Source organism: Phacochoerus africanus, chromosome 8 (assembly GCF_016906955.1).
Source record: "Phacochoerus africanus isolate WHEZ1 chromosome 8, ROS_Pafr_v1, whole genome shotgun sequence".
Lineage (NCBI taxonomy): Eukaryota > Metazoa > Chordata > Mammalia > Artiodactyla > Suidae > Phacochoerus > Phacochoerus africanus.
Window position 1 is genome coordinate 64,910,209 of NC_062551.1, and position 138,294 is coordinate 65,048,502.

General features: G+C 56.7%; 5 protein-coding genes across 11 annotated transcripts; 2 read left to right on the forward strand and 3 right to left on the reverse strand.

Annotated features, from left to right (window-relative positions):
• The first annotated feature begins 407 nt into the window (after positions 1 to 407).
• Positions 408 to 3,729, forward strand: SMIM1 (small integral membrane protein 1 (Vel blood group)). Its single transcript, XM_047790592.1, has 4 exons — positions 408 to 460; positions 767 to 888; positions 2,638 to 2,765; positions 2,991 to 3,729. Exons 3-4 carry the CDS (start codon positions 2,653 to 2,655, stop codon positions 3,115 to 3,117), a joined length of 240 nt encoding a protein of 79 aa, XP_047646548.1. The 5' UTR covers positions 408 to 460; positions 767 to 888; positions 2,638 to 2,652; the 3' UTR covers positions 3,118 to 3,729.
• Positions 3,730 to 5,412: 1,683 nt separating this feature from the next.
• LRRC47 (leucine rich repeat containing 47) lies at positions 5,413 to 16,363 on the reverse strand. Its single transcript, XM_047791205.1, has 7 exons — positions 15,713 to 16,363; positions 10,247 to 10,705; positions 9,163 to 9,279; positions 8,310 to 8,425; positions 7,742 to 7,844; positions 7,448 to 7,537; positions 5,413 to 7,324 (listed from the first exon to the last, which is right to left on the reverse strand). The coding sequence occupies exons 1-7, from the start codon at positions 16,328 to 16,330 to the stop codon at positions 7,076 to 7,078; spliced, it is 1,752 nt and encodes a 583-aa protein (XP_047647161.1). The 5' UTR covers positions 16,331 to 16,363; the 3' UTR covers positions 5,413 to 7,075.
• Positions 16,364 to 18,625: 2,262 nt separating this feature from the next.
• CEP104 (centrosomal protein 104) lies at positions 18,626 to 55,040 on the reverse strand. 7 transcript variants are annotated; one of them, XM_047791209.1, is made up of 23 exons: positions 54,909 to 55,038; positions 51,098 to 51,222; positions 41,847 to 42,020; positions 41,365 to 41,503; positions 40,180 to 40,242; positions 39,828 to 39,904; positions 37,096 to 37,264; positions 36,653 to 36,808; positions 35,823 to 36,050; positions 34,036 to 34,239; positions 33,371 to 33,538; positions 32,922 to 33,095; positions 30,797 to 30,973; positions 29,378 to 29,584; positions 28,965 to 29,087; positions 26,277 to 26,313; positions 26,042 to 26,108; positions 25,330 to 25,438; positions 24,064 to 24,114; positions 23,841 to 23,979; positions 23,626 to 23,693; positions 22,176 to 22,266; positions 18,626 to 21,333 (listed from the first exon to the last, which is right to left on the reverse strand). In XM_047791209.1, the coding sequence occupies exons 2-23, from the start codon at positions 51,208 to 51,210 to the stop codon at positions 21,218 to 21,220; spliced, it is 2,850 nt and encodes a 949-aa protein (XP_047647165.1). In that variant the 5' UTR covers positions 51,211 to 51,222; positions 54,909 to 55,038; the 3' UTR covers positions 18,626 to 21,217. The 7 variants fall into 7 exon arrangements, with proteins under 7 accessions (XP_047647165.1, XP_047647163.1, XP_047647162.1 ...); XM_047791207.1 differs by having other exon boundaries at positions 23,626 to 23,979; positions 28,965 to 29,072; positions 54,909 to 55,040; XM_047791206.1 differs by having other exon boundaries at positions 23,626 to 23,979; positions 54,909 to 55,039.
• Positions 55,041 to 55,282: 242 nt separating this feature from the next.
• DFFB (DNA fragmentation factor subunit beta) lies at positions 55,283 to 68,047 on the forward strand. The gene is made up of 7 exons (XM_047791213.1): positions 55,283 to 55,568; positions 57,657 to 57,783; positions 59,841 to 60,029; positions 61,155 to 61,234; positions 63,038 to 63,208; positions 64,137 to 64,237; positions 66,948 to 68,047. Exons 1-7 carry the CDS (start codon positions 55,446 to 55,448, stop codon positions 67,180 to 67,182), a joined length of 1,026 nt encoding a protein of 341 aa, XP_047647169.1. The 5' UTR covers positions 55,283 to 55,445; the 3' UTR covers positions 67,183 to 68,047.
• Positions 68,048 to 71,505: 3,458 nt separating this feature from the next.
• Positions 71,506 to 78,420, reverse strand: C8H1orf174 (chromosome 8 C1orf174 homolog). Its single transcript, XM_047791214.1, has 4 exons — positions 78,295 to 78,420; positions 73,707 to 73,802; positions 72,520 to 72,975; positions 71,506 to 72,092 (listed from the first exon to the last, which is right to left on the reverse strand). Exons 1-4 carry the CDS (start codon positions 78,307 to 78,309, stop codon positions 71,979 to 71,981), a joined length of 681 nt encoding a protein of 226 aa, XP_047647170.1. The 5' UTR covers positions 78,310 to 78,420; the 3' UTR covers positions 71,506 to 71,978.
• Between the last annotated feature and the right edge of the window lie 59,874 nt (positions 78,421 to 138,294).

Below are 138,294 nucleotides of genomic sequence, written 5' to 3' on the forward strand. Positions count from 1 at the left end.
ACCGGGCGCCAGTGCGGGACTTCAACAGTGGGGAGGGTGTTTGTTGATCCCGGCTGCGTCTGGGCGCTGGGACCCGCACGCCCCGCGGCCCCGGCTGCCCTTTGCCCCCGCAGCACACGCCTTGTGGAAGCGGGCCTCTCCCGCCCCTGCCACGCCCCCGGGAACGGCCGGCCCCTTCGCCGGGCCCCACATTTTGGGGAGCTGGGCGGCTGCCTGCCCCAGGCCTCTCCCCGTTTGGGTACCGCCTTTTGAACCCAGGCCCCTCCCTGCCCCGCCCCAGGCTTCCCCCTTAAGGCCTCGCCCAGCCCACCTGGCCCCGCCCCATCAGGCCCCGCCCCCGCCCTCCTCGCTCGCGCTCGGCCCCACCAGGCCCCGCCCAGGCCCCGCCCCCGAAAAGGCCCCGCCCCCCAGTCCTGGACACGTCTGTTGCGCGCCGAGCGGCAGGGGGCGGACGCACCAGGTGAGACGCGGGTTCTGGGGGCAGCTCCTGGGGGCAGCTCCTTGGAGCAGGCAGAGGCGGGAGGTGGGCCTGGCTGCGACAGCCCCCAGTCCTCCGAGGCCGCGGACTCCCTAGCCTGCGAACAGCCAGCCTGGGAGAGTGGCGTTGAGGGGGTGGAGCGGGGTTGAGGCTGTCCCCAGCCCACCGACCCCCAGGCTAACTGCCTGCGCAGCTCCTGCTGGCCGCCCGGGGCCGCCCCAGGGCCCCTTTCCCTTCCTGGCCCCTGGCAGCGCCGCTCCTCTTCACCTTTTATCTTCTTTTTTTAAGTTTGGAGGCATCTGAGGCCCCTCAGACCCCAAACTGCAGGCTGGGAGGAGGTGAGATCCACTGGGCAGGCTCTGACCTTCCCGGGCAGCAGCGGCTTCGTCCCCGCGCCAGGATTCTTCCTTGTAAGTTGTGGGCTCCACGAGGTGCGGGGGTGGGGTGGGGTGGGGGGGTGAAGGAGTCTAGTGTCTGTGCGCCCCCTGTGCCTGTCACGCCCCCAGGAGGCCATGGCACGCCCCCCCCCCCCCCCAAGGCTCCTAGGGCTTAGCAGGTGTCCCCCTGCCAGGCAGGACAGCCCAAGGGGCCTGTGACACGGTGTGAGCATAGCATGTGGGTTGGACAGAACATTACTGGCAAGTGAGTGAAGCCCTCAGCAGTTCAGCGTCAGCATCTCACCAGCTCCTGGTGGCTTTGAGACTGCTTGAGAGCCGCATTAGTCAGGAACCTGTTCTGCTGCAGATGACAGAAACCCACTGTCCTGGGCTTGGACAGAGTGGGGCTGGCTCTGCCTGCACCCAGAAGCCCATTGGTGGGCAGCTGGTGTAGATGTGGAGACTTGGCGCTGTCCACTGGAGTGGCGGGGTGTCCAGATTGTAAAATGGCTGCTCGGCTCCGGTCATCACACCAAGGCAGGAAAAAGGAGGTGGCTGTTCTTGCTTTCATGAGATCAAAGCCTCCTACCCGCTGTGCACCTCAGCTCCTTGCTCACATCTGGGTGACGTGGAAAAGCAGGGATCCGAGTAATGAACTTGTCTTAGCCACGGCTGTCACGTGGGGCCGGCATTGCTGCCTGGAACAAGGCAGGGATTCTGGCCACGGGACGGAGGGGGCGGGCGTTAGGTGGGTAGCTAACAGTCAGCCCATCGCCCCTTTCCTGGATGTACACTGGGAAGGCAGAAGCTGCACTCAGCAAATGCTTGGCCGCCTTCGGGCCGGAGACACAGCCTGCATGGCTGCCCAGAGCACCCGCACGGGAAGGACAGGCTGTGTGGCTTGGAGACAAACTTGCTGCTTCCTCTCCACAGGCTTGGGGTTGTGTGGAAAGAGGGAACGTGGAAGCATGTCGGGGTTTGAGAACTGGTGGTTTCATGAGTTTCTGGGTTGGCGTCTTGATCCTACGAGGCCCTCTGTGACTTTAAGCCCCTGAGACGGAACTTACTTGGAAGAAAGGGCAGTTTTTTCCCTGGCTGGTGGGAGCCAGAAGGAAGGGGCCTCCTCAGCCCCTGGACCCCCAGTGGGCCCCGGTGCCCTCCTAGCCCCGCTTGCCCCCCAGCGTTGGTGAGGGAGGGGCTGCAGCACAGACAGGCCAGAGGACGAAGCTGCTGCCTTCTGCCAGGCCTGCTCCCCTGCTGGATGATGGCCGTGCCAGCCACCCCCAGGCCTGCTCCCCTTTGCCCCGTCCTTTGCTTCCCGGCAGGGATGGTCCTGGGGCTTATCTGGCAGGAACGAGGCAGGGAAGGCTCTTATCAGGCCTGGCAACCTGGCCCCCGCCGAGGGCCTGCAGTGTCCTGTGTCTTGTCTCCGGAGTGGCAGCAGCTGGGCCTGGAGGGGCCTCCACCCCCAGGGAGCCAGCGGGTCGGAGATGCAGCCTCTCACATTCCTGAGGGCGGGGTTTGGCCTATGTTCAGGTTCCCGGTTGGAATTGCCTCTGCCTCCTCCCCTGTGACCCTGGGCAAGTGGCTTCAGCACTGGTCCTGGTCCCCTCCTCAGCTGGACCGGGGATGCAAGCCCACCTCAGCCTCCCCCCTCCCCCGTCCCGCCCCCAGGCAGACCTCACCTTAAAACCAGTGCCACCTGGAGTCACTGCCCCGCCCCTACCAGGGCCAGAACAAGGGGCCTCACAAGCCTCAGCCACCCTCTGCCCCTCCCGCCAGAGCCCCGCGGCCCAGATGCAGCCCCAGGAGAGCAGCGTCCAGTACAGCCGGTGGGAAGACGGCGGCAGCCGGGATGGAGTCAGCGTGGCCAGCGGGCCCGGCGCGGAGGAGGCCTCGGGCTGGGCGAGGTGAGCCGCCGGGAGGAGGTGCCCTGCCGGCCCTCCTGCCGTGGCCGGCTGGCTGCCCACACCGAGGTCTCAACAGACCCGGGCCCTTCTTCTTCCCCCACCTCCCTCCTGTCTCTCAGGTCCAGCGCACCCAGGCTGCCCGGCCCCGTGCCCCCTCGTCCCCCAGCCCTCCCCTTACTCCGCTCGGGGCTGCCAGAGGCTCACGGCCCGCGGTTCTCACCCTAGGGTCTCCCGGAAGCTGTGCTCCGGCAAGCTGGGCATCTCCTTGAAGGTGCTGGGCGGAGTGGCCCTCTTCTGGGCCGTGTTTATCCTGGGCTACATCACCGGCTACTACGTGCACAAGTGCAAATAAGCACTGCTCAGCACGCGCCCGGCCCGGCTCCGAGGGACGCGAGAGGCCCTCTGTGTGCACGGAGCCCCATCTGCGCAGACCTCGTGTACACGCCGTCCCCCGTGTACACAGACCCCTCTCCCTGTTCACAGCCCTGCCTTGTACACAGACCCCCCCACCCTGCATCCAAGGCTCCAGGGGCACCTGGGACACCAGCTGGCACAGTATCACAGGCACCTACAGTCTTACAACCAAACAGGGACACGGGTACACAAGGACACGCGGACACACATACACACCTGGCACCTACCACCACCCAGGGGCACCCGTGGCTGGGAGACGGGGCCCAGCCTGGGTGGGGCTACAGGACACACCCCCGTTGTACAAGGATGGCTCTGAGGGGGCTGCGTGTCCCTCTGTCCATCCGCCCTCCCCGGGGCCTGAGTTCTTCCTGACCAAAATGGGGAGGGTCTCTACCCCACCCCCGCTGCATCTTCCCTCCAGGATCCAGGAAGGTGGGCATATTCCCTGGGGCTGCCCACCTGGCAGGGTGGGCCCTGTGGGCGCCCAGCCCCTCTACCCACACCCCGCAGGAGGACCAGACCCAGTCATTAAATGGCTGTTGAACTTAAACATGGATGATGGTCTGTCCCATGAGGCGTGACCTAGGGTGTCGGAGGGGAGGCCAGCTGGCCAGGGGGCCTGTGCAAAGGGCCTGCGTGCCTCCCGCTTGGCCCTGGACCTTGGAACGTGCCTGGTCCTGGCTGGGCCCTCGGGTGGGAGGTGAGAAGGCCGGGGCGGGCCTGTGGGCCAGCGTGTGGCCGGACCTGCTCCCGCCTCCTCGCAGAGGGTGTCTCCTGGGCTGCACGCTTGGCTCCCCGCCTGCTGTGAACCATGTCTCATACCCGCAGACCCCTTGCCAGAAACAGCTCAAGAAAGAGGGTCTGGAGTTCCCGTCGTGGTGCAGCGGAAACGAATCCGACTGGGAACCATGAGGCTGCGGGTTCGATCCCTGGCCTCGCTCAGTGGGATAAGGATCCGGCGTTGCCGTGAGCTCTGGTGTAGGTTGCAGACACAGCTCGGATTCCACTTTGCTGTGGCTGTGATGTAGGCTGGCAGCTGTAGCTCTGAATAGACCCCTAACCTGGGAACCTCCATATGGCATGGATGCAGCCCTAAAAAAAAGCAAAAAGACAACAAAAAAAGTGGGTCTCGCCCCAGAACCGAGGGTGGGAGACGGGGCCACAGGACGAACCTGGTATCAGAGGTCCCCCTGGGGCAGGGGCGGAGGGCCTGGTCTAGCAGCCCTGGTCTTGGCCTCAGCAGGAGAGTGTCCCCACATTTGGCCACACTTGGGGAGAGGGGGCGCCAGCTGCCCCACATCCATCGGCCTATCCTGACACCTCCTTCTGGCTGTCACAGGACGGCACTGAGGTGGTGGCTGTGGGGGTGAGCCTGGCACAGCCCAGCTGCGTGGTCCGTGGACTCTAAGCAGTCAGCACTGTGCTCACCCAGATGCTGGGCTGGGCTTCCCCAGGGCGTGGTGAGGTTTCGGGCAGGAGTGGGGTGAGGGCGCAGAACAGAAGGGAGGAGGGGTGGGGAGTGTGGGTGTGGGGGCTGTGGGAGCAGCACCTGGAGCCAGAGGAGAGGAAGTGACCTCAGGGCCCATCCAGCTCTCGGGGCATCACTGGGTCATGTCCGTGGGTCCTCTTGATGTCTGCTCTTGGGGTCGGGGGAACCCCGTGGGGGGCCTTAGTGCTGGCTCTGGCCTGGACCTGGCCAGGCGTGCGTCTGTGCCCCTTGGCCTGGTGGGTCTCAGGATGGAGAGCTGGGTGCACCGGCCCACCCGCTGGTGGGTGTGCACTGGCGGCCTGGTCCGTGGGGGGCTCTGCAGGCAGTGGCTTGTGAGGCACAGGCCTGGAGGGGCTGTTCCCCCGGGCCCCAGCTGGACCCGAGGGGCTGGGGTGGAGGTGGCATCCTGACAGCCCTGGCGGGGTTGGGACCAGACCCCTCCAGGTCACCCAGCCCCCTCCCACGGGAGGTTCGGGATTGGGATGACCTGCTGGGGGCAGGTCCCAGGAACCAACTCCTGCTCAGCGCGAGTTTCTGGGTGGGGCTCCAGCTGGTGGTGCTGCAGGCAGCCGGCTCCCAGGACCCCAGAGTCAAGGGCTGCAGCTTCTCTGGGCAGGCCTGTGCCCCGGCAGCTCACCGCTCTCCCTCTTTGCTGGGAAGGGGGTCCCAGGCCCTCAATCTCCACAGACACTGCCAACACCCCCTCCAGCAGGCCTGGGAAGGGTTCACGGGGAGGCAGCCGAGTCGTTTTCACTCAGTGTTTAATAGGGTCAGACTGGCAAAGACAGAGGTGAGAGACTTCGGGCTGTGAGTTCAACGCATCTGCAAACCGCGCACGGAGGCGAGAGCAGCGGGGCTGCAGCTTCGCCAACCACAGGGAGGCCCCAGAGCAGGTGCTATGTGGCCGCCGAAGCCCGGGTTGGTCCTGGAGCTCCTGGCAGGGCCTTGCCATGACGCCCAGGGCCACGCCAGCCACAGCATCAGCAGCCTTGACGGCCGAGGTCATGAAGGACAGCCCGAGCCACCTACACACAGAGCTCCGGAAGGTTTGGGAGAAATGCTGTTACCCCACTCCCGCTTCAGCCCAGCTAAGCACCCCGACCCCAGGGGCCGAGGGCCAGTCCTGGTGGTGACCGAGAGCCGGGTCAGGGTGTCAAGGCAGCCCGGCTGTGTCCTTGAATGGGTTCCGGGAAAGCACGTGGCTCGCAGAGGGCCCAACACGCGCGTCTGGGCCTCCCACGTGTCTGCTTCTGGCACGAATGCCTGTCCCGCCGGGCTCTTGGAGACGCTGCCCCCAAACTGTCACTGTGATAAACACACAAATTGTCCCCTGCAGGTCAGTGGCCATGGAGCACACAAAGTCACTCAACACTGGGAAGCTGGTGGCTCAGCGTCTCCCGCCCAGGCAGTCCCGGAGCAGTGAGGTCAGTGAAGCGCCAACCTGGAACCAGAAAGACCCATAGAGTCCGGGGCACGGTGGGACCCCTGTGTCTGGCATCCGTGGCCGTCGGCATCAAGCTCCCCACACCCTCCCTCGTCACAGCCGCCCGTCCTCGAGTGAGCTGACAGCGACTGACAGTTTACCAACGGAACCGTCCTGCCCGAGGCCTGTTCTGTGGTGGGAAACCTGCGCATCATGCAGGAATGACCCTCGTGGCTGCGGGGCTGGTTTACAAACGACAAGAGTTCCCGAGTCCTCATACCCCTGGCCAGCGCAGCGGACGCTCTGCATCTCACCCCCAAGCATCCGACGGCAGGATGAAGAAACGTGATTTGGGAGTTCCCTTGTGGCTCAGCGGGTTGAGGATCTGCTGTTGTCACTGCAGTGGCTTGGGTCACCGCTACAGCGTGGGTTCCATCCCTGGCCCGGGAACGTCCACGTGCCGTGGGTACAGCCAAAAAAAAAAAAGAGAAAGAAAAGAGTTTGCCAATTCCGAGGTCACAGTAACGTTTTGTTTATGAGAAGATGATGATTTTCAGGAACTGGAACACATGACGTCAGCCCACAGCGGTGAGCTGCACGCTGGCGCAGGAGGACTTTAAAAGGTACAGCATCGTAGAAAAATAACTGCAGTCCAGTAAAATGCGTGTTGTTTCGCTTCTCTGCTTAGACCTGAATTCAAACCAGTTACAGCATCCTTTTCCTCGGGGGAAACACAGTTATTGGCTGTGTGTCTACATGATTTCAAAACATTCCAAGCAGTTAATCCCAACATTCAAGTCCTTTCATAAAAAGCATTAGTAAAGCCAGTTTGGTGCTTAGAGGCAAAACGATTTAAGCTCACGACAACAAGCTCCCCCCTAAGGCAGAATCATCTGGAAAACTGAACAGAGAATGCACGTGTCTTAAACACCGAGGGGAGGGAGTCATTTCCTCTGTGACCCCGGGAGCCCCAGCGGCCTGGCATCAGCGGGTCACGGTCACGTGTGCTGCGGCGAGGTCCAGGTCCATCTTGGACGGATACACCACCTTCAGCTGCCCGTCCTGGTCCACCACCCGGACCTGCTCCACCACCAGCGGGGCGCGCCTGTCCTGCTCGGCCACGGGGGCCGCCCTGGCATCCGAAGGGGGTCCAGCCTCGGCATCGGCCTCAGGGTCAGAGAGGGAGCTTTCCTCTTTGTTTTCCAAAGTGTACCTGTTCAGTTCTGCCATTTTCTGCAGAGGACAAATATTTTCTTAACTGAGAGGTCAGAAGCGGCCCCGGGGAGACACTGCCATCCCTGGAGCGCAAGGGGCCGCAGCGTGGCAGGTGGGCGGGCGAGGGCGGGGCTCACTCACCAGGATGAGGGCATCCAGGATGTCCTTGCAGATCTGCAGGCTGGCCGCACTCGTCACCTCCAGGAACAGATCGCAAGTGGTTTTCTTTATCTTTAAAAGAAATCAGAAAGATTCCGGAAGAGAATCGAGTTATCCCGAGTGGACACGGCAACTGCACGTCGACTCGGAAGAAAACCCTGCAAAGCGGCGTCCCGTCCAGCCTGGCGCCTTCCCGAGGGAGGGCCCGGGGCGCTGCACACACGCCGGCCGGGGCAGCAGTGACACGAGCAACAGTGCCTGCTGGCCGCCGCCTACCTTGGTCTTCTCGCTGTTGGTTATCGGCGGGAAGGAAATCGCGTCACCATCGGCATCCAGGAGGCACGGGTAGCGCTCCTGCCCGTCCAGCAGGTGGAGGTACCTGTGCGGGAAGGACCCGTCAGGCACCGGGGAAAACACACCTGAGGGACGTGGACGCATCAAAATTCCCGGACACGGTGGCGGCAGGTCAAAGGCACGTTAACGAGCCGATTCAGACAGAGGAGGAACTGCCCGTGGTTACCCAGTGGCGGCTGGGCAAGTCTGGAGGGGTCCCTTGGCCTCCTGAGCTGGATGGTGCTCCGTGGGTCTGCCTGTCCCTCCCCGGGGCGCTTCCTCCCCCTGCACTTGGTGGACGCCAAGGGCCACCCTCCCCGAGATGACACGAAGCCTGCGCTCCTGGCTCCTGTTCGCTGATGCCTAAAGACGCAGGGGTAACAGTACATGGTATATACAGCGTTTCTCCCACCAGGACCCCCGGGGGACCGAGAACATGAGGCTGGCGGCCTCAGGAGCTCCCCCATCGGTGCAGGTCGGTGAAACGCGCTCCCAAGGCGGCCCTGCCCACCTGTGCAGACCCGACACATTCTGCCTCTTCTTCTGCTTCCTGTGTTCCTCGGCCTCCAGCTGTAGCTGCCGCACCAGGTCCTTGGCCTTGACTTCCCGGCGCCCCAAAGGGACGATCTACAGGGTGGAAACACACGTCAGTGCGTGGCTTTGGGGGCCCAGCCACAGGGCTGCCCTCCTTCTCTCTGGCCTCCAGTGGCGGTGGCCCCCGCTGCTCCATCCTCTGCTAAACCCCGCGGGAGCGGGAGGCTTCTGGGAGCTGACAGTCGTCCAGGGGCGGTCCAGGGACCGAGAGAACAGAGCCTGCCCCCAGTCACATGCGGACACGCTGCCTTCAGAGGTCACCTAGGGACCCGATGCCCACACATTCCAGAGCTGGGCTTAGCTCTACACCCGCCTGATACAGAACCATCTCTCCATGCCTGCGGTCTGAGGAGGCCAAGGGAGGAGCCAGGGGTGGGGGCAGAGCTGTCCGCGGGGAACCCTCCTTTGCCCAGGCCCAGGCGGTCTGCAGACCCGACAGACCAGGAGCGGGACCTCGAGGGAACAACTCAGGTTAGCCCCTGGAGGGGAGGGAGCCTGCGATTGGGATATAAACCACAATCTTTGGTAAAAAGTTATTGAGCAGATGAAGGAAACCCCTCTCAAATCACCACCCCCTCTGACGAGGTTGTTCTGGAAAGGAGCTGCACCATGACTGGCTTTATTATCTCATGTCTCTGCCAAGAGCAGAGCTGTCAGGCTCCACCTCAAATACCCGGGTCGGTCCTTAGCATGGGTACTTTATGACCCATACACGGGAGGAACGGCTCAAACGGCACACGCCGGGGGTGGGGGGAGGACGCCGGCCTCGCCTTGAGGTCCTGCGGCGGGCGGGCGGTGTACAGCAGGGGCCCTCGGACGGCCCTGAGGTCGTGCGTCGCGATGGTGGCCGCTGTCCTCTTCTCGCAAAGGTCCTCGTGCAGCTTTGTCTGCAACACAAGGTCCAGGGTGAGCAGAGTTCCGTGCGCCAGGCCGGCGGGCGAGCCCACCCATCACTGCGGCCTCCTAGCCAAATTATTCATTCTGCGGAACCGTCGGCAGAAAAGCGTTCCCTTTTACCATCAGAATTTCTTTCCCTGACTCTGGACAACACCCGCGATTTCAAAGAGCCCGTCTTCAGTTAGAATTTACGACGGAGGAACCACAATTGCAACTTAAAAAGAAAAAGGACCCGGCGTGTTTTTCTCCCAACTCGCGGATGGAGTCTGAGCTCCGGCCCGGAACGCGTGGGCTTCTTCCCTGAACGTGGCCCCCACGGACACACAGGGCTTCCCGCGTGCAAGGATGTGCCTTTTTTTTTTTTGTTTTTAGGGCCGCACACGAGGCATATGGAAGTTCTCAGGCCAGGGAGCAAATTGGAGCCGCAGCTGCCGGCCTACTCGGCCACAGCAACACCGGATCCGAGCCACATCTTCAACCTACGCCACAGCCTGTGGCACTGCCAATCCTTAACTCACGGAGTGAGGCCACGTGTAGAGCCCACACCCTCAGACACTAGTTGGGTTCTTAGCCCTCTGAGCCACGATGGAAACTGCCAGGATGTGCCTTTTAAAAGCTGAGCATGCGCCACCGAAAAACAGCGAATCCAACCAACTAAAACTTAGCTCACCGAAGACCACGCAGGCAGGAGCTGACGGTCTGAATGCTGTCTCAGACACAACGTGCTACTTATTACAGAAAACTCAGGAACCCCAGCAGCGTGTGAGAGGCTCCGGGACCCTGGGCGCCCAGGAATGAGGCACAGGCCCCGTTCACGGCCTCCAGCAGCCCCGCCCCACCTGCCGGGTCCTGCTGCGTCCTGTTTCCCGGGAAGGACACCATGGCCCTGGGCAGGAGGGGCGGCCTCGCCCCTCCCACCCCGGGTCCCCCACGTCCCCCCCAACCCCGAGCACTCACCTGGCAGGAGAGGAACCGCTTGAGCGCGTTCCCGGGCTGCAGGTCCATGCCCCGCACGACAGCGCCCACGATGAAGGGCCGCACGTCCCTGACCTCGGGGCTCGCCCTGACCGTCAGCGGGGCGGGGTTCTCGGACACGTGAAGGACCCTGAGCAGCAGCCGGCTGGCCTCGTCCACCGCCGCCTCCTCGCCCTCCCCGCTGTCCCGCTTCCTCCGCTCCCTCCTCTTCCTCCGGCCCTCCTCCTTCTCAGGGCCTTCGGCCCTGCCCCGGCCGCGGCAGCACCCGCGGCCCCCGGCCCGCAGGTACTCCAGGATGGACCTGGTCTGGCAGCCGCACACCATCTTCTCCAGGCGCTTGTCCCGCAGCCGGTTCCCGCGGAAGTTGATCTCCTTGAGTTTGGGGCAGTCGGCCAGCTCGGCCGGGATCTCGCTCAGCTGGTTGTTGGACAGGTCCAGGGTCTGCCGGGGAGACGGACACACGTCAGAGTCCTGGGCGCTGCCCGGATGGGGCAGCCGCCCCCGCGCCCCCAGGACCTGCTCTCCCATGGCTCCCGCCCGTCGTGGCACCAGCCCCTCCCTGGCCTGGCGCCGGCCGACGCAGTGGTGGGGGCTCGCGGGTGGGCGCCCAGTAACCTCTGTGAAATGCTGGCCTTTCCTCATGGGCACAACCACAGCAAACTTTCAGATCAACGGCCAGGGGAGAGGAACAAAGACAGCAAAGGGTGTCAGGTAAATGAGAACTTTAACGAGAAACAGGCTTCCTGCAAAACGGTGCTAAGATGTGAAAAATTAAACAAGCAGATAAGAAAGGATATGACAGGAGAGATGGGAGGGATGCGGACCACCCTGCTGGAGGCAGGCTGGGGTCCTGGAGCCCGCATGCCTGAGCTGGGGAAAAGGCCCTCCCGGGAGACGCAGCCAGGCGCCCGCTCTTTTCCGGCGCGAGTGTCCCAGTGGCGGCCTCGGTTCAGGCAGCACAGAGCACTGCGTGTAAACGGCCCCTTTCCCCGTTGTTCTGCTTTATTTTCCTTTAGACTGAAGTACAGCTGATTTGCCGTGTCGTTCGTCTCAGGTGTACAGCACAGCGACCCAGTTACGCACGTGTGTCACGTACACATCTGTTCAGATTCTCTTCCATTGCTCACAGGATGTTGCCTGAAGCGCCGCGTGCTCTGCGTAGGACCCTGCTGATTACCGGATACAGTCTGCATCTGCGAATCCCAACTCCTAACGTACATGGCTCCTTTCTCCTCCAGGCTGAGAAGCTCTGGATGAGCCTTGCTTGGCTCTAAGACCGGGCCTGGGGCTGAGGGGTTTAACAGGGAGGCCTTGGGGGCAGCTCCGCCTTCTGGTTTGGCTGGACACAGGGCTGGCATTTGGAAGGCAAGGCAGTGAGAGGTGACGGGGCTGCTCAGAGTGCTCACATCTGGTTCCAACTAGGACCCAAGGGGGCCCCCAGGCGACCAGTGGTGGCAGGTTCACCCTTGCTGGGAAGAGGCCACCTGCGGGGGCTGCTCAGAAGGCAGCTTTGGTGGAATTTCACAAACCCCAAGTTATGAAGGAAGCTTAAAAGGCACTTGGCTGGAATCCCCTCGGTCCGGCTGCTGTGACGCCGGGAACCAGGGTGGAGAAGGGGCGCTGCAGACGGGGGCACAGAGGAGCCTCCGCACGGCGGGTAGTGGGCTGGGACTCTAGGGGGAGGAACAGCTGCAAATGCTGCCATCAAACCTGCAGAAAGAAAAGGTAAACCGGGCACGGTCTCCAGTTACTGCTGGGACCCAGCATGTGGTCGTCACTGGGCTGTGGGTGAACGTGACTTCACAGTTGCCGTCTTGTGACTGGTGTCTCTCTCGGCCTTTCAGGCTCTTAGGTGAAACTGGGTAGTGGGTGGATGGATGGAAAGGCGACCTTCCAAGCCTCTGTGACCTGCCCCCACACCGAGCAGGTGCGTGCGCGCGTGTGCACGCGCACACACACACACACACACACGCGTGCGTGACTTGGCGCCACCTGTCCCCCACCCGGCGTCCAGCTGGCCTCTTCGTTCACTAACTGGCTGCATCAGCAACAATCAGTTCTGAGCCGGGTCTTTGGAGCTGACCCAGCGGTAGAATGCGCCTGGGCTGGAGGCTGGCCGGGGCCACCAGACCAGATGCTCCTGGGAGGCTTGTGAGCAGTGGCAAAGGGCTGGCATTTCAAGGTCGGGTTTGGACCGGCACACCCAGCTCTGGGATTTCCTGCACATCCGAAGGGGCTTTGGTCAAATGGCTTGAACTCGGAGTTCCCATCATGGCGCAGTGGTTAACGAATCCGACTAGGAACCATGAGGTTGTGGGTTCAATCCTTGGCCTTGCTCCGTGGGTTAAAGATCCAGCATTGGTGTGAGCTGTGGTGTAGGTCGCAGACGTGGCTTGAATCCTGCGTTGCTGTGGCTCTGGTGTAGGCCGGCGTCTACAGCTCCGATTAGACCCCCTAGCCTGGGAACCTCCATATGCTGCGGGTGCGGCCCTAGAAAGACAGAAAAAACAAAAAACAAAAACAGCTTGAACTCCACTGGCAACCCTCATGGCTGAAAACACAGCTGCCGGATGGATGAACAGATGAACAGCGTGTCTCTGCTCCCACAGTGAAAAGACCCAGAAACAGCAGCAGAGGAAGGGCCAGGGGCGGACCTCGATGGCTCCCAGCCCCAACAGGCACATCTTCAGGCGGTCTCCACAGAGGACAGGCGCAGGGGCTGGCAGCAAGTCTTTCAGGGGCAACAATCACCAAAAACGGGGCACTTCCAAGCTGGAATTGGTGCAGCAGCCAGTACCACAGATGGCAGTCAGGACCTGCCCTGGGCCCTCTGGGAGATCAAGAGGGAGGCAGCCAGTGGGGATCTGAGGGTCCCGTGCGCTCCTCTCGCTGACTAAGCACTGTCCTGGCCCCTTTCAGAAGTGCGGGGGGCATCTGTCCTGTCTGTCCCTCGGGCAGTCCCCAGTGGGAGTGCCTTGGGTCTGGGTAGCAGTCAGTTAAAATGAGGGCAGTGGCGTTCCTGCTGTGGCACAATGGGATCAGCGGTGTCCTGGGAACGCTGGGATGCAGGGTTGATCCCCGCCCGACCTGGCACAGTGGGTTAAGGATGCAGCGCTGCCGCAACTGTGGCTCGGATCTGACCCCTGGCCCAGGAGCTCCATATGCTGCGGGGCAGCCACAATGGAAGAAGACGACGGGGACAGCAACGTGAGAGGGCCCCATCCTTGGCGAATCACAGCCCAGTGCCCAGAGGCCCAGCTGAGCCGGCCCAAGGCCAGGAGAAGCAGCCAGGCTCACGAGAGGCAGAGTTAACCGCAGTGGGGAGGGACAGCTCTCCTTTCACTGTCCTTGTTCCACGTGGCCACAGTGGGGAAGCGGGTGAGCCTCAGAGCTGCAACGTCAGCTCCCGGGAGTGGGCGCCAAGGCCCTGGCACCTGCCTGGGGCCTAAGAAGGGAGTGGGACCGACAGATCTGCATGCTGTCACTTTGGTGGCCCCTCCAGACCACACCACCCGGCATTCACATCCTTGTGGGACGTCTCCCAGACTCCAGGCTGACCTTTACTCGTGGAGCCAGCAGGACACGGTGGGCGTGGCAGGGGGAAGGCCTGGCCGCTTCTGCCCTTGTGCGCTAATGGGTCCTGAGCCGCCTGCTAAGTCAGACTCTCCTGCTGGGCTGGGGAGGGCCTGAGGTGACATGGGGGCAGAGAGAGACGCCCAGCCCTGAGCCCTCAGCCAGCTGACTGCGGCCACTCCCGTGTTGGCTACAAGGCAGTGGACTCTCCGGCTGGGCCAGCCCGGAAGGAAGGACCTCGAGCAAAGACAACGACCGCCGTTTCAAGCCACAGTCTTGGCACAGTCACTTGGCTTTCTTCGCGGCACTGTGGTCATTCTCCCAGTTCTCACCAGCGAGGAGGCGGGTGCAGGGCACGGCTGTGAGACACTGAGCTGAACCCTCCCTTCCGGCTCCGAGCTGGGTCTCCCTCCAGCTGTCTTCCCACAGCTCCAGGAAGGACAGAGCACCTCTGCGCGTGCACTTGGGCGAGTGTAACAAGGCTGCTCCACCCGGTTCTGGAGGCCGTTCCTCCTGGGAGCGTCGTTTTGGAGAAGGTCCCAAAGGACATCTAAGGCCAAGAAGGCAGCCAAGCAGCGCTCACGTGACACTCCAGGAAACAGGCCTCTTTGTGGGAAAGTGATCCGATGGATGTCCAAACACGGGGAACAGGCTGGACCAGGCGAGGGGGACCGAGCACCCAGGCATTCACTCTGATCTGAACGAGGGTGCTCTGGACACAAGCAAGACAATTTACTGGGCAGGCATCCGAGAGGGTAGCACAGAACATCAAAAAGGCAACAACCAAAAAACCCCAACCCCCAAACTGGAAGCCTGGTAAGACATTCCAGGTCTGGAGAGACACCCGTCCGGTGCCCTCATGTGCTGCTATGTTAGACCACACGCCTGGCATGCCAGCCACCTGGAAAACCAAGAGAACTGTAAGATGGGATGGCCAGGCAGAAAGTGTTTACATCATGTGTCACATCACGGCCTTAAAGGAAAGCTACAGCCTGGGGGGACCAGGGTGTCTGGGAGTCCGTACCACCCACAGCTCTTCCTGGAAATGCCAGCAAGGAGGCATCACTCTGCAGGGAGGGCTCATCCTCACTTCGCTACACGCACACACATCCTGACACACACGTGTAAAATGAGCGGGCAACATCTCAAGAGTAATTTTTGCTACAAATAGGTCAGTTGCCAAACTATACACACATCTTATTGTTTAAACAAGCCTGCAGAAAAGGATGGAAAATTGGAGGAAGAAACACAGGCCTGCCTTTTAAGGACAGGAGTCTCTAGACTGGATTTAGGTCATGGATGCAGCCCTCCTGTCTCTTACTCAACAGACTCAAGAGCCAAGCTTTCTGCTGGAAGGTGGGGACCCCAGACAATGTAGCCTATGGCAAACCCCACGTTACTACCTGAGGATTTCTGTGGGCAACGCCTTGCAGCCTTTGGTAAAATAAGAACGACCGCCCCTACCTTGGAAAGTGGTTGTTAGGCTTAAGCAAAATTTTGTACGTGAAACCATGCGGGGCTGCGTTATGGGAATTCTAGTCATTCCACATCGTCCTGACCTGTCTGGGGGGCCCCGTGCACAGGGCTCTCTCAAGTCACTTCACAAACACGTGAAAATACAAAATTTAGACACGGGTCCCCGCTATCATTAGAAGCTGTTTGCTGACAACTACAAAAAGGTATCACGGGGGAAAGCCCAACTGTGAGCAGAGAGTGGTGCGGGTCGAGGAAGGAGGCCGGATTAGTGGGAGGGGACCCGGGGGTGAGCCGGCTTCCCAGAGGTGCCCACGGTACTGTGGCTCTTCCCGGCCAAGGAAAGCTCCCTCCGTGGCTACGCAGGGCCCGCCCCGCCCCGCCCCGCTCCGCCCCGCTGACCTTGAGCGAGGCCAGGTGGGCGATGCCGGGGCTGAGCTCCCGCAGGCAGTTGTCGGCGGCCGCCAGTTCGCTGAGCAGCGGCAGCGCGCCGGGCTGGAAGAGCGCGGCGGGGAAGGCGTCTAGGCGGTTGCCGGTGAGGTTGAGGGTCTGCAGGCGCGGGGCACAGCGCGCCAGGTCGGCGGGCAGCTCGCGCAGCCGGTTGCCGCTGAGATTGAGGCTCTGCAGCTGCGGGAGGGCCGGCGGCTCTGCGGGGCCCAGGCCCTGGCCCGGCGGCAGCGCCTCCAGCGCGTTGCCCGACAGGTCGAGTACGCGCAGCGCGGGCAGCGGGCCGAGCTCGGGGATCAGGCCGGGTCCCAGAGCGTTGCGCCGCAGCACCAGGCTGTGCAGCTGCGGGAGGCCCTGTGCCAGGCCCGGGCCCGGCTCGCGCAGGCTCCCGCAGCCGCTCACCTCCAGGTAGTGCAGCAGCGGCAGCGTGAAGAGCCGCGGCGGCAGGCGCCCGCCCGCCTCGCGCACCCGCTGCTCCAGCCCGGGCCCCGTCAGCAGCAGCTCCCGCCGCCGCTCCCGCTCCGCCAGGTCCAGCTCAGGCCAGGGCTCCGACACCGCCGCCGCCGCCGCCATCGTGCAGCCACTTCCGCAGCCCCTGCCGGGGCGCTTCCGGGGCACGCGGCACTACTTCCGGTCCGGGCCGGAAGAAGCCATAGAGAGCCGCCCGGACGCCAGAGCGCCACACCGAGGGCCCCGGAGGAGCCCGGTGGGGCGGGGCCGCAGGCCTTCACCTGGTCCTCGCCGTGGGCGTGGGAGGTGGGCGTGGGAGGTGGGCGTGGGGGTGGGCGGTGCGGCGAGGCGAGAGCGCAGTCCCCGGCCGGGGGAGTCTCTGGCGGGGCGGCGGTGGCTCCGGGCACCGCCCTCTGGGGTCGCGGCCTCGGCCGTGGGAAGAGGCTGCCTCGTGGACCCGCGGGAGAGCCCCAGGGAAGGCGCGTGACCCCGAGGTAGCCAGAATTCCGGCTTAAACACCCTCGGACAGGGAAAGAGGAAGGAGAGGAGTGCTTTTCAAGGAAAATGAAGGGGCCCGAAGAAGCCGAGCGGGCGGGATGACAGTGTGACACCGGTGTGTTGTCACTTCTAGTCTCTCCGCGGATGAGTCCGCCTTCCCTGGACGGTGAGCTCCCCGGAAGGCGTCTAGGACTAATGAGGTCCTTTGGGAGGATGCGTTTAGGCAGATGAGGGGAGTTTGGAGAAGCCGCCCTGCCTATGCTGATACCCAGGCGCATACAGCTCAGAACTGTCAGTGCACCAAGGTGGCACATTTCAAGGTGCATCATCCCAACTCCTAGTCACATTTTGGGGTGGCATAGTCAGCTACCCTGCAAAACCTAACCAACTTCCTCTCGGCAGTTTTCCATCCGCTGGCTCCCTCTCCCTGCCCTGTGACTGTAAACCCCCAGTGGCCCTGGTACCTTTAGCTAAGTCTTGCTGTTTTAAACAGGCACCCAGTGCTTTTTTTTTTTTCTTTTACAGGTTAGTGGTTTGTGTATGGAAATCACCAGGAAATGAGAAATGACTGAAGCCCAGTCCCTCCCAGAGACTCTGGCCTAATAGTCTGGGCTGCGGCACAGGCGCCCCAGGTGTTCTGTGTGGGGTGGGCAAAGTTGAGGACCTCCTTGGGGTCAGATAGCCTAGTCTCCCTGTTAGGGCCCACTAGCCCCTAGTATTTGGAGGAGTGAGAGCCGAGGTTCGCTGCCCTGTTCTTTGCACCTGTTTTCATTAACTCCTGACCCAACGGGGTTTTCACTTGTTTTATTGTGCTTTGAAATTTCTGAACATTGTATGAAGGGTGAGAGACATCCCAAAGAAAAGTGTGCACACAGCATGAGTGAATTTTGTCCAGAGTGAACACATCTGTGTAGCCATCATGCCCAACAAGAAACAGGTGGTCACCAATCCCTTGTCCTGTGGCTGTTTCCCCAGGAGGCCATGCTGGGGACGAGAGAGGCCAGGAGGAGGCTCAGTGGGATTTCCAGGTTGCCAGGCGGGGCGGGGGGGGGGGGGCGCGGGGTCTCCCCCGCCAGCCTCCAGGCCCCCCTCTCCCTGAGATGAAGAGATGGGGGTTGCCTGGGTGAACTGCTCTCTCCACTTGGCGCAGGGGGTGTGGACCAGGAGCTGGTCTCCTCAGCACCTCCCCCAGAGCTCTATTCCAGGGGGCAGGTGGGGGCAGATACAAGCTGTCCCGTTCCCCCCCCCCCCACCCCGCCCCGTGCAGAGGCACAGAGCACAGAGTTCACATCTGGGGGGCACTGCCTTCTGGTGCTGAGGGCTTGGGTGCTGAGCCACCTTCCTGGTATATGGGGTGGGGGCCTACAACGTCCTCTGAGGATTCCAGCACCTGTGCCAGGCCGCGGGGTGCTCCGCTGAATTGCTTCCTTCTGCCCTGCAGCCTCCCTCTCCAGCAACCCCACCCAAAATTCCAGATCCGAGGGGCTGGGGCTGGGGTGGCAGCAGCAGGGGAGGGGTGGGTGGAGGCCCCAAGGCTGACACAGTTTGCCACCAGCTGCCATTGCTCCGGCAACTTTTCAGAACTGATCTGTTTTTAGAGCAAGTGAGCCCTGGCACAAATAACCACCCAACTGAAGGGAACACGCCGAAGCCCTCTGGGTGTGTGGGATCCGAGATGGAATCACGTTCTTCCTTTTGAAAGGGAGCTCTCCTTCCACACTCTCCGGGGCACACTCCCAGCCTGTGCACACGCACACGCCATCTACCGAAGTAAGAGAAGACATTTACAGGCACCTCTGCTGTTTCAACAGTAAGGCCCTTGAGTGTTACATTAATACGTTTCTGTGGAAAGGAAAAAACTTCAAAACAGAAGGAATTATAACCATCAAAGTCAACACACGCTTAAAACCACTCTACAAATCAAGAGAAAATACTGCATTTTTACTTATTTGAAAAGCAAAATAGCCACACTGGCTGATAAAAATACCCTTTCACAGAGGAAAAAACCACACGAAGAGACTACAAACCTCTGATAGGCACCGTGAGAGCACTCAGGAAAATAGCATTTTATCCCGCGGATAAAACCGGTCAATAGGCCTCTCTAATCTACATGCTGCTTAAAGAAGGCTTTAGGATCTTCAGCAAAGCCCATTTTGATAAATAGCTTATTTAAGGAACTAAATTCTCTCCTGGCAACTCAGTGCCCACTACCCCTCTCTCAGCAAACTCCAGCACTCCTGAGGTGTCAGGACTGAGCCACACCTGCGTGTTTACTTTGTAATTATAATCTTAAAGTAAAAGTGACACAACATTTAGTAATCTTTTTATTAATATACTCAGGGAGAACTAACCCCTAAGCCCTAAAAACAACAACAACAAAAATATATTACTTAGATACTTTATAATTCTGGTACCTGAAATAAATAGAAAACTATGTCAAAATATTAAAAAGCTGCAAATTTTCATTAAAAGTATCTACAATGGAGTTCTTGTGCCAAATTTATAGATACAATTCTTTTAAATTAGATAGGATATTCTGAAATACGAAAATAGAAATAAATATTGTTAAATATCTGCAACATACTTATGAAATTTCAGTTATTAATTACTGTTCCCAGTTTAGATATTTATATCTAAATACGAATGGCCAAAGGAACTTACAGTTTCTCTTACATTTCTTTACCCTTTATTCTTGGTTCCTTAGTCATATATACCTCTGTAAAGCCCTTAAGAGCCACTGGTCACTGCCAGGAATCGTTTTTAACATAAACACGTGATTCTTCTATAACCAGTAAGACTAGTCTATTTTAAATGCACTCACTTTTGTCAATCACTAAAATTATGTGTTTTTACAAATACCTTCTTTTAGTTGTAATATACAGAAAACATTACATTTATATTTTTAAACGTTTTAATTGGGAGGAAAGCATAATTTCGTGGTTAATTTTCCCCACTGTTCTCTCTAGAGAAGCCTTTTTTCTCTACTTCATCACCAGACTGGACGATCATGGCAACGTCCCTGAAACCAGGGAGAGTCGTTTTTAGTAATTCTTTAGCATCCACCCGCTGCCCTGTCTGGTAGTTTCACATTTTTCTTCTAAGCTCTTCATGGAGTCTGTTTCTGAAGGGCATTCTCAGTCTTGCTCAGTGCTCTGCGTCAACCGCATGAGGAGATGTTACTTTACCAAAAATGGAGGCGGATTAGTACAAGCCCATGGTCACGAGCACATCCAGGGAGCGCGGTGTTGAAAGACGCGCTCAGCTTTTTAACATACACTCTGTCATCTCACTTGGCTGGGAATCAAAACCATTCGCGCGCTGTTGGTACCAATTCGGTCGAGTCCATGCATCTCTGGCTGGCATCCTGAGAGCCCGCCCTGGTCATGGGTGGGACAGAGAGAGCCAACTTCTCTGGGCCTCTAGTGGACTGGACCTCTGGGGACCACAGGTGTGGACGGAGGGTGGCATTTCCAAGCAGCTTTCAGACAAACACCGGCTGTGCCCCGAAGCCACCTGAAGCCACTTACATGGGACGGGGGGGGGGGGGGGGGGCTGCCTGGGGCTGGTCGGGAGACTGGATGCTGAGGTTTGCTTTCATCGTTTGAAGCGGTTTTTGGTGTTTAAAGTATCAAGCGGAGGGTTCAAGAAAAGTGAACTTTCAGCTAATTCTGACCTGGTCTGAGCGGGACAGGATGACAGACGTCCTGAGGCCACTGGCCTGCGTGGAAAGCTCCCCGGAGTGTCACACAGAGGAGGTCGCTTGGGCTAGAGTCTCTACCAGCCCTACATGTGCCCCAGGGGTTTAAGGAAGGGCTGCTGGGCTGGCACGCCTGCTCAGGAGAGTGGGACCCTCGGGGATGTCCTTTCCTGTCCTGGGGGCTTCACAAGAGTAAAGCCTTGCGGCCCGGAGGGAGGGCCTGGCATGGAGCCACTAGTGTTAGTTTAGATGCCCGGGTGGGGGTGGGGGTGGCAGGTAGGCATTCAGCAGGCGAGAGTTGAGGGCCCTTCCAGGAACCGCTGTTTGGACCTTACTTCTGGCTGCCGTGGACACGTGCTCCGCAGGCCTACGTGGCGGGCAGGTGTGTGGGGGGCACCGGGACCAGCATCCTGTCCCACCTCCCGGCCCGGCAGGCCCTGCGGGCCTTCGGCCACGGCTGACAGAGACCCACGTGCGAGCGGTTTATAGGAGGTTTTTATGGAACTCACTCCAAGATGAAGAGAGAGGATGCCGGGCCCTCCACGTGGACCCGTGGCCGCGGCCAGTGCATTTTTCGTCGCACAGAACAACCTCCCTCCTGGGAGCCCGGGCTGAGCAAGGGGGGAAGCCGTGAGCCGGGCTCCAGGAAGTCAGGGCCGGACGGGACACGGTGCCTCCGTCAGCCCCACGCACGGCGTCCGTGGGGGGACAAACAGGGCAGAGGGAGTCCATGTCTGGGGAGGCTTCCAGGAGATGTGCTCAGGCAGGAAAGCTGCTCGGACCTTTGGGGACAAAGGGGACAGACGCGTGTCGTGTCACCGCTTTGTGCACGTCCTGCCGGAGCGCCTACTCAGGCCCCCCTTGGGGGTGGGGATCTTGCTTCCGCCCCTCGGTCCTGAGGTCCCTGACGTGGTCGTGGCTGGGCCTTTACCTGCGGTGACACAGACAACATGGGCGCCGCGTTGGAGGGGACACCATGGTGACAGGATGCATGGCCTAGCGAGGCCAGAGGAGCCGGGGGCGGGGGAGACGGTCCCACCGGGGGCTGGCACCCTGCACGCGTCACAGCCACAGGCGGCCAGGCCATGCTGGCCACGCGAGAGGCTGCCCAAGGCCTGAGGGGACCTGATGCAGGGCGGGGAAGGCGCTGAGCCCTTTACCTAATCTTTAGCTTCAAAAGAATTAGCTCCCAAAACAAGAAAACCAGCAGTGGCACGACCCGAGCTGCCTCTTGGCTGAGTGGCCGAGGGTGGCTCCCCTGGCCTCGGCCCCTGCCTCACAGGGATGGGCGTGGGGGCAGCGGTGGGGGTGTGGGGATGGCAGCCCCCCTCCCCCCGGAGTCTGGCGGCCTCGGCACAAGACTGTTTCCTTCTGTTCTCGCAGATTACGGGCCCCTAAAACAAGGCCCTGTGGCCAGCAGGCTTTCAGGTCAAGACCGGCTTTCCAGGGAAAACTGTCCCTTTCTTGTAAGGCCTCCTGAATCGGACATGAAGTCACTGAGACTGTGACTCAGTGATCAGGCCACAGCCTTCTCTGTGGGTTACGCCGCCTGACTGCACCTGTCCGGACGCGCGAGCTGGTGGCGTGGAGACCCCCAGAACCGGGGTGGCCCAGGGAACACCCGCGTGTGGTGTTGGCTTTTGCGGGAGCCACCGCGCAGCCTGGGGGAGGGCAGGGTTGTCAGGGAGGGGCCTTCAGCAAAAGCTGGTGCCATGTGACGCAATCAGGCCACTGGTTCGGGACAGCGAGGGGGCCCCGGCCGCAGCCCCTTACCCGGCGGCAGCGCGGGCGGCCTGGGCAGCAGGTGCGTGCGGCGCAGGTTCAGCGTGCAGCCCGCGGGGCCCATCAGGTGAGCCTTCCAGGCCTAGAATGAGAGAGGCACGGGGACGACTGAGCCAGCGCAGCTCTGCGCTGCGGCTGTGGGAGTGGCCCCCGAGCTCTGCGTGTCCCGCCTGAGGCCCCGGCACAGCGCACCCAAGAGCTGCTGAGCACCTGCTCTCTTAAGGCAGCGGCCGGTGCCTCACAGCCCTCCCTGTGCTCGTCCCCACTGAGCACAACGTGCTGAGGCTACTGTCACACAGGTGTGGGGACGTGTGACGCTTCGGGGTGTGTGGCCAGGGGCTGAGGGTGGCCCTGCTGGATAGTCGGCAAGGACACAGGGACCTTGGTGCTAGGATAACGAGCAAAAGGCTTCCGCCAGCGCCTGTTACAGCAGGGACAGCAGGGTCCTTCCCCAGCCGAGCCCGTGGAGGACAATGCAGCCCAGCAGCCCAGCGTCTGTGACACTTTCTGACAGGAGAGGAGAGGAGCCCCGGACAGCAGGACAGACAGAGGCTGAGGGGCAGCCTGGCCTGCCGCTGGCAGGTCAGTTTTCTGGGTCCAGAGAAAGCCGGAGGCATCGCTGGGTCCATCTCCCACACCAGGGCCCCGAGGGCCGGGACCAGGGTGCCCCCTGCAGGACGCGGTGGGTGGAGGCAGGTCCGGTGGCCAAGGGGGTGGGGGCAGAAGAGGCTGAGCAGGAGCGACCCTGCCCCTGACGCTGAGGCCTGGGGCATGGAAGGCCGGGGACCTGACCCCCCACCCAGCGACTGCGTCACAAGCGCGGCTCCTGCTGGCGGGGGTGGGGGTGGGGGAAGCGCCTGGAATCAGACTCCACAGGGCTTGGTTTTACTCATCAAAAGGGATGGGGCGGGGGGAGTTCCCATCGTGGCGCAGCGGAAACGAACCCAACTAGGGGAGGTTGTGGGTTTGATCCCTGGCCTCACTCAGTGGGTTAAGGATCCAGCATTGCTGTGAGCTGTTGTGTAGGTCGCAGACGAGGCTTGGATCCCGCGTTGCTGTGGCTGTGGTGTAGGCCGGCAGCTATAGTTCCAATTAGACCCCTAGCCTGGGAACCTCCATATGCCGCGGGTACGGCCCTAAAAGGACAAAAAACAAAAAACAACAAAAAAAAGGGACCAGGGGTTACAGCATCCGGCCAAGACACCCGTCAGGGTCCCAGTAAGGAGAAGAAAGCTAGGAGCAGGAAAAATAAAACCCTTTGAGCTTCTCCCCACAGAGCCTCGGAGACGTTCAGAGGTTCTGGCAGGAGAGGGTGATGGGAAGTGGAGCAGTTTCGCACGGAGCAGCCATGGAGCCGGCCTCCTCCCCAACACCCGCTGCCCTGTGGCTGGTCTGGCACCGACAGCAACCTCGACGGCACCCCCCAGCCCGGCCCCCTCACCTCTTCTCCGGGACTGAAGTTCTCGTGGCACAGAGGACAGCGGTTTGCCAGCTTCTCTGGTTTCGCAGCTGAAATGATTTCATCGAGACAAGACCGTGTCACTCCTGTGACACATGAATGGGGGCAGAAGAGCAGGGGCGCCGGCGGACCTGAGGTCTGACCTCCCACCCCGACCCCGCGGCCAAGCCCCTGGGGGACCCAGGGCCGGGGCTCACGGTTACAGTCCTTCGTCTTCAGGTGTCTGGGCAGCTCCTCCTTGAGGACAGCCTCGCTGCAGCGGTAACACTTCCCAAAGCTGTCCCTCCTGTCACACTCCGTCAGCAGGTGCTCCGTCAGGCTGGAAATCTCCACCACCTGGATGGATGCCGAGATGCGGAGGTCATGCCGCGGAGCGAGCAAGGCGCCTCCTGCCCGGCTGTCCCGCGGGAGGGGCAGTACCGTCTGTGATCTCCGCAGCCACTCGGCACACCTTGCTGAAGACCCCATGTCCTGCTAGCAGACAAAGGCCACTGCTAAGGGGGACAGGGAAGCCACGGTCCCTGCCAGAGCAACACCCACAATGGGGTAGAAGAGCTCAGTGGCTCTCCGTGTGGCTTTGGGTTCAAACCCAGGTTCCCGGCCAGTCCTAAGACTGGGCACGGAAACAGACGATGAGAAGGGAGCCCTTCGCCACTGTGACACCCTAGGGCTTCGTGCCACACGCCAGGGAGCCAGGCCCCGCTGGTGCATGAGCCCCCCCGCCAGCCGGTGGGTGACGGATCTTTGGGCTTGAGACCCCGAGGACAGGAGAAGGTCAGCCTCCTTCTGTCTAGAGCAGGACCGGCTGCATCAGGGGAAAGACGCAATTGGGGGCGGGGGGGCTTCTCAGAGAGGCTGCCCAGAGCATCAGCCACGAAACATCAACAGGGCGGGACAGGTTAAGATGAAAAGCCGCTGCTGCTACTGAAAAGGCCGGACAGCGTGGGCACAACACAGGCAGGCAGCAAAGGACACGCATCCAGCTGTGTCAAGAACGGCGACAAACCTGTCAAAATGAGGCTGGAGACCTGATTCAAAACACGGGCCAGAGACCACAGGTGCTTGATGAGAGAGGTCAGTGAGAGGCTGGCGGGGGGATGGCGCCATCCCACGGCTGGCAGGAGACGCAGGTGGGGAGCCCACCTGGTGGGTGGCTTGAACCGTGGCAGCACAGCTGGGGAGGTGGGTGCCCGGCCACTTGGGGTGCTGCTTGCTCTAGCTCTGCAGCTGGACGCAGGTGCACCCCCCAGCTACGCGCTCACGTGTGCTGGAAGACGTGCCCGAGAGACTCGGTGGCAGCGCTGTTTAAAACTGTCTCCAGCCGGATGCCACCCAGATCCGACAGAGCGGGGACGGTAAGTATGGTGGAGTGGACAGCGGAGCAGCATGAACCCCGAAAGACCGCCCGAGCGTGACACGAAGCACACCCGGCAAGAAAGAGGAACAGAGACAACGATGCCCGAGGAGGAGGTGCCCGGGCACCCAGCCTGGGCTCATTTTGTGCCAGTTCAGGTGCTGCAACACCGACTTGTACACATTTATGTGTGGGTCTCACACTTGGATAAAAAAGTCGGAAAAATCAGCGCAAACAAAAAGAGGGCTATACCCTCGGTGACCTTCCCGCCGCCCTTCCTCTGCAGACACTAGGACGGGGCGCTCGTGGGACGTGCCCTCCAGGAGGCTGACCTGTCTGCAGTGGTCGCATCGTGTCAGCATGAGGCAGTGCTTCCAGTAGTGCAGGTCCAGGCCCTCCTCGGTGAAGGCCTCGCTCCTTTCCCCACAGAAGATGCACAAGCTGAAACGGCGGGGGGGGTGGGTGGTGAGAAACGAAGCACAGGCCCGGCTCGGCGGTCCCCTCCCGCCATCTCTCCGGGGGCTTCGTGACCCCCTCCCTCATCTCCCCACCACGGGCGCCAGCGCCCCGGGGGCCTCGGGGCTGGATGGGGCCCCGCTAAAGGGCACAAAGGCGCGACTGCACCAAGCAGGCGTCTGAGATGGAGCGGCGGAAGGTCCCTGCGGACCCCGGGCTCGTCAGCGTCACTGAGCAGAGGGGACAGTTTAGGTCCCAGGCAATCAGATGGACGTCTCGCTCAGACGCCCCTGGGCTTCTCTTCGCTGCTGCAAGTGTGTCTAGGACACCCCGACGGTCGACGGTCGGGGAGGCGGGGCGGCCACCTGACTCAGGGTCATTGCCGCCGCTTTAGGTGACAACTTCTTGCGCTTGTGAAATCATTGAAAGAGCCGTTGGTTCACACGGTCCTGGTGAACCGGGGGGAAGCTTTAGGTGACAACTTCTTGCGCTTGTGAAATCATTGAAAGAGCTGTTGGTTCACACGGTCCTGGTGAACCAGGGGGAACGCGTTCTCTGGACGGCACCTTTGTGGGGCTGGTCACTCACTTGTCTAAGTCGTGATTCTCTGGAATTTCCGGAGCACGAGGTGGGGCCGCTTCCCTTCCTTGAGGGGCTGAGCAAATGAAAACAAAGTAGCTGAAATAGCTTTTTACAGAAAACATCACCAAAGCATCAGCCACCAGCTGGGTGTGACCCATGTAAGAGATGCAGGGCGGGACTCTGTCTCATTCAGCGCGGACCACGCCCGCTTCTCCCGCTTCCCGGCGAGGGCGCTACATACCCGGCCTCCTGGCCTCTGCGGCTTGGTTCTCCTTGTCCTAAGACACAAGAACAGAAAGATCAGGGACAGTGGCTGCAGAGGGTCTCTCCAGGACCTACTGTGACCCCGAAAGCATGGCCCCAGGGTCCGTGGAAGAATGTCCACCCGTGAACAACACGCGGCGTGGAAACTCTCCCTCGTCCTGTTCTCCCACAGCCCCTCTCTCGGGGACCCCGTCTCCATGGCAAGCGTTGCCCAAGGCCACCTGCCCCTCCTCCTAGCTGCCTGCCCGCTGTCGGTGTGGCCCGGGGCACACTTCGTGGGCTTTCTGCACCACGTGATCCCCCCCGCCCCCCGCGACCCAGCCGGGCCCCCGTCTGTCTGCACAGACCCCGCGGGTGCTCTGCTCACGACATAAGGTGTGTGTGTCACCTGCACCTCTCTGCTGCTCGGCAGGACCTTGGGTCTCTCATGTCACTCAAACCCGACTTAGCCAGACCTCCCACTCTCCTCCCAGCCTCTGGCGCAGACAGCGGCACCTGTCTTCCGGGTACTCAGGTCGCGGGACCTGGGGACATCGGTGCTGTAGCCCCCCGCCCCCCCACAGGCCCTGCGTTCACACCTCCTGGAGGACGAGGATGGAAGTCGGGGGATGAGCCCTCGCCTCGGCTTCCCAGGCCGCCTCCCTGCTCCTCCAAACACAGTGACCGCGTCACTGCCTCTGAAATGGTCTTCACTGTGCTTCAAAACCCTCGGCGGCTTTCTGTCACCTTCCAGCCGTCTCCACCATGCCCGTGGTCCCCCGAGCGCAGCCCTGGCCTCAGCTCTCCCTTGGATGACCTCTTGGGGCCTGTCACACTGTGTCCCTGTGCCAGCCTGCTCCCCCCATCGTCTCCCCACTTCCTCATGGGTTTTGGCTGCTGTCCGTCCCTCCCCACGGTGAGAGGTGACAGTCTTGTGCTCACAGCTGTCCCCTGGGGGGACGAGAGCAGTGCTGGGCATGCTGCTGCCCAGGGCACGACAAGGGAGAGGACTCGCTGTGCCCATGGGCTGGAACCTGCCCTCCTCCAAGTGCTCTTCTCCCCGAGGCTCCCTGCTCAGGGGGCTGTGACCCAGCACTGCTCAGAGCAGGTCACGGGGCAGCCTGGGCCTGGCCCTCCCGGAGCTCCCCCCGGGTGTCAAGCCTCCCTCCCCACATGGCCTGAACACCTCCGTCTGCACAGCCTGACACCTGGTGCCACTGGCCGCCCGGCCTGGGGAGGGGGTCGGGCACCTGCCGTTTCACAGAGCAGGGACCAGCCAGTCCCCCAGATGCTGCGTGTCGTGCCGCAGGGCAAACGTGGACACATGACACGTTTGTAGAAAGTCAATGTTTACATGACAGGAAGTGACTTCTCTCAAACTGATCTCTGAATACGCAACCACAGGGCAGTTTCAGAACCGGGGAGCTGGACAGTCTGATGCTTGACTCGCAAACAAGGTTCGCGTGACTGGTACATCAACACGGCCAAGAAAGCAAACTTACACAAACGGCTTCTAGGCAGCACAAAATTAAATCTTAGTTATAACTTTTAGCTTAACCTATGCTTTGAACAGATTAGAAAACTACCTAGTAATTAAAAAAAAATTGGGGGCGGGGCCAAGGTGTGCAGCAGCTTGATGTGGGACCTCAGGGTTCCGACCAGGGACTGAAGCTGGGCCACAGTGGGGAGAGCCCTGCATCCTAACGCCTAGACCACCAGGGAACTCCCAGTAATTCTGAAATCTTCCCCAAACTCATGAGTAATCAGGCAATTTAAAAATTCTCTACTCCTCTCATGAGTTCTGAGGTGAACGAATGGCGTGGTGGTTGCGCAACAAGGTAAACGTACCTAACGGCGCACAGCCGTGCACCCACCGACGGTTAAAATAGGACACTTTACGTTATGTATGTGTGGGTTTTCTGGCTGTGCCCATGGCCTGGAGAAGTTCTCAGGCCAGTGACCAAACCTGCACCACAGCAGTGGTGGTGCCAGAGCCCTGGGCTGCGGCACCGCGAGGGAGCTCCCTGTGTGGAGTGGGATTCACAACCATAAAAAGGGGAAACAACATTCCGACCTGCGAGACCCCCTCAGTCACCATCCGGAGTGGCGGGCCAGCATCCAGGCCCTCCCCGAATGCCCGGGCCATGGCGCTCGTCCTTGCCTCTCGCTTCCCACGAGACCCGCCCTCGGGACCCAGCTCGGGCTGCGCGGCGGCTGGGACTCTCGTGGGCCAACTGGCCTCACGCGCCGCCACTCCCTCTCACTGTCGGCCTGGGGGACTTGTCACAAAAACCAGAGTGATGAGGTGAGCTGAGAGCACAGAGGCAGGGCAGCTTCGAAGGGACATGTTTCCATCAACCCAGCGCCGGGTGGTCCTCGCGTCGGGGCCTCAGCGCCTCCCGAGGGCGCGTTTGCCCAACACCCAGCCCTGACCAGGCACAGACACCGGATCCTCAGGTCCACGCTTGCTCCTCCGCGGCCGGGACGGGGCGCTCCGTCCCGGGAGAAAGACCAGCGTGGGGGGGGGGGCCTTGTTTACCCCAGACGAACTCGCAGCATGGCAGGAATAAAGACACCCACGCGTGTGAGCCCGGGAGAAGCACCCGAGCCCGCGGGCGTCTGCACAGCGAGGAGCGGTCCCAGGCCTCCCGCACGAGCCCAGCGGCGCAGCCCGACCTGGGCCCACCTGGGTCTCCGCCTGCGCGCCCTCCAGGGCTGCCAGCTGCCTGTGCAAAGCTTTCATTTCTTCCTTCTTTCGCTCCTCGGCCTCGTCTGCAGCTGCTCTTTTCTGCACCTGGTGCGGGATGACCTGCCATGAGAACTGCATTTAGGGCGGTCTGACACTGAGAGCCGGGAGCCGCGGGGAAGCCATGTTTCCACCCGTCGTGCCACCGCCCCGGAGACTGACGGCGCACCTGGGATTCACTTCGGCTACTGTTGGTGAAACTGCAGCCGCCCCGCGGCCGTGTCACTCCTGTCACAGGCGGGAGGCGGGGAGCCCCAGGCCAGGGGAGCAGGTGGGATGCCAGCTCTGGGGACTGTGTCCTCAGGCGTCCCCTGTGCCACCACCCCCGGAACTTGGGCTGAGAGTGGGCTCACCCTGACTTGGGCGTCCGCAGGTCTGCCGTCTATTCGGGCAAATCCCTCAAAGAGGGTTTTGTACAGGACGTTCCTGCGGGCGGCGCTGTCGTCGGGTGGCAGGTGCTCCAGGACGGGGCCGCGATGCTGCGCGTACAGGTCCAGGATCATCCTCACCGCCGCCTCGCGAACCTCGCGCGCCCTGTGCTCTAGCGCCCGCACTGAGAACTAGGAACAGGGCAGGGTGGTTCCGGGTCTCAAGACAGCCCCGCTTGTGTCCTCAGCGGAAACCCCGTAGGCCCCTTACAAACATTTGAAAGGTAAAGATCTGGACGCCCCGCCCCGAGTTCCAGTCACTCAGACTTAGCTGTCCCCACTCGGGTTACCCGCGCAGCTGAACTCAGGCTGTATACACACAGTCATGAGTGGTTTGCGTTTTTTCTGCTTCAGGTCTTAACATGTTTTCAAATCTCTTTGCGGTCATGGTGTCTGACGTGGGGGCTCCGTCCCCAGACCGGGGACCCAGGCTGGGCTGCGGCAGTGAAAGCTCAGCCTCCAGTCCACTGTGTGTGCCACGGACTCTCAGCCACAGAGAAAGGACAATCCCTTCACGCACCCCTCCAGACGGTTTGCTGTGACCGTTTACGGAAGCAGAACACTGACTGTGTGCAGGTCTCTCTGGCCCCGCCCTGCCCCCTCCCGGTGGGGCGGGGGAGGTCTGGGGTCGGGGGGGGGGGGGGGGGGGGGGGGGGGGAGGCCGGGGTGGGGGTGGGCATGTGGCCCCGACTGCTCTTGCCACAAAGTGCACCCGCCTGCTGTGCGTCCTGGGAGGTCTTTCACTGGACGTTACAAATGGTTTACTGGGCTTTTCATTCTGGCCCTGTTTCCTCCTACTCAGTGTTACCTTTTAAGGCCCGGGCATCATCAAGACCCACTTCCTCCACCCTAACTGCCTGACGGACGTGTCACATGCACAATCACAAAGCACTGTCACTGCACAGAGGGGTCCCCATCCCCTGCTGGTCCCCTTGACGCCCAGCCTCGTGCTGACTGGGCCGCCTGACTGCCCCTTGCGCCCCCACCCACCACCCGGCTAGACTGGACCCCAGACCCTGCAGCCCGCATCCCTGCACCCTGTTGAGAAGTCCTGACGGGCAGGGTCCACTGGAGGAAGAGCCCAGAGCACTGGCTGGGAGGGTGGACGGAGGGAGGGTCAGGGCGGCACCGAGGTCTGTGCCTGAGGCCAGGGTGAAGAGCAAGCGTCCATGCAATCATGGAATGGGCGCAGCTCCCTCCCCCCACGGAGGTGCTGGGGCAAGGGGGGAGGAGCGACTGGAGACGCAGGCTGGAGAGTCTTGCAGAAGACGGGCAGTGCCCCCAGGGAGACGCCCGGCCCCTCCCTTGTCCTGAGGTGGCCCTCCCCAGGCAGCGCATGCTCACCTTCATCACGCTGTCCACGGTGAAGCCCGTGCCCTCTGTGCCCAGGTCCTTCAGCAGCCGGGCCAGCAGGGACATCTGACTCATGGCCAGGTGAGCCGAGCAGTTTGCTTTCAACGGCTGGACCAGGTAGGACGGGATGATCTGGAGAGACCGGACGTCCTTAAACAGGGCCACTTCCTGTAAACGCAACAAACTTGTTAACTTTCACAGGAAGGTGCAAAGGCAACTTAGCGCACTCCTCCAAGTAAGCGCTGACGCAAACCGGAAGTAAAGAAAGGACAGTGACGGTGGCGGTGACGTCACTGACCTATGAGCTCATATTCCCATGAGTCTAATTAACACTTAAGATAGGGAGTTCCCATCGTGGCGCAGTGGTTAACGAATCCGACTAGGAACCATGAGGTTGCGGGTTCGATCCCTGACCTTGCTCAGTGGGTTAACGATCCGGCATTGCCATGAGCTGTGGTATAGGTTGCAGACACGGGCTCGGATCCCGTGTTGCTGTGGCTCTGGCGTAGGCCGGCAGCAACAGCTCCGATTCGACCCCTAGCCTGGGAACTTCCATATGCCGCAGGAATGGCCCAAGAAATGGCAAAAAGACAAACAAACAAAAAACAACCCAAAAAAAACCCACTTAAAACAAAAACCCAGAGCCTACCAAATAACACCATGATCACGTGGAGATTAATGAAAGCTTTATAGAAAATGTGATCAAGACATAAAAGCTTCTCTTCTCGGGATTCTACAACCTCAAGAAGAAGGTTTTCTAATTTCTAAAATTCCAGCAGAAATTAGCTCCGCTGTGAGAACCACCATTTCAACTCTAGCTGAACTGAGGACACATGGGTTCAGATGAGAGCGGGCGAATCCCGGGCATTTTCTCCTTGCTGCACCCTCAGCGTATGGAAGTTCCTGGGTCAGGGATTGAATCTGGGCTGCAGCTGTGACCTATGCCAGATCCTTAACCCACTGCACCGGGCGGGGGATCAAACCCGCACCTCCACAGTGACCTGAGCTGCAGTCTGATCTTTAACCTACTGCGCCTCAGCAAGACCCCCACAGCATGTTTTAATGTCTCCAAGCAAACGAGTCTTCCTATAATTCAGATACTTATCATTTAATGAGCCAGATGCATAAAAAGAAAAAAAGGATAAAATACTGAAGAAGGAGCCTGAAGAGATGACAGAACGTTGCTAACATATGAGCTGCAACATGGAAAGGAGTCACTTTTCTGCAGGTTCACAGGCCACAGCACTCCAGACACCCTCATCTGGCAGCACAGTTAACTCTTTCTTAGCCTGTGGGTGCTTCTGAACCAAAAGGGAAGAAGCAGGAGCAGCGTGAACAGCAAAATCCCTGACAGGTGTGCACCCTGGAAGAGGGGCTCAGCCGCTGGCGGGACCCTGGTGCAGCAGGAGAGCGGCGGGAGGCCGCTCAGCACCGCCAATGGCTCGGTGCCCCGTCCCCGTCCCCGCATGCGACACGTGGGATGGACCCAAACAGCATCACGTATGCCGTCTCTGGAAATTTAAGTGCGCTCTTCACGTGGGAGAATTGGCCCCTCTGCGAAACCACGGACGCTGGGGATGCCTTCCCCAGAAGGTCTTGGACGCGACCCCAGGCTTCCCGAAGCCCACACGTGACCCTCCACTTTCGCCCTCCCAGGCCAGGTGGGGTCCCCAGCCTAGAACAGCCAGCTCTCCAGCTGCTCGGCTGAGCGGGGCCCCGACTGGCAAGTGCTCACGTCTGCCTCCGCACCTCCCCTGGCGCCCGGCCAGAGGCTGCGGGGCTGCTGAAGGAGCAAAGACCATCCTGGGAGAAACCGAGAGACGCCTATTTCTTTACCGCATTCCCCTATGCTGATGGGGTTTTGCACCTACCTTGATTTTTAAAAAATAACAGCACACACTGAATAAGAGAAACGCTGCAAGAGCAAACTCTACCTGGCAATCCCGTCTCGGGCAAAATGGACCCTTTTTAGCGCCTAAGGGAAGCACGACAGAGACTCACTAAGGATGACCCGTGCTGCTCCGGGTGGGCAGAACCTTGGGAGGCATGAGGACCTGTAGGCGTGGCATTATCTGCTTATTATTTCCGGTTTCCAATTTCACAATGACGTTCCTACCTGAATAAAATTTGAAGCAATAACACGGAGGCGAGCAGAAGAATCTCCAGTTCTCGTGAGCAAAATGGGAATGGTTCTTTCCACACAGTGAGCTGTTTCAAGTTTGCTCAGTTTATGTTTAGGAATATACTGTGTGATGATCATTTTCAACAATTTCAAAGAGGCCTGGAAGACCTGAGAAAAAGGTGATAAAACCAGTGAGCTGCTTTAACTCAACCACGGGACGCACGGCGGCTCCCAGCGCCTCACGCAGGCTTCAGAGAGACACCAGCGAGCGTGTGTCAGCCAAGGGGAGCCAGGCCTGTGGGCATGAGGCGGCGGGCACGGCCGGGGAGGCAGCCCGATGCCGCGCTCGCCGTGTCCTTTGCTCGGGGCCCCAGTCCTGCGCGGGTGGCCACAGGGCAGGGGGCCAGCCGCCTCCGGCTGGCACACGTGGGGCAGGGCCTCACCGGGGTCACGATGTCTCGGGCGGCCCTCCTGACGAGGAAGACGGCCGCCCGCAACGCGTTCTTCACGGCCTCCTTCGGGGTCCCGAGCGGCAGGTCGGCCAGCTGTGTGGACAGTGCCAGTAGCGACTCCTCCCGGTGCGACCATGTCTTGGAATAGGCGGCGGCCACCTGGGGGCGGGGCAGCTGCCTTAGGGTGGGCCCCCCCATGCCCCCCGCAGCCCCGGCCTTGGTTTGTTTTAAAGCAAGACACAACTTTTCCAGTAACAGGACCTCTACCGATCAGGTATGTGCATTTAGAGAAACACCCCCCCCAACAAGGAAAAGCTAAGTCTGTGTTGCAGTCTGAAGGCACTGGAGCTCCCTGGTGGCTCAGTGGGTTAAGGACCTGGTGTGGTTCCTGCTGTGGTGGGGCCACTGCTGTGACATGGGTTTGGTTGTTGGCCCAGGAACTTCCGCACGCATGGCCAAGAAAAAAAAATACATGAATGTATTAAAAGAGTTCCACCCCGAGAAATCTTTTGAAGCTGGTGACGGTGTTGTGTTTTGTTTGTGCCGCTATGGTTGCCCCTGGAGTGGGCAGTGCTCAAGGGTGGGGGGCAGCGTCCAGGGTCCTCCACCAGCCCAGTCCCGGCCCATCCCTGGTGGGCAGGCGCCTCTCTCCTTACCAAGGCCTCGCCCAGAACGTCCACGGCAGAGCTGGCTTCACGCAGGGCCTTCTCTGTGAGCGGCTCCGGCTCGCCCACAACACCTCCCCGGGGAGCCTCGGCCGGCTCCATGGCGCTCCTCTCCGGCTCCGGTTCTGCAGCCACCCCCCCGGGCTGCTTGTGGGTCACGGGAAGGGGCCGTTCGTCGTAGGGCAGGGACTCAAGCTGCGTGAGGAAAGGGCGGCTTCGGGGCTCAGGTGCGGGATCCTCCCCACCAGCCCGGTCTACACCCACAGGCGCCTTGTCTGAACACAGTATTTTGCTAATATCAGTCTCATCAGATTTGAATAACTTACACAACAGGGTGTCACTGAGAAACACCAGAGCAGGGTTCCTATTCCTTTTTAAGCTCATTACGGACCTAAGGAAAAGCAGGCGGACGCTGCCCCAGTTACTATTCACCGCCAGCAATCTCAGAGCGCACTGAGAATAAAAGTCACCACATTTTTTTTCTGGCAAGACCTCTGGTTCTCCTTAGTTTATGGCTAGGAAATAACTATCGAGCCGCAGCCCTGTACGAACAGCCCTGAGCTAACACAGGCGGCCAGAGTGTCAGCTCCTGTTGCCCCCTTTGTCTGCAGAGCTGCTAAACCTCCATTGTACCAGTGGGCAACTCCTGTGCCCGAGCTCGGATGCCCACGTGGAGTGATGGAAAGAGGGACCCCCCCCACCACCACGCAGTGGGCCTACTTTCTCTGGGCGGGGAGGCAGACACGCAATTACACAAGCAAGCGTGTAGCAGACTCTCAGAGTCATTTTCTGAGACAGGTGTCACCACGACACTGAGCAGACAAGGGGACTGTTCATTCACTTGGTATCTGATGACACACGAACTGAGTGTCCAGCACATGAGAGAGCAAGTCTCTCTTCCTCTAAAGTTTACTTGTAGGTGTAAACCGAGACACGCTGAGACGTTAAGCAAGGAGAAATGAGAGTTTAAACGGAAGTATTACACGTAACAGTCACGTTACAGGCACGCTGTCCCTGGAGGGTGATGGTGACACTCGCAGAGTGACCGGGACAGCTGAGGCAGGAGGGTCCTCTGTGCTGCCTAGCGTCCTCCCTTCCTCCCCAGAGTCCCCTGGCCACACGGCTGCGCAGGCCAGGAGCTCCAGGGAGGCTCTAACAGGCCAATGGGCACCTTTGCTGTTCAATCCCGGTCGCTGCCCTGAGGCCGATCTCAGCAGGGTAAATGGGGCCTCTGCTTGGAAGGGCATGCGCTCCTGGCCAGACGCACAAGGCACAGACCTGAAGCCAAGGCCACGTGCCCTAGGGCATCCCGGAGCCACGGAAAACAGCTTCGCAGAACAGGAAGAAACCAGGCTTTGAGCTACAGAATCAGACACCCCTGAAACCTGCACAAGCGCTTCCCTTCCTAGTTGTAAATGCCACTGGCCCCGGGGCAGCAGGGAAGCAGGCTCTGTCCCCAACACAGGAAGTCACGTGTAACGTACACGGCATGTACCGAGGCTCTGCTGCGGTCACCCCGGCTCAGGCGCCAGACCACACTGCCTCATTCACTCCAGGAAACAGCCCCTAAGCAGCAGTCTGTGCACTGTTGCCAAGGGAAAGTGGAGGCTCGGAGGACACCGCCGTCTGGCGTCCAGCCTCAGCGTTTCTGCACAGCCCCTGGATGCAGGCGGGAAAGGCGGTCTGCGCCCTGTGCCCTGGGAAAGCACTGGGCACAGCGGGTCCCCACCGCGCATCTGCTGACTAAACTGCACACAGTGCAAAACCGAGTTACCTACGTGGGTCTTGGGAGGAGGGTCTGCGGCGGGAGGGGGCCGGTGCACGGTGGGATGCTGCGGGGAGGCCTCCAGGAGGCGTGATGAAGGCTTCTCCTCAAGGAAAGGGGCTGCGAGCTGGGTTTCTGTCCCCTTTTCTTCCGGCTGTGGTGGCGGGAGCACAGGCTGCTGGTGGCGAGGGCTGCCCGAACGGACGAGGGGCTGGAGCGGCAGATCCAAAGGCCTTCGCATCTGGGAAAGAGCGTGGCCTTCAGCTCCCAGCATTGCTGCAACACGGGGCCCGCCCTTCTCGTTCCTCCAGGGGAGCAGCAGTTTTGGAGGCAGAGCCTCGACCATGAGGCCTACGGCCACGTCGTGGTCCTCTCCCGTCTCTGGGTGGCTGCTGCGTGGACCCCTTGAGTGACACACGCACCAAACACCCATGCGACCCTGAGAGTCAGCGCGGGGGGTGCTGCAGGCAGGCAGGGAGCCCCGGCTGGACCCCAGCAGACTGTGCTGTGCACGCCATGCCCCCAGAGCAGCCTGTCCTGTCACCCTAACCACCCAGCGGCTGGTAGGTGCCGGCAGGTGCACCAGGCAGTGAGCCCCAGAGCCTGCGCTTGGCACTGCTGCCTGGGCTCCGGGCCTGCCTCCCAGCCCAGAAGGGGGGCTCTGGAGGGGGTGCCCCTCCTCTGCCACTGGCCAAGGCGGTCAGGGAGCATGGGGCATGGCCATCGGTTCACAACGGGCGGGGGGAGGCAGGTAGCCACCAAGGGAGGAAGCCCTTCCACCTGACCCGCGAATCCTCCACCAGGGTGTGTCAAGGCCAGGCCGGGGCGCGCGGCCGCACCCACCAGCTCGGCGCCCGCCAGGTCGTGCAGCTGCAGCTGCTGGTATACGCGGAGGCGGTACTGCTCCATCTGCCGCTTCTTCTCCTTGGCCAGGTCATAGTCCTCCTTCTCCACGGCACAGCGCTTCTCCACCTCGTACCTGCCCAGCCGCTCGCCTACCTGAAGCACAGTGCCAGATGCAAAGACAGCTTTAAGGGGAAGGACGGGGAGCAGGGGGCGGGGCCAGCCGCCTGCTGCTGTTGGCCTCTGGGAGCCTCAGTCTCCTGCCACCTCGGGGTGCAGGTGGCACTGAGGCCTCTGGAGCGTGTGCTCACGCCTCTATCTGCCTGGGGCGGGACGGCAAGGACACCCCTGAACCCACACTGAGCCCAGCATCCCTCGGAGCCCCGCCCGTCTGGGCGGGCACTGCGGTCGCAGGCTGGGAGGAGCCTCTTCTCTGGAGGTACCTTGTGCAGGTCGGCGATGGCTTGTTTCAGCTTCTTGGCATGGTCATAGCGCTCCTGCCGCACCGCCTCGCGCTTCCTCTCGTCCAGCCTGCGGATGATCTGCGCCACCTCGGGGTCCTGGTACATGTCGAACGCCAGGTCGTCCAGTGGGGAAATATAGTCAGACTTGCTGGAGGGAAGAAAAGGGGGAGTCAGAGCCGGTGTGGGCCTCCCTGAGGCTGCAGGGGGAGCGGCGCCCCGGGGGCTCTGTGCTGGGGATGCGCGGGCATGAGAGCCCCGCAAGCCCTCTCGCCCCCGCCCTCTGTTCTGGGGCGTTTCCTGTTCTGGGGCTTCAGGTCCCACAGCAAGGGCAAGCGGGTTGTTCTGACCCCACAGCGCCTGCTCTCGGGCGCTCGGGCCGGGGTCTGTGGGAGCTGCAAGGGCAGGACAGAGCATGCCGGTCACTTGCAGACGTGGGAAACCCAAACCCAACCCAGCTCTGCGCAGGGCCCACCCCTGCAGAGCCCAGGGCTGCCTCTCGGGCCACAGTAACATTAGAGACGGGGAACCGGTGCCTCGGGGCCGCGGCTCAGAGCCTCACCATCCAGCCCTGCAGGAGATGAGAAAAACCCTCCCCGGATAAAGGACTTCAGAGTCACCCGGTGACCTGCGTGGGTCAAGGAGCCCCTCCCTTCCAGTTCTGTGGCAGCCCAGCAGCTTTCTTCTGGGCCTAAAGTTTAGACCTGCGACACCAGCCTAACGACTCAGCAGAAACGGCAGGGTACACGGTTCAGAGGCAGAAAGACGCCTCCCGCTGGCTTTGACCTGGCTGTCCTTGGGCACAGACTTTGTCAAGATGCTCCTTGTCATAACAGTTTGGCTGATTAACAATAAATTCACACAGGACAGGGGACCACGCGACCTTTCAAAACCACCAAGGACCCCATCCCCCACTCCATGAGTGCAGGCAGTCTTCGGGAACAGGAGGGGGCACGGTGGCCGGGGCGGCTGTGAGCAAACTTTGTCCTGTTCAGGGGCGACTGAACAGGAGCATGTGGCAGCGTCTCCACGGTCCCAATGTCTCCAAGATCCCCTCCAACTACTTCTGCCTAAACACGCACTATGCGCTCAAGTCTAAGTCGCTCTGCCTTGACGTCCCAGAGACGAAGTCACAACTTCGTTACGGTATAAACATCCCCCAGAGGAGAAAACGAGGCCGAATTCCCTCTTTCCACGGATGCCCCGTGGTGCCAGTGGACTTGGCCTCGGGTGCTGTACACCCCTCAGGACCACCTGCACCTTCAGGAAGGCTCCCCCCTGGGGGAGGGGGGCAGGACAGGAACTGCAGTCTACCATCCGGTGGCCAAGGTGACATAGAAATGACTTAAACAGAAACCACCAGAGGCCTCTAGCAGGATCTGAACCCGCTTGTGAGTGTGGCTGTCCCCTTGGCGGGAGCTGCGCTGACGGCGGCGTGGAGGCGGCAGTGAGAAGATGCTGACTGGGAAGCGGAGGGCACCACCTCGTGGGGCGAGGACTCCATGGGGCGGCAGGATGGGGGGGGCTGCGGGGGGCTGGATGGGCGATGAGGCCTCCACTCTGGTGCATCACGTTCACCCCCGACCAGGTGGCCTAGCCCGTCTCTCAGGCTGCAGCCCGGGAAGACCAGGCCTGCGCAGGTTTGGCAGGCCAGGGGCTCCTGAGTGACCACACGAGAACAGACTCCACGTGTGATGCAAAGAGGAGAGACAGCAGTTCTGACCATGTGCAGTGAGCAGGGAACCACAGGTTACAGACAGCTGCCTGCTGTCCACTGACACCTAAACTCTTTACCTTTTCGTTACTGGGGAGCTGCTGTCGGAGGAGGGGACCTGGGTGTCGTGTTGATTTCCTCGCCTTAACAAGCAGCAGGCAGGTGACAGGGGTGCTGAACGGCTCTGCCCCAGAGAGGTGCCTGGGACAGGGTGGCAAGGGCCGTGCCCTCCACGCCTGACCTGCCAAAGCTGGGCAGCAAGCCCGCCACGTCTGTACGACTGTCCACGTGAGGAGTGTGCACAGGACTTTGAGGAACTGCCCTGCCCTGTGTCTTCTCACTCCCTTCAGTTTTAAAGCAGACACGAGATGAAGAGTCTCCAGGAACTGATGACTTGGGCCTATTCATACCTTCAATTCTCACCTGTGATTTCTGCCATCAAAGGACAGCTAAGAGACCTTTCATCAGAGTGCCTCTTAGGAACTTTCTCGTACTACCGGGACACTCAAGAAGTGAAGTCAGGAGTTCCTGTCGTGGCACAGTGGTTAACGAATCCGACTAGGAACCATGAGGTTGCGGGTTTGATCCCTGGCCTTGCTCAGTGGGTTAACGATCCAGCGTTGCCGTGAGCTGTGGTGTAGGTCACAGACACGGCCCGGATCCCGCATTGCTGTGGCTCTGGCGCAGGCTGGCAGCTACAGCTCCGATTCGACCCCTAGCCTGGGAACATCCATATGCTGCAGGTGCAGCCCTGGAAAAAGACAAAGACAAAAAAAAAAAAAAAAGAAGTGAAGTCATCTCTGAGGGGCAGTGACTGAAGATGCGCCAAATACAAGAGTGACCTTCATCTTCCGTGTGTTTAAGGCAACCCCTTCAGCGGCCTGTCTGGCTCTAGACTGGATGGGGAGGCCCCAGGCTGGGGTCCTCAGCGCTGAGCCGCACTTTCCTGGCTCCAAGGCAAAGCTGCAGAGGCTCGCTGCCCGGCGGGCGGGGCTCTTACCCAGAACAAGTTCCTTCGAGAGCGGGGTCCTCCGCCGTGTGCCCCAGATAGTGGTCAATCAGCTTCTCCCTAGAGGGCTGTGGGAGAGAGGCTTCTGCTCAGTGTCTCCGAGAGAAGAGGCACAGCACAGGACAGAGAGACAATTGACAGAAAGACGGCCCCAGTTTTCTGGAGGCACCTGCTCAAGGTGTCAAGTGAAGGGCAGCCTGGGATTCAACAGCTGCAGAAAATTACCCACGAGCTGTTCACCAGATAATTCTGCCGAGACTCTGAGGATGAGACACTGACAAAAGTGACCCCCTCTTGTTGGCAGTAAAGCTTCCGCTTTCGGAACGAAACTCTCCCAACTTACGATATTGCTTTCGTCACCGAAATCTGCAGGATCTCCAATGATATTTATGGCAACCAAAGCAACCTAAGAAAGAGTTAATCAATAGACATTAAGTAGAAAGCATGTGCCACAACCTCACCCCTTATAACACACTCTGAGCCACACTGTCATCAAAGGGGATGACACACGTCAAAACGCAGTCCTTGGGAATCTCACGCTGCTGAGAATTAGTAATCATTTTTATAAGTTAACATTCTAATGCCGAGCCAAGTGGCTGTATTAATGTTTGAAGGATATTAAAATAGTAATCGCTAAAAAGACCTCCAATGTTTTAGCCTGGCTCAAGGTTAACTCGAGTGAACTCAAGGTTAACTTGACTCAAGGTTAAGGATGCAGTCATGGGTACACAAGGGTGGTAAATTAGACGCCCGGTGAAAAGCTGCCCCGAGACACCTCGGTTTGCCTACGTCAGCGATTCTCCCCGGAGGGGGAGGAGCTGCCTTGCTGGACCCCTTCCTAGAGAATCACCGGAGCGGAATAAACCCGGGGGAGGGGGGGTTGGGGGGGGAAGGGTTCACGGTCGTCTCCTGCTGATGGTCACAAACGGACCAAGCAACGTTGCTCAACCCAGGGCTCTCCTTCCACGCACCTGCTCAGCGCAGGCCTCTGACCTGCTGGAGCCTGCGGCCTGCCTGGGGCAGTCAGTGTTTGTGCTAATGAATGAGGCTGCTCTGGACATAGTAGTTATGCCAACAAGAGAAGAAGGAAGGAAAAGGAGGGAGAGAGCCAGGAGCATTAAACCACATTCCCAGTTTCCGCCAGGAAACTTCATCTCATAAAAGTTTAGTGGGTTTATCTAGAGCAGTGCTGTCCAACAGAAACAGGAGTCAAGCCACACACGTAATTTTGAGTTTTCTAGCAGACACGGTAAAAGAGTTTAAAAGAGAGAGCGAAAGTTGCTTTTAATGATACATTTAAATTTAACCTATCCGAAGTACTTGCATGTCATCCTGTAGCTGAGTCTCGCTGACACACCCCGCCCCTGCGGCTGGGCCAGCCGCACTGCCAGCGAGCACAGCCGCAGGTGGCCGGTGGCTCCGAACCAGAGAGTGTCATTCCGCCACAGAAAGGCCCGTGTGAGGGAAGGCGCGACCCTGCCACGTGGGGGAGGGACGGACGCCATCGAGGGGAGGCCAAGCTCCTCACCTGATTATATACGTTGTACTTGTTGATGTGGTTTTGGTGAAAAATCAGCTTAAGAAACTGTCCTACTGCATCCACATAAACTGATTTTAGTTCCCGGGCTTTGCAACCTGTCTTTTCATTGTCACACAGAGAGACGTAGCTGCAAGGAAAAACACAGCTCTGGAATCCTGTCGACACAAAACCACAGAGCCCCCCTGCCCGCACGCAGCTCTACAGGCTGGAAGGAATGTCGAGTCTGGGTGACCGAGCCCAGAGATGAGGTTTGGAATTGTACCTTTAGCCGAGCTCCGTGTCTGACAAGCAAGCGGAGTGCTACTGGCAGGAAGGGCGACGCTGCTGCTCACGACGCGTGTGGGGTACAGGCAGGTGTGCAGAGGCCGCGTGCTCCTGGCCCGCGGCACACAGGTGCGTGCAAGGGGCCAGGAGAGGGGCGGGCGGACGGCGCCCCCTGCACACACGCACGTGCGGAGGGCCGCTCTTACCCCAGCCTCCGGAAGCGCTCGGCTTGATACGGCACGAAATACTCGGGCAGGCTCTCGCTGACGTAGAACTCAATTTTACTGGCGATCATGTACTGATGAGCCAGCAGCTGCAGCTTTCGTATTCGACACCGCTCCACCATTTGCAGGACAATTTCTTGTGGAAACTGGCAAAATCTAAAAGCAAACACACTTGTTTCTGTGCAGGATCGCCAGAGAGGGTCTCGAGATGCTGGCCCCCTCGCTTCCACGTACCGTGGGGGCTGCGGGGGCTGCCCTGCTCTCCAGCCTTCCACGTGGAGCTGAAGCTCCGAGGAAGGACTGGGGGCCGGGGAGGCGGGGGTGTCTGTGGCCCCCCGGCCAGAATCATACCTGGAGCAGCTGACTCAGGGTCTGAAACGAGATCTGAAGTTTATCATGCGACAGACCCCTCCGTCTAAAGAGGCTGCCCCCGTGAATCACCGGGTTTCTACCCGAACCTAAACACCCCAGGAGCCCACCTTCCACAGGCCTGGGCTGAGGGAGCAGTGATCCTGAGTGTCTTGTGCTCCATGGCCGGGGGGTGGGGGTAGGGTGGGAAGAAGCCCAAGCTGTCAACACGGGTGCTTCTAACTCTGCTCAGGAGGACACGGCACCTTACACACCTTGCGCCACGCTGCGTGGTCACGACGGCAGTAGCAGGCGCTGAGGCGTGGATGGTGTGTGCCGAGCTGGCCGGCCCTGGGCATTGAGGGCACCCAGTGGGAGCGGGGGGCACGGAGGACGGGCCATCAGGGAAGGCCCCCGGCACATGGCATGACCCTCTGTGAGCACAGAGGTGACCCATCTGCTGGCCTACCGGGCGCTCCCTGCCAGCCACGCTCCAGAGAAACAGGAGCCGCCAGCCAAACTGCACCAGAGCCAGCCTGTCCTTGCTGCCCACCAGCACACACAGACGCGTGACCCTGCACCCCTCGGGCATCAGATGTGACAGACAAAACAGGCTCCTGACCCAGCTCTCCCTGCCCCCTGCCCCCCTCCCCGAGCCAGCCTCCTCCCGGCTTCCCCTTCAGCAGGGGCACTGCTGGTCCCTGTGACCACGCTGGTCCTTAGACTCCAGGATGGTCCGGCCTCCCGTATGGCCGCTCTGGAGGCTCGCGGCCGTGTGCCAAGCGCCTGCTTACACGAGGCACTCGGTGTGCGTCCCGACCATCCGGGGACTGGACAGAGAAGAGCAGAGATAGGAGCTCCGGGCGGACGCTAGTGTTTAGCTGAGCGATGAAAAGCGTGAGTGGGGAGAGTGCTGACGAGAAAGTGCGGCCAGTGACTACGCAGGGAACAGACTCACTCTTGGGGGTGCGTCCCCGGGAGTTCCTAATGCCGAGCTATCAAAAATCCAGAGGTCACAGGAGAGGTGCGTGTGGGCAGGAGGGCAGCCAGGGCAGAGGGGACCCGGCAGCCTGAGCCTGGGGCACCCTCTGGCCAAGCACCACTTCAGACACTTAAATACTTACTGGTTTTGTTTCTAGTTTTTTACCTGTAATTATTTTTTGGCCATGCCCATGGCATGTGGAAGCTCCTGGGCCAGGGATCACCCCTGCACCACAGCAGCGATCCAAACCACAGCAGTGACACCACCAGATCCTTAACCTGCCGCGTCGCAAGGGAACTCCGAGACATTTCCTGCTTTTACTTTGTATTAATTAATGAACTTTTGGGCCACGCCCCCAGCATGCGGAAGCCCCTGGGCCAGGGATGGACTCTGAGCCCAGCGGCAGCAACACTGGATCCTCCACCGGCTGTGCTACAGCAGCACCTCCCCACTGACTGCCTTTAAATGCAGGACACGCACAGCATAGTTTGTGGTGAGGTCATTCTAGGCATAAGGACACAGTACTCTCTTGTGGAAAAAAAATCCTTTATTATTTTAAAAAACCTCCAAAATTGTTTAAAGAAAACTAAGCTGCTTGACAAAAGTTTGAAGCTGTGTATTTTAAAACCCTTCAAAAAAGGGCTATGTGCAGTTACTCAAATGTAGCTTATTAAGAATGTATGGATGGCTCGGCAAACAATCTGACTCGTATCATTAAGGACGTGGGTTCAATCCCTGGCCTCGCTCGGTGGGTTAAGGATCTGGCATTGCTGTGACCTGTGGTGTAGGTCATCGGCTCGGATCCCATGTTGCTGTGGCTGTGGTGCAGGCAGCAGCTACGGCTCCATTTTGACCCCGAACCTGGGAACCTCCATGTGCCCCATGTGAGACTCTTAAAAAAAAAAAAAAAGAATTTATAGACAAATCAAAAATACTCCTTAAACAAATTAAAAGAAGAAACAATGCACATACGAAAGTGAATGAAGGGAAGTCCCATCTAAGTGGAAGCCAGGGGCCCTGAAGGGGGGCTCAGGCAGGCACCCTCCTCATCCTGGGCAAGGCGGGGGGCGTGGGTGCGGCTGCCCCAGCAGCAGCAAGAGGTTTTCATGCATCCCCGTCACCAGCCTGAACCCTAGCTTTCCTCCAAAGGGCTTTCGCCCAAAGCAGCCCCTCCTGATGCCTCTTCTCCAGAAAGCAAGGTCTGTCTTTCTCCTCTGTCCCCCAGACTTGCTTACGGTTTCTCCACAGTTTGCATGTCCCCAGCTGCAAGTTGCTGCCACTGGAATAAGCTCACTTTGCTGGTGAGATCATGGGCTCTCTTATTTATAAGGCTGACATCACACGTGGCCAGAAGTGGGGTCTGGAGATGAGCCTCTGAGATCCTAACAACCCAGGCCCTCCTTCCCCCGGCCCCGGAGGCCTCCTCCTCCTTTGGGGCCAGCAAGTCCCCTCTCGGGTTTGGGGCTCCCTCCTTCTGGGTGAGCTCTCCCACTTTACCCGGGATCTGCTTCTTGCTCTCTGGGGAGGCAGTGTTCTCCGGGCAGGGACAAGTTCGTTCTCCCCTGGCCCTGGCCCCTCTGTTTAGGCCTCTGAGAGGTGCATGCCTGCCCCTGAGCTCCAACCACCACTCAGCCACGGGCGGAGTTTTCTTAGGAGGACACCACACTAGAGTTTCTTTCTCCTGAAAGGGGGAAATGGCTCCAGGATTTGACAGCAGCCGTCCAAGTAGCCAACCAGGCGAGTCTAACAACCCTCAATGTCTTTTATTTGCTCTGTCAGGCTCATGAGAGCTGATTTTAAGAACACTAATCATGTGCCACCTTTGGATCAGCTAACACTTTCCTTATGGGCAAAATCTCCAACTGAAATTCACAGAATCCAGGGCTCCAAGATTAAAACGAATCCCTCGAAACCTCTCCCCAGAATTAACACCCTGTAAACAGGCATCGAGCCCGTAACAGCAGATCTCAAAGCTCGGGGCCCCGGGAGCCCTTGTGCCAGTCCTGTAACACCCTGCTTTAGCTGTGAGAAAGCCCAGGGGCTGAGGATGGAGGTCTGCCCAGGAGCTCAGGACAAACGACGTGCTGAGCCCCAGCGCCCTCTTGCTGCTCATTCCTGTGGGCTCCTTCCCCACCGAAAGCAGAACCTTCACTGCGCTCCCTGGTAGCCCGTCGGTAAGGTGAGCCATTTCTTTTTGCTTTCACTGGGGAAGGACAGCAATACACCTGGACAGAAATGCTCAAGGGTTTTCCTCAAAGTCCTTGCTTTGCACAGACCTTAAAGGCCGACCAGGACAATACAGCTTTCGCAGGCTCATGCTTTATTACAGTACATGGATAACTTGCATCTACACTTTCCTTTGAAAACTTCACAATGAGGCAGTGTTAGCCTGTTGAATCTTTTAGCCTTAAAGGGTCAAAAAGTCTGTGAGGAAACACTGCTCAGGCCCGACGGTTCAGGCACCTGATCTTAGAATGAGGCTACGTTTAGCTCTGGGTTGGCTTCATGGTGTCCCGAACTCCCCCAAACTTGAAACTCAGCCCAATTAGGAGGTGGTGTTTTTTTTTTTTTTTTTTGGCTAGCTGGCTACTGTCAAAACTGGATTCCAAATTTCTCTCGTATGGCCCAGCTCCTACATGTCTTATAAAAAAACAACAAACCTGACCGGGGGAGACTGGGATGACACAACCTTTGGAGCCTTCGAGAAAAGCATGAGAAAGGCCCCTGCCCGTGAACATCCGAATTACCAGCTGCCTTTTTTTCTCTTGGTTGTGAGGAGGAAGGGACGCCTTCGGAGTGCTCGCCCCAAACACAGGGACCATCATCGACCCATCGGGTATTACAGCCGACAGCTGGACCCTGTGCCATGGGGACAGCCCCCTTGTCTCAGAGCCATTCCTGCGACGTACCTTCGGGGAGACACCAAAGTAATCATAACAAGAGTCGTAATGATCATGGGATTCCCTCTAACCATCCTGGTACCGGTGTGGTGGGGGCCTCTTGAATGCACCTTTGGGTGTCTCTCCTGCTAGGAAATCCTCTTAACACCCCCCTTCCCCTCTAACGTGCTGAAATAACCTTGACGCTGCTCTTTTCCCTCCTTTACCGACGAGACCCCGCCACACTGCCTGACACTGAGTTCACCTCCTGACTCCTGCGCTCATCTACAGGGCATTCCTCCACCCGGTGCAGTTTTCACGGTGTACTCATAGCTCTTATTTAAAGGATGAGAAGGTCTGCTGTCCCGACTCCTCCGGAGGTCATCAAGGCAGCACCTGTGCCTGGGGCTACTTCAGCCCAACAGGCGGAATTATACACTTTACATATTATAAAAAGCTCATTCCTTAGCCAAGGGAAGACCCACCAATGTTTATGGTATATAGACCCAGAGCTATCTACACCCATGGCCGTTATGCCTTCAGGGCGGCCCATGACTGGGACGTCATGGAAACAGCAAGGTTTCCTTAGCTCTGATGGGACTAAAATGAAAAATGGCTCATGTCCGAAGTGTATTAGACGCCATACTTTGGCCAGCTGCTCTGGCTATTATCAAGGTCCCTGGGCACTGTGGGATCCACGCCCTGGAAGTTAAAGGAAATCATCTTGCTGATGTTTTGGCCAAAAATGCTGCTCTCGAAGGACCCAATGGCTAAAGCTCTGCCATGGTCCACAGGGATAACTCCCCACATCCACCAGATGATAATTTGGAAACACTGACTAGAAATGCCCAATGGGCCCCCAAAAAGGAAAAAGATACTGGAAATTAAGTAACTGTAGGCTCGCTAAAAAGAAAGAATTCTTGCTTTAGGTCAAACAATAATCTTGTCCTACCAGAAGTTCTAAAGTTCCCATGACTGACCACTGTACACGCATTAAGCCATTGGTCTACTGGCAAATTGATAGAGTTCATGAACCAATACTGGTGAACCTAATGCCTCAACATTGACAGATGAGTCCATAAATGCCATGATTTCTTACGGAGTCCTACCTGCACCTCCTGGCTACTCTCCTCTATGTGGAGGTTTTGGTAATGGCCCCCATGCTTGGGCAACTTGTTGTCTCGATGAAATTAAAGGATGAAAGAACAGTGTGCTCGTGCTGCATCCACTGGTCTACTTCTCTTCAGAACAAAACAGAAACCTCCCATTGGTCCACCCCATTAAACCTCAGTTATCTTAAACGGGAACTTCCAGGAGGCATACATGACTCAAGGAAAGCCTTTCTTCCCTTCAGTCCACTAAGTACTAAGGAACATATAAGTAGAAATCTCTTCTAACACTGGAAGGGTGGCTAATTCCACAGTGGAAGGAGTTGATAACTTACTGGCTAAAGTTGTTTCAGGTAAGTGCACGGCTCCCAATTACCCACTTGCTGAGCAAGTAGATGTTGGTACAATAGCACACACCACCTGTTGCACATGGATAAATGTCCCTGGAGAGGTGGATGAAAGCAAAATTTCAGGATGGTGACGGTTTCTCATTGGCTGGGCCATTGCTGGACAAGGACAAAATATTTTTGCTCCTGCTGGGGCAGTAAAGTCAGCTTCTTCCTGCCCAGGAATGAAGGAAGGTACATGTCTTAGAGCTCCCTCAGGGCTCCCTTACTCTATTTTGACGTATTCCCTTTATTAATTTTCACATTTCCCCCTTTGGTTCAAGAACTGTCTCCAGAAGTATCACTGATCAAGAGTCAAGTTTTCTGCATTTCATGGTTTTTGTCTCACAATGTCAGTTCACCAGCCTGAACTTCTGCTTTCATCCAATGGCCTTCTGTTCAAAGCAGCCCCTCCCAACTTCCCCTTTTGTCAATAAAGTAACATTTCTCTCCTTTGATTCCCAGACTTGCCTATGGTTTCACCATGTTCTCAACTGCAATTCCTCTGCTGTCCTGCAATAAGCTCATTTTGCTGGTAAAATAACTGGCTAAAAAATTAAAAAAAAAATTTAAGGTTGACATTACCTAAAAAGGCTAGTGTGTAGCATTCAAAATAAACTGACAACCCTAGATTCCTTTTTGAATAACATTTAACAATAAAAAATTAATGCCCTGAGGCTCTGATCATTGGTGTGAACTCTGTGCTCTCTTGGAGAAATGTGTCTCATGTGCTAGAGATTACAGGACCCTGAATTCCCAGGTCATAAAAGGCACTGGAGAAACTTCCCCTGAGCCCCTGTAAAGACCCCTACCAGAGCTGTATCTCTCAATGCTTGAGCATATGCCCTCTTTGCTCTGGGCTAACAGAGCACCCCGTCCTCTCTTTGGGAGACTTGGTTTGAGGGCACTTTTCTTTGTCTTCCTATGATGTGCTTGTCCTTAGGGAACACTCTACTGAACTCGAGACCCTAAGCCAAACCCTGCATGAGTCTGCATGGTGATCAAGGCACATATATCCTTTCTCCTGGTGTGGTCTAAAAGTTTAATACTAAAACAAGTATGCCCTAGAATACCAAGCCAATATATGAAAGAATCATATTAGTATTAGTTTTATAACTGTTACTAAAAAGGGTGCTCTGTCTGTATATTTAAGTACCTTTAATTTACGCATAAACAGTGAACAAGTGTGTTAGCATAAAGGATCTCTGCAGAAGGGAAACGCAGGCGTGCAAGTGGGTATGGTAGCGCTTTTGGTACTTTTGCATAAAACTGGCCCCAGCTCACTCCAGGCCCCCCACCACCTTGGGGAGAGGCAGGACTGGACTGGTCTGTGCCTGGGGGTAGAGCGTGGACGTGCCCGAGGCCCCCTGCATGGAGGTGTTTCTCAAGTCCCACTGGAGCTGGCGAGGCTTCCCTGGCTGGGCGCAGGAGTGGCGGTGACCAAGGCAGCCCTGTGATGCTTACTTGTCCGCAAATCAAGCCCTTGTTCATCAACATCCACTTCACTGGCAACACGGGGCTTTGTGTCCCCGTCTGCTTTGCTCTTTGTTTCATTTCTCGGTTCATTGAGAAGGGACCTTGTGTGCTGGGGCCCCTCAAACAACCCAAAAAGAAAATATATTTGAATTTTAAATGGGATTTACATTTTATTTTTTAGCAATATATCTTCTGAATAAAAGTAAGTCATAAAAGCCACATGTAAATCAATGAAGTTAAAACACAGCCTCGCACCACACACAAAAATTAACTCAAAATGGCTTAAAGACTTACGTATAAGACCTGACACCACAAAACTCTTTGATAAGAACATAGGCTCTGAATAGTCTCTGACATAAATGTTTTCTTAGGTCAGTCTCCCAAGGCAATAGAAGTAAAAGCAAAAATAGACAAATGGGACCGAATTAAACCTATAAGCCTTTGCTCAGCAGAAGAAACCACAGACAAAATGAAAAGACAACCTACAGAATGGGAGGAAGCATTTGCAAATGATGCGACTGACAAGGGCTTAATTTCCAAAATATACAAACAGTCCATACAACTCAATAACAAAAAAACAAACAACCCAATCAAAAAATGGGCAGAAGACGTAAATAGACATTTCTCTAAGGAATATATACAAATGACCAATAGGCACATGAAAAGATGCTCAACATCCCCAGTTATTTGAGGAATGCAAATCAAAGCAGCACCTCACACTGGCCAGAATGGCCATCATTAAAAAAAATCTAAAAATAACGAATGCTACATAGGGTGTGGAGACAAGGGACCCCTCCTACCCTGTTTGCGGGAATGTAAACTGGTGCAGCCACTATGGAAAACAGCATGGAGGTTCCCCAGAAAACTAAAAGTAGAGCTACCATCTGATCCACCAATCCCACTCCTGGGCATCTATTCGGAGAAAAGATAGACGTGCTCCCATGCACCCCAATGGTCTTGGCTATTCACAACAGCCAAGACATGGAGACAACCTAACTGACAGATGACTGGATTAAGATGTGGTACATAAATACAATGGAGCACTACTCAGCCATAAAAGGGAATGAAATAATGCCATTCACAACATGGAAAGACCTAGAGATTTTTTTTTTCCTTTCTTTTTAGGGCCACACTTGCAGCATATGGAGGTTCCCAGGCTAGGGGTCTAAAAAGAGCTACAGCTGCCTGGACTGGATCCAAGCCATGTCTGCAACCTAAACCACAGCTCACGGCAACGCCAGATCCTTAACCCACTGAGCAAGGCCAGGGATCGAACCTACAACCTCATGGTTACTAGTGGGTTTCGTTTCCACCGTGCCACCATGGGAACTCTGGAAAGACCTAGAGATTATCATACTAAGTCAGAAAGAGAAAAACAAATACCACACGATATAAATGTGGAATCTAGAATGACACAAATGAGCTTATCTATGAAGCAGAAACAGACCCACAGACATAGAAACCAGACTTGTGGTTGCAAGGGGGAGGGGGTGGGGGAGGGATGTATTAGGAGTCTGGGATGAGCAGATGCCAACTGCTGCAGAGAGGACAGCTAAACAACGAGGCCCTGCTGTACAGCTCAGGGAATTACATTCAAATTCTGTGATAAACCGTAACTGACAGGACTACGAGAGAGAAGATATAATATAATGGAACCATTTCGCTGTAAAATAGGAAGAAACATGACCCTGTAAATCAACTATACTTCAATAAAGAAATACACAAATACAAAGAACACCAAGGCACAAGTGCAGTCGCAGGTGAGCCTGCAAGACCCGCCCTCAACCAGGGACCTGGAGGCGGGGGTGGGGGTCAGTTCTCCTTCCACTCTTTTGTATTTGCACGCTTCCTAAGTGAATGTGGGTTCCCATTACAGGGGAAAACATTCAACAATTAAAGAAAAACACAGCAGGAAAAAAGTCCAGTGCCTAACTTGATGGGTGAGTCTGCAGAACCTGGAAGCTGCTGAGCTGTGGAAGACCCGCAGCTCGGCCCCAGAGCCCCAGAGCCCCCGCGCCCCGGAGCCCCACCGCCCTCGGCCCGTGCGGCCCACCTCGGCGACCTCCAGCCGCTGATGGTCGGTGCGTGGATCATTAGCTCCCGGGCACTGAAGCCGTCTTCGTGTCCAGAGGAGCTGACAACTACGAAGCCGATCTTGTGGGGCATTCTGCCACAGGGCTGTGGAAGAGCAAGGAAGATCTCAGCAGCTGGCGGTAACACTGCAAGGGTCAGTTCACGCCTTGCACACACACAGAGTGACCCATGGCCCGCTCGGGACGGTGCCATCCCTGAAAGAATCTCGCTTCTCCTTAAGCACTTTTAAAGGCATCTCTAGCACCCTGTGAGGCATCATTCAAGTTACCTTGACTTTGCCCAAATATATGCCCAACAAGTCTGTCCAGTGTTACGCATTGAACTGCGTCCCCGCCCAAAGCTAGGATGAGGTCCCTGTACCCGCGATGTGACGCAGTTACATGGGGTGGGGGGGCTATTCCAACACACCTTATGTCCTTATCAGAAGAGAGGCGGGGACACACAGGGACGAGGCCAAGTGGCACCAGCCTGGCATCTGGAGCCAAGGGCTGCCTGGGGCCGCCAGGAACCGGAGGCAAGGTGGCGCCCCCCCGGGGCCTTTAGAGGAAGCAGAGCTCTGCACATATACATCCTGATTTTGGACTTTGAGCCTCCAGAATAAGTTTCGTTGTTTTAAGTCATCTAGTGTGTGCAACTCTATTATGGCAAAAACAAAGCCTCTTGCTAAGAAATGAATACAAAGTTTTTCAAATTAGTTAAGAAACTAATAAACCAAGGTGTGAATAAATTACATAAAAGTAAGGGGAAGGGGGCAGTTTAATCAACAGCATAATAACTGCTAAATGAAAACGCTGACCAGCGGAGGGAGAGCAGAACCCCAGGCAGGACCTGGAGCGCACAGGCCTGCCCGGGAGCCTGGCTGAGTGGCTGAGTATCTGAGACGTTTGAATGTCGCCTGGATGACTCTTTTATGACACGATGTTTTAGCAGAGCTGACTTGGTTCACGGTTAGACACCATTGCTCGGAGGGCGGCATCATTGTAGTGATGGCTAGTTTTGCCCACCCCTCTGAAAACAGCACCTCCATCACGATTTCCCTGGGGGATTCTGACCCCTACCCCCACCGCCAACTCCCACCGCCGGGCTCTGTGGGGCTGGCGCCCACCCTGCACTCCCCAGCCCCAGCCTGCAGGGCACACCTCCTGGGCTGGGTTGGCCCACGAGTTCCATGTCCCTCCTTAGTAACCAGTTCAGGGATGAGACGTGAGAATAGGACCAAAGTGACTCAAGCCAGGACCCTGCTGGGGCTGCTGGAGGCCAGGCGGGGAGATCCTGGCCGGGTAGGGCGGGCACGGGGAAGCAGTGTCCAGAGAGATGGAGACGCCGCTGTGTGAGCCCCAGGACTTAAAGCCCAAGGACTCATGGACTTCTGGTTACTCTCGTCACTAAGCCCATGGATGCTCTTCAGAGGGCCCATCTGAGCGAGGCGTCAGTGTGCAACCAAGAGTCCTCACAGACACAGAGGATAAAGACTCCTGCAGGACACAATTAACTGCGGTTCTCAGGAGGAGGCAACATACAGGCATATCTCACGTCAAATGTGCTTGTTTTACAAGCTGGAGACATGGTCTAGAATTGCCTTTGATTTTGACTGAGAACTTGAAGAGGACAACGTCAACAAACTAATTATTGGCTGGCACCAGCCAATGTTTCTTGGAATATATGAACAAAAGGACTAAAAATAGAGAAACCACTATTAAAGATCCTAGTTATTTTTGTACAAAGCTCACTGCAGGATGTCACAGGATGGCAGAGGAAAATCAAACTAACCCCGAAAATAATGAGTCGCAGCCGCAAAAACTGGACAAGTGTGATTTACTCTGCGGTGTGCTGCAGGGCTGGCCTGTGTTCCAGCTCCCACGCCAGAGACAAAAAGTCTTGCCCAGCCTGCGGCTCTCCCACGTGCTGGGGCTGTGCTGGGGCTCTCCGCCTGGACTGGCTTTCCCCGTGGCCACAGTACTTCCCCTACCCCACCTACCTCTGCACCTCCCCCTGCCCTTTCTGCAGTGGAGTCTCACTCGTCTTGACTCTGGAAGGGGCTGAATACACCCCCTCTCCTGGAGCCCAGTCCACGGCCAGGTCCCCCCACCCCCGCCGGGAGCTCTGCCCCTGCCCAATGAACCCTCCTCAAGCCCAATCCGCTGTTCTAACTGGCTCTCTGTCACGGATTCTATTACTTTATTTTATTTATTTATTTTTTATTTTTAGGGCTGCACCCGCAGTATATGGAAGTTCCCAGGTTAGGGGTCCAAATGGAGCTGCAGCTGCTGGCCTGAGCCACAGCCACAGCAACATGGGATCTGAGCGGCATCTGCGACCTATCCCACAGCTCATGGCAACGCTGGATCCTTAACCCACTGAGTGGGGCCAGGGATCAAACCCGAATCATCGTGGATCTTAGTCGGGTTCCCTACCGCTGAGCCAGGACAGCAACTCCTGTCATGGATTCTAAGGCCCAGGCAAATGTGGCACCACTCAGAGTTCGATCCCTGTGCTGGGAACGCCCCATGTCCTTCGGTCGCCTTCAAGAGCAGGGCCTGCTACCTTCTCTCCCACCTTGAACACAGAGCTGCGTCTCTATTAAACGTCTTCTAGTGAATGTCACGCACCTTGAAACTCCACAGATCCCAAATACTACGCATCTTGCCCCACGTGTCTACACACCCGCTGCCTTAGGTGGTACTTTAGCAGGCAGATGGGCACCTATTTAAACTTTCATGACAACTCTGAGACTCCAACTGCAGAGAAGGGGAAACTGAGGCACAGACCCCTGCCCTGGGTCATCCAGCTCTGCAGCCAAGCAGGCAGGGTTTGTCCTAGAGCTGGTCAGATTCCAGGGTTTCTGGTCTGGTCAGGTTCCAGTACTCCCTGCTATGGCGCTGACTTAGAAACGGGACTCTACATCTGAATAAAAAACGTGTCCACTATGGTATGTTGTGACCATAAATCCAAAACACGGTAGTGGCATTTAGGAACCAGGCTGGAGAAATGCCTGGGAATCGCAGAGGCTACGGTGTTACCTTCGTTTGGGGATTTAAAAAGGATTCCTTTCTGGCCTCGTCCTTCCACCATATACCGAGGTGCCTGCTGTGTAAACCTTCCAGGGTTACATAAGATAGGCGGGGTGCCACTAAAGGTCCCTACTGTTAGGCTTTGTAACATTTTGGGGAGAAGCAAAGCTCTGTTGAATGCGGGACTGCAGCCGCTCTGCTGCACAGCGGTCCTCATTCCAGATGCACCCGGGTTGCATCACCCGCGAGCAGCCGTCACTCTCCAAGGCGCCTTCCTCTAGCCAGGAGGTGACGGGGTGGCTCCTTCTACGAAGCCTGCTTTTCAATGCGCATCAGGGGTACTGCGACTCCACATTAAATCGAAACAATGTGGCAACTCCTGGACCCCTTGCTCAAGGCCAGGAGACAAAAATTGTATCCCCTTTCCTTAAAATGATTCTCGGTCAAGCAACTTCAAGGCTCCGCCGTACCCCGGAGCGGCCCTGAAACGTTAGAGGTTAAAGCGCCGGCTCGTCCCGCACCTCGCCGGCACAGAGTTGGTGTTGGGGTCGCCGTCCCGCACGGAGATCGCTCAACTCATCGTCGCCAAACTCGGGAACCAAGCGGGGGCGCCGTGGGCCGCCCGGGGCGCTGACACAGCGCGCGGGCCGCGCCCACAGAGGCCCCGTCGCCCCCGGGCCCGGCCGCGCCACCGCCTGCACCTCCTCCCAGGACCCGCCGCCCACGGCCCGCCCGTCCGCCCCTACCCGCTCCGCTTACCTGTCAGGATGTCCGCCGCTCCCGGCAGCGCCGCGTCCTCGACGGGGCTCAGCCGGCCCCTCCTCCGCCGCCCCCGGCCGGCCCGCACCCCGGAGCCGCAGCGGCGGTGGCGGCAGAACAGCAACCCCGGAAGCCAGCGCCCAGTGCCCGGGCTGCGGCCGCCGCTCTCATGACAACCAGGCTGGCCCAGCCCGGCCTCCGCGCGTGCGCGACCCCGCCCTGCTGCGCCTGCGCACAAGGGAGGCGTATACCAACGCTCTCCCGGGCCTTCTGGGTAATGAAGTTTCCCGGGGGCCGCGCCTGCGCACAAGACGAGGTCTCCCCCTCGCTTCCCGGGCCTTCTGGACAATGAAGGTTCCCGGGGGCTGCGCATGCGTACAAGGCGGAATCAGCCGCCACATCCTCCGGCCTTCTGGGTAATGTAGTTTCTGGAGGGAGGCGCTCAGCCTTGATTTCTCCAGTCGTGGAGCCCACCTGAGCGGACCCCAGGCTGGGCCAGCCAAGCAGGTGCTGTCCGCGGGGCCAGAGGCTCTGAGGATGTCTGTGGTGTCCCGGAAACCCAAGACGTTCAAGCTGCGGGCCCTGCTCAGCCAGAAGAAGTTTGGGGTGGCAGGCAGGAGCTGCGAGGAAGTGCTGCGGAAGGGGTGCCTCCACTTACAGGTGTCTCGGGGGTGGGGGGCTGGTGGGCTGCGGGGAGGACTTGGCTTGCACGCACCTCGGGAGGCGGGGAGCTGGGGTGCAGGGGGGCCTCTGCTTGGAGGCGCTCCTGGTTGAGTCGGGTGGCTGAGCGAGCCTGCTGGGAGCGCTCCTGGTGAGATGGGACAATGCCGACTTCTCCTGCACCGTCAGGCATGCCAGAGCCTAGGCTGCGGCGAGCCAGTGTATTCCCGAGTCCTGACAGTCGTTTGGAAGGGGACACTGTCCACATTCCACCGGCGAAGAAGCTGAGCCTGACCGCGGCCCATGGCCACGTGCCCAACCCGGTGCTTCTTACGCAGGGCTGCGGTGGAGTCCACCGACCGCCGTGGGAATCAGGCGCTAGCACCCTCATTTCACAGATGAGGAAACTGGCACCCAGCGGCTAAGCAACCGGCCTTAGTCACTGAGGAACGGCTGGCATTTAATCCTAGGACTAGCTGCACCCAGAGCCTCTTAGCCCAGCTTCTGTGGGGGCGGGGGCTGCAGACAGGCGGAACTGGGGTCCTTTCAGGCTTCCGGCCGTCCTGCTGCTGCATCTCAGCGGAGGCCTGAGTGAGGCCTCTGCCCCAGCGCTCAGGTGCCCACCCACTTGGGAGAAATTTGGGAAGAATAAGAAGTGCTGCTTTCCTACCTCAGAACCAGGGAGTGGGGCAGACGTCTGGGCCCCGGAACCCCCATTTCCTGTGCTGTGGAGAAGACCCCCCACTTCCTCCTCTGGCTCTGAAGCCAGTCAGAGCAGGGGGACTTGGTGGAGGGATCTGGGACACCTTCCCGCATCTGACCGTGAGGCTTGCGGCAGCTCTGGCCTGAGATGCAGGGACCGGTCCCCGTCTTCATGCACTAACTTTCTCTGGGGCACAGCCCCTTGGCCTCTCCCTCCCTCAGTTTCCCCTGGTGTGAAATGAAGGGTTTAGGCTCAGGGGCCTTTAAAGTCCCTTTGGGGAGTTCCTCTTGTAGCTCAGTGGGTTAAGGACCTGACGTTTTCTCTGTGCAGATGTGGGTTCAATCCCTGGCCTCGCTCAGTGGGTTAAGGATTTGGCGTTGCTGTAAGCTGCAGCGTGTGCTGCAGACATGGCTTGGATCCAGGGTTGCTGTGGCTGTGGGATAGGCTGAGGCTGCAGTTCCCATTGGACCCCTAGCCTGGGAACTTCCATATGTCGCAACTGTGGATGTAAAAAGGAAAAAAAAAAAAAAAAGCCCTTTGGCACTAATGTGCCATTGTTCTTACCCTTATTGTATTAATTTCCTCAGCTGGGTTTAGACCAGCACTGTGGTTGTGCGAGTGTGTCCGTGTGAGGTGGAGAGAGAGGGGAGGGGTTGCTATAAAAATTCGTAAAACTGATGGGTCCTCAGCCTCAGCAAATTCACAGTCCCATGTGCTGGTCATCCTCCCGGAGACAAGCAGGGAGTCATCTTCGGTATGATGTTCACCTTAATTAATCATTACCCCCCCACACCCCCGGGAGAAACGCCAGCAGTAGGCGCGGGTCCTGACACCTGCCACGTATGTGCCTCAATGACGGGGATGTGTTTACAGGCTTAGAGGAAGCAGTCAGGTGTCATTTTTGGAAAGAACCTTGGATGGAGGGTCTTTGAAAGGGTTGAAGTTGTGAATCCCATAAAGCAGTCACCGCCGTGACTGTATTTTCCTGACTCTCCATGTCTTAGAACGACCTACAAGAGGAGCCCTTGTTTTGTTTTGACATGCTCTGTTCGTGCAGACTGCATCTCAAGCATGCCTTTTTCTTTTTCCTTTTTGCAGCTGCACCTGCGGCACGTGGAAGTTCCCGGGCTAGGGGTCTAATAGGAGCTGCCGCTGCCAGCCACAGCCACAGCAATGTGTGATCGAGGCCAGGGATGGAACCTGCATCCTTATGGACAGTATGTTGGATTCTTAACCCACTGAGCTGCAGTGGGACCTCCTTGAGTGATTCTTGAAAACGGAGTTCCTTCTTGTTCTCTGGGGCGGGGGGGCCTGCAGATGGGAGGGCTGCGGGCTGCCACCCCAAGAGTGGCAAATAAGCTTCCTGCTCTTGCCCTTCTCCTCAGCTCCCTGTGCCCGGCTCCCGCCTGTGCCTCTATGAGGACGGCACGGAGGTGACTGAAGATTACTTCTGGAGCATCCCCGACGACTCGGAGCTAGTGCTTCTCACCACGGGCCAGACCTGGCAGGGCTGTAAGAGCTGGGGACCTTGGAGGTGGGCGGGGAGGCTGGCGTGTCTTTGGAGGTGCAGAGGGCCTGCCTGGGGATCCAGGGACCCACTCGTCCAGTTGGTTGTCCTGTGTGTTTTTTTTCCTTTGAGAACAGTTCCTTTAGGGGAGTTCCCATTGTGGCGCGGTGGAAACAAATCCGACTGGTATCCATGGGGATGCGTGTTTGATCCCTGGCCTCGCTCAGTGGGTTAAGGATCTGGTGTTGCCATGAGCTGTGGTTTAGGTCACAGACGTGGCTCGGATCCTGCATTGCTGTGGCTGTGGTGTAGGCTGGCAGCTGCAGCTCTGATTGGACCCCTAGCCTGGGAACCTCCATATGCCGAGAGTGTGGCCCTAAAAAAAAAAAAGCAAAAGCAAAACAAGACAAATAAAACCCCACTTCCTATGGGAGTTCTTGCTGTGGTGCAATGGGATCGGAGGTGTCTCTGCAGCGCCGGAACGCAGGTTTGATCCCCAGCTGGGCACAGTGGGTTAAGGATCTGGCATTGCTGCAGGTGGCAGCTGCCATCCTGATCTGATCCCTGACCTGGGACTCCGTGTGCCAAGAGGCAGCCGAAAAAGAAAACAAAAAAAACAAAAGAGCCCTCCAGGACAATTCCTTTAGTTTTATCTATGGTCATGTGAGGTTCCCTGGTAACCCTAAGGGCAGAAGGGAGGGCTTGGGGCCTGCCCGGTTTTGTGGGTACGGAGGAGCCAGAGAGAGGGGCTGCGAGTCGGCCGCTGCTGCGTTGGCGGGTGGGGGGCGGCTGCTCAGGCTCCTGTTGGACCTTATTGGAGCGGGTGCTTGCGGACGTCCAGAGGTGCTTCTTTAGGGGGTTCTGAGTTGGATGACAAGTGCTACTTGGGCTGTAGGCGGGTGGCAAGGAGTCCCTCCACCCCTACCCCACCCCCAGCCTCTAGTGCCCTGAGAGGGAAGGGGGCTCTGAGGGCCGAAGGGGTCCTGCCGCCTCTGCGGAGAAGGCGGGGAGAGGCCTCAGGGCGCGCAGGTGTGGCCTGGCGCCTGGGTTGGGGCTCTGCTCTCAGCAGCCAAGCTGACACTGCTGCTGTGTGCTCTGGGAGGCCGGCAGCCTTCCTCTGCCTGCCCCAGCCTGTTTCCCACAGGCTCCTGGCGTTGTTGCTGCTGCCTTCCTGGCTGGTGGGTGTGCCCTGGGGTCTGGATGTGCATGTCCCTCTGGGCTGAGGCTGCTGACCACCTTCTCCTGGGCTGATGGACCTTCCGTGTCTCTTGTCCACTGTCTAGTTGGATTTTTTTTACGGTCGAGAGTTTTCCCCTAACGTGTGCTGGGGATGAGTCTTTGTCGGATGCGTGGTTTGCACGTGTGGTCCTCCCACTCCGCAGCTGGTCTTTTCATTCTCTGCGCAAGTTTTTAATTTCGATGAAGCCCCGCTCGTCCCCTTTCCCCTCCCGAGCACATGCTATTGGCCTTTCGCCAAGCCCTAGGCCGGGAAGATGGTCTCCGTCCTTCCGCACCAGTTGCCATGACCGCCCGACTCGTCTTCCTTTCACTGGTTGATTTTCAGACGCCGGGCGCCCAGCGCCCTGGAAGGACCACGGGGCTGTGCTGCCTGCTCCTCCTGTGTGTCTGCACTTGTGTTTGGAGGACCTTGGGGAGCCTCAGCCCCCAGTGCTTGCTCAGAGGCTCACTGCTTCGGGCGGGTACAGAGCGGCCCCGGGAGCCAGCAGGACGGGGAAGGGGCCACCTGGAGGGTGACTTGAGGGAGGTCCCAGGATTGCGCTTGCGCTCGGAGGAGGGAAGGCCCAGGGGAAGAGCAGCAGCTCGCCCCAGTGGCTTTTGTTTTTCTGCATCGAATCCCCTCCCTCCCACCTGTCCTCACACCGCTGGGCTCACAGTCCCAGCCTCTCTGGCGGCTGCCAGGGCGGGGTCTGCAGGTCCCAGGGGAGGAGGTTGGCGGGGTGGGGGCGTGGAGGGGGGTTTCTGGCCCCGGCAGCCCCGCGTCTCCCCAGGGCAGTGCTCTGAGAACTGGTGGCCTCTCTGTTTGTTCCCCCTCCGCTGACAGATGTGAGTGACATCAGCCACTTCCTGAGCGTGTTCCAGAAGCCGCATGCTGGGGTGATCCAGGCTGCCCGGCAGCTGCTGTCCGACGAGCGGGCCCCGCTGCGGCAGAAGCTCCTGGCCGACCTCCTGGGCACCGTCAGCGAGAACATCGCGGCGGAGACCAGAGCCGAGGACCCGCCGTGGTTTGAAGGTACCTGCTGGATTCGGATTTGGGCAGGGGCCGGGGAATGGGGGCGACTGGGAGGGGGCTGCGGGGGGGGTGAGGTCTCCTTCGAGCCAACTCGAAGGCCGAAGGGGTCTCTGTTTCCAAGATCCAAAGGCTCCCCAAGCACAGAGCCCGAGTCCAGGCAGCCCTGAGACTGGCTGTTTATCTTTATTTATTTATCAGCTGTGGGGAAGGAGGCGTGACGTAAAATTGACTCTCCACCGTTTCTAAGCATCGCGTTCCCCAGCATTAAATCGATTTACGTTGTTGTGCAGCCGTCGCCCCATCTGTCCTCAGATTTTCTCATCTGTCCCCAAACAGAAACTCGGTCTCCCTTAAATACTCCCCGCCCTTTCCCCCCACTCCGCCCCCAGCCTCCTTCAGTCTCAGTGCACCTGATCCTCCAGGGAGCTCGCAGGTGCGGGATGGTACCGTTGTTACGGTCTTTGTGCCTGGCGTGCTTCACTAAGCATGACGTCGTCCTGGTTCCTCTGTGTGGTAGCAGGTGTCAGGATTCTGTCCCTTTTTTTTCTCTTTTTAGGGCATATGGAAGTTCCCAGGCTAGGGGTCGAATTGGAGCTGTAGCTGCCCGCCTGCGCCACAGCCACAGCCACACCAGATCTGGCTGCATCTGCAAGCTACACCGCACGTCACGGCAATGTGGAATCCTTAACCCACTGATCGAGGCCAGGGATTGAACCCGCATCCTCATGGATCCTAGTCGGGTTCATCACCGCTGAGCCACAACGGGAACTCCGAGGGTTCTGTCCCTTTTTAAGGCTGAGACTCCATCACGTGGAAGGACCACGTCTCCTTTCCCCATCACTCCCCGCTTTGGACCCGCCTTTTAGGCCAGGCAGAGGCAGCCCTGAGAGACCACAGCCCTCTTGGAAAAGGGGCTGAAGGGCCGGAGGGCAGAAGCCCCTCGGGGGGGGCCTTTGAGATGCTCCGAGCTGGTGGCCCAGACTCCCCCGCAGAGGAACGCCATCCAGGCTCAGGCAGGTCCTGTCAGAGCATCTCCAGGTGGAGCAGAGCTGTCCGGCCTTCACGCTCCCCTCCCCGGGCAACTTGCACCCTGGGCTCCACGCCTTGTCTCTCTCCTCCCGGCAGGTCTGGAGGCCCGATTTAGGAGTAAGTCTGCCTACCTGAGGTACAGCTGCGAGAGCCGGATCCGGAGCTACCTGAGAGAGGTGTGTCTGCGCCGACGCCAGCTGTGCCAGGAGGGTTTAGGAAGCCAGCTCGGCTGTCAGGACTCCACCCCCAGGGTGGGCATGGATGTCGGCGGAGTTTGTGGGCTGGTGTGGGTGCTGGTGCTGATGCAGGTTTAGGTGTGGGGCAGGTGCTGTATAGGTGTGGCTGCTGGTGTAGGTGGTGGTGCGGGTGCTGCTGTGGATGCAGGTGTAGGTGCAAGTGCAGGTGTGAGTGCAGGTGCTGGTGTCGGTGTGGGTGCAGATGTCAGTGGAGATGCTGGTGTCGGTGTGGGGTGGGGGTGGGTGCAGGTGTGGCGGCAGGTGGACGTGAGCCAGCAGTGGGCTGCTTGCCCCGCGCGAGCTCCCCTAGTGCCCCTCTTGCTCGGGAGGGGGCGGACTTGCGGCTTTTGTCTCCCTCCGCTTTGCATGACCCCTCCCTCGGGTGGTGACCTGAACTCATCTTGAAACATCTTCAGCTGCCTGGCATCAGTTTCGACTTGAACTCTGTTCACCGTTCTGCCCATGGATGACCTTGTGGCGGGGGCGGGGGCGGGGGCGGTCCCCTTTCTGTCCCAGCGCTGCCGTTGGCTTTCCCCTCTGCGCACTGACCTCCGAGAAGCACGGAAAGGGCTCCCGTCATAGGTCTGACCTCCGCCTCCCTGGGCTCCCCTCCGGGGGGGGGGGGCATGAGAAGCAGGTCGATGTAGACTTAGAGCCGAAAGGCTCCCAGTGGGAACACTCTTCACCTCCCAGAAGTGGGTCCTCGGGCCACATGCTCGGTTCTGCTCCCTTTCAGCAAAGAGGCGGCTGTGGCTGGCAGGGGACAGCGGGGTGGCTGTGGAGGGGCCCCACGAGGCCAGAGCCCGGTGGCTCCTTTCCAGCCTTCACAGGAGGACGGGCAGAGGGGGTGGCACGCCGGGTCCCCAGGCTCTGTGCTCTGTGTCAGCCCCTCGCAGAACAAGTGTTGGAGCCCGGGGTGCCCGTGGGCTTCGCGTCTTTCCTGGTGTTCTCGCCCCTGTGCTGCGTGGTTGCACGTCGGCCATGGGGCGTCTTGTTCCGCCCGCTGCACCCCCCTCTGCCACCCCTTGACCCTGCCCCGGCTGGTATCGGGACTGACATTTACTGTGGTGCTGCAGAAGTGCCCCCGTGCTCTCCTGAGGTCCTGCCACCCAGAAGGCAGCCTCAGGCCTGGGGTGTGTGTGGGGCCCTGGCCTGGCCCGGCTCCCCCATCCTCTGTCCCCCAGCTCTGCCTGCCCCTGGCCACCCTCGGGCTCCTTCCGTGCTGGCTGCCAGGCCTTTCCTGGGCATCATTCTCAGACTCTACTGAGAGCCAGCTCTCCACCCTGGGGGCAGTGTGCTGCCGTGTTGTCACTCCCTCTGGGCCAGGCGGTCACCTTGCTCCTGCCCAGTGCCCGTGGGCCCAGGGGTGCCCACGGGGCTAATCTCCACCTGTGCCCTGGTGGGCGGGGCGGGAGGTGGGTGGGGGACAATGAGGCAGCGGTCGTGCCTCACCTGCCACTCTCTCTCCAGTTCCTGCTGCAAAGCCGTGGGGAGCACTTGTGAGACCGGGCGGCCAGGAAGCCTGGAGGTGGAGGTTGTTAATCTGTCTGAGCTCAGACCCCGACCTCAGGGCCCCACCAGGACCCCAGGGGGCAGCGTCCAGACCCCTCTCCCCGACCTCAGGGCCGGGCTGGGACCCCAGCAGCAGCATCTCCAGAGGCCATGATGTTGAATGGACCGGGAGCCCGGCTGTGGGTTTCAGGGCGTGGGGCCAGCACTCAGGGTGTCCCTTGCTTCCTCCAGGTGACCTCATGCGCCTCCTTGGTCAGTGTGGCGGCTCGGGAGGAGTACCTGCAGGTCGTGGGTGCCATGTGCCAGGAGCTCCAGGCTGCGCGGTACAATGGCAGCTACTTTGACCGGGGGGCTAAGGCAGGCCGCCGGCTCTGCACGCCCGAAGGCTGGTTCTCCTGCCAGGTGAGCCCCCAGGCGCCCCTCAAAGGCCTCCGAGGTGGGGCAGCCCTCGCGTGTCAGCCCAGTTGGGGCGAGGGGAGGGGCAGCTTGGCCAGTGGTTCTCAGGCTTTGGTGGCGTTGAAACTCCTGGGGGGCTGGTGAAGGACGCTGGGCCCCACGCGGGGCTTCTGTTCCAGCAGCTCCGGGCCTGCCCCTGAGAGTCTGCATTTCTGACCCGTTCCCAGATGAGGCTGCGGCTGGTGCCGGGGTGCCGAGGGGGTGGGAGGACCCAGGCGCTCACTCAGGAGCAGAGGCCCCCAGGGGTCAGAGGGGGCTGGATGGTTGGGGTGGGCTGATGGGTGTCTTGTCCCCTGGGTGAGCCTCCAGATGAGGTCGCCAGGTTTCTGGGTGGCTAGACCTGACATCTTGGGCCCTGGCTGAGCTTGGCGCCTTGGCGGGTTGACAGCAGCAGGAAGCAGCATCCTGAGCTGTGGAGGCGGCCGAAGGGGTGCCTCCCGCTGTTTATAAGCTGCGCTTGCCTGTCCAGTAAAAACCCTCCTGCCACGGAGGGGGTGCCTCTGCCTGGGCAACCCCTTCCAAGAGGGTGGGGGCCTGGCCATCCAGACGCTGCTCCTTCCCAGCTGACCGCATGTCACGCCTCACGTGACCTCTGGCCCCTGGGGAGCGTGACCTGAGCCCGCGGTGTGTGGGGGGCAGACAGAGCCTTCACCCCAGCCTGGGCGGCTCTGGGTCAAAGGCCTGTAATCGAGTGGGGAGCCCTGGAGGGGCAGAGGGGGGGCTGGTCGTGCCCGCCACCCGCTGGGCATGGGCTGTGATTCCCACGGGGAGGGTGATGGCAGTGGCTCGGGGAGGCTGGGGATGCAGGGGTGCACGGAAGGAGGCTGGCATCCTGGGCAGTGGAAGGGCTGACGTGTCCCCTCCGTCCGCCCAGGGTCCTTTCGACACGGACGACTGTGCCTCCAGACACTCCATCAACCCCTACGGGAACAGGGAGAGCCGCATCCTCTTTAGCACCTGGAACCTGGACCACATGTGAGTGCGCAGGGCTGAGGGCCGTGGCCACAGGCCCGGGGGGCGCCCCCGGCCCAGCCCGGCTGTCCTTGTTCCCCACGCCCCCACTCATGGGTTAGGCACCCACAGAAGTCAGGGGGTGGGGGGTGCGTGTGCCTCCTCCCCTCACCGGCGTGGTGGGCTCTGATCCCTGTCCACACATGCTTGGCCCTGCGTGTTGCACCGCCAGCTCCCATCTGAGGGCGGGGTCGGTGGTCGGCACCTCACAGGTGCTGCCCTGTGGGTCCCGTGCCTCGTCCAGGATGCGGGACCTCTGCCTTATGGCTCATAGGGCATTTCCTGCTTCAACCAGGTGAGCAAAAGTCTTGGCCAGCAGGATCGTGTTATGTGTATATTAACTCACCCTTGAAAAAGAGCAGAAGCAGAAAGTTTTATTATTGTAACTGAGATGCTTCTCTTTTTAAAAAAGTTTTATCAGAGTAGAGTTGATTTACAAAGTTGTGTGATTTTCAAGTGCCCAGCAAAGTGAATCAGTTATGCATATACATGTATCCATTCTTTTTCAGATTCTTTCCCCATATAGGTTATTACACAGTATCTGAGATGCTTCTCTTTCTTTTTTCAGATTTTTTTATTACTCAATGAATTCTATTCCCTTTATAGGTGCATAATGATCATCACAACCCAATTTCATAGCACTTCCATCCCAAACCCCCAGCCCATTCCCTCACCCCACCCTGTCTCCTTTGGAAACCATGGGTTTTTCAAAGTCTGAGTCAGTGTCTGTTCTGCAAAGAAGTTCACTGTGGAGTTCCCATCTTGGAGCGGTGGTTAACAAATCCAACTAGTATCCATGAGGTTGTGGGTTCGATCCCTGGCCTTGCTCAGTGGGTTAAGGATCTGGCGTTGCTGCGAGCTGTGGTGTAGGTTGCAGACACGGCTTGGAGGCCTCATTGCTGTGGCTGTGGTGTAGGCCAGTGGCTATGGCTCTGATTAGACCCCTAGCCTGGGAATCTCTATATGCCGCGGGAGCGCCTCTAGAAAAGGCGAAAAAAGACACACACACACACACACACACACACACACACACACACACACACACACACAAAGAAGTTCATTGTGTCCTTTTTTTAGATTCCACATGTTAAGTGAGAGCATTTGATGTTGGTGTCTCACTGTCTGACGGACTTCACTTAGCATGGTAATTTCTAGGTCCATCCATGTTGCTGCAAATGCCGTTATTTCTCTCCTTTTAATGGCTGAGTCATATTCCATTGTGTATATGTACCACATCTTCTTGATCCACTTCTCTGTCGATGGACATTTAGGTTGTTTCCATGTCTTGGCTATTGCAAATAGTGCTGCAATGAACTTCGGAGTACATGTGTCTTTGTGAGTCATGGTTTTCTCTGGATGGATGCCCAGGAGTGGGATTGCTGGATCAGATGGTAGTTCTAGTTTGAGCTTTCTGAGGCATCTCCATACTGTTTTCCACAGGGGTTGCACCAATTGACAATCCCACCAGCAGTGTAATAGGGTTCCCTTTTCTCCACACCCCCTCCAGCACTTATTGTTTGTAGACTTTTTGATGATGGCCATTCTGGCTAGTGTAAGGTGGTACCTCATAGTGGTTTTGATTTGCATTTCTCTAATAATGAGTGAACATCTTTTCATGTGTTTTTTGGCCATCTGTATGTCTTTGGAGAATTGTCTGTTTAGGTCTTCTGCCCATTTTTTGACGGGGTTGTTTGTTTTTTTTGGTATGGAGCTGCAGAAGGTGTTCGTAAATTTTGGAGATTAATCCCTTGTCAGTTGATTCATTTGCAAAGATTTTCTCCCATTCGGTGGGTTGTCTTTTTGTTTCGTTTAGGGTTTCCTTTGCTGTGCAGAAACTTTTAAGTTTAATTCGGTGCCATTTGTTTATTTTTGTTTTTACTGTCATGACTCTAAGAGTCTGCTTTCATTATTATTTTTATTTCATCCTTTGGTCTCAGATCGCTACTCACTGTAACTCAGCCTTTCTCTGCGTTTTGGGGCCGGGCCCATGGACACCAGCCCTGTGAGCTACGGGGTCTCCAGTTCCACCGTCAGCTCATAAACTTTTCCACTTGTTACTGTGAGGGCTTTGGATCTGTTGTTTATAAGTGAAACCACTTTACACAAAGTGATGTCACAGTTATTTTAAGTGGACACACGTATACGCATCTAGACGTCCAAGATGGGGCTTGGCAAGTTCCCATTGTGGCTCAGCGGTAATGAACCCTAGTATCCGTGAGGACATGCGTTTGATCTCTGGCCTCGCTCAGTGTCGCTGTGGCTGTGGCGTAGGCCTGTGGCTTCGCTCTGATTTGACCCCTGGCCCCGGGACCTTCCATGTCACGTGAAAGTGGCCAGGTTGCTCGCATCGGGCTGGCCAGCCTGGAGGTGGGGGTGCAGCCACCTTCAGCCCATCTGTGGAGGGGTGTCCAGGTGCTGTCCAGTGGCAGCCAGATGAGCCCTGTCCCTGCGCCCTCCCTCCTGGCTGGGATGTTCTGTGTGGTCCCTCGGTCCCTCGGGAGGTCTGGACCACTCCCCTGTCCTCCCTGGAAGCAAGCAAACTAAGGTTTACATCTCAGCTGAGGGGAAACGTATTCAGCCCAGCGTCTCTGCGTTTCGATGGACGGCTCGGCTCGGCCCAGCAGGTGCCGTAGAGGTGGCGGCAGAGAACAACGTCCCTCACCTTGCTTTGCAGAATAGAGAAGAAGCGCACAGTGGTCCCCACGCTGGCTGCAGCCGTCGGCGACGCGGAGGGGAGGGCGGTGGACTGGAAGTACTTCTACAGCCTGCTCTTCACCTTGGACAACCTCAAGCTGGTCCATGTCGCCTGCCACAAGAAGACCACGCACAGACTCCGCTGTGACCCCAGCAGGATCTACTGCGCCCAGGCGGCGCCCAGGAGGAAGCGGCCCATTCACCGGCGCCGGTGACGTGGCCCTGGGCAGCGCGTGCCACCTTCTGACAGGTGCTGCTTTTTTTGGCCACTGGAAAAAAAAAACCTTGAAAAAGGCTTCCCACAAATTCTGGTTTCGGCAGCTTTCTGCCGCTGTTTTCTGCACCCCTGCGAGCCCAGGGGACAAGTCTGGTGGCTCCCGGGACGCCCGGGGTCAGGAGCAGCCTGGCCCCTGTGTGCATGGGTGTAGTGTCCTCGCTCAGGAGGCTCCCAGGCTTTGGGGACTTGTGTGTTTCGGCCCCAGCCCCGCTCTCCACTCCCAGGCAAAGGCCTCTCCTCAACGCACCGAAGAGTTGTGACCCTTTTGGGGTAAAATACAAGGATGTTCGCTGCTGTATTGTTTATAACAGCAAAAAGCGGGACAACCTCCCCCTGTCTGTCCAGGGGAACGGCCGATGGTGGCTGAACTATGGGAAACTGCTGTGCGTGTGGGTTGAAGGTGGCCAGTTGTCATTAATTTCTGGATTCAGTCCTACATCTATGCCATGCAGAACTCTGTAACAGTTTCAGGCATTTAGGTGAGAAATGGGGGGCCCGCTGTTAGGGGCACAAGGCAGGCAGCTTGGCCAGGCCAGGGTGATCCAGGTGTTTGTCACACGTACGTGCTGTTGGTGCAGAGACAGGAAGGGGGGATGCCCCGCGTGGGAACAGCAGGCACGGGGGTGGGGGGTGCGGCATGACTGGATTACAAAGGATCATTTTCTCAATCATGCATTTTCTACTACTTGAAGTTTCTGAAATGAGCATTTCATAATTTAAAAAATTAAAGTCATATTTTGTCATATTTGAATTTTTGCCTTTATTGTATAATCACAATAAGCAATAAAAAGTTTTAAAACACAGACACGTCAAAAAAGTTTTCACTCATGGAGAATGACGAAAAAAGGGGTCAGCACGTTTAAAAAATTGACCCAGGAGTTCCCGTCGTGGCGCAGTGGTTAATGAATCCCACTGGGAACCATGAGGTTGCGGATTTGGTCCCTGCACTTGCTCAGTGGGTTAAGGATCCGGCGTTGCCGTGAGCTGTGGTGTAGGTTGCAGATGCGGCTCGGATCCTGCGTTGCTATGGCTCTGGCGTAGGCCGGCGGCTACAGCTCCGATTAGACCCCTAGCCTGGGAACCTCCATATGCCGCGGGAGCGGCCCAAGAAATGACCAAAAAAAAAAAAATTGACCCAAGTTACATTTTCCTCACTGAGGTGCCAGTCCTGTGGGGGTGTGAGAAGTGCGGCCTCAGTTCCTGGAAGCGGGGAGGGGGAGGCCGGACGCCAGGATGCGGACAGGTCCGGTCTGTGCAGCAGGGAGGGGGGCCCAGACCCCGGCCGCTCCCTCGGGCCCGGCGCTGCCAGGCCGGGGCGGGCTGTCCGCTCTCCCTGCTGAGAGGCTTCCTGGCCTGTTTCTTGAGGGTGGCTCAGCAGAGGTGTGCTAAGACCCCCCAAGCCCCCGGAAGGGCGCGGGGGCCCCCTCTGGTCACGCAGGCTTGCTGCCCGGGCACCAGGGCCGCCCTGGGAGCCCAGCCCTCAGGCTCCTGTCCGCCTCCCTCCTCGCTCTCGTCTGTGGGAGGCGGAGGCCGGGTCTCCCCGAGGCCCTCCCTTGGGTGCTGGGGGACTGTGGTAGGTGAAAGGGGCCCCGGTCAGGAGACTATCCCCCAGGCCCGGGCAGGTAGTGGACCCTCTGCGGAGTTCATCTGTCATCTGGCCTTTTTCCACAAGACAGGGAAGAGTCTAGGTCCTGGGGGTGGCGAGTCGCGTGCTCAGTGGGTGAAGACCTGACGTGAGGCCCGGGAGGGGGTGGCCCGCTGCTGGAAGGTGCTGGTGTGGGAACGAACTTCCAAGGAACGCCGGGGTGACCCCTGGGCTGTGCCGGACTCTGCTCAGTTGGCGAGGCCATGGCCAGCACTTCCCGTGTCCCCACGTCCTGGTCCTGTGGCTGCGGGCCCTGCAGGGAGCTGACGAGGGGGACAGGGTGTGATGGGGTGAGGACAGAGGCCACCTCAGCAGAGGGCGGCCTGAGGAGGGAGCCAGGGCCAGAGAGGTCCTGAGAGGCCACGGTGGCCCGGGGGTGTGTGTGGGGAAGACCCCTGGGGCCAGGGAAGTCCTGGGTTTCAACCCCGAGCTCCGGGAAGCCCCAGATTTAGGGTGGGGCTGCCCGGTCCGAGAAAGGCCTGTCTCCAAACGGCCTGGACCCGTGGGGCTCCCAGCCCTGGGCACCGTGGGGAGGTCTCTGCACAGCCCAGACCCCCGGCCTCGAGTAGCAGTGACCCAGGTGGGGAGGCTGGGGTCCGAGGAGCCATGGCCCTCAGGTGGGCGGGCTGCGTGCCTGAGGCCGTGCAGAGATGGACCCTGGCTGCTCGGTGGGGGGAATGTCCCCTTGTGACTCCGAGAGGGAGATGCCAGAGGCTGGCACAGGGTTTCTCCTGGACCGCGAGAGTAACGACTGGGCCCAGTCCCTGGAGTTCCGTGACTTCGAGCCCAAGGCGGGCCTGGGTCCCCGCACAGGTGTCGGCAAGGGCCCGGGACCCTCACAGAATATGCCCGTCACGCTGTGAAGACATCACAGTAAGTGCTTCCGAAACCTCGCATCTGTCACACGGCCCGGCGGGTCTGGGGTTCATTCCAAACGCCGGCAGACGGCCGGGGCAGAGGTGTCCTCAGAGCCCTCGCGGTTTGAGCAATTTCAACACATGTTTTATATACATACATCTGGCTGCGCCCATGGCATACGGATGCTCCTGGGCCTGGGATCGAACCTGTACCAGAGCAGCGACAACACCAGATTGGATCCTCAGCCCACGGCACCACCAGGGAACCCTTAACAGGTTTCACACGCTCTTTCGGACTTTCCCTCATCCCCGGGCTTCTCCCCCGTCCCTTCCGTCCAGCTCGTCACCCTGGACGGGCCAGGCACGCTTGCTGTCGAGCTGCCCTGCACGTGAGCACAGGGCAGGCTCCCCTGGTCCCAGCTGCCTCTCTGCGGGGACACCTGGCGTTCTCCCCGGGGCCGCCTCGCCCTCACTGGGCAGTGACCGTCAGGGCCACCTCCTCAACACCCAGGAGGCCCGGGCGTTCCCTGCACTTCAGCGAGACCCTCCCCCCGCCCCGGAAAGGGCTTCCTGTGGCGCCAGCTGAGGCCCGAGGAGGCGGGCGGGAAGGGCTGTGCACTTCTGGTCATTGGTCAGAGAAAGGTCTGGAACACCTGGGGAGCCTCCTGGGCCGCTGCGGAGGAACCTCGGCTGGCAGGGCTGTGCCCAGCGAGGCCTGCGTGCCAGCAGGGGTCAGCGTCCCGGGAGTGTGGTCACATGCCGCATCCTGGTGGGACCAGAACACGCCTCTCGGCAGGTGGACTGCGACTCAGCGCGACGCTTCCCCTGGGAGTCAGCGCCCGGAGGACAGAGCCCTGAACCCCATGCCCTGTGAGCCGCCATTCCCGCCGAACCTCAAGCTGTCAGTCCCTCTCCCCGGCTGCTACCAAAATGCCTTACAAGCAACACTGTCAAATTATTAAATAACTCGTTGATCAATAAATCACATCATTCAGAGCCAGGATCACAGCTGCCGAAGGGATGACGGCCGCACGGGAAGCAAAGTGGCTGTGGGGGAAGGGCTTCGGGTGGCACTTCGGATCTGGACCATCACTGGCGGGGGGGGGACCCACAGGGCCCCCGGGGGACGTTAGGGGAGACACCCCATGTTTGTGGCCCCGTGAAGGGGAGGGAGGCCCAGCTGCGGTCCCTAAACCAGGGGTGTCTGTTTCACGGCCCAGCAACAGGAAGACGCCGCTCACTTGTGTGTACCCAGCTGTGCCCTCCTGAGCTGCAGGTGGCTTTCCCCTCTGTGCCTGTCATGGGCACTCTGGACGCCCTCCCAGTCCTTGCCATGGTGACCAGGGCCAGCAGCTGGTGACATGGAGGGGCAGTAGACAGGTGGACCCACGGCCCACGTTCCCAGCGGGAACGTCAGCAGGTGCCCCTGGACACAAGGGCCTGATGTCTCCGGCAGGGCAGCTGCCACAGAGGGAGCTTGGCCTCGTGGGACGGCTGCCTCCCTGCCACGTGGGGCCAGGAGGGCACCGACACCCAGTATCTCAGAAATTCCTCACCCTGCCCCAGGGGAGGGGCCACGGCCCACCTGCAGCCCTGCGCAGGCTCGCCCGCCACTCCTGGGGCTGTGCTCCCGGGCCCAGGCCTCCGGCCTCTCACGGCGCCAAAGCAGAGCCAGCCCCACGCTGTTGGACAGCGAGGACCTGTTCTCCCCGGGCTCTCAAACGTCTAGACAGGAAATCACCTGGGGGACAGACGCTTCTTTAAAAACACTTTCAAAATAGATTTTATTTCTGTCCCACGTGTATTTTGCTAAGTGTCCAAGGTGGCTGTCAGCTTCGTGCAGAGAAGCACAGAAAGTTCTCTAAGAACAGGCAGTGAGTCGGTCCCGAGAATGATCAAATTTTGATTACGGAAAATAAACTTGCATTTATCAAAACTAAAGAGCTTTGATACAAGATGTTTTTCACAAAGCATCTCATTCATGAGAAAGGTGGCTCCAACCACCACCGCGTGTGCCCAGATGTGGGAAAATACATCACCTGGAACGAGCTGCTTGCCACGCGAAGGCCCTTGGTTCACCGGAGCCAGGCAGGCGGGGTCTGCGCGGCGGCCTCGCGCGGGGCAGTTCTGCAGTTTCGCTCTCGGAGACAAATTTTGTATAAATCCCGTAACCGGCTGCACTGTCGACCGTGAGCTGAACTCAAGAGCCCAGGAGTTGCCGTGGGGCCGTCCCTACATTTCTGCATCGTCGCCATCGTCCTCGTCGTCGTCCTTGGCTCTGAAATGCATCTTCCTGAACTCCCGCCTGCTCATGGACGGGCAGGAGGAGGAGGCCGGCGGGAGGTCCTTGCGGGAAGAGAACATGGGCTCAGCACCCGGTCCCCCTGGGAAGGGGTAAGACTGGGTCCTGGCCCCTGGGCCCTGCTCTGGCGGGAGCCCGTGCCCCTGCGGCGAGATGAGGGAAAGAGGAAAGGCCCCGGGTTAAGGCAAAAGCCAGCCCAGCCAGGGGGAGGGTAGACGGGACCCAGACACACGCAGGCCCGCCCACGCCCACGGTGGCAATGCTCCTCATCCTGGTGAGTGTGTGTGTGCGCGTGCGTGTACTCACACCCCACCCGGCAACTGCTCTGTTTCCTCCTCCTGGGTTCGACTCCTCCCGGGTTAGACCCCTGGTTTGCTCTGCACTGAGGCAGCATCCACATGCCGTCCACGGGGTGGTGACCCAGCGGGTGCTCTGCTGGGGGCCACCCCCGGGGCAGGACAGCAGTCTCACCTGCATGAGCTCCACGTTTCCGAAGAAGCGGCTCACTGGCATGGGCTGGTTACTGTCGTCGTCCAGAAGGACGCTGGTGTCCAGCTGCAGGGCAGGCGTGCGGCCCCGCTCTGCGTCCAGCACTGCCCCGTCCTGCGTGGGGCCACCGCCATCAGACTCGCCACTTGAAAGGGCCCTGGGTCTTGGCGGGGCCGGCGGGTGAGCACCCTGTGCCAGGCACGCGTCGGTCGAGGCTCTGCGGTGTCCCGGGGGGAGGCCTGCCGCCTCCTCTCCCGGGAGCAGTGCGCTGGCCTTGGCCAAGGCCGGAGGCTCAGGTCCACGTGGGCTCTCGGCGGGCACGGTGGTGCCGTCACTCTGGGGGACTAGTTTCTGTAATTCTGATTTCCCAAGGTGACCTCTGTCGTGCTTGAACTTCTTGGAGGTCCGCCTGTCGGGGGCTCTGTGTGAGGCGGCGGTCTGCAGGGACGGAAGAACGCAAGGAAAGACCAGACGTGTCTCGCATTACAGGCAGGTAGCAAATCCAAGAGCCTCAACCCCAGAGGCTGCCACTCCTGCTCGCATTAAACACTGTTGCTGCCAGAGCCACGACTTCTAGGACAGGGTGGTCTGCGGTCCACCACTAAAGGGGTAGGATCCGGACATGCCCGACACCCTCCCCTGGGGGTGTTGGCACTTAGCAAAGGCAGAAGCAGGTCCTGACATAAAACGATGGCCTGAGAACCAGCTCGCATTCATTTCCAGTAGACGGTGAGCCCAGGAGGCAGGGCCTCTGCTTCATGGCAGCAGCATGTGCCCAATGAAGCTTGTGAACTTGACTCAGCGCAGTTTTAAGGAGCTGAGCCCTGGGCTGGGGGAGGGGAAGCCCACAGTCGCTCATGGAAAACCAAGTCCAGCGGGACCCCTGTGCTGCAGCTCGAGAGAGCAGCCCCTGGAACTGGGACCACTGGGCCACCCGGGACAGTGGGCGCAGGACCCCCTGCTCCCCTGTAGGGTGAGCAGCACAGCCTGTGCCAAGGTCACTGAGACTGCCCAGCAGAGGTGTGCAGCCCATGGCCCTGGGCGAGGAGCCCCAAGGGCGGATCCTGCCCGACAGTCATGGCCCGTCTCACCTTGACTCTGGTCTGTTCCCGATGCCCAAGGCTTTCTAATAGAGCGACACGTTCTGTGTAAAGGGTGGTGAGGCTCACCTGACATGCCGTCCGGGCGGACGTAGTGACACGGGCTTCCTGGGCCAAGCAGCTCCGGGCTCGGAGGCGCGCCGAGGACCGCACTGCACCTGCGAGCTGGGCCAGACCACAGGCCGGTCAGAGACCCCAAGGACAGGCCCACCCACCCCCACGTTTTATGACTGTGGGCAGACAGACACCCAGCAGGCCCGCTAGATTCGCAAGTTAACTCTGGTGGCACTTTGGCTCTAGTTTATCTGTGAGTAAAACTACCTCTAAGGTCCTGGCTCCAAAATGTCAAAAATCAATCACGTTTTTTCTAACCTGGAGAACTGCTGCTCTTCAGCCGGGCAACCCTGTTGTTTCCATGTAAACAATCCCTAAATGAGAAACTTGCCATCACCGAGGCCTTCCTCCTTCCAAGTGGACTGGTTAAAACTGCGATGTCAACAGCAAAAATGTGGTTTCCCAAAAAGGGTGGGAACACACAGACCTCTGATCCATCAGCAAGAGGTGCTCCTCGGACCCTCTGCCCCCGTGAAAGTGGTGAAAAGTATTAAAATACACCCATGAAGTGAAAACAGTGACAGAGACGTGGCAACACAAGTGCGAGTCTGCGGCGTTGGAGCTCCAGGCGGCGAGGTCAGCGCCCAGGACGCCCTCCCCTGCTCCCAGGCCCAGGGCTTCTTCCCAGGGGAGCGGGTGGGCAGTGGGTCTCATGCTGCCCTCAGCCTACTTGTTTGAGGCTCAGTCCCCAGCAAGTGCCGCCGAGGGGGGCTGCCTTCTGCCAGGCCCCCACCTGTGAAACAGAGGTTCTGCGTTGGGCAGACCACGAAGGCTGGGCCTCTGCTCCTCACGCCTGCTGGGGAGCCGGTGGGTCCAGGCCCGGAGAGGCTCTCGGGCCGCTGCCCAGCCCTTCTCCCACCCCTCAGGTCCTAGAGCAGGGGTGTCATACAGAGACACCAGTCACTGTCCCCGGGGGGGGGCCTGGCTCAGAGACTGTGCCCGGCAGGGGTGCAGGCATCAAACAGGGAGCTCTTGATGTCTTGCGACTGCATTTACAGCAGCGAGCGGAGCGGTTCACGCCTGAGGTCCTCAAGAGCAGCGGAGGTCAAGACAGGTCAAGACGAAAGGCAGGTGGGAGGAAAATCAAGACAAACTGCAGGCCAAGGGCTATGCAGGAAAGATCGGGGAGGCCGTGCGGGAAAGAACAGGGAAAGACACAGCCGAGGAGCCCCCATGGGGGCAGAACAAACAGCAAACACTGACCTTAGAAACATTCCTTCCAAGAAGCTGGAAGGTGAGTGGGTGAGTCTGCAGAAAATTTATGCCCCAGGTCATGGCTGAAAGCAATGGAGGCGTTGGCTGGCAACCAGTGGAGTTTGAGAGCTGGGTGTGGCCAGTAAGGGGGGAGGGGCGCGCCAGAGAGCACTGGGCCCCCCACCAGCTGACTGAGGATGCCCACTCTGCCCCACAGGAGCACCTCAGAGCTGCAGCCACGGGGGTGGGGGGCTCCCCTAGGTTAACCCGCCCATGTCTAAACAATAATAAGGTGGAGACAGGGACCAGTACCCAGAGCCGCCACAATATATTATCTAAAAGGTCCAGTTTTCAACAAAGTTATGAAGTATGCAAAGAAATAGGAAAGTAGACTCATGCCCTAGATTAAAAGCAGGCAACAAAAACTGCCTGAGAGTAATCAGATGTTGGATTATCAGGAAAGAACATCAAAGCAGCCATCATAAACATGTTCGGAAACTAAGAGAAACCATGTTTAAAGAAGTAAAAAAAAGCTTTGATGTCACTAATAGGGACAGAGCAAAAAGGGTGAACATAGGTGATTAAACAGTTAATTACGCTCGGGGATTGTAAGGAGAGAAAAAAACCTGGGAGACCCCTGTAAATTAATGACCACACTCTTCTCCTTCAACAAAACCGAGCAGGCCAGCTGACCAACAAAACCAGGCAGCAGGAGCAAAGCCAGGTCTCCAAACAATCAAAGGCTGAGACCCACATCCTGCTCAGGGAGGTAAGTTAATGATTTCTCGGACATGCTTCTCTGCACACACTAAAAACAAAAATGTAGGAAAGGGTGACATTATACTGCAACTTTAGATGATTTCATATTTTAGTATATGCTGCTGCCTTTGTGATCATTCCACTGCACCATGACAGTCCCCCCATGACTACATGGGGACAAGAAAACTCCCCACCCGATGGGGAGGAGAAGCTGATGATGGAAGCTTGATGTTTACTCAAGAATAAGGAAGAGTAAACACTCACTCTTTCTCTGATTATAAAACTATCCCACTAAGTTCTTGGGGTGGCACTCCCCCGCCCACCTGCCTGCGCATCTCACACGCACCCTGATTCATCACTTCTATCTACTACTGTGTCTCTGCACTGAGACGCAAAGAACCAGAGCTCCTCAGAGCCCACCCCCTGCCCCCAGATGCATTTCTGCGGTTTCAACATCACGTCAAATAGAGGTCATTAATCAAAGAATAGAAATCATGAAAAAGAACCAAATGAGAATTCAGGAGTTGAAAATGACAATGACTAAAATAAAAAAATTCACTCGCAGGAGCTCAACTGTAGATGTGAATGGCAGAAGAAAGAATAAGTGAACTTGAAGAAAGGACTGTAGATTTGACAAGAACCGAGAGAAATCAGAAAGGAGACTGAGGCGAGCCCAGAGAGTCCACAAGGTGGAACCACTTCGTACAGCAGCGTACGGGGAGCGGAGTACCTGGAAGAGAGCAGCAGGAGAAGTAATGACCGAGGACTTTCCCAAGTTACTGAAAACACAGGAATCTCAAAGAACTGAATGCCTGGGATAAACACAAAGAGATCTGTAAGCAGACACAGCACTACATAAATGCTCAAAGCCAAAGACAAGGGACATCTTGGAAGCAAGAGGAAAATGACTCCTTAGGTACAAAAGGAGCCCAATAAACCAACCACTGAGTCAGGAGAAACAATGGCGGCCAGGCTACGGAGGGTACAGTCAGACACCTCCAAAGTTCTTAAAGAAAAACAAACCAACCCCCATGTCACCCAAGAATACTATATCCAGCAAAGCTACTCTTCAAAAACAAGGGCAAAGCAGACACTTCCAGATAAAGCAAGTGACCCCAGATTGTAATCCGAACCCACAGTTAAAAAGAGAGCGCCAGCAAAGGTAGCTGTGTTCTAATCAGACAGTTTACACATATGTCCCCACCCCACCCCTTTGATTAAAACAGCAACTGCCTACAATAATCCACATGCTACCTATGCGGCAAAGTGCCCTGTTTGCTCATCACAGTTCAAAGGAGGTGCAAGGGGGGCGGCTAAACAAATGACCACCGACAGGGTAGAGTAATTGCCACAATGTATTACTGGGTTTTTTAACTTTAAATAGTCACAATACCCCACTGGAAAAGTGGGTTAAGGGAACACAGCTATATAGGAGTCACTTTGTATTTCTTACTGGAACTGAGCTAGTACAATCTGAAACTGATTCTGCTGTTACAATGTCCATAGGGAAACCTAGAGCAACCCCTGAGGGAAAGAACAAACTAAAGAGTGAAAAAAAATCGTTAAATTAAAATGATACATGAGAATAGGAGAACAACATAGAAGTGTGAAAAAAACAAAAAGTACAATGACACATGAACACAACTAAGTTGATAACTGGCTATAAAATCCATCAAAAGGTGGAGACGTCAGACTGGGAATGACCCATCTTCGCGGGGTGTGCAGGAGACACACTTTAAGTCACAGAGACAAACAGTAAAAGGGAAGCCCAGGTGCAGCTCCCACCGGCAGGAGGCCACCCCTCCCCAGGCAAGGGCGCGTCCTGAGCCAGTCCCTCACCCTAATTCCCACCGCTCGCCAGCTACCCAGGGCCAGGAACTGGCGCCCCTCAACCCTCACCAGCCTCTGGGGTAGACCGCTCATCACGCGCCCCCGCTTGGGCTGAGTGACCCCGGACTCTGCTGGAGGCAGCAAGAAGCACAGGAACCTCTGGCTGGGCAGCATCAGCACCAGCGGGCCAGACCAGTTCTGGAAACGGAGCCCGCACTCCATCCCAGGACGAACTGCGACCCCCTTCCCGGGATGTAGCCTTGAGGTTCCCACCCTGGGGGCGCGGCCGGAGGGGGGAGTCCCCTTCAGGGGCGTGGCCCTGGACGTCCCTTTTGGGGGGCGTGGTCCCAGAACGCCCCTTCCTAGGACGTAGCTTTGGAGTCCCCATCCTGGGGGCTTGGGCCAGGAGGAGTTCCCTCTTCGGGGGGCGTCATATGTGGTGGGCGGGGGGAGTCCCTTCCAGGGGCGTGGCCCTGGGGGTTCCCTTCTGGGGGCGTAGCCGGGGGGGGGGGGGTGTCCCTTTCCAGGGGCGTGTTCCGGGAATTCCCTCCTGGGGGGCGCCCGCCTTCCGGAAGGCACGTTGGGGGGGGTCCCTTTCCAGGGCCGTGGCCCGGGACCCCCTTACGGGCGACGTCGAGGTCCAGGCAGGGACCCCTATCCGCCTAAGGCGTCCCGCGGCTCCTCCTCAGCTCTCAGACAACCGGCTGCTAGACCCCTTGCCCCGCCAGGCGCAGCTCCTGACTGGCCGACGCCCTCTCACCTTCCGGCTCCTCATGAGTGTGAGCGGCGCGCTGCCGCCCCCAGCCCCGCTGCCAAGGCCCCGCACACTGCCCAACGCCCTCCAAGGGAGCAGCGACCCCTTCGTTCTCAGCTCGCGCCGCGGCGTATGACGTCACCAGAGACCTGGCCAATCACAGCTGGGCGTCCCAGGCACGTGCCCCAACAAACTCGGCATTTTACGTGGCGGGCAGGGGGCCGGAGGCCATGTTTGTGAGGGGCATCTCCCGTGGGGCCGTGGGGTCCCCACGCTTAAGCGGGGCAGGCGGCCATGTTTGTGAGGGGCTCTGTTGTCGTCCCAGGCCGTGTGCGTAGAGGCGGACGGGAAGCGCCTGCGGGCCGGTCTTTCCACGTCCGTCAGGCCGGCAGTTTCCCCGAGCGCTCGCCCTACCTTCGGCGCAACGGGAGCGGTGCTGGAGTCCCTGGCGAAGGGCGCGCGAAGCCATCCTCCGCCGTGGTCGCGAGGCAGCGGATGCGCGCGGGGGCCTTCGCGGGCCGGGGTCTCGGGCAGGTGCGTCGGCGCCAGGTGGCCGAGGCTCACGGACGAGGATGAAGTCCGCGCGGTTCTCGGGGCTCTGGGGCCGGGGCCACCCGTCTCCGCGAACCGCCCACCTTCCCATCAGAGACGCAGGGACCACCCGTGCTTCACAAAAATGTATTGTTTCCTTTTGTTATTATTATTTTTTTAATAAGTGAAAACATTCAAAGCGGACAGTTTTGTCGGAAACATTGGGTTGAAAGTTGTACCGTCGAGGGTCCCTCCGCGCGTGGTTCCCTGGCAGAAGCGTGATTCCAAGACTGTCACGGTGTCTCTGCTCGGAGCCAGTGACTCCCCCCAAGCCTGGAGATGCCTTTGGGGCTCCTTGTCCGTGCTTAAGGAGTGAGAGCCCTTCAGGATCCCGCCAGAGCTCTGTGCAGGCTGTCCTCTCTTTCTTTATTATCATCATCATTATTTTTTTGGTGTGTTTTTAGGGCGGTACCCACGGCATATGGAAGTCCCCAGGCTAGGGGTCTAATCAGAGCTGCAGCTGCCGGCCTACACCACAGCCACAGCAATGCAGGATCTGAGCCATGTCTGTGACCTACACCACAGCCACAGCAACGCCAGATCCTTAACCCACTGAGCGAGGCCAGGGATGGAACCCACATTCTCATGGATACTAGTCGAGTTTGTCATCACTGAGCCACAGCGGGAACCCCGGCTCCCCTGTCTTTAGAAACGCACTCTTAAGCAAGCTGGTGGAGCCCCTCTGCTTGGAAGGCAGCTGGGGTTTTGCTTTCGGCAGTGGTGAAGCCACTTGCAGTCTTAGTGCACATGACCCCCCCCACACACACGCAATGCCACACGCCCACCTCCCTGCCTGTCCTGACCACTTTCCTTCCCAGCCTCGCTTTTCTCACCAAGGGCTGTTCCCCATGGTACACGCCCCAGGGAACAGATGAATGTGGCCTGGCAGGAAATCCATTTGAAGAGAAAACTGATAAAATCACTACCAGCCATTTAAAACAAACAAAGTAGTACCATGTTAAATACCTAACCTGTCCCATTTCCACTGAAATCGGTGTCATCATAAGCTGGGTTCAGGGCTTTATCCTGGACTCCTTGAGAGCTCTGAGTTCTCATAAACTAGAGGTTGGTTGATCACTAGAGTTTTTGGCCCCATGGTTGTTTTTGTTCATGTCAGTTGAGATAAACACCACACTGCTTGAACAGGCATGGCTGGCGGATCCTCTCCCGGTGGTTCTGAGTCGAACATCCCAAAGGACTCTGCTCCCCTCTCCCCACTGCCCACCCGGGTTTCCAGCTGCCCAGGGCTGTCCTTGACAGCTGGAGGGTACTCACGGCTCCCATCTAAACAGCGACGGTTCTTGCTGCTTGTCAACAGCAGGGCTCCACAGCTGCCGCCCTTCCCTTGTGGGTGCTGCCCACAGGAGCCAGGCCTGCCCCTGCTAACCGGCTTCCTCGTGGCTTCTAGGTTCAAGCCCAACAGATTTCAAAGAACCTGTTTGGCCCAGCGCAGCGCCTGGCACAGGGCAGCCGCTCCATGACTGTTGGTTGAATGAATACACAGAAGACAATATGGGATGGCTTCTGGACTCATCTAGCCCTGCTGCTCCTCCTTCTCCCCCTCCGCTGGGCTTCCCCCTCCCCAGCACCCCCCCCCCATTTTACCTGGCAAATTCATTCTTCAAACCTCAGTGCGACTTCGACTTCGTGTCCAGGAGGGAGGACATTAGCAGCTGTCCCTGCCAAATGCCCAAGTCAAGTCTGCCTCTTAGAGGATTTTTTGGGATTTTTGAAAATAGCATCCTGCGCGCTTCCTCCAGGATGTGGTCCTGGGCTGGCTCCCTTCTCCCCTCTCTGCTGGGGCGCCATGCCGCACCCTTCCCTCGCTGGCTCCCAATGTGGGGAGTCCACGGTGGTGATGAGCTCGTGCCAGGCTGGCTCTTTTGGTGCTTTGGTCTCGGGGGATGGGCATCGGTGGAATAATCGCATGAGAAAATCTGCAATGTACAACGGTGGTAAGAGCCATGGGGGAGAGGCCACACCAGGGGCGGCTCGTGGGGTGTCAGACCCACTCAGGGGAGGTCAGATAAGGCTCCTTGGGGGAAGTGACGGGACGTTGGTCGGGAGTCACCTCTGCCCTCCAGAACCCAAGCCCCTTTCAGGTCCCCTGCGCCCGGAGCAAACAGACAAGTAACTGGTGACCGGCAGAGTGCCCCCCGCCCCTGCCCCCCACGTCCCCCCTCAGGGTGGGGAGGAGTCCTTCCTGGATTCCCCACCCTCCCCACCCCCCAAGCTGCCACGCGGGGATGTGACCCCTCACCGAGGGCAGAGCCCAAGTCACGCCCCTGCATGTCCTCCTGGGTCCTCTTTGTGGGCCCTGTGTATCTCTTTTTCTTCCTTATCGCCCGGAACCCCTGCACCTTCAGGGTTAGCAGCCCAAAGAGGGCATCCTCATGGTGGCGGGATGTAGGATGCTGGTCCTTGTTGGCAATTGGTCCCCCACATGGACTGCAGGCTCCCTGAAGGCGGAGACTGTGTTCTGCTCACAACTGCGGTCCCCAAACCCACCCCGTGGCTGGGACATGCTGGCCCAGGAAGTGCTCGCCAGTGATGGGTGGCAGTGATGGCACATAGAAGCCGAGGATTGACGATTCCGAGGATACTGTATTCTCGTCCATGACACCACTTTCCTGCTGAGCCCCGGTGTGTCCACGGCTCAGCATCTGCCTTTCATGAACCCCGCGGGGCAACCCTGCAGGGCCGGTGAGAAAGTCAGAGGGTTTTCCACTGATCAGCAGTTGGCAGATTCATCAACTGGGACCACCCCTGGGAGCCCTCGTTTGTTCCTGGAGGGAAGGCAACAGGACGCAGCTGCTCTGAAAGACGGCTGGGTAGATTCTGACAAACCCAAACACACTCTTACGTACGACCCAGCAGTCATGCTCCTTGGTATTTACCCAAAGGGGCTGAAGGCCTGTGTCTTCGCAAAACCTGCTCATGGATGTTTGTATCAGCTTCAGGCGCAATTGCTGGATCTCGGAAGCAACTGAGGCGTCCTTCCGTAGGTGCATGGATAAATACACTGCCCTGCATCCAGACCGTGGAGCATAATTCAGGGCTAAGAAGAAATGAGCCGTCAAGCCAGGCAAAGACATAGAGGACCCTAAATGCATGTTACCAAGGGCAAGACGCCCATCTGAAAAGATGGCACAGTGTATGAGTCCAACCGGAGGATGGTCTGGAAAAGGCAAAACTACAGAGACGGAACCTGGGGGTTAGGTGGGGAGAGGTTTTTTTTTAATACCCCAATCAAGTTTGACAAAAGTACTATTTTATTTTAATACCAACATGAACATGTTATGGGGAACTCAAAACTTTGCTGGATGTCACACGTGACACACAAAACTTGAAGAAAACTTCCACTTGGGGTGGCGGCATAATCATCTTCCTCTGCCTTTTGGATCAGGGTCACGAGCACAGGGATTTTTTAGGGCGCTGAGCTGAACGATCACTGCAGGTCATCATAAGCTTGTCCAAACCCTTAGAACATCCGACACCGAGCATGAACCCTAGTGTAAAACGATGGACCTTGAGTGGTGTCGGCGTTGGTTCATCGACTGTAGCAGACACCTCCCTCTGGTGGGGACGTTGGGGCTGGGGGACATGCGAAGTCTCTGTATCTTTCCTTCAACGTTGCTGTCAACCTGAAAATGCTCTAAAAAATAAAGTTTATAGGGGGAAGAAAAAGTGGTCAATTTCAGCAGCGATTAAAAAAGCAGAAGAGAAAGCTCACAGCCTGATGTTTATTGTTTTGACTTGGAAGAAAGTTTGCTCGGTAGCTCAGCTCTCCTGCCGGACGCGGCTGGGCAAGTCCCACAGGGCAGTCACAACCCTGCAGTTGTGCAGCCGTCTAATTCCTCGCAGGAGTCAACCCCACGCACATTTGCCAAGGTCATGCAAGGCAGCAGGCACCTACAGGGGGTTGACAAGGACGATTAGCCTCAGAGCCCCAGAGGGCACATGAGAGGCACAGAGCTCCTGTGATGCTGGAAAGGGCCGAGACATTCCGAAGGGCCACTGGCGCTGAGCAGGAAGCAATCTGTGCAGTGGGGTTGGTCACGGAAGGCTTCCTGGAGGAGGTGGCACTGGCCTTGGGCTTTAAACACATTGGGAGCATCTACCAAGAGGTGGAGGAGATGCAGGTACGGGACCCGGTGTGCCAGTGTCTGTGTGTAGGAGCCCAGGGGGCTCTGATGGATCTCATTAGTGATGCAACATCAGTGCTTTTTCTGTCGGCGGCTTTGCGGGCTTATCAAATAGTCCGTGACATTAAAACGTTTGAGAACAATAGGTCATTTTCTGCTTTGTCTCCTGCAGCCTGCCGGGAAGAGGGGTCAACGGCGGGTCTGTCACATAGGCTTGTGTTTCAGCAAATTCATGGGCAGGGGAAGGTTATCATCCAGGCCAGACGCCAGGCTTCTTCTGAGACCTCTCCCCACGCTGGTGCCACATCCTCTCTGCCTTCTCGGCAGGAAACGCGGCATCTCCCTTCTTCAGAATTTTTCCTTCATCTTGTTTTTCCTCGTTCGCTTGGCTTTCCATTCTGGGCTTCTGTCTTTCCTCTGCAGCTCATTGTGTGTGCTCTAAAAATCTAACCGTGCTTCTGTTTTCATGGAGAGCAGCTCCACACCACTTGGGGAGGTAGTCAGGAAGTCCTCATAAAACCTCACGCCCCAGTGACACTGGCCGGGTGGAAGATCCCCAGAATCAGCCAGGAAGGGTCTCCGGATGCCTTCTTGATGCACTGTAGCTGCCATCGTCATCCATTTGTTTCATTCGTCCAACATTCATCGACCTCTGAGTGTGGGCTGTGCTTTGGCGCCTTGAGAAATATCACAGCTTGACTGATCGCTGGCATGGAGCTCCTGAGAAGGGGCCTGGGTTGGGGGGCTTGGGATCCAAGGAACCCCAGAACATGCCTCGAAGCGGCAGAGAAACACCTCAGGCAGCTGAACTTCGGGAACCGCCGGGTTCCCATTTGCCCTGACAACACAAGGAACACAGCCGGGTATTAACGGAACCGCAGTCAGCACGGAACGTTCAGGCCTTGAACCCCATCACTGTCCTGGTGCTGAAGCTCCAAGCAGTTGGCTGTGTTGGGACAAAGCCCCTGGCTGGGGAGGGGAATCGCAGTGGCCTTGTCCTTTGAGTCAAACTCCAGGGATCTGCAGAGCCTGGAAAAGGCTACATTTCCAGCAAGATGCAGAAAATGCTGTTGTATGAGACCCTCTGGGAAGAGCTCCCTGCTGGGGGCGCTGGCCCTCGGGTCAGGGGCAGCAGTGGCGGAAATCAGCGAATGATCATATTAGCATGAAGCGAGGCCCGGGCGTGGAAGGGAAGGTGTAAATTAGTCTCTTGCGGCAGATTTCTCTCTGCCTCCCACACACAAGTGCTTGCGAGCTCCTTCGCCCTCTTGGCTGATTTGGCTCAATGTCAATGACACGTAAGGGACAGCCGCCAATGAAGCCAAATGAGCCCATGCACGTGGCCGTCACTGACTTGGTGCCTTTCCCTCTGCCACTGAGCTGGCACACAGCCCGGGTGCAGGAATGACCTGCTCTTCAGGCACGGGGTGTTCAAGGCGTCGCCTTCGTCAAAGTCAGAGCATCACAGGATGCTGCCCCCAGACCCCGGGGAAGGCCACCCAGGAGAGGGCATGGTGTGGCTCTACCGGCTCTCACTGATGTCCCTTTCTGGTAGGACATGGAACCAGTTAGTGCCAAGAACAACTGACCTCGTCTAGGCTCATCCCACCCAGAGCCTCATGGGTCAATTATCATCGGGTTCCACACCCTCTGAGTGTCACCTGACTGCAGGGACGTTTCAAGATGCCACACCCTCCCCAGATGTCCAGGTGATGAAGCCCCTCTGAGGGGACGGCGAAGGGGTGGGAGGGCAGACTGCGGGGCAGTGGGCATGCAGCTGGCCCGAGCCTTCCCTCCAGGCGCCTTTCAACCCCTTGAAAGCCCGGAAAGCCATTACCATGCAGTTTTGCTTTCGGGGCTGCGGAGCTGGAGGGATTCTGCAGCAGCAGCCTTTGCTTGGGAAGCAGGCAAGGTCTGTTCCCCCATCCCCTGTGGCCACACAACCCGTGGGTCTGCAGGTGAGCTGGGGGAAGGGCCGGAAGGGCCCCCGTCCACCTGGGTCAGAGGGGTCTGGCACAGGGAGCAGAATGCAAGTGGCTGGCCTCTGCTGACACTGGATGGCTCCTCTGCCCGCAGGAACCTCCCTTCCTTGAAGGTGTCTGCTTGTCCCCCCCGTCTCTGCCCGGGCACCCCCGTCATCCTGCTTTCTGAGAATCAGAACCGACGCAGGTCTGTGCGTTCTGAGGCAGCTGCATGCCGGACGAGAACTGAAGGGGTATCCCCAGGTTACCTGGGGCCCCTTCCCACAGCCCGCAGGTGTGAGCGAATGTGCAGGTGTGAGCAGATGTGAGCACGTAGACTTGCTCTCAGGTGCTGCCTCTGCCGGGGCTGCCCTGCCCCCGATCTGCTGCCATCTTTCCGTCTCGCTTGGGTGGGAGCCGCCCTCCTGCCCCGCTCCAACCTCCTTTTCAGTCTGGGCCCCAAACAGGAGGTGGATCCTGCTATGTTGTTTGGTCTCCACACTGGTCTCGGTTCTTGGGGCGCTGGCTCCGGGACAGGGAGCAGCTAAGAAGGTTTGTGCCTTCTTGAGGGATGGATGGTGAGCCATCGGGAACTGTGGATGTTTTCAGGTGAATGCAGTGCAGGAGCTCAGAGTGAAAAGGAGGAGGTGACCTTTTCTGATGCATTTTCAAGGCTCAGGACACACCGCTTCAGTCCCAGAAGACAGATTCACACGCACGCGTGCAAGCATACACCCCTCCTGGGGACTTCAGACCAGCTGCGAAGTTAAAGGACACAAGATGTCATTCAGTCACAAGTCTGGGGTCCCCAGGACCACCTGCAGAGTTGCTTATTCTCTGGAAGGACTCCCAGAACTCACGAGAACTGTTACCCGCAGGGTCACGGCTTCTGCAGGGAGAGGATGCCCTGATCAGCCCAAGGAGGCCACGCACGGGCAGGGTCCCAGGACATGCCCGGGGCGGACCCCTCCCCGTGGAGTCAGGATGCCTTACATCTCGGCACTGATGTGTGATGCCAGCCTGGGAGGCTCTCCTGAGCCTGGTGCCCCTTGCCCTTGTCGGGGAGCCTCGGTGACAGAGGAGTGACAGCCATTAGTTGATTACTGACTGATGGCTGATGACCACATGGCTGACCTCAGTCTCCAGGAGACCGATACTCAATGATTCCCCCCAAATCATGAGCTTGCTCTTTCTGGCCCTGCCAGCCCCACCCCGAGCCTCCCAGGAGAGGCTGTCTCCCCCCCACCTCACTTCACTGAACTGCACAGGGCGACCGGAAGCCCCCAGAAGCGATGACAGTCCTATCAGGCAGCACGTCTTAGGGGTGACAGCCCGCAAGTGGGGCACAAAGGCCAGATTAAACTCTAACACAGGCAGATACACAGACACTCAAAGATGGATGTGCAGACTGACACACAGACCCACACAGACACACATACGACACAGACAGAAAGACACAGACACACACATGACACACACACAGACAGACTGACAGACACACAGAAAGATACACAGACACATAGACACACACACATGATGCAGACAGACAGACAGACAGACACAAAGACAGACACACAGACACACGCACGACACAGAGACACATATGACACACACAGAGACACAGACTGACCAACACACATAAAGATACACAGACACATAGACACACACAGACACACAGACAGACAGACACACACACATAGAGACAGACACACACACACACACACTCAAAGATAGACATACACACTGAAAGACACAGACAGACTCACACACACACAGACATACACAGGTAGACTGAAAGACACACAGACACACACACAAACACAGACAGACAGACACAGGCAGACTGACAGGCGCACAGAAAGACACACACACAACACAGACAGAGAGACAGACACACACACAAAGACAGACACACACAGATAGAAAGACAGACACAGACACACACACAACACACACACCGACACAGACAGACTGATAGACACACAGAAAGATACACAGACACATAGACACACACACACACGATGCACACAGACAGACATACACAAAGACACACAGACACACACACGAAGACACACACAGACACATGTGCAACACACAGACACACACGACACACACAGAGACACAGACCGACAGACACACATAAAGATACACAGACACATAGACACACACAGACAGACAGACACACACAGAGACAGACAGACAGACTGACAGCCACACACACACACAGACAGACACACATACTGAAGGACACACAGACATACACACAAACACAGATAGACAGACACACATGGGCAGACTGACAAGCACACAGAAAGACACACACAGACACAGACACACAGACAGACATAGAGACACACAGACAGACAGACAGGCACACACAGACAGGAGGGAAACTGGAACAGCACTGCTCCGTGGTCTGTAACTCCCCCTCGCACAGGCTGGTTGGAACTTTCTGATCTCTTTTTCCTGATTTCTGCTGAATTCCCTGGAACGAATGCCCATTGTATGTACCTGATGACAAAGCTTTTAGAGAACATTTTTCCTCTCGGGAACAAAAGGGGCACCCTGCCCTTCTCCCTGTGAGGGAGAGACGTTCTTTTGAATGATTTTTTAATTTACTAAACGTTTTTGATGCTGTTGCTTGGAGGATACAGCCTTCCAGCAGAGAGGCACGCAGATAACGATGCTTTAATATTTGTGCTGCTCCGGACAGCGGCCAGCGAAGGCCCGGAGCAGAGGCTCGGTGGTGATTTGCAAGACTACGCCTGTCATCTTGCTGTGACCATGAAAACAGGACACCAGGCCGCCGAGCTCAGCCTGGTCCCCTCCCCAAGGCCACGCGGGGACCAAGCGAGGCTTCTCTCTCCAGCCCAGAACGACCAGGGCTACCTGTCCAGACCAGAGGCCAGCCTTCCCTGTCTGCTGAGAAGTTCATTATCTGTACCCCCCCAAGAGACGTTGTGGCCTGCTGGTCATTGTCTCCCTGGAGTTTTTAAAAAATAACATATTTCAAGGTCAGTAAAGTTGTGATGGTTCCACGCACCTGAATTGGTGGTGACCTGACTGCCCGCAGGCAGACCTCTGTGTCTGAAGGGTGAACGTTTCAGCTTGTGAGCCTCAGCGACTGCTTTCTAGATTTCCCTGCCAGGACGCTCGGAGCCATGTACTGCTGACTCTGGAAATAGCAGGGCTGCTGCTGAGGGCTGTGGTCCAGGCTGGGGACGCCCACCCAGCTCCTGAGCCTCCCACCTGTGCGACTTTTGTGCCGTGGACCCTGAACCGTGGAGTCGGGGTGCAGCGCCCTGACGGAGGGCTCAGGCTAGAGATGCTGAGCGGGGTGGGGGGCCAAGCAGAGGCCGGACCTGGCACTGGAGTGGATATACAGGTGTCCCAAGGGGTGGGGTGCCCCCAACTTCTGACCAGCACAAGAGCCTCCCCTTTGCAGAGAATGGGGTGTCCACACCAAGTGGCATGTGCCCGGATGGGAGTGGGGTCCCCAGCAGGCTCCCCAAAACTTTGAGGAAATAACACTGGGGACATTCCGGCATCTGAGTCCCATGCTAAGGGGACAAGCACGGTGAGTCTGCGTGGCTTTTTTGAGCACTTTGGGGGTGAGGCTGGTTCTAAGGCTCTCTGTGGATTACAGCCTTCCCTGCTCACTGCCCTCCACTTCCATCTCTCAGCAGAGAGCTTCTCTCTTGGCCCCATTTAGACCTGGAAACTGGGGCCCAGAGATGGGCTGTGACTGGCCCAAGACCACAGATCAAGGAGGAGGTGGGTCGGTCCCAGGATCCGTGTCCCCACTTCTCCAGCACCTGGGGCTCTGCAGGGAGGGACCTCGACTCCAGGGCGGGGCTGGGGGCTGAGCAGGCAGCCCCGAGGGAGGGAAAGCCCTGACGGATCCGGGCCTCCTCACTCACCAGGCTCTGGTGTCTCGGTCCCCGACGCCAGGGGGCAGGATGAGACAGGGAACGGCTGCGGTGGCTCCCGGCAGCAGTCGGAAGGCGGGTGGGCGCGGTGGGGGCAGAGAAAGTGGCTCTTTTCCGGGGAGCTTCAGACCCTCTGGCAGGCCGGGAGCGGGGTGAGCAGCAGCTCCTTCTTCAGAAAATGTGCACTTTCAGCTTCTCAGGTTCTGGACACCTTGCCGATCGCCGGGGAGTGAAATCAGCTGTACAGTGGGAAAAAAAATAAATTATTAAAAAAAAAAGGTGAATTAAGGAGCAGTGGCAGCTGCTCTCAGTGCGGAGCTGTTGGAGGGGAGCAGGCCTGCTGGGCGGTGCCTGCAGGGACGCCCGTGTCACTGCCTGGGCTCCCCTGGAGACGGCATGGACTCCCTGGGGGTCCCTGTGGCTTCTGTCCCCGGGGAAGCGGGTGCTGGGTTTCTGCTGCCCGGAGTGTTGCGTCTGGCCTGGGGCTGGCTCACTCCCGCTCCCCTTGGCTGGTCTTTTTAAAAGTATACACTTAAAAAAAAAATCGAAGTCTAGTTGATTTACAGTGTTCTGTTAGTTTCAGGTGTTCAGCACAGTGATTGAGTCATAAATGCATGTATGTTCATAGATATGTTTTTTCAGATTCTTTTCCCTTGTAGGTTATTACAAAATAGGGGGCATAGATCCCTGTGCTGTGCCTTTATTCCTTGCTGCTTATCTAGTTTATTTATAGTTGTGTGTATCTATTTCTTCAGAGAGATTCTATTTTATCTCGCCCCCCCTTTCCCCCTTGGTAACCGTAAGTTTGTTTTCTTTGTCTCCAGACCTATTTCTGTTTTGTAAATAACTTCATTTGTATCTTTTTTTAAGATTCCACCTACAGGCAAGGTCATATGATATTTGTCTGGCTTCGTCTGGCTTCGTCCGGCTTTCTCTGTCCCCTTTGCTGGTCTTTCCAAGCTCATTTGCGGCTCAGGGACCTTCCTGCTTATAGGCGGGAGCCCGGACCCTCGTTGGGTTCGCCAGTGTAGACCCTCCCACCTGGCGGGTGAGCCCAGCTCCTTGTGCTTGGGCCTCGGCCCGCTGGGACCCAGGAGGCGCCACGGGGACTTGGGACTGGATGTGGGGGGGTTGTCTGTCCTTCCCTCCCTTGCCCCACACTTCCCTGGACTTCTAGGAAACACCTCTTCTTTTGTAGGCTCATCTACTGGTCCAAATCCCTGTTGCCAGGGTGGGGAACAGAAGCCCAGGGGGCGCAGGCAGTACCCAAGCCCTGGAGGCCCCTCAGGGTGGCTCTCTGGGGACTCCCCCCACCCAGGCGCCGTTCCTGCCCCTTTTGCTCCTCCAGCTACACCGCTTCTTCCCTTTTCTCCCCGAGGTTTCCCTGTCTCTGCTTGTGTCTCCTTCTTCCTTCCTCTGCGTCTAGGGGACACGCATCCAAGCCCCCAGCCTGGTAGCAGGAGGGGCGTTGCCACCCTGTCTGCCTTTTGCTGCGGTGAGAGGTTTGGGGGGCAGGGGCTGGGTCAAGGGGTTCCCAGAGCATGGGTGGGGCTGTGCTCCCCAAGCCCCAGAAGAAGCTAGTCCTGGTTGGACAGGGCCAGTCCCCGCCAAGGCTCAGCCTCGATGCTGCCAGGCCCCCGCCTGGGTTGCTGCCTCCACCCTGGGTCCTCAACCAATGGCCAAAGAAAACGAGTCGGGTCGAAATATGCGGACGTGCTGTCAGATGCCAGCGGACACAGGTTTCCTCTGGACCGAGCCTGCTGGGCTTCACGGGGATCTGAGAGGGTGACTGTGGTCCCAGGGGCAGGAACCCGGGGGTCTGTCGGTGAGAGGAACCAAAACCCAGCAGAGACGTGGAACGCCGCCCGCTGGCCCGCTCTCCCGAGGCTGCCACCAGCCTTGGGGCCCAGTGCCTGCTGCCAGCACAAACACAGATGCGGCCCTGTCCTGTGCCCAGAGAGCAGGTGGGACACGTCTCTGACCCCTGACCCAGACCTGGTTCCACGTGGCCTTCGGGGTCGCCAAGACCAGGCGGCCTGTCTGCAGCCTCATCTCACCCGGCTGAAGCAGAGCCCCCTCTGTCCTGATCAGATATGCTGCCTGGGGAGGCAGGCAGTGCTCCAAGCTTGGCCACCCTCGGCACTCAGGATGTGCCTGTCCTGAGTCATCACTGGAGGCCCTGGCACCTGGGCATCATTGCAAGACCACAGGACTTTCAGGTGTCACCTGGGCTGGGCCACGGTGCCCAGATACGCGGCCAGCCATCATTCTGGATGTGTCTGTGAGGGTGTTTGCGGGCGAGAGGAACAGTTAAATCACCGGGCTCTGGGTGAAGCAGGGTGCTCTCCATAGCATGGTGGGCCTCGTCCAATCAGGCGAAGGCCTGCCCAGAACCAAGGGCTGCCGACTCACCAGCAAGAGGAAGCTCTGCAGCCAACGGGCTTCAGATCTGAACTTCAGAAGTGCCTCTCCCTGTATCTGCAGCCTGTGGGTTTGGGGCTTGCAGGCTCTGTGACTGCGGGAGCCGATTCTTTGCACTAAATCCCTCTCTGTGTAGACACACATCTCTTTGGACTCTGGGTTGGAGTCAGAGCCCTGACTCCAACACCAGGGCAGGACACGGTTGGAATTTTCTGAGACAGAAGAAGGAAGAAATAGCAACTGAGAAGCAGCACCGAGGGAGGCTGAAGAGCCTCCATGATGGACTCGGGTGAGGGGTCTGTGCGGTGATTCAGGGAACGTGTTCCTTGTTACACGTGTAGACAAGGGACACGAGATACTCAAAAACTCTGAATAACTCTGAAAGAGTTTTTTTTTTTTTTTTTTAAAGAATTCCAAAATCAAGTGCTAAGTGATAAGAAAGTATTGTGGGGAGTTCCCATCATGGCTCTGCGGTAATAAAGCTGACTAGCATCCATGGGGATGTGAGTTCAATCCCTGGCCTCGCTCAATGGGTTAAGGATCCAGCGTTACCATGAGCTGTGGTGTAGGTCACAGATGTGGCTCGAATCCCGTGTTGCTGTGGATGTGGTGTAGGCCAGAAGATGCAGCCTGGAAACTTCCATGTGCCACGGGTGTGGCCCTAAAAAGCAAGCAAGCAAACAAACAGCATTGTGTTCAGATGCGATAGGCAACATTTTTTGTTCTTTCTTTGTGGTTTATAAAGCCATGGCACACCTTGGAACTGATGAAATGTGTTTAGTTTTTATTTATTTCAGGCTGATTCAGACAGATCTGAGTTGGAGGTTTAGCTTTGTGACTAAGCAGCATGTGACCTTGACCCCATTCCTTAAACCCAGGTGCCCCGTCTGAGAGGGGGGATGATGGGGGGTAATACCCTGTGGGGTGCAGGCGAAAAGGGGAAACCAGGCACATTGGCTCCAGCCCAAGAGGCGATGCAGGTGGCAGAACTGCAGCCCCAGGCCTGGCCTCAGGGTCTGCTTCTCCTCGCTTCAGGTTGTGGGCAGGGGCAGGATGCCAGCTCCGGGCAGGTCCCCCCAGCTTCTTGCACCTGTGAATGCATCAGGACCGGTGCTGACCGGGTCCTGACCGGGTCCCAGCCCTGTGTGAGCCAGGGGACGGCCAGAGCTGAGTGGTCCGGCTTGAGTTACGCCCCCTTCCTGAGTGGGCTTCCCGAGCTCGCCCCAGATGCCAGGGGAGATGGGGTTCCCAGGGCAGGGGTGGTGCTGGGGGCCCCTGCTCCCTCTTCTGTGAGACAAAGCACCCGGCAACCTGGCACAGGGGCTGGGGTTCTGCCAACTGGATTTTTTCCCTCCTGCCCTCCCCCTTAGCCTTGGCTGGGTCGGAGGGTGCAGAGAGAAGGGGGTGGGGGCGGCACTCTGAAGGAGACCCCCACCCCTTGCAAGCACGAGAGAGCTCAGGTGGTTTTTCTCCATGGGGGGGCTTCTCTGTGCAGAGTCCCCCCACCCCACCCCCATGAGGGGCACACTGGGAAACCCCTGGTCACGTCCTGGTTTCTGCCTGCAGGCGGGGAGCCAGCCCTTAGCCTCCTTTTCCAGAATAAGCACAGGTGTTTCTGCCTGAGGGGTGGGGGGGAGGGCGGATGAGAGACAGACGCTGGGGGCACCCCAATGACATTCACGCAGCAGCTTTCCGACGAAGCTCTTGAACTAATTCCAGGTCGGAGGCTCATCCAAAAACTCCCGCAGCATCCAGCCCTGGATGCTGGAGCCGTGTCAGATGGTGATCAGAGGCCGCCAACCGCCGGGAAGGGCTGTGTAGAGAGTCGGGGGCTTACTTCCAGGGTCCCCACCCCTGGGACTTGCGGAAGAGGAGCCTCACGGAAGACGAGGCCCACGGGACCCTTCATCTCCCAGCTGGATGCCCCGACTGCCTCCCTCCCGCCGCTGGACCCCCATCAGGCCATTCACTGGCTACAAAGGGCTCGCCCTCTCCTGCGCTATTTGTGGCTGCATGGCTCACGTGGGTCTCCTGCTCAGTGGGGAGGAAGCCTTTGTGCAGCAGGAAGGCCCGGGGGAGGCCAACCCCTCCTCCACCTCATCCCGGCCCACGCGCATCAGCTGCTCTGGCGGGGACAGTCCTCCTCCTTTTCCAAAAAGGGCCTCAAAGTCATCCGTGTGGACACCTGTCCCTCCCAGGGACAGTGATGTGCTTCCCCGTTCAAGGCATCGATCCTCTGTGAGGGGCAGAAATGGGGGTGGGGGGCTGGGCTTGTCTTGGCGGGTTTGGGACCCTCCATTCTCTTTGGCCACTGTACGTTGTGATCAGGGCACGTGTTGGCAAGGTGGCAGCTGGAGCCCAGGAAGCAGTGGAGAAGTGACCTCTGGGGACTGTGTCTGCTTAAAGTCCAGGGATGTTCTGACCAACGGATGGCACTATCAGAGAATGACCCAAACACCAGCCACATTCCACACCCTGAAATGGGCTGTTGCCGGCCGACTGGCCCCCTGTCCCAGGGGAGCCCAGGGGGAGGCCACAAAGGCTCCCAGCTGCCCAGCCCCTGTGGCACTTCTCACCACTCAGGAGTGGCACCTGTGTTTTTTCCCATTCCAGAAATTGCTCTGTGTATCTGCCAGCCTGCTGCCCGGAGCTGTCGAGGTGTCTGGGCCCTCGTCCCACGAGCAAAGGTAGGCTCCGTGGACTCTGCAGTTCTGGGGGTGTCGTGGGCGCGGGTGCCATGCCCACCTGTCCCTCGTCCCCAGATGTTCACCGACGGGCACATCCTCCTGCCCATTTCTGCAGGTTTCTGGGGACCGTGGGCAGGGATTGCAGCCAGGGCCTGGGGGGCAGGCAGCCAGCCTTGGCCTCTCCTTTGGGGCGAGATGCAGCTAAATGATGACAGAAAGCCTTCTGAAAACCGCCTTAATCGAGTTCCACAGTATGAAGGTTGAGGCCTCCGGGAGAGGCGCTGGGCTGTGCTTGGGCCCCAGGGAACTTTCCAGGGGGATGCAGACCCTCCTGCAGCTCCTCTTTGGGGTGATGGTTACACACTTCTGTGTAATCACCAACGGCACAAAGTTGTGTGTACAATTGCCAAAACTCTTGGAAATGAACGCTCTGGAACTGTGCCTTTTGGAGGGTATGTAAATCATACATCCGTTTAAAAAAGTTTCCCCCCATCAGCTAGCACTGTCTGTTATTTTCTTTTTCACATCTAAAATGGGGATTATGGGAGTTCCCGTTGCGGCTCAGTGGGTTAAGGACCTGACATGGTCTCTGTGAGGATGCAGGTTTGGTCCCTGGCCTTCCGCAGTGGGTTAAGGATCCCGCATTGCTGTGGCTGTGGTGCAGGCCGGCAGCTGCAGCTCCGATTGGACCCCTAGCCTGGAAACGTCCATGTGCCACGAGTGTGGCCCTAAAAAGACAAAGTGGGGATGGTCATGAAAACTAAATGAGATACAACCAGGCAAGGCTCTTGGTAGGGGCCCTGGGACCTGGTAAGTGGGCAATAAAGGCTAGCTGTCAGCATTACCACTACCCTTCTTTTTTTTTGTCTTTTTGTCTTTTCCAGGGCTGCACCTGTGGTATATGGAGATTCCCAGGCTAGGGGTCTAATCGGAGCTGCAGCTGCCGGCCTACACCACAGCAACAGCAACACAGGATCTGAGCTGCGTCTATGACACACACCACGGTTCACAGCAACACCGGATCCTTAACCCACAGCACAAGGCCAGGGATTGAACCCAAAACCTCATGGCTCCTAGTCTGATTCGTTAACCGCTGAGCCACGACGGCAACTCCTTTTTTTAAATTTTTTTTATTTTTAGCTTTTTAGGGCCGCACCTGCAGCATATGGAGGTTCCCAGGCTAGGGGTCAAATCAGAGCTACAGCTGCCGGCGTACACCACAGCCACAGCAACGCCAGATCTGAGCTGTGTCCACTATCTACACCACAGCTCACGGCAACACTGGATCCTCAATCCACTGAGTGAGGCCAGGGATCGAACCTGCAACCTCATGGGTCCTAGTCAGATTCGTTTCTGCTGGGCCACGACGGGACCTCCATTTGTTGCTACTACTTTTTATCATTCCCAGTAGTGGGTCTGGATCCTTCTGCTGAATGAAAAGCATTCATTTGTCAGTGGAAACGGGTTCAAATCCATCTTTCCCGAGGCTTCAATGTGGAAATCTCCCCTGCCCGACTCAGGTCCTTTCCTTTCCCGAGTGCAGCCCACCTGGATCAATGCGGTGACTGTGCCGTCATCTCGGACACAGGGCCTTGCCTGTCACCACCTACCTACCTGCCCGGGGTGGCAAGTTTCACGGGTGGAGGGAGAAGGGTGCCCTCGTTTCGCCGAATGCTCAGCACCCAGTGTGGTCCTGGACACAGGCGCTCTTTAGAAACAAGGCTGGAGTTCCCGTTGTGGCTCACTGGTTAGCGAATCCGACTAAGAACCATGAGGTTGCGGGTTCGATCCCTGGCCTTGCTCAGTGGATTAAGGATCCGGCATTGCCGTGAGCTGTGGTGTAGGCTGCAGACGTGGCTCAGATCCCGTATTGCTGTGGCTCTGGTGTAGGCTGGCAGCTACAGCTCCGATTCAACCCACAGTCTGGGAACCTCCATATGCCAGAGATGCAGCCCTAAAAAAGAAAAAAAGGGAAAAAAACCTTGGTTTTGACCTTCTTATTACATTCAACCTGATAAAGCTTTTGTCCCTCTTAATGGGAGGCTCCATGTCTGCTCCCTCTCTCCCCGGCACCCTATCTGCGGGGCCCTTGAATGGTGGCAGTGCCTGCTTTCCGGGTTTGCCGACTGCATCCTCCTGGTGCTGTGTATCGTGTTTCTTTGTCCTGAGTCTTCCTGAGAAGAGGCGGCTGAGAGCAGAGGCTCAATCAGACTCTGGTTCGGTCCCCTGGGAGAGGCGCACGCAATGCCCGCCTTCGCCCTTTTGCGGTGGGAGCTGCTCTGGCAGGTTGCATTGTGTTCCTCCAAAGCGTAGGTTCAAGGTCAAACCCTGTTCCTGTGACTGTGACCTTATCTGGAAAGAGGGCTTAGCAGACATGGTCGTGTTAAAAGGAGGTCATCCCGGATGAGGGCGGGTTCTTATCCCGTGACTGGGGGAGGGAGATTCGGACACAGATGGACAGAAAGGGGACCGCCTTGTGAAGACAGGGACACACACACCTGGGGGAGAAGGCCACGTGGCAATGGAGGCAGAGGCCAGGTGAGAGGTCAACAAGCCAAGGCTGAGTCACCAGCACCGGAGCTGGGAGGGGCCTCCAGCAGGAAGCAGTCCTGTGCCCCCTGGTTTGGGCTTCTGGACCCCGGTGCTGTGGAGCTGCTGCTGTTCTGAGAGGCAGTGCAGAACCAAGGTTGTCAGCCAGAAGCTTGGATCCGGGTCTCCATTCTGCTCTGAAGCACAGGGGACCTGAGACCAGCTGGCCAGCCTCTCCAGGGCTCGGTGTCCTTACCGGCAACTTCTGGGCAGTGTTCACACGGCCTCCTGTGGCTGTGCCAGGGAAAATGGGCTGATGCCCCTGAGGGCTCGAGGAGGAGCCTGGCAGGTGGTAAGTGCTCACGACTGGTTGTCCCTGTTTTAGGCTGAGACAAGTGGCCCTGCCAGGGGTGGGGTAGGGTCAGGGGAGCAGCGTGCCCAGACCCCTGGGCTCCCAGCCTGGATTCAGGCCCTGGCCTTCAGGGGCTCCACTCCCTTGACTGCTGGCCTTGCTGCATCTTCTCAGGATCACACACCTGGGGATGGCTCAGGACCCCAGAGTCATGCATGGTGGTTCCCCAGGTCCCCACTCTCCCAATGACAGGCCACCATCCCACATGGTGTGGGTAGGTGGGTGGGCGTGGCTGGGGGAAGGAGAAACAGACACAGGCCCAGAGGGGTCCCAGAGGGGATGCCCAGCCTCCTCTGTGTCCCAGGGGAGGGGCTTTCTATAGGGCGTGAGGGGAATCAGCCTTGGCTGTCGTTTGGCACCAGGTGGGTCTGGAAAGGCCAGCTGCCCAGCATGTGGGCCCCTTGGCCGAGGCGTGGGAAGTGGGCTGGGGAGCAGCCTGACGGCCGGCCGGGAAAAACAGGCCTGTCCTGGGCGTCCTGCTGTCCAGAAGTTGGGTCGCGTGGGGACAGGCCTGCTCATTGAATATTCTGCGTCTCCCTGGTCGTGGACGGAAGCATTATGTAAGGCACTGGCGGAGTTGGAGGGATTAAGAAAAAGTTTGAAATCATTACAGATGCTGACAGCTCCGACTGAGCCAGAGATGCTTCCCATGGTGGCCTTTTTGAAGTTGGCTGTCCTGAGGGTGTTGCTGGAGAGACTGACTCAGGGCAGCTTCCAGGAGCTGGATGAGGCCCTCCTGCCCTGCCCCCAGCCCCCAGCCCCTCCTCCCGGGCCCCGCCCTCCCTGGGGTCCGTCAGCCTGCCCCCACTCCCAGAGGAGAGGGGTCCCTACATTCTCCGGACCATTGATTTCTTAAGTAGCACGGCTGCTGCTGCTGGCACTGCCCTGTCACTGTGGGCGAGGGGAGTGACAGGTGGCTTCCCCCAGCTGTCAGCAGCCAGAGAAGAGCAGCGATGGGGGCGGAAAATTGCCGCCCAGAGGGGACAAGTCCGCTCTTCCGAGAGGCCTCGCGGTGGATCAGCAGCCTCTGTCTTGTTCTGACGGGTCATGGCCTCCCGAGCAGCCCCTGTGGCTGCTGCTTGCACCTCTATGCAGAGGTTCTGTCGGACCTCGAAGTCTGCAGCCCCAAACAGGTTCACGCCCTGCGTTCACCACCCCCCGCCCCCCTATCCTGGCCGATGGCCCTCTGTCCTCCAGCCGCCCAGGCCACAGCCAGCCAAGCCACTTGCAAGTCCCTTGTCCTCCCGGCCCCTCAGGCAATCTGTTCCCCCCCCCCCTCCTGCCATGTCATGTCTCTGTCTCCCCCCTTCCTCCAGTCAGCCTCCCAGGGACCCTGAATTAGTGTCAGAGGACACAGCTGTCTCCAGTCAGATGACAAATGCCCTTCCCAGCTGGGGCCACCCGGACCAGTTTGTAATGAGGTGCTATGTAAGCAGGGGGGCTGTGTAAGCGAGCCTGGCCTCCCTCCTCCAGGAAGCCCTCCTGCCCTCCAGATGGGGGGTCGCTCCACAGGCTCAGACAGACGACGGGATACCAGAGGAGGACTCAGGCACCTGCCCAAGGTCCCAGGGCCAGGAGCAGCGGGGGTGGGTCTGCAGTTGGGCGTTGGGAGAGCCCAGGGGGCCGGCATTGGCCGAGGGTTTGAGGGGAAGTTGGAAAAGAGATGCTCGCGGTGTTAGTTTTCTGCTGCTGCCGTGACAAATTTCTACACACAGTGGCTTAAAGCTGCACAAATTTGTTCTTTTACCTTCTGGAGTCCAGAACTTTCAAATGGGGCTCTGGGGCTGTTTCCTTTTGCAGGCTCCTGGGAGAATCCATTTCTTTGCTTTTCTCGGCTGCTATAGGCACACACATTCCTTGGTTTGTGGCTCTTCTCCATCTGCAAAGCCTACAGTAAAGCATCTTCTGTCTGACGCCGACCCCTGCTGCTTCAGTCTGTGAGGACTTTGGGATGACATTTGGCCACGTGTGACGACGGAAAAAAAAAAATCACAACCTGAAAGTTAACTATTATGCTTTATGTAGTGGCTTTCTGAGGACACAGGCCCGGAAGGCAGCCTCACAAAACCAGCTCTGAGGGACAGCCGAAGAGGTCAGAGAGCAGTCAGGATTTAAAGGGATGTTTGCAACAAAACCCAGGTAGTTGGAACATCAAAAGATGACGGTTAATTAAAGAAAACCAGACATCTCGAGTTAATGAATTTAGTGCTTTTCTGTGGATGGGGAGAAGCAAGAGTCTGGGCCCATTGAAATCATTCCTTTGATATGCACCTCGGCTCTGTGGGGCCAGCATCCTGCTTTTCTCCATCCTGAGTTCCCTCAGGGTACAAGTCGGTTGTGGGAGGGTGGGGGAGGTGGCTGGTGGCTTGATGGCTGTAACATCCTTTGTTTACTGAAATGGCAGATGGCACTCTTCATCCACAGAGTAATCCAGGGTAATCCCATGTCCAGGTCCTTAACTACATCCGTCAGCTCCCTTTGGCACGTTCACAGGTTCCAGGGACCAGGATAGGGGCATCTTTGGGGGCCATCGTTCAGCCAACTGCAGCCCCTGTGGGCTCTGCTTAAGCAGTGCCGAGCATCCTTGGCTTTCAGAGAGGTGGGGGTGGAGTGACACCTGCTCTGAGCCGCCCTATCGAATGGGGGGCTTGCTTGGACGGAAACGTCCGACGCCCCCAGTTGCGAGCGAGCTTGGCTTTGGCAAACCCCGGGGCAGGATTCAGTGCTGTTTGTGGGGGGAGATTAAAACTGCATCAGGCTCTGGAAGCTTCTGCTCCCAGCACCTGACAGGGACAGAAGGGGCTGCTTTATGGGAGGCTCATTAAAAATGAAAACATGATGTTGATTTCAGCAAACCTAAATTACCAAGGCTGGTGTAAGTGGGTAAATATTTCAGGCTGCTGTTTATTAAGTTTCCACCCACAGCACCTCTCCGAATGCCTCTGAGGGGTCTCGATTGGGTGATTAAGGGAAACCCCACTTCCTGCCCCAGCGAGGAGCTCATGGGGTCACCTGGGGGCCGGCCACCAGTCACCGGGGCCCTGAGGCTCTGCTTGGATGCAGCTACCGGCACAGGGGTAATTACAGGAGCCAGAGGAAAAGGAAAGAGAGCAATGGCCTGGTGATTCTGTTCTTCCTGGGGAGGGAAATTAGGACACAGACAATGTGCAGACTCAGCTCCTGCCCTCCTCCCCCTTGCGTGGGTGCAGAGGCTGCCAGGGCGCTGGTGGTGGCGGAGGCCACCTGAGCCCCACTTGTAATGGGTCTGGATCTGCTGGCTGCAGAGGTGCCTGGACACGGGATGTGTCTGCTTGGCTTTCTCCCCCGAAGCTGCAGGTGTAAGAGCACCCTCTGCCCCAAGAAACTGCACAAAGGGCTGCTCCTCCTTCCAGCTACCTCTGGAGCAAGAAATACCCGTACCAGGCCGTTTGGGGCACCGGACACCAGCAGCGCGGTCACAGGCCAGCCTAAGCGACCTCACCCTCTGCTGTTAGTGCCCCCTCTTGACAAGCTCGTGGGCAGGAAAGGGTTTTAACTCAAGAGGGTGGCTTATGTGGTGGATTTTATCCCCCAGACCCATGTGCTGAAGTGCTTGGCACCAGCATCTCAGATCCTGACCCCTTTTGGAGATGGGGTCTGCTAAGAGGTCGTTAAGGTTAAGTGAGGTCGTGATCCAGTGACACCGGGGTCCTTATGGGGCAAGTTTGGCCATGGAAGTCCTCATTCAGGGGGAACGCTGTGAACACAGATGGCCACCTACCACCAGCGAGCAAGCCGGGAACAGCCTTCCCTTGGCCTCGGAAGGACCAAACCTGCCGACACCTTGGGTTTGGACTTCAGCCTCCAGAGTAGGAGGGACTAAACTTCTGTTGTTGAGGCCGCCAGGCTGTGGCGCTTAGAAACGGCTGCCCCAGGAAGCGAAAAGAGCAAATTGTGTTCCTTCTGGGAGGGAAGAGCTGGCTTGTCCCAGAGCGGCACCTTTAGGCAGCAGAAGCTGCGTCTAGGTCAGTTTCCTTTAACAGCACGGAGCCATTTCTTTCTTTCTTTTTAGGGCTGCACTCACGGCATATGGAAGTTCCCAGGCGAGGAATCGCATCAGAGCTGCAGCTGCCAGCCTACACCACAGCCACATCAACTTGGGATCCGAGCTGTGTCTGTGACCTACACCACCGCTCACGGCAACGCTGGATCCTTACCTACTGAGCAAGGCCAGGGATTGAACCTGCGTCCTCATGGATACCAGTTGGGTTCTTAACCCACTGAGCCATCACGAGAACTCCCCATCACTAAGCGTTTTCTATATCCCCAGCTGTCCAGAGTGGGAAGGTGAGCTCCCCCAGCACAGGATGATACAGGACTGTGGGAGTGCTGAACCCTGCAGAGGTTGGTTCATTTGCTGCTGTCCCTCCAGGCAGGAGGAGAAAGTGTTAGGCAGGTCCCAAAGCTGGTGTAGGCCTTTATAGGGCTGAAGACACGGGCAGATGAGCCATGAGCTGCAGCTGTGCTGCTGGAACCGGGAAGCAGGTGTGTCCAGGGTTCCCCTTTCTCCTTTACCCTGATCTCAGCTGCTCTAGTCAGGGGTGGGCTTAGGGATGGATGTTTGTGGTTCTCTGAGATTCTCCAATCTGTGGTTTTACGTCTGTCACCAAATTGGAGAAGTTCCTTAACCGTTATTCCCCAAGTATTTTTTCAGTGCTGCCCTCTTTCTCCCCTACTTCCGAGGCTCCAATGAGATGAATGTTAGACCTTTAAAAAATAGTCCCATAGGTCACTGAATTTTTATTTTTTCAATTATTCTCTCTACTGTTTTTATAATTTCTATTGATTTAGCTTCAACTTCACTGACTCTTTCATCTGTCATTTCTGATCTAGTTTGACCCCATCCAGTGAGTTTTAATATTTCAATTATAGCATTTTTGAATTCTGAAATTTCCCATGGAAACAAACTAAATATCCATTGAGAGATGAATGGATTAAGAGATGTGGTACATATATAAATGGAATACTACTCAGCCACAAAAAAGAATGAAATAATGCCCTTCACAGCAATATTGATATAACTAGAGATTATTGTATTAAGTGAAATAAGTCAGAAAGAGAAAGATAAGATAAATGTCATACCATATCACTTACATGTAGAATCTAATAAACCTATCTATGAAACAGAAACAGACTCACAGACATGGAGAATAGACTTGTGTTTGCCAAGGGGGAGTTTGGGGTTAGTAGATGTAAGCTATTACATCTAGAATGGATAAGCAAAGAGGTCCTATTGCATAGCAGAGGGAACTATATCCAATTTCCTGGGATACCACAGTGGAAAATAATATGTAAAAAAAAGAATGTATATGTATGTATGACACTTTGCTGTTCAGCAGAAATTAGCACAACATTGTAAACCAACTACACTTTAATAAAAATAAAAATTTCCATTTATTTTTTCTTCATGTCCTCTGCTTTGCCAAGACTTTCTCTTTTTCCTTTTGTTTCAAGAGTGTTTGTGATTGCCTGTTGGAGCATCTTTATAATAGGTGATTCAAAGTGTTTGTCAGACAGTTGCAACATTGGTATAGGCTTGGCATTGTTATAGGCTTGGCATTGGCAATGATTATTTTTTTCCATGTGTGTTGAGGAAAAAAAGCTGGTTCATCACATGCCATGTAATTTTGGATTATATCCTGGGCATTGTGAATGTTATGTTATGAGACTCGGTGCTTTGTTTAAATACTTTGAGAAATGGTTTTATTTTTATTTTAGCAAGAAGTCACCTTGGTTGGGTTCAAACCACATGTTCCAACACATCTTCTGTGGTTGTGGTTCCAGTGTGGGGGGATCTTCAGATCTGTCCATGGGTGCACGATCCAGAGGCCAGCCTTTGGGCTGGGAGGGGGGTCAGTTCTTGAAGTCTTTGATATTCTGTCTAGGATTAGATTCGTGCCTGCCATGTGCAACTTGGGAGGTGAGACCAGGAGTTGATTATACCACACTATGGAGACCCTTTCCATAGCTCTTCCTCTCTGCAATCTTCCTCATCATCTCTGGCCCTTTATGGTCCTTCGGTTAGAAACCCAGGGCTCTAGTGACCTTGTTCTGACATGCATTTCTGTGACTACACCGTGATCTGGTGTCACGTGGTGGAGAAGGAAAGCGGAAGAGGAGCAAAAGGGTTTTCCGTGGCTTTTTGGGATCACAGTTCCACGAATTGGAGAGGAAGTTTCCCCTTCCCTCAGAATTTTGGCTTTTGTGGGTTGTGGTTGTGGTCCTACAAACAGTGCTGCTGGGGGCTGAGATGTGAAAAATAGAGAGGAGAGAAATGATATGGGGTTTCTACATTTACTTTGAGCATTTAGGAGGATCTGTTCCTGCTCCTTGAGCCAGAATCAGAGGGCTTCCCCTGAAGCTTTCTATTTGTGCCAGTGCTCACTTTTTGGTTGTGGGTTGCATTGTGTTCAGGCCAAGTGTCACTAGAGGGGAGAATGGTGACACTGTTGATTGGGTGGTATTTTAACAAAATCTGGTTTTCTTTCTCCATCTCCCTGCTCTGTTTGCTTTTCAAAGTCCTCCAATAACTGGTCCATGCATATGTGCAGATGTTGCAGTTGTGTTCAGCGGGAGAGACAAGTGGTGTGTGCTTACTTCAATTTTTTTTCTTTTTTGTCTTTTTCTAGGGGCGCACCTGTGGCATATGGAGGTTCCCAGGCTAGGGGTCGAATCAGAGCTGTAGCCTCCAGCCCATGCCAGAGCCACAGCAACGATGGATCCGAGCTGTGTCTTTGACCTATATCACAGCCCACGACGATGCCAGATCCTTAACCCACTGAGCGAGGCTAGGGATCGAACCTGCAATCTCATGTTTCCTAGCTGGATTCGTTAACCACTGTGCCACGACTTCAATTTATCTGAAGTTGGAACCCTTGCCATTATATTTTAAAGATAATTTCACTGCATAGGATTCTAGGGTTTTTTCCTTCAGAAATTTAAGGATGTTCATCTGCTGTCTTCTTCCTTACATTGTTTTCAATAAGAAACCTGCTGTCATTTTGATTTTTGTGCATCTTTATATATCATGTCTTTTTCCTCTGGCTAATTTTTATATTTTCTTTTTATCCTTGAAGCCAAGCAACTGGATTATGATATGACTTTATTTCTGTTATGCTTGAGGTTCATCCATCTTCTTGAGTGTGTGGTTTGTAGTTTTTTTTTTAAATCAAATTTGGAATATTTTCAGCCATATTTCTTGAAATAGGCTTTCCGTTCTCCACTTTTCCTTTGGGGATTCCAATTTCACAGTTCTAGGCTATTTGAAATTATCCTCCAGTTTACGAATTCTCTGTTAAATTTTAAAGATGATTTTTTCTCTTTGTATTTTGTTTTGGATAATTTCTATTGCTTTGTCTTTCAGTTCATTGGTCTTTTCTCCTGCAACACCTGATCTGCTATTAATTCCATCCAGTGTATTTTCATCTCAGATATTGTAGTTTTCATGCCTACAACTTTGAGTTATTAAAAAAATTTTACAGGTGTCTAACTTTTTGAATATATGGGATCGGTTGTAATAACTTGTTTCCATCTTTAAAAAAATATATTTTTAGGAGTTCCCGTTGTGGCGCAGTGGTTAACGAATCCGACTAGGAAACATGAGGTTGCGGGTTCGGTCCCTGCCCTTGCTCAGTGGGTTAACGATCCGGCGTTGCCGTGAGCTGTGGTGTAGGTTGCAGACGCGGCTCGGATCCCGTGTTGCTGTGGCTCTGGTGTAGGCCGGCGGCTACAGCTCCGATTCGACCCCTAGCCTGGGAACCTCCATATGCCGAGGGAGCGGCCCAAGAAATAGCAACAGCAACAACAACAACAACTACAACAACAAAAGACAAAAAAAGAGAAAAAAATATATTTTTAGAGCTATTTTAGGTCACAAGAAATTGAGAGGAAGGTATAGAGACTTCCCATGTATCCTGTGCCCACACACACGCATAGCCTCCTCTGTTATCAACATCACTCGCCAGATTCGTACATTTTTCACCAAGGAGAACTTAGTTCAACACCAAGGAGGAACCTACTTCAACACGTCATTATCACCTAAAGACCTTAGTTGACCCTAGTGTTCACTCTTGGTGAACACTTGGTGTTGCACATTCTATGGGTTTGGACAAATATATAATGACCTACATGCAACACCGTAACCTCATTCAGAGCATTTTCCTGTCCTAAAGCCCCTGTACTTCCCTTCATCCTTCCCGTCACTCCTAACAAACACCTATCTTTTTATTGTTGCCATAGTTTTACCTCCAATGCCTAAATGTTATATAGTTGGAATCATACATATGTAGTTTTTCCACTGGCATCTTTCGCTTAGTAATCACCTTTAAGTTTCCTCCATGTCTTTTCATGGCTTGATAGGTCATTTCTTTTTTAGTGCTGTGTAATATTCCATTGTCTGGATGAACCAGTTTGTTCATCCACCCACTGAGGGACATATTGGTTGCTTCCAAGTTTTGGCAATTAGATTAAGGATGCTATAAATAGCCATGTGTAGGTTTTTTCGTGGATATAGGTTTTCAACTCATTTGGGTAAATACCAGGAGCATGCTTGCCGGATTGCATCGTAAGAATATGTTTATTTTTGTAAGAAGCCACCAAACGGTGTTCCCAAGTGACTGTACTGTTTTGCATTCTCACCGGCAATGAATGAGAGCTTCTATTGCACCAGATCCTTGCTAACATTTGGTGTTGTCAGTGTCCCAGATTTTTTTGCCATTCTAATTGTTGTGTAGTGGCATCTCATTGCTGTTTTAATTTGGAATTTCCTCATAATATGATATGGAACATCTTTTTATATGTTTTTTTTCCATCTGTACATTTTCTTTGGTGAGGTGTCTGTTCAGGTCCTTTGCCGACTTTTTAATTAGGTTGTTTGTTTTCTTATTGTTGAGTTTGTGTGTGTGTGTGTGTAAACTACACAACAGCTGTGGCAACACTGGGTCCTTTAACCCACCGAACCCGGGCTGGGGATCGAACCCATGCCTCCTCAGTGACCTGAGCCACCGCAGTCTGATTCTTAATCCACTGCACCACAGCAGGCAGTCCTTGTTGTTGGGTTTTGAGGGTTCTTTGTATATTTTGGATAACAGTCTTATCAAATGTGTCTTTTGCAAGTTTTTTCTCTCAGTCTGAGCAGAAAGTTGTCATTGTCTTTCACATTGCAGAAGGTTTTAATTTTCATTAAGTCCAGGTTACCAATTATTTATTTTATGGATCGTGCCTTTGGTGTTGCAGCTGAAAAGTCATACCCGACGTCTTCTAGGGTTCCTCTTGTCTTATCTTCTAGGAGTGCTCTAGCTTTGTGATTGACTTTTTGGTCTATGAGCCATTCTGAGTTTATTTTTGTGAAGGCTGTGAGTCCTGTGGCTAGATTTTCTTTTCTTTTCTTTCTCTCTTTCTTCTTTCTTTTTTTTTGTATGTGGAGGTTCAGTTGTCCCAGCACCACTTGTTAAAGAACCTCTTTGCTGGATTGCATTGCCTTAGCTCCTTTGTGAAAGAGCAGTTGTCTATATTTACATGGGTCTATTTCTGGAGTCTCTATTCTGTTCCATTGACCTATTTGTCTATTTTTCCCCGGTACCACATTGTCTTGGTTACAATAGCTTTATAGTAAGTCTTGAAGTCAGGTAGCATCAGCTCTCCAACTTTGTTCTTCTTCAGTATTGCTTCGACCTTAATGCCTCTTTAAGTGTTCTTGTCTGCTCTTCTAACATCGATGTCAGTTCTGAGCTGATTGACTTTTCTTCTTATTACAAGTTGTGTTGTCAAGCTTCTTTGCATCCCCAGAATTTTTGATTGGATGCCAGACACTGGAATTTTATGCTTTTGGGTGCTGGATATATATTTTTTATAGATCTAAAGAATTTCTGGGCTTTGTTCTGAGATGCAGTTATTGGGAACATTTTGACCTTCTCAGATCTTGCTTTTAAGATTTGTCCGGTGGGACCAGCAAACCAGCCACAGTTACCCTGAGTGATTACTCCTAGACCAGATCAGGATGTGGTCCGGGGGGGGGGTGTTAATCCCCATGACTGAGCCAAGACCCTTCTGAGTGCTCTATCCAACCCACCATGAATTATGAGAATTTGAAGATTTGAAGTCTGGGCATGGGAACAGTAACAATTTGCAGCCTAGTGTGAGCGCTAACACGTTGGGGGACTCCCTTCTGCACCCCTGGGGAGTTTCCTCTCTTATGTGCACAGATGCCTCCTTTGCCGAATACCTGAGGGGATCTTCTGCAGCTCTTCGACATTCTCTCTGCAGATTTCTCCTCTCCAGCGCTCTGTCCTGTGATCTGGGTCCTTTGGTCTCCTGGATTCCCAGCTCTGTCCCCTCCCCTCAAGGTCCCTGTGCCGCAGTCTGGAAACTCAGTATTGCATGTGGGAGTCTTCACAGTCACTCTGTGTATTTCCTCTGTCTCCGGAACTCCTTTCCTTTCCGTTGCTGCCTGATGTCCATGCCACGAAAACTATTGTTTCATCTTTTTTTTTTCTTCTCCCTTTTATGGAGGTTGTTTTAATTGGGACTGAAATCCAGTCCCTGTTGGTCCACTTGGCCAGGTGCCCAAGCCTCTGCCTATAGACCATTTGACTAGAGGAGAAGTGTCTAGAAAATGACACTAACACTTATTGAGCACTTGCTGCATGCCAGGAATAGTTCTAAGAGCCTTGTTTCTCTTATCTATAGAATTTTCATGTTAGTTCTTGGAAGTAGGCCTCGTGGTCATCCCATTTCCCACAGGAGGTGACTGAGCCTCGCAGAGGTCACTCCTCTGTGAGCAGTGAGGTCGATCTCGGCAGTGGGGCCCAGCCACCCTGCTGTCCTCCTGCCCCATTAGAGGCGTTACGGACAGGCTTCTTCAGCAGGAAGTTAGTTCCAGGAGGCTCTTCGCAAGGGACTTTTTGGGCCAGTGAGGGCTGTGTTTGAATTAAATTTGACAGTACTTTGTGTGGGTCTTCAAACACTGAGGTGACCTTTTTCAAAAAGCCTAGAATAGAATTCTGGTGAAAACCTTAATTCCGTCATTCCTTTTTTCCCTCCTTTATCCCACTGCGTGCTCCTCTGTGGATGTGTATTTTGCCCACAGTTGAGGCTTGGACATTTGGGGGGCCAGGGGAGACCCTCTCACTTTAGAAATGGGGACCTTTCTTGGTATTCTGGTGGTCCATGCCAGGGAGGAGGAAAACAACCCAGCTACGGCCCACGGTCTCAAGATGACTGGTGCAGCAGAAGCCAGAGCTGCTTGTATGGGGACCTTCCTGAGCCCACCTCGTTCGGCCCCCACTCCTCCATCCAGGCTTTGTCAGGTGCCACCAGGCCCTCCCTCACTGTCTCATGTGCACCTGGGTGCAGCGTGTCTGTTTATATGCTGTCTCCCCTCCTGGGCTGTCAGCACTTGGGGCAGAGGGGTTCGATTTTTATTCCTTACAACAGAGACCAGTGTACACCTGTATTGGGTTCTCAGCAAAGACAGCATGAATGAATGATAAATGAGTGAATAACTCAGACATGTGCGGTGAGGACACCTCAGGCCATCAGAAACGGAAAAGCCAATTCCAGATGGCTTAACTATGAAGAGATGCAGCGTCTCATGTGACCACAGGTGCTGGGGTGAGGTTGGCTGCAGGCACAGCACCGTCAGGGCTCCAGCTCCCCTGTTCTGCACTTCCCTGGGCTTGGCCTCTCTTTATCCTTAGGCAGCCTCCCTCATGGCTTTGAGGGGGGTGCTGCCAGCGCGCATGGGACCCGACGCTCATTCACTCCCAGAAACAGAAAGATGGGTGGAGTGAAACTCCTCCTCATCCCTCTGATTGGCCAGCCTGATTGGTCACATGTCTGCTCCTGGACCTATAATAGTCAGCAGGAGAATTCCATGTGTCGATTGGCTGAAATAATCACTGGTGAGGAGGATGGCAAACTGTGATTGGTTAATCGGGGTCCATCCAGGATGAGAGAGGAACTGGCCTGCCAAGTCCACAGTGGGTGCGGAGGAGGGGTGAGAGGCTCCCTTCCCCCCACCCCAGTTCTCCCTCTCTTCTGTGAATGTTTTTTGGGCACATGCTTGGAGCGACACGGGGCTGAGTCTTGGGCTGCCCAGGGACTGTCCCATCAGGCCCCTCCCAGTTTCCCTTTGGGGAGGGATTATAATCACTCCATGTTATAGATGAAAGAACAGAGGGGCAGACAAGTTAAGAAACTTGTCCAGAGTCACCCAGCTTTCAGGCTGACACCTGCATCCACAGAAGAGGCCATTAGGCTTGTGACCACCAGTCTTTTCGAGATGGGATGGTCTCTGTGATTCCCAGGGCACTGGGTCACACCATCCTACATACCCCCCGGCCCCCATCTTTGCGCCTCCCTCCCAGGGCCGAGCATCCTCAGCGGGCAGAAAGTGCAGGCTGCTCGGGCACCTTCAGCCGCATCCCAGAGTTCTTGAAGTGCAGGCGACCCTGCCTGCCTGGAAACGGGGACCATCACCCACCTGGCTGGGGCGGGAAGGGCACCCCCATCCCAGCCCTTGGCCCCCAATTCAATTCCTTTGGGCTTGCACAGGGTTGGGTGACTGTGAGGCCCTCAGAGGGTCATTGGCGGGGCTCATGACATTGAAGTTCCCACTGAGCACACAGGTGTCTAACAGCACAGAGAGATGAGTCCGTGAATGAGGAAGATAAAATAGTTAGAGAGCATTGAGGCTGAGGCTAAGTGAGCACCCCGGGGGCAGCCAGCTTGAGGGGCTGGGCCCTGGCCGCTGCAGCTCAGTCAAGACCACCAGTCCCTGCTGCCGTGGCAGCAGTCAGGTCAAAGGTTACAGATCTCAGAGTTCCCTTGTAGCAGGTTAAGGACCTGGCGTTGTCACTGCTGTGGCTTAGATTGCTGCTGTGGCACAGGTTCAATCCCTGGCCCAGGGACTTCCACAAGCTGTGGGCACAGCCCAAACCAAAAATTAACCATTCTCACTGGTGGTCTGCCCATTCCAGGCACTGGGCCATACATGCCCAGCCACTGGACAAGCATTTGTCATGCGCCAGTGACAACATGCTCTCCAGGCTGCCTGCATCAACTCATTAAGCCCTCGTGACTGCCCCGAGCGTAGACACTCTCTTTCCCATTTTCTTTCTTTTTTTTTGCTTTTTAGGGCCACACCCGCAGCACATGGTTGTTTCCAGGCTAGGGGTCGAATCGGAGCTGTAGCTGCCAGTCTATACCACAGCCACAGCAACGCTGGATCTGAGCCATGTCTGTGACTTATACCACAGCCTACAGCAATGCTGGATCCTTAACCCACTGAGCAAGGCCAGGGATCAAACCTGCGTCCTCATGGATCCTAGTCAGGTTCGTTAACCACTGAGCCACAACAGGAACGCCCTCGTATTCGTTTTATAAATGAGATAGCAAAGGCTGGGAGAGGCCGAGCAGGCCATCAGGCAGGAGGACTTGAACCAACCTCCCTGCCCCGAACCTGCAGTCGGGACCCCTCTTCATGAGCTGCGTAACTGGGGTCTCCTCTGCCCCTCGTGCCGGCACCCCTCCGCCCTCAGGCCCAGGGCACGTGGCCACGTGTCACTTCTGTGCTCTGAAATCAGGTGCTTCTTCCTCCCCTGGCCTCTCTCCTCATTGCTGTTCGCAGGCAAAGAGGTGCAGACGGCTGAGGCCCCCTCCTCACTTCCTGCTCCAAAATTTGGGTCCTCCCTTCCCTCCTGGATGCGACAGAAGCAGCTCTGTGGGCCGCCTGCGCCCCCACCATACATCACCCCACACGTGCCTGGAAGAACGCAGATGAAAATAAGGTTAGGAAATTCTTCGTCAGTAAGCGATGCAGCAACGCCGATCTGGTTTGGGCTGTCAGCCAAACCCACCACAGAGACACAGACGTTGAAATATTTGCGTATGTTCTCATGGAACATTTATTGCGGCGCACTGGGCTCCAATAAAGCCTTTGTATAAATTATTCATTATGGAATTCAGATGAAACGCCAAAAATCCGCCCACCCAGGGGCTGCCTGTTTCATGTCCCCCTTTGTTTCTGCTGCCTCTGAAAAGCTGGTCCTGGTTAGCATCTAATGCCACCGGCCAGGCAGGCGGCATAATTATCTTGGAGAAATGAATGGGTCAGCGCCATGGTTCTACACTTACAATTGCGTCTCTTCGAGGCAAGTTGGCTTTTCCTGAAAGGATTTGCTCAGTTGGCAGAGCGTGTGCGCATGTGCTCTAGTGCCCACTGGGACTGGTTTTCTGAGGGCAGTGGAGACCCGTGCCACCTGTCTTGGGAGAGGAAAGTCTGCTCCTGCCATTAGCTCGGCCCTTGAAGGCTCCCAGGCACGTTCCCAGGCCCCAACTCAGGAGGGCCTCACGTCTGCTGTGCGGGTGAGTTGGGCAGCTGGAAGGAGAGTAGGGCCCAGCTGGGGGCTAGATTCTGCTCCTTAAAGTCCATGTGTTGAAGTGTTAGCCATAGCGCCTGCGGATGTGGCCTTACCTGGAAGCAGGTTGTCACAGAGGTAAGCAAATGAGGCCGTGTCCTGGGCGGGCCCTGATCCAGCATGATCCGTGTCCTGGGGAGAAGGGGATTTGAACACAGAGATGTGTGTACAGGGAGCGGGCTGGGGGTGCAGGAGGTCGGCCGTCTAGAGCCCAGGACAGGGCCCCCCAGGAAACCAGTGCTGCTGACACTGACACCTTGATTTCCAGCTTCCAGCCTCCAGAACTGTGAGAAAATACATTTCTGCTTTGCAAGAGGCACAGTCTGTACTATTTCGTTACGGCAGCCCCAGCCAATCAGCACAGCAGTGCAGGGAGGTTTCCAGGTTCCCAAATGGTGTATTGGACAAAGAGCAATCAAATGAAAAAAAAAACAAAAAACAAAAAACAAAAAAAGGAAGTTCCTTGGTGCCTCAGCGGGTTAAGGCTCTGGCGTTGTCCCTGCTGTGGTGCGGGTTTGATCCCTGGCCCGGGAACTTCCATGGCCAAGGGGCCTCAGTGTCCAGCCTGCTGGTGTCCTGGGGCTGGAGGAATTAGGGACGTTCCCCAAAAGGGCCCTGAGACCTTCCGCGAGGCCAGAGAGTTAATAAGACAGAGGCTGGAACAGGAGCTCTGCTGGCACCTGCATTTTTCCTTTGGAAGCGCTCTCTGTAAATGTTTGTGGAATTAATTCCACAATATTCGCAAAACATTCGTAAATGAGTGAGCAAGGAAGTCCCGCTGCCAGGATGACTGCCCCCATGCAATGCTGTCCCCACCACTGCCCTAGGTGTTCGGTGACGATGACAGGCCACGTCTCAGGAGCCCAGTGACCTCCAGAGCCCTGGCTGAGCTGTCAGGGGCGAGGCTGAGCATGGCTCAGTTTTTGGGAGCAGAGGGGTCTCCCTCCTGGAGCTGGGAGGCCCGAGGGCAGGTTCTGCAGGGAGAGGACAGCTGGGGACATGCTGCCCGGGGCTGCGGGCCATCAACCTCGGGCCTCGCTTTCTCTCCAGGGCCTTCCCCTTGGCCCCAGGAGGTCCACACCTGCGGCAGACCCAAGTGTGGCCTGGCGCGGCTTCTGCAACCTGTCAGGGGCTTCCCATTTCCATGGTTAATGTCATTAATCACTTCTTTTCTCTGAGGGAGATGCAGGCGGCGCGTTAAGAAAACTCTTTGTGAAGTTTATTGGATTTATGCTCAAAGCGTTTAACATGGCACAGAGGAGCTTGGGTCCTGAGAACCTTCCGGATGGGTCCTTGGTGCCTCTGTTTCCCCTGACTTTGGGCTGGGGCAGGACCCCCCAGCGTTGGCTTGGAGCAAAGCTGGCACCAGAAAGGCGGTCCAGCCGTGCTGTGCTCAGCTGCGCAGACGGTGCCTGAAGAAGGGGAGCCGAGCTGGGTCTTGTGTGGGAACCGCAGGGTTAAGCCTCCAAATCACCGCTGCTCAGCCCTCTCCGTGACTTTCTCCTTGGTCACCGGTGACAAAGTCGATTAGCTGCGCTGGAGGCCCCCTCTCGCCTCCTTGAGGCCCAGCCAGCTGGCTTCCTGCCCTGTGGGGTCCATATGCATGTGAGGACGTTAATTCTTTCTGTGTGTAGACACTTACTGTTATAGCATCTGGTTGAAATTTCCAGCTTGCGGTGAGGACACAGTCACAGACGTTTCTGGGGTCCCTGTGGTCTGACCAAACCTGGAGCTGTCCCCTGGCCATGTCTGTGCCCACCCTCCAGCTTCAGGGGAACTCCTCCCCCTCCACGCCCCCACATCCCCCTCCCTGCTCCTCCTGGGGTCTGAGTCTGACCTGGGCTGCGGGGTCCCACCTAGGCTTGGGGTCCTGCCTGCCCGTCTCATTGTCCTCTGTTCCTCCAGCTTCCCCAGCCCCCATGTCAGCCCAGAGCATGGTGCCAGGCAGTTGTCAGGCCCCAACTGTCCCCCTCCCGCCTCCTGGGGCCAGGTCTCAGGCTGGCCCCCTCCCCGGGTCTGTCCCGGGTCGACTGTACTGTCACCCTTGGTCTTCGAGGGTGACAGGCCTTCAAACACCCATGTGAGTGAGCGAGCTCTGGGAAGAAGGAATGACACGTGTTCAGTTATCAAGAAAACCCATTCATGCGATGACACATTTTTTTTTTTTCCTAAAAAGAGCAGCGTTTGGGAGTGAGGAAGGCCCTGCTTGCGGCATTGGCAAGGTCAAGGATGTCTGTCTGCAGCGGCAGCAGGGCCAGGGCTGCGCACAACTGTTCTCTTTTGCATAAAGCAGGGAGGCCACTGGGGGCCCCTCTCCCTGTCCCCCGACCCCGTGCTGGACTCTTTGCTGTGATGACTGGGCTGGGCTTTGGCGTAACTTCCAAGCTCCTGATCCTGAGTTTAAGGCACAGTGGCGAGGGCGTGGCTGCCCCGCCCCAACACCATGTGGGTGTGACAGCTCTTTCTCCGAGGCCCAGGTTTCTGTGCCCCCAGGTTCTGATCCCCCTGCACGGTGATGAGAGTTGAGGCCCCAGGGACAGTCAGAGGCACAGACTGAGGCAGACGGGCCAGGTCCCTCCCCTGGTGCCCAGAGTCCCTCCAGGACCCCGTCAAGCTGGGGTGAAGGCAGCCTGTCCGCTCTCCGCTGCTTGGCAATGTGTCATAACACGTTCCTGGAAGGCATCCTCGCCATCTGTCTCGTGCGATAGGGTACCATGCGGGCTGGGAGAGGGGGGCTCCAATTTGCAATTGTAAATTGCCTTTTTTTCCCTCTTAACTCCTGGCGTCAGGGGCTGTCACCGTTTGCAGTGAACGCGGCTTGTTTTCCACCCGGCGGGAAACCTGCTCTTTGGAGAACTCGGACTTGGGATGCCCCCGTGGGGCTGGGAGGCCTTCCTCCAAGGTGACCCCAGGGCTGATCCTGGGCCCCGCCCTGGACTCCAGCACCCACTGCATTGAGCCCACCCACCAACCACCTTGGGCCTCCTGGCGACTTTCCCGTCTCACGAAGCTGTCCACTGCACCGCCAGCCAACACCTGGTGCCTCGCCCCCTTTCCCCATGGCCCTGACCTCCTCACTGTCTCGGCTGGGGACCTTGCATAAGGCTGGGGCTGGCTCCCTCGCCTGCTCCCCACCTCTGCCCCCAGCGACGCTGACCTGCATGAGGTTGTGCCTTGAACGTCTCAGGCACACGCTCTGCGGGCCTTTGCTTCTGTTAATTCTGCCCAACACGTAAAGAATTATTACCAGAGCCTCAGAAACTCTTTCGAAAAATAGAAGATGAGAAAACACCTCCTGACTCATTCTAGGAGGCCAGCGTGAATGAATGCCGAAGTTCATGGTCAGCTCAGGCTGCCGAGACACATAGAGTGGACGGGGTGTGGACAGAGACCAGGGTTCTGGAGGCTGGACGCCCGGGGTCGGGGTGCTGGGCCACTTCTCTTCCTGGTCTGCAGATGCGCCTTCCCGCAGCGCCCTCAGGTGCTGGAGACGACCCAGCTCTGGTCTCTCTTCTTCCTGTTGTAAGGGCATGAATCCCACCACGGGGCCCCACCCTCAGCCCTAATCTCACCCCAATCGCATCCTCAAGCCCCCGCCTCCTCCACCACCACACTGGGGCCACGTCTGCAACTAGGAATCTGGGGACACAAGTCAGTCCCCAGGATACCCCAAGACAAAAAGGTGCCCAGAGCCTTCTTCCCCACATCCTCCCCCCCGCATCCTCTCCCCAGGCCAGCCCACCCCCCTTGCCCCGCTCCTGTCCTGCATCAGGCACTGCCCACCAGGACAGCTGTCTGATTGCCGGTCCCCAGAGGACGCTCCTGGGTCTGTCTCTCCCGCCCACCTGCCCCAGAGCTCGGGTGGGGCCTCTGCCCACATGGGCTCCCCCAGGAATCGTCCAGAGTTCTCACCTCCTTCAATCCTGATGCACCTGCGCCAGGCTCAGCCTTGGCTTTCGCATCTACCTCTTTTGCTCTGCGTCTGGGGTGGGGGTGGCAAACGTCCGAGAAGAGCTATTGGATCGAAGGTCCAGAGAGGGACACTGAGCCTTGGGAGTGTGAAGCGAGTTCCGAGGGCCCGCTGTTTCTGCCACATCACGTTGCGTGTCGCAGGGACTAGAATGATGGCGACAGACAGACAGGTGGACAGACAGTCTGAACAAAGTGGTTCCCAGCGGTGGGCGACGGTTGTGGCATGTATGGAGCAGGGGGTGTCAAGGCCACACAAGAGCCCTTACCTGTCCAGTCTACCCTCAGGGGCTTGACCTCAGGGGCTGGGTCTGGACACGTGCGGCCACACACCCGCTGGTGGGGAGCCCCTTTCAGGCTGAGTGGAAGCCATTCTGCAGAGATGCCAGGAGGCCTGAGACCCACGGCCAGGCCTGGGGCAGAAGCGAAGTCAAGGGCAGGAATGGTGCCTGTGGTTGGGGTGGGGGGGGGCTTCACTCCAGGCTGGGGGGAGCCTGGCTGATGCATGGACCCCTCGGGAGAAGGTAGGACCTGGGAGTCTGAGCCCCCAGGAGCAAGGATGTTGAGCTTGGCTGTAGAGCCAAAGCCATTTGCCCAGCTACCTGTGGGATTTCCTATGTGGGTGAAGAGGGTCTCTGAGACGGCACCCTGGGGTCTGAGGCAAAGGGCACTTCTGCGCATGTTGAAGCCTCCTGCCTGGGCAGCTCCTGCCCCCCGCCCCAGCTCCACATTCTCTCACCCTTTGCCCTGAGCCCCAGTCCCCATCTGGTCTCCTCCATCGACCTCCCCTCCCCCTCTCCCACCCGCTCCCTGCTTCCTCCTCCTGCCTGTGCTTTCTGGGTTAGTGCTTCAATTTCAGCGAACACAGGTGATTCCTCTTCTCACCTGGGATAAGAACCACCAGAAATATCACGGCGAAGGCAGCCTTCCCGACTCCAGCCGGCCGTGGAAAAGCAAAAATCGATGGGCGATGCACAACGATTGAGCTCCCCAACCCCACCTCCCTCCCAATCGAGTATCATCTCAGGGCCAACCGCAGCCCCGAGTGCTCACATAGCTCCTGGACACCCGTGTCTGGCAGAAGGCGGCCACGGGGAGGTGGAGGCTCCTGCCATGGGCCAGGGGACGCGAGTGACATCAGCACAGGTGGAGAAGCCCCTTCCCTCGGTCGTGACTGTCCTGCGAGCTTTTGTTCCCAATGACCTCCACGTCTGGATTAACTGCAGTGAATCAGCTGCCGGGACTGTTGCCCCCTTGTGTGGTCCGGTGCAGGGGCTGGGGTTCCATCACCCGGGTGCCTCTTTAGGGCACATGAACTGGAGGCTGGCCCTGGCCCTCTGCCTCTACAAGGATTGAATCATGAGCTGCTGCAGCTGCCAACTTGCGGACCCCTGATGGACACCTCCTCTGCCCTGGGGGACATGGGCATGGCGGGCGGGGGACATGGTGTGTCTGTCGGTGTGATGGGGGATGGCAGAGAGGACAGGCCCTCCTGGGGCAGGACCCTGCCTGGCAGCTGTGCTGTCTCAAAAAGAATCGGCAACTAGCATCTGTATTTCATCACCCCTGGCCTCTGGGCAGATCCACCCTCCACAGTTGGCATAGGAGGCTGAGCGGGGCTTTCCAGACTCGCCGAGGGTCAGGTGGCTAGTCCACGCCGGCTCTAGGATTTGACTCTCTCTGTAAAGCCCATGTGCATGTGTGTGCAGGCGTGCATAAACCTGGGCGTGCACGTGCACACGTGCACACGTGTGCGCATTTTCAGACCCAGCTGCCTTCCATCCACAGCACAGCGTCCCCTGGTGCCTGGCTGCCCTGTGGCATTGATATGATGCAGATTAAGAGGCTGGATGGAGCCCCTGGGTCCCCGGGCCTGGAGAGGATGCTCTGGAAAGCCTCCTGGAGCAGGAGGAGCTTGGCAGGTGTGCCTCCCACCTCCTGGAGTGTGAGCACCATCCCCCGTCCCAGACCCCTCCCCTGTGGTATCTCTTTCCCCAGCCCTTGATGGCCTGGGGCTACTGCCGAGCCTGTGACCTGCTGTGGGGGTTCCCCTCCTCCTAGAGGCCAGCAGAGTCCCCCCGCCCGGCCCCCCTGCCAGCGCCATCCAGGCAAGGCAGCATAGCCTGTGTTCTGCAGGGGGCCTGCCCCCTTCCCAGGCACCACTGCCCAGCCAAAGTCTGCGTAACCACCCCCTCATTCAATGCTGCCTCGTTGGGTTTTTATTTCTTGTCCTTCAGCCAGGGACTAGTCTGGTGGCCCCGAGGGCTGGCACTCCCCAGGCCCCAAGGGGGTAGAAGTTTTGGGTCACCAGCTTCAAGCTCTGTGCAGCCACTCGGGTGGAAGAGAGCAGATGCTGGCCAGGGGCTGTGGCTCCTAACACCTCTCCCTAGTACCCAGTTTCTGACCCGATTTCCTGCTGCATTATTTATACCCAGAGCACCCACTCCCGCAGCCCCCACCCCAGCTTGCAGCCCTGCCGGTGCCTCCGCCCAGGCCTGCAGGGACTGGCCTTCCGTGGGGTAACAGAGGCACAGCTTCCTCAGACTGGGGGAAAGCCCTGCCTTCTTGCTGGTGCAGGATTGTCATGCCCCACCCCCCAGCCAAACATTTAAGAAGACCCTAATTTAATTGGGCTAATTTAGGAGGAGGGGCAGTGGCGATTCCTCGTGTGGCCGCGTCTCTCTGAGAGATGTGTTAATATTTTGATTCCAGGAAGGATCGGTGTGAATTCCTCGGTTACACATGATACAATTATATTTTTAAATGCTTCCCCTCAATTAGTACAGATGGTTAAAAATAGTCTTGCCTTTTAATTAAGCTTCTGAACAATCGTCTTACGAATACAAATGGATTATTATTGCCCATCACAGGCAGGCTGTGGGGGAGTCACAGTTTCCAGCTGTGCTCCGGTCTCTGGCCGGTCATGAGGCCTCTGGGGGGGCGATGGGCCCTAGGCCTTAGCGAGGTTGGGGGGGTTTCAGCCTTAGGGGAGAAAAAGAGTCCCCAGCTTGTTCTTCTCAGTTCCTGCCCCTTCATTCTGCTGGGCCACATGACAGAACATGATTGGACCTGAACAGAGAAGGAGATTCTGACACCTGCCACCCGACGGGTGACCTTATGCTGAGTGAAGTAAGCCAGTTGCGAAAGGACACATCCTGTATGATCCCATTTATATGAAGTCCCTGGAGGAGCCAGATACGTAGAGACAGAAAGTAGCGGGGTGGGTGCCAGGAGCTGGGGGAAGGGCCTGGGGAGTTAGGGTTTATGGGGACAGAGGTGTAGTTTTGCAAGAAGAAATGGATGGTGGTGACAGTCGCACAACGTTGTGAATATACTTAATGCCACCGAGCTTGGCACTTAAAAATGTTAAGAGGATAATTTTCACGGTGTGTAGATTTTATCACAATTTTAAAAAAGCCAAATTCTCTTGGCCAGACAGCCTACTCCTGCGTCCAGGCTAATCATTCTCCCTGGCACTCACCCTGGGCCCGGGGTCGGGGTGAGAGCAAAGCCCATCAGAGGGAACCAGAGCCAGGCAGTAGGTACAAGCAATAACATCAGATTTTATTCAGGACGATTGCAATAAGGGAAAAGAGACTTCAGTGTAGACCTGGTCTCAACTCTGAACACAACAAGGACACGCCGTCATTTGTAGCTGAGAAGAAAGGCTGGGGCAATGGTTGGAGAGGAGGCATCAGGAGTAGGGGGGATTCTGACTGAGGGCAGGCAGGTGGTCAGACGTCACCTGGGGGTCGGGGTGGGGACCTGATCAGATCCGGAGGCGGGGGTTCTCTGAGCTGCTTTAGCAGGATTACTTGTTACCACTGGAGGATGCAGGGCCACAAGGATCGATGCTAAGGCTGGAGCCTGGAGGGAGGGCTTGAGGATGCTGAGGAAAGTTTAGTCAAGGAGAGAGTCTTCATCAAGATTCCAGAACTTGAAAAGGGGATTCCTCAGCTGCAGGCTGGGTTAGCCTAACCTGTCCGCCCGCCAGGAAACGACCCATGGAAACAGATGGATCTGCATTTGTGCAGAAAAGCTGCTTCCTTTTGGCAGCTGGGCCTATAAATCCATTTCTATCCCGCAGGACTCCAGGGCCTTTGGCTGACTTTCCAGATCTCACGTCTGGCACTGACGGGTCCCGCATAGTCAAGGCCGGAGCTCGGGGCATTTTCCAGGATGAGAGCTGAGCCGCAGCCACTGAGAGTGAAGGCGTGGGAAAGACTGAGGGGTTCAGAAGGTCAAGATGGACAGATCCCAGGGTCAGTGGTGTGCTGGTGACCCCACCAACTCTCCGGTAGTGTCTGCACACGAGTCCTTATACATTTTCCTGATGTAAAGGACACACGGCAGAGTTTACAGGTAATAACAAGACATTCCAAGCTCTTTCCTGTAGATTCCATGCAGTCAGTTGGGTCTCACAGACTGCTTGTGTTGATTTTTGCAAAACTCTTGTATTTGTCATAGTCAATGCTGGCCATTGCTGAACGGGTGTAGTTCCGACACATATTAGCTCATGCTTTTGTTTTATGTTGGTGAATAAGACGAAAAGTGAAACCACAAAGACATCTGTCTGAACTTCATCGGTTTCTTGCTGATGTGAGTGGCTTCCCTGCTGAATCAGATGAGGGTTTTCAAATACTAGACGATTTCCTCACATGTTCTGCTCTTTGCCATGTTAACACTTTTTCATTCAATCTCTGGATTATTAGCATTTTCTTTGCCATTTTCTTTTTTTTTTTTTACTTTTAAAAATTTATTTTTCCAATTTGAATGTAGCAAAGTCAACTTCTTTCTATCATTTTCTAAGCCCAGACAATCTGCATATCAAACAATCAAGCCTTGATTTCCGGTCCTTGCCTCTTCTGTAGTGTAAATTCTGCTACTGTGGCTGATGCCAGGCTACCCACTCATTACATCTGCGGTGACTGTATTTCTAAATAAGGCCACATTCTGAGATAACTGGGGGTTAGGACTTCAACATATGAATCTCTGGGAACATAAGTCACCTCCATAAAAGGGAGAATAGAGAACTGTCATTCATCCATCATCCGTCCTTCGTCCATCCATCCATTTATCCGTCCATTCAGCCGTCCACCATCCATCCATCCTTCAACCATCCTCCATCCATCCATCTGTCCATTGATCCATCATCCATCGATCCATTTATCCGTCCATTCACCCATCCATCTTCATTCATGCATCATTTATCCATCCACCATCCATCCATCATCTATTCATCCATCTGTCCACCCATTCTGACATATTTATGGAGTGCCTTCCATGCTCCAGGCACTGTTCCTGGCGCTGGGAATTCCGTGATGCACGGAGCAGATGTGGCCCCCACCTTCCTGGAGTTCTGGTTCTAAATGACCCATCATGTGATTGGTTAGTTAGAGCTCATGATGCGAGAAGTGTGATGAAGGAGATCCAGGCCCAGGCTGAGGAGTAGCCGCTTCCTACAGGTCTGGCCTGGGAGCGGTCAGCAGGCGCCCAGATGCCCACTCTCACCTCCACCTGTTTCACCATTCTTTTCTCCAACATGACTCCCTCCCCTCCTGGGGCTGGGAATGCAGACACTGGGTGTCCAGGAACCTCCCAGGGCAAAGCCTGGCACAAGGGGGCTCCAGATTGACCCTAGAGTTGCCGGCGAGATATGGCATCTCAGGCACATGCAGAAGGAGAGGACCCGGGGCCTGGACAGTTTAGGGACTCTCAGGACCAGTCTCCCCCACGTTATGCCCCTTCTCGAGGGGTGGCCAGACATACCCCTGTATTCAGCTCCTGCCTCGGCTTCACTAGAGAGGTGATCTTGGGTCAGACTATTAACCTCAGGCTCAGTTTCCTCATCTGAAAAGCGGGATGACTTCAGGTTCTGTCTTGGACGTTTGCAGTGAGGGTTGCGGGAGTGAACGTCCACAAAGACTGGTCACCACCAAGGTGCAGGCGCGGAGCAGAGCACACAGGGCGCAGGCGCAGAGCACACAGGCACGGAGCAGAGCAGTGGCTGCGTGCCCTGTGGAGGAGCCTCTGGCCCGAACTTGGATATTTTGCAGGTAGGAGGAGGTGGTGTGGAGCATAAGGGGAGGGCGGGTTGGCTCGGCTCTTGGCCTGTTCCTAGTGTCTGTTTTTAGGTTGGAGGCAGCAGATCAGAGAGGAAAGGCAGGGGCAGTTCCCTGGTCCCGGCAAGCTGGGGCAGCTGGGGAGACCTCAAGTGTGTGAGTCTTGCTGGCAGGACTCATGCGGGCAGGAAGGGGTGGGCGAGCAAAGTGGGCTGCTAGGAAGGAAGGCCTCTCTGTTCTGAGAGGGGACACACAGCCAGGTTAGAGCTCTAGCTGGGGTGTCCCCTGCCCCCCTGCCGCCGGCAAGGTGTGGAGGGAGGAGCCATGGCTGTTACAGCTGGCCTCACCTTGGACTCACTCACCCCAGAGGGCTAAGCCGACACTGCCCTGGGCTCACCCTGGCCAGCCTGGGCTCTGAACCCCCCAACCCCCTGGCTGGGTTTCCCTCCTTCCCCTTGGTGCCCGTGGCCACCCTCAGCTTGCACTGCCCGACTTGGAAACAAGATGGCACAAACCGACCAATGCTGGAACAAACCGCCATGAGACCAGAAGCCCTTCAGTGAAACCAGAGCTCCTGGCTGAGGGGCCCAGGCCTGGGAAGTGCTGAGGGCATGGAGTGGGGTGGGGGGTTCCTGCCATGGACCTGCCGTCTATTTGCCTGGCAGCCAGGCCACATGCCAGCCTCTGGGACCCACCTGGGCCCCTGGTGCCGGCTGAGGGGCACAGAGCCTGGGTGCAGACGTCCCCTGGGGTGGCAGGGCTGGGCCACTGGCCTGGCCAAGCCCCACAAGGATAGGGGTCCTGGGCTGCTCTGTGCAGATTCTCCGTTGCTGTTATCAAAGATGAGATGCTCTTAATACCTCTTCCCCCAGAGCATCGTTTACTCTGCTCCTTCGTTTCAATCACCTGGCAGGCAGGTTCCAGCCTATATGCGGGAGGGGGTCAGAGCAGACGAAGCTCTGGTTAGTGACGTATTGATTCCCACTGTTGATGAAGGGCACTGGGGGCCGATGGGGTCAGTCCGGGCGCCGGGTCCAACCTCACGCGTCTCTGTTCTGCCTTCATGATTCTGTGCCTCCGTGTCCGCCTGTCCTGCTGGTGACTCACTTCTTTTCTTTACATCAACTTGCATCCGCTCCTCCCCACCGTCCTTTTTACTCAGCCTTGTCCTAAGTAATGCCCTGAAATTACAGAATTGACAAACAGTTATGTACTATTTCTAATACATGTTAAAAGAAGCCTTCAGATTGGCTACAGCTCCGATTTGACCCCTAGCCTGGGAACCTCCATATGACATGGGAGTGGCCCAAGAATGGCAAAAAGACCAAAAAAAACCCCCCAAAAAACCTTGAGATTTAAAATAAAAATATTGAGTGCTAATCCCCCCAAATCTCCTGGAGGACCAGAGTGGCAGGTGTCCCAGCCTTTGGGAAACCCTTTTGGGGACAGCCATCAGGCAACAGCACACAGGGATGGGCGCAGGGAAGCTGGGCTCTGGAGACAGCAGACCTGGTAGACATGGTATTGGCATGGAGACAGTCCCTCTGAAGCTTCGGGCACAAAACCCTATGTCCACCCATTGCTTTTTAGGGAAAGAGGCCTCAGTCAGTCTCCGAGACCTTCCCTGAGTTCAGACAGGTGCTCACCAGGGAAGGGAGGGGATGCGGAGACCAGGGGGGATCCGGCAGGGGACCACAGTGCAGCCTTGGGGCAGGTCCCAGTCCCTCCTCGAGGAACACACAGAAGAGTATCTTTGAGATCTTCCGCAGAACTAAATCCCCCACAAGTGAAGATGTTGATGAAACATCTGCATCCCTAAAGACGGACTGAGAACCAATCCTGGGACCACCTACACACCAGCTTTGAAAGACAATGAAAGCTTACCGCTACCCTAATCCTGACCAGCGGCCCTATTTTCCACGCCCCAAACTATACCACCTCCCAATCTCTCCCACGGGGGGAGGGGCACCGTCTTTAGGGCGTTAGCCTGCTGTGACCCTCCTTTGCCTGGCAAAGCAGTAAAGCTATCTTCTCCTTCACCCAAAACTCTGTCTCCATATTTGTATTTGGCACCGGTGCACAGAGGCTGAGTTTTGGCAACGGTCTCTTGTCAGCTGCCCTGGCCGCCTCTGCCCCCCACACAGAGCAGCAGGGGCATTGGGAGAAGATGCTACCTGGTTCCCCCCTGCTCGCCCCCAGGAACTTACACTTGAGCTTTGGCGCCACCTTTTTAAAATTTTTTTTAAAATTTTTATGGCTGTACTCATGACATATGGAAGTTCCCTGGCCAGTGGCTGTATCCGAGCTGCAGCTGTGACCTCAGCCATGGTTGCAGCAACACTGGATCCTTTGCGGGGCTGGGGATCAAACCCGAGTATCTGCAGTGACCTGAGTGACTGCAGCTGGATTCTTTTTTTTTTTTTCCTTCTTTTTTTCTTTTTAGGGCTGCACTTGCAGCATATGGAAGTTCCCAGGCTAGGGGTTGAATCAGAGCTGCAGCTGCTAGCCTAGGCTAATGCTATATCCAAGCTGCGTCTGCGACCTACACCACAGCTCATGGCAACACCGGATCCTTAACCCACGAAGGAGGCCAGGGATTGGACTCGAATCCTCATGGAGCTTAGTCGGATTCATTACCACTGAGCCCCAGTGGGAAGTCCCTGTAGTTGGATTCTTAACCCACTGTGCCATGGTGGGAACTCCCTGGAGGTGCTCTTAGGGAACTGTTCACACTGTGTTCACATAAGGCAGCTTATAGGTAAGAGCTGAAATGTGTGCATTTCAGAGGAGTAGGTGTTCCTGAGAACATGGACGTCTGGGGAGAGAGTTTGAAGTCAGCTCCTTGCACCTGCTGTCTAGGCTGGAATTGTCACTCACCCTTCCAAAGACTGGTTCCCCACTTTCCTGTCTACAAAGCAGGTGGAGGGGGAAGAAGGATCCCTTTTCTCAACCCTCTAATGTTCAGTGACAGGGCCTGCAAATTAAACTGGACAGAAAAACAGATTAACAGGAGAAAAGTCTTATTTCTCATGGGCAGAGGTGTTTCCCAGAAAAGAAATGAAAAACCTATAAACTAGCTATAATGAAAAAAAAATCATTATATAAAAAGTTAAAAAAAAAGAAATGAAAAACCTCAGGAGGCACATAGACCTGGGTTTAGCCCTTTTAATTAATAACAAAGGCTAATAAACCATGGAGAAGAGATTAGAATAAGAAAGAGGGAGAGTTCCCACTGTGGCCCAGTGGGTTAAGAACCCAACTAGTGTCCTTGGGGATGTGGGTTCAATCCCTGGCCTTGCTCAGTGGGTTAAGGATTCAGCATTGCTGTGGCTGTGGCTGCGAGGTAGGCTGGCAGCTGCAGCTCTGATTTGTCACCTAGCCTGGGAACTTCCATATGCTGCAGTTTTGGCCCTAAAAAAAGGATGAAAGTAAAAGGAAAAAGGGGGTTTGGACTTATGGGTAGTTAAGCCGTGGGAAGATACCAGGATATATATGGTAAATAGGGGTTTTTCAGTAAAGTTTGCTATGCAGACTCAAATTGTCTCCAAAGTCCTTTTCTTCCTGGTAAGAAAGGGGAGGAAACGTTTACCACCAGAAATGTCCTTTACAAAAGGGAGATTTATGCCCGGCTTTTGGGCAGGAAGAAGAAGGACACAGAGCTCCTTGTGTGCTTGCTGCTGCTTAATGGCCTTCAGCTCAAAATAGTGCTACTCCCTACAGCAGAGTGGCTCATGTGGGGTGAATGTGGGGACCCTCTTTGCAGGGATGAGTCGGAGCTGTGGAGACCAAAGGAGCAGAGACACTCCCACAGGGGTCCGGGCCCTGAGACATGCGCTCTGGGGGCTTTGTGGCCCTCTGGCTCAGGCCTGGATCAGGGGCCAGGGTCAGAGTCATGGTCTTCAGACAGGGAGCCCTCCACCCCAGGGGAGCCCCCAGAGCAGCATCTTGGGATGATGCTGAAACTTGCTAAGAGCCTCTTCCTCATTCTGAGCTGCAGCCCTTGGTCCCTTAGGGCTTCTGGTCTGGTCCCAGGCTCCAGGAAGAGTTGGACTCAGTAACCTGGGACCCACTCTGAAAACCCTCTGGATACTGGGACTGGCATGGCCTCTGGGCGGCCCCTGGGTCCAGGTCCTGGGAGGAGTGGAGCTGGTACCCTTGTTGCCAAAATGTGGCCTCTGTCTACCCTTGCCGAATAGGAATGTGGAGACAGAGTTTTGGGTGAAGGAGAAAAAGAGCTTATATTACCTTGCCAGGCAAAGGAGGCCAGAGCAGGCAAATGACTTGGAGATGGTACCCTCCCATCGGGAAGAATCGCGGGGAGTTTTATAGTGTGCGGCTCTAGTTCTTGACCTGGAGACAATGATGAGGGGGTGAGGGGCCCAGAGGAAATAAAGCAGCACCTTAGGGGCCTGAAAACATGAAGCCTTTTTATGGTCATGAGTTTAGAGGAGGTTTCTTTCCTCTAGAAAAGGCAAGGTTCTTCAGAGAGCTCAGAGGATGAGATTCAAGAGTCTCAGGTGTGTTCACCCAAACGCGTCCGTCCCCTTTTGACCCAGGGTCCCATGCCTCCTCCACCAGCCCTTGACCTGAGCCTTGAAGACCTGGCCAGGATATGCACTCAGTGTCTGTTATAGTTTTCCCAGCTTACGTTTAATTACAGGCCTGATTTCAGCACCACCTTCCCTCTGCCTGCAGGAGACGAGGGTAATTTAAAGGCTGCCATGGAGGCATTCTGGCTTCAACTGCAACTCTCAGCTGGTAATTGGCTGCCCTGAGCATGTCAGTGTCTTCCATTAAGTCCAAGGCAGTTAACAAAAGGCCAGCAACGCTGCAACCTTATAACTCCCATCGCTTCTGTACACCACGAGGGACAGGGACTGCATCAACCACGGCTTTTCTTTCACCTGTACCTTGTCCCACACCCTGCAAAGGAGAGGTTTGAGAGCAGTGAGGCTCCTACACACCAGGGATTGTCACCTCTCTATTTATCACCCAGTAATGGGCTCTTTGTGGCTGTCGCACAAGGAGCCGTACAGTTCCCAGATTCCATCTTGGAAGTCAGCTTTCTAAGTTTAGTTTGGATTCTCCAGAAGCAGAGCCCGCAATAAGGGATCGGGTGCAGGTGCTTCAATAAGGATGCGATCCCAGGGAGTAGGGGCGGGGATGGTGGGGGAGGCATAGGGCAGGAAGAAAGCTCAGTGAGAGGATTTGCTGTGGAGGTGATGATTGCGGGGTTCAACTGAGCTTCAGTCTCTGCGGGCACCCCGTCAGCACCGTGCAGAAAGCCTCTCGTGATTGTATTTCTGAAGGTAGTGATGCTGGGCCATTTATCCACCAACGCCCACACCCTGTGTTCCCAGGGTTATGCCTCTTCCCCCACACCTCTGGGCTGTGCTTATGCAAGAGCAGAGTGGCCTCTGTCAACTCAGGGAACGTTCTGATGCCAAAAATGCAGTGCCAGCCTGGTGGGGAACTGTCCACGGCCCTGGTGCTGAAGTCAGTTGGGCGGAGGGGCTGAACAGGGTAATCCACCAGCATCCGTGTCACCCAATAGGAGGATTTAGATCCACAGTGCTTCCAAAACACTTCAATGCCTTGTCCCCAGAAACCTTGTCTTCCACACACCACGCATTTGCTTAGAAAACCCCATTTGCTTTACCTAGCGTCCTGACGCTTCAGCCCAACCTCCTAAATCCCCGTGGATTTACCTTATATGGGGCACCAGGAGAGCAGAGGGCAGTACACCATCTGAGTGCCTGTTGTAACTTGTCTGTCAGTTCTTGTTTGTGCAGGGAGAAACCAGACAACCAGCTGTTGCACCGGCGCATGGAGAAGAATCACGTTGATCCTTGTTTTCGTATGTTGGGCGAGTCGTCTGCTAGAACCTCAGGGGATGTCAGGTCAGGAAATCATAATCTCTGGCTGGGATAAGTAGCGCCTGCCCCATTTTTCTCAGTTTGGGCTCCTGGAGACAGACGTCAGCTGTTTAATCAAAAACAAAGTGCTCCCTGCGGGAGAGTTTAGGCAGCTCACCTATGGAGGGTATTACTTTCTCTTCCGCTTCTGAAGTCTGTCCTAGTTTTCTCTTCTGCTGGTGCACCCTTGTGTCATGGGTCTCCCCAGCCATAAAATAGACATAATATTCACCTTTCGTGAGTGAGAGGCCCAGGGGCACTTGCCTTTGGCTTTGACCTTCTAGCTACAGAAGCTGCATCAGACGGGACTGAGGGTCCCAGGTGTGGAAGGATGTGAGGACCTTGTGGGCAGAGAGGCAGCTGGTGGGCAGGTGGCCCCTGGGGTGTGACTGTCACGGCACCTCACCTGGAGCAGGGGAGTTGGTCATGGTTTCTCTGTTCTAGAGTCCCCAGGACACCAGTGAGGAAGAATGAGGAGACGCAAGGTTTGAGGATGTAAATAGTTTCCAAATTGTCTTAGACTTTTCTGAAAGCTCAGGACCCAAGGTGATTTCCCCAGTGGGCAGCGGGAAGAGAGCGTGGGCTGGAGACAGACCTGGATTTGAATCTCGACTGCCCATTTGTCACATGGAGTGACCTTGAGCACGCGATTAAGTCTCTCGAGCCCCGGCTTCTTCATTTGAATCAAGGGCATAACACTCTTCACTCACAGGGTTGTCATGGGGATAAGCGACAAGCTGGCCCTGTGTAGGGCACAAAATGAACACGCAAGGCAAGCTTGCTCTTTTTCCTTTTCCTCGTGGCAGGGAGAAAATGAAGCTCTGTGCATCCGCTGCCTGGGAAGCACACAGGGTTTGGGAAGGATGAACCATGCTGTCATCTGCTGACCTCCGGGCAGACTGAAGAGTGATTAAAAGGATGGCTTCAGATGTTGGAAGCACCACGAGCTACCTCTTTGATCTGCCTGCTTTAAAAATTCTATCCTTATAGTGGCCTTACTTTAGGCTTTTCACTTTTGCAGGATTTCCTAATCCCCTTTAAATAAAGATCAAAAATAGCCAGCTCTTGGCAGCATTCCCCCTGTCCTGCTGGTCAGTACCCTGTAGAGGTTTGGGTTGAAAGTCCTAGTGACTGGCTCATGGGAACTGAAAATACTAGATCTGGGCTCCAAACTGGTTGGAAAACTTGATCACCTAGAACCTGATCTGACCCTGAGTTTCTGAAATAAGAGTTGCAAAGGCTTCTATGTGACAGGTGTGGTTTCAAATGCCGTAACCCCGTTCATGTGCATTAACCCATCTACTCCTCACAATAACCAGTAAGGTAGGTGGCCATGGTTTTCATCCCATTTTGCAGATTGGGAAGCTGAGGCTCAGAGAGGGGCAATGACTTGCCTAAGGGCATACAGAGGGAAAATGGCAGAGCTGGGGTTTGGGGTCCAGAGTCTATGTCCTTAACCGCAGGGCTGAAGCACCAAGGACTGAACCAGTGGTAAGTCCTCAGCCCCACTGGGAGTTTGGAATAATTCCCTCTGCAGAGAATGCCTTCCGCCCCAGTGCAGAGGCTCCCCCACGTGCTGTCTGGGCACCAGGGACTCCTGGTGTCCTGGGGAGACTTGGGGAGTGACTGTCGACCGGTATCCTAGGGAATCGGTAGCTGTGGGGCCAGATCATCTCTTGGGATCACGTCGCAGGTGGCAGGAAAAACATCTGCTGCTTAGTCTCAGGTTAACCATGGAACTGAGAAGCATGTTTCCTCTAAACTTTTTTATTATTATTATTTTTTTTATTACTCAGTGAATTTATTACATTTATAGTTGTACAATGATCATCACAATCCAATTTTATAGGATTTCTATCCCAACGTTTCCTCTAACCTTAAAACAAGGGCAGAAAGGCCCAGTGAGTCAAGCTGCCAGCCCAGAAGCCGTCAGCCCAGCTCTTTCTGTTCACAGGAGGTTGGGGAGTGGGGGCTGAGGGGTTCTGGCCCTGGTGCTGGGAGAGCAGATGTGACAGGCAGGGACTCAGTGGGGAAAGGATCCACCAGTTGTGAAGTTAGCAAACACTGGTCTTCAGGGAGAGAGAGTCTCGCGCAAATATGAGAAGGGGCTGCGGCTGAGCAGGCAGAGGGCCCCACACAGGGCAGTGGGGCCGGAGTGGGCTGTGGGCGCTGCCTCTTGTTCTCATGGCGCAGGCAAGTGCTCTCCAGACCTGCTCTAGGGTGGGGACCTCCAGCCACCCCCGCCTCCCCTTAAGACCGTGGGATGGCTCTGGAGTGGCATGGAGTTGGGATGAGCAAGGAGCCGGCTGCCTCTCGACACCTGACACATGCACACACAGCCATGCACAACCCATGCACAGATGCGCCCACACGTGTACACACACACACTGCAGGGCGGGAGGGATTCTAGGCTTCACCTCTAAGATTTGGTGTACGGAGAGTAACAGAGAACAGGAGCTGATGTCCCCTAGGAGTGAGGGCAGAGCTGGGGAGGGTGGAGAGGGGACAGAGACCAGGGAGGAGGGCCGGAAAGTCCACTGACATGGTTGGAAGGTGAGGTTTTGGCCGCAAGAGGGACTGTGGTGTAAAGGAGAGATTTCTGCCCAGGTGACCCCATAGCCCCCTCTGCACCTGTGCCCTGGGGGCTCCCACTCAGCCTCCGGGCTTGGCATGGGACTTGCCCAGCCAGTGGGATGTTAGCAGCAGGGGCTTGTCACTTGCTGTGCTGAGAGCCCAAGGTCACTACCTGCACAAGCCTTCGTTGGCCCACTGGGAGATGAGCCCCACAGGCAGATGGAGGGGCCAACCCGGGCTGACCTCAGACAGGTGAGGAGGCCCAGTGAGGTCATCAGGCCTCCAGCTCACCCTCTGGGGACCAGAGACACACGGGGGGAGCCCAGATGGGATCAACCTTGACCAGCTAGAGCAGGAAGGCCACCCAGGGAGTTCCCACTGTGGCTCAGTGGTAACCATCCGACTAGCATCCATGAGGACTTGGGTTTGATCCCTGGCCTCGCTCAGTGGGCTAAGGGTCTGGTGTTGCCGTGAGCTGTGGTATAGGTCATAGACGTGGCTTGGATCCTGCATTGTTGCGGCTGTGGTGTAGGTCGGTAGCTACAGCTCTGATTTAGCCCCAGCCTGGGACCATCCATGTGCTGCAGGTGCAGCCCTAAACAGCCAAAAAAAAAAAAAAGAAAATAAAAAAAGAAAAGAAAAAGAAAAAAGTCCACAAAGCCAACCCACAGGATCTTGAGAAATAACAAAAGTCGTGTTTGTTCGCGCTGGGGACACCAGGCCTTGGGCTAATTCGTTACTCAGCAAAGCTAACTGACAGAGTCAGAAAGCCATGGTAAAAAGTGAGGAGGCCACTCCCCCCACCAGCCCCAGGCCCAGAGGTTGGAGGTTGTTGGAACAAGAGGCTGAGGGACCCACCGGGGAGGAGTTTGAGGACGGAGGGGGATCCTGAGGACTGTCTTTGGGCTCCAAACGTCAGAGGGCTTTGAGGACGGGGGTGGGTGGGCGAGGGGGTCACAGCAGAGCCAGGGTCACCTCCACGAGGAGGAGGGTGGGGTTCAGAGGTTGTGGGAGCAGTGATCCACCCCGACTCGTCAGTTCAACAAACGTGTCCCGAGGGCTGGCTGGGTGGGTGCAGGGGCATCTGCCGTGGGAGCCCGTCCTTCCTCCTCTGTGTGCAGCCGAGTGGTGGCCCCCAGTCAGACAGGCATGTGCAGTGCCCTCCCCTGAAGGGACAGGTGGCCTCTTCAGCCCTGACCGCTGACCGTCACTGGGTTTCTTCTGTCTGTGGGAAAATGCCCTTGTTTTTAACTAGGAATGTCAGGAGGAGCTCAGGGCACCTGCACGTTTTCTTTGTTAGCAGCGTGTCTTTCCGATCGACAGAGGGCTGCCTGGCGAGTGACGTGACCCACGGGGAGAGCCGCACTCACCTGTGAGCTGCCAGGCCAGGCAATGCTCGGCAGGGGTGGAGAGAATTTGCACGTGCCCTTTGCAGGCTCTTTAGCTTGTAAACCAGCTGTCATTAGATTCTGGAACCCGTGTCTATGGTACACTAACGGTGTAATGAACTTCCCTCCTCTGAGTGTCATGAGGAGGCATTTGCCCGAGAGGGTGGAGGACCTGGTCCCACGGAGATGGGACCCAAACCAGCACAAGGGCCGTAGCCATCCAGCGGGGCTGGCGGAGGCCCGTCAGGCTGACCCTGTGTTTCCGGATCCCTTGACGTCTGGACATTAAGCCTCCACACTGCCCTCCTGGCGGGGACCCTGCATGAATCAACCTTCAGCCTAATTGCCTCTTGCTCAGGAGGGGCGCTGTCAAGCCTCCAGGACCCCCAGGTCCATGGGGCAAAGTGGCAAAACGCTATTTCTTACTTGTGTTTCAAGGGCCTGTGAGTAGAAGCTGGATTCCCTGGAGTCTCAGAGTGATGGCTGTTCTGAGCCGCTGGCTTTGGGGAATGCAGCCTGGCTTGACTGGACCATCAAATACTGGATTTTACAGCCCAGTGAGCCACCTTGGAATGTCATGTGGAATCCACGTGGGCATTGGAGGCTTAGAGAGAACCAGAAATTTATTTGTCCAAGGCCTAGTTTGACTTGTGTGTGAATTTGCTGGTATCTTCCTTTTTGTGTGAGTCATGCCTTCACAGTTGAGATGGATTTTTCTGCTTTACTGATCCACATAAAACAGTCATAACATTTTATTTAAACAAGTTTGTGTTTGAAGGGATGTGTGATCCATGAGGAAGATTCCTGAGCATCCAACCATCCATCCCCCTCTATTGATCTGTCTGTCCATGCATCTGTCCATCCACTCATCCTTCCATTGAACTGTCTTCTCATCCATCCATCCATCCATCCTCCATCCATCCTTCCATCCATCCATGCATCCATCACCTAGGTATTGATCTGTTTGTTAATCCATCCATCAACCCATCCATCCATCCACCAATCGATCCATCCATCCATCCATCCATTCATCCATCCATCCATCCATCCATATGTCCATCCATCCATCCATCCATCCATATGTCCATCCATCCATCCATCCATCCATCCATCCATATGTCCATCCATCCATCCATCCATTTGTCTGGAGGGTGAAGGAGACGGCAGGGTCCTGGCCTCAGGGATCACAGAGTTACATGGAGACTGACAGTGGCTTTCTTAGCCAGGGTGATCAGGGAGAGTTTCTCTAATCAAGTGATTTGATCTGAGGCCTGAAGAATGAGAAGACACCATTTGGAAAACAGAAGAAATCCTATGCTTTCCTCTGGGTCCATTCCAGCAGACCATTTTGAGCGCTGGACATTTTCTCCTTGTCCTTAGCATCCCCTTTAACTCCCGACTATCTTCTCTCCCCAAATCCTTGTCTGCCCCTGAATCTTTCTAATAGAGGCCCAGGTGAAGACAGTTCAGGGCTGAGGCACAAACCAGGCTCCTTCCACTTTCGTGTTCTGTCATCCATACAGGTGGCTTCCATCTTCAAGGCTGCAAGAAGGCTGCAGTGCTTCCAGGCACTGCCTGCACATCCCAGGTAGGAAGAAGGCGAGAGGCAACCTGAGACATACCCCACCCCCGCCCTGGGGGGGGGGGTGCCTGTCCCATTGGGCTGAGTTCATTTTCCTGGTGGAGCATCAGGGTATAGTATTTTGTTAATTGCACACCCCCACCCCCGACCCTCACAACTGTCAGCTGCATGAGGGCTGGCACAGTGTCCAGGAATCTTTTTTCCCTTAATGCCTGGCATCTCATTGGCTGAACAAACCAAAGTCCTTAGGCAGGAAGAAGTCATGTCCCATTGGCCAAACCCACCGTCTCTCCATGCCAGCCTCATGGCGCTGCTTGTCTGTCATTTCTAGATTTTTTCCTGCTGCACCGCTGAGCCCCATGGGGGTATTTATTAATCCTCATGAGGAGCTGGCATCTAATGTCATCCGTCCCCCCACACTTAGCCCCGAGCCCATCCATCTCCTTGCTCCTCCTCTCAGGCCCGTGGCGTTTGCCTCTCCATCCTGCTTTTTCTCCCGGTAGGTCCTTTGCCAAGGTCTTCAGGATGTGGGTCTTCAGGGTAGGCTCTGAGCAGGGATCCATTCAGCAGGGTCATGGGAGAAAGGATGTCACAGGGTGTGGCGTGCGGGAGGTGGAGGAGGAGGCCTGGAATCTGCTGTGCGGACCAGCCCACGGACTCGGCCAGGGTCCTGCATGGCGTGCATGCAGCAAGGACAGCCACCTTGGCCTGTGGCCCAGGGCCCTTCCTCTGGCCCACGGGGCTGCTGTGGGGGCCCAGGCTTGTTGCCTGGGCCTGGGGAGGGGAGTGTCGCCCCTCAAGGCAGCTCCCGCACTGGAGCCACAGCTGGCCTTCCTTCAGAGAGAATAGGGCCAATGTGCCTCCTTAAGGACGTGTGGACCTGCAGCCCAGAGACTCTGGTCGCTGCTGCAAGATCTCAGATTTGAAGTTTGGATGCACAGGGGCCTGGGAGCCGGCAGTGCCCTCCCCCGTCATAGTGGGGGCCAGTTACCTAAGTCTCCAGGGGTGGTGAATGGGCCAGCAGGCGCGGTCGCACAGTCAAGCCCCCTAGAGCGGGGGCGGGGGAGGCCGGGGTTCCAGGTGGGCGGCCTTTCCTTTAAGATCTGGGTGTTCGTGCTGTCATCCTCAAGCAGAGCACTTTTGTCTTCCCAAGGGCCTCTTGTCTGGAGGCATTTTTGGTGTCACACTGGGGTGTGTGTGTGCATGTGCAGCCCCCTACCCCGCTTGTGTGAGTGTGTGTGTGTGTGAGTGTGTATGTGTGAGTGTGTGTGTGTATGAGCCTGTGTGTGCACTTCGGGTGTCTCAGGGTAGAGGCGGGGCTGCTGCTGACCTTCCTACAGCTCATAGGACAACAGTCATCCGGCCCAGGACTGCAGCTGCATGGAGGCTGAGGGTCCCAGTGGCGGAGGCAGAGCACCCAGTGTCCCTTAGGAGGCGTTTATGGCCCCCTGTGTGGCATCACCAGCCACTGTGGCTCCTGTTCGTGTTCATAACGCACAGCCTGCCCTCCCACTTCTGTGCTGCAAAGGGAATTTCGGGCCTTGATTTCAAGGTCCTGTGTGTTGCTGGGGGGAGGTGGTGCCCAGAGGGGGAAAGACCAAGCCCCCTCCCCGCCTGCCCCCCCAGCAGAGGGAAGACCCTGAGCGCTGGACGCCCCGTCCTGTGCTCCCACTTCTCTGCCTTCCTCCTGACTCCTTCTGGAAGATGAAGTGACGCCATCAGATGGAGCGGACTGGACCGGATGGGCTCTGGGGCCCAAGCTCAGACCCTGCATTGGGGGTGGTGATTACCGGGAGCTGCCGCCAAGCCAGCTGAGTAGGGGGCTTCCCAGCATTCCTGTATCTAAATCCAGGGAAGAATATAGATGCCCCCCTCGACAGCAGAGAACCTGGGGTTCAGAGAGGGTGAGTCACTGGCTCACACCACCCAGCACCACTGGGAAGGGCTCAGATTTGAACTCAGCCTCCCTTTACTCGCCCTCTGGACCACGGCTGAGAGCCAGCAAGCAGCTCCCTCTCTGAGTTCCAGCTGAGGACTGGAGGTGCCGGGGGGTGGGCCCAGGCATGGCTGTGGGCACAAAGGCTGGCCTGCCGGGTGCAGCCTGCGGGGGTGTCTCCCCTCCCTCACAGGGCAGTTCCCTGATGCGGTAGGAGTGCCTACTCGCCAACGGCGCCCAGTGTCTTGAGTTGGGATGGATGTCCTTTGGGCAGGTGCGTCTTGCTCACCGGTGGGGTGGGCACTCAGTTCTGGGCATGGGACTTTGCTGGGGGAGAGGGATGAGGCAGCTGTGTGCTCAGCGCTGGCTCTATCCCTTGTGAAGTGCCGAGGCCAAGCCCCAGCTTTGAGTTCTGAGCTTTGCCTGGGACTCCCTCACTTTCCCTGCAGCCAGCAGAGGTCAGTGTGTGGGCTTCTCACACCTGCCACCAAAAGAGCCTGAGCTGGTGCTCCTGACGGCCTGGAGACCCTCAGATGGTGGGCTGGCCACAGCAGCCGGTCCTGCCTGGGACCCTAAAGAGCCTAGGGCCCGTCAGGTCATCCTCCACTTCCTGGTGGAACCCCAGCAGAGGCCAGGCCCACTCGCTCCTCTGGCTGCCCCGGGGACAGGGACACTCCTTGGAGGGTCTTGGGCCCTGTGCTTGGGAGGAGGGCTCTGTGCGGGGCCATGAGTGGGGGGTCAGACTCCCTGGGCTCCCCGGGTGGTAGGATGATGGGTAAGAGGTCCTAGCTGGCCCTTTGTGGGAGAGCTGGAGAGCTGCTAAGTTCAGAGTCCAGGCTCAGACCCAGGACCGTCTGTTCTTAGGGCCTGTCAGCTCTGCTGGAGCCTCGGGGGCAGAGGTGCGGACAGATGTGCTTAGTCTGAAGGAGCCCAGCTCGCAGGCGTTTGGCCCAAGTGACTCAAGGTGGGACAGGACACATGACATCTTTGAGGGCCGGACACAGAAGTTTCGGGGCCAGGTTCTCTCTCTGGGTCTTTTTTTTTTTCCTTGTCTTTTTTATGGCTGCACCCTTGGCATGTGGAAGTTCACAGGCTAAGGGCTGAGTTAGAGCTGCAGCTGCCAGCCTACACCACAGTCACAGCAACGTGGGATCTGAGCCATGTCTGCGCCTACACTACAGCTCAAAGCCACACTGGATCTTTAACCCATGGAGGGAGGCCAGGGATTGAACCCTTGTCCTCATGTATACTAGTCAGGTTTGTTACTGCTGAGCCATCATGGGAACTCCTCTCTGGGTCTTAAAATAGGACAAACTCCGTGGCTCTCCGAAATAGAATGCTGCCTGTTCCGGTCACCCCCTAGCCACATCTGTGGGTTTCATTCTACCTAAAGTTATGTGACGCCTGGTGCCAGGGTCCGGAGGCGTCAATGCTACAACTGCATCGACTTTTGATAAATTTCAGGCTCTGCAGTGACCGGCATCGCTCTATTTCAGGCACTCCTGTTTCCTTGTTTTCAACCTGGAAAGGAGCCCTTCAGAAATTCTGCTTTCCCATCATGTGCATGATGAGACCAAGGCTGAAAGGCTTAGGAGAAGCCCGCGGTCAGCCAACAGCCGGGGGCCGGGCCACAGGAGGCTCCCCCTCGCCGCTCTTGCCTCGTGGACAACGGTCTCGTATATATTTTCTCCAAAGCTGAATAAATGGGTCTTTACAGAAAATTTAGTAGTGAAGCAAACCACAGATGAAAAAAATCGGACACTTAGAAAAATCATTGGACGTGTTTATTTATACCCTCCGTGAAAAGACCGGCTCGGTTTGGGATTAGACTGTTACATAATTTATAGCCACAAAACCAGTTCCTAAAGCAACGTGCTCTTAAGTCTTGCTGGTCCCCGAGGCACCCGATTTATATTCCGCTCCACCGTGGGGAGAAGGAATGGCACAACGGTGGTGGGTCGGGGAAGCAAAGGCAGCTCGGGGAAGAGGGAAGACAGACACGGCACGGACGTAGGACAGCAAAGTGGTTTATAATGGAAGGACTGTAATTTATTTTGACACTGATCATGTATTATTCAGCTAGAGTAAAAATAAACCTTATTAACCAGGAAACACATCCTCTTCTTCAACCCACGCTGTGCCAACTGCAACTTAACAGTGATGCTCGGACAAGAGCGGGGTTGGCGCAAACATCTTATTGGCACTCGAAGAATCAAATCCCTCGCTGGGAGGAGATTTACTCAAAGGCAGCACATAGTACATGAAATCTCTCCCGCAAAGGAGCCTGAGCTGCAGGGTTACGTCCTGGGGAGAAGCTGTGCCTGGCTCCGTGGTGCCGGGACCTAGCCGGTGGGGCATCTCGGGCCGTTCACCTCCTCATTCATCCATCCAGCCAGCCATTTGCCCATTCAATCATCTATCCAAACATCCATCCACCCATCCATCCATCCATCCATCCATCCCTCTATTCCACGCCAACTCTGTGCCGGGCAACGGACCCACAACAGAGCCTCTTGACTCTGTGAAACAGAAACTACTCATCTTGACTTTGCAGCCCGAATCCAGCTGGACCAAGAGGCTTTTGGCTGGAGGTACGGAGAGAGCCTCTCAGGCAGACAGCCAAATTGCTCCCTCGTTCCTCTCAAGACCCATGAGCTGGGCTCTGTGTTCTTTCACCCATTTCACAGATGAGGCCCTGACATCTCACGGTCATGCCCTGGACCACAGGGCAGGGGCTGGGGCTGGGGTCCACCCTGTGCTCCAGCCACCTAGCCGGCTGCATCTCCAAGGACCAGCTCAGTAGAGCAAGGTGGCCCAAGTTGGAGAAGCGGATGCTGCCCAGGTTTCCAGATGCTGTGGACACAGGGTGGGGGAGGCAGAGGAGAGGCCCTCTCCCCTGTGACTTTGCAGAGCTTCCACTGGGGGGAGGGCTGGGGAGGAGGAAGAGCATAAGCAAATAGCCCCGTTCATTGATTCTAAGATGAGCAGGTCTGTGTGCTTGGATGTCTCTGAATCGGGATGTGACTTAGGACCAGAGGCATTGTCGCCGTGTGGCTGATGTGCTCACGTCTGCATGAAACAGGCTGGGGGACAATTCAGGGGGCGGCAGTGAGGCGGGCAGGCCCGGAGAGGCCCGGAGAGACAGCAAGTTGTGGGGAGGGGGTCAGGGAGGGTGCTTAGCACAAGTCAACTGAGTGGAGGCTGTGGGCTGACCCGCCATCCCCGGGTGGCTCTGGACCCCCGTGATGCTCAGAGGAGGCTGACGTGGGGAAATGCGCTGGCCTCCGTGGCTCGGAGCAGAAAATTAACGAGGAAGATTGGACTTCAGTGGGTGCCAGTTTTAGGAAAACCTTAACCAGTTTATTTGGCTAATAGCTTTCTTTTTATGTGCACACTGAAGTGGTGGCCAATAAAAATCCGGGTCTAATTAAGTCCAGAAGAGCTCCTTC

Bases quoted from the DNA above. Each gene is read 5' to 3' on its own strand.
- CEP104 (XM_047791206.1), bottom strand. From the start codon at position 51,210: ATGCCCCACAAGATCGGCTTCGTAGTTGTCAGCTCCTCTGGACACGAA. The intron at 36,051-36,652 runs GTGGGTGCGGCC...GCTCTTTCCCAG, and splicing joins ACCTGGCGGGCGCCGAGCTG to ATGCGAAGGCCTTTGGATCT. The intron at 26,109-26,276 runs GTATGTAGCGCC...TCATTTGCTCAG, and splicing joins CGCAGAGGCCAGGAGGCCGG to CCCCTCAAGGAAGGGAAGCG.
- SMIM1 (XM_047790592.1), top strand. From the start codon at position 2,653: ATGCAGCCCCAGGAGAGCAGCGTCCAGTACAGCCGGTGGGAAGACGGC. The intron at 2,766-2,990 runs GTGAGCCGCCGG...TTCTCACCCTAG, and splicing joins GAGGCCTCGGGCTGGGCGAG to GGTCTCCCGGAAGCTGTGCT.
- LRRC47 (XM_047791205.1), bottom strand. From the start codon at position 16,330: ATGGCGGCGGCGGCGGCGGTGTCGGAGCCCTGGCCTGAGCTGGACCTG. The intron at 10,706-15,712 runs GTCAGCGGGGCG...TCTCCCCGGCAG, and splicing joins CCCACCTGGCCTCGCTCAAG to ACCCTGGACCTGTCCAACAA. The intron at 7,325-7,447 runs GTGAGTGAGCCC...TGTCCTCTGCAG, and splicing joins TCCTGGATGCCCTCATCCTG to AAAATGGCAGAACTGAACAG.
- DFFB (XM_047791213.1), top strand. From the start codon at position 55,446: ATGTCTGTGGTGTCCCGGAAACCCAAGACGTTCAAGCTGCGGGCCCTG. The intron at 60,030-61,154 runs GTACCTGCTGGA...TCCTCCCGGCAG, and splicing joins GGACCCGCCGTGGTTTGAAG to GTCTGGAGGCCCGATTTAGG. The intron at 63,209-64,136 runs GTGAGCCCCCAG...CCGTCCGCCCAG, and splicing joins AAGGCTGGTTCTCCTGCCAG to GGTCCTTTCGACACGGACGA.
- C8H1orf174 (XM_047791214.1), bottom strand. The intron at 72,976-73,706 runs GTGAGCCTCACC...CCGTCCCTGCAG, and splicing joins CCGCCCGGACGGCATGTCAG to ACCGCCGCCTCACACAGAGC. The intron at 72,093-72,519 runs GTGAGACTGCTG...TCTTCCCGCAAG, and splicing joins GAAACGTGGAGCTCATGCAG to GACCTCCCGCCGGCCTCCTC.